Genomic DNA, 121896 nt, shown 5'->3' on the forward strand with positions numbered 1-121896 from the left:
AAGAGCGATTGTAAGATATTTATTTCATTTAACCATTAAATAAACCCAATAGGGCTGTTCTGCCCCCAATAAGGGGTAATTATATCTTAGTTGGGATCAAGTACAGGTACTGTTTTATTATTACAGAGAAAAGGGAATTATTTAACCATTAAATAAACCCAATAGGGCTGTTCTGCCCCAATAAGGGGTAATTATATCTTAGTTGGGATCAAGTACAGGTACTGTTTTATTATTACAGAGAAAAGGGAATCATTTACCCATTAAATAAACCCAATAGGGCTGTTCTGCCCCCAATAAGGGGTAATTATATCTTAGTTGGGATCAAGTACATGTACTGTTTTATTATTACAGAGAAAAGGGAATCATTTAACCATTAAATAAACCCAATAGGGCTGTTCTGCCCCCAATAAGGGGTAATTATATCTTAGTTGGGATCAAGTACATGTACTGTTTTATTATTACAGAGAAAAGGGAATCATTTAACCATTAAATAAACCCAATAGGGCTGTTCTGCCCCAATAAGGGGTAATTATATCTTAGTTGGGATCAAGTACAGGTACTGTTTTATTATTACAGAGAAAAGGGAATCATTTAACCATTAAATAAACCCAATAGGGCTGTTCTGCCCCCAATAAGGGGTAATTATATCTTAGTTGGGATCAAGTACAGGTACTGCTTTAATATTACATAGAAAAAGGAAATAATTTTTTTAAAAGTATGTGATTTAATTAAAATAAAATATATAATTTAATTATTATGGGAAATGGCTTTCCCGTAATTCAGACTTTCTGGATAATGGGATTCCAGATAAGAAGCCCCATACCCGCCCAAGTGTGCGTAGTTAAACTGCACTATTGAGCGCGCATCAGGTCACAGACTTACAGTGGGGGTTGGTGGCACACTTGTAATGAGGATTTTGCCTGTTCCCCATTGGTGGTACTTCTAAATTGTGGGTTTCAAAACTGCAGTGGGAGATATAGGCTCCCAAATTGTCTCTGTGGTCTTGCTTCATACCTGTATTATGTGCTACCATTGGACATCTTTTGCTGTTGCAAAGCAGCCCTTTTCACAATTAAATTAAAATCCATCCAACTAAGTTTCTCCTCAGCAACTGATTGGCTGCTGTTCCACCAGTTCTTCCATCTGCCTTTCCACTAAACTTATCTCAAACTCTTCTAGATGATCTGGGGGTGGGATCTACTCTAGTAAAACCATTTTACTTGCTTAATCCTTTTCCAAAAAATGTATTTTTGGGCCGACTCATTCCATGTGGTGTTAGCCCCCCATCTCCTGAAACCTGCTGCATATTTAGCCACTGTGCGCTGACCCTGTGGAAACTTAAGGCTAATTTAGCAGTGAAGCGCTTATTATCATCCTCAAATAAGGTAGTCAAGGCTGGTAAAAAACCATTCAAATCATCGAATAAAGGACTTTGTTGTTCAATTAAAGGGGTGGCCAGGCCAATGGCTTACCTTAAAGCAAACTTGAAATGAATCCCACTTTTATAGTATCATTTGGAAAACCACTAGGCTGTAAGTTAAAGAGTAATTTACACTGACTGGTGAATACATAAAAACTAGCTCTGCTCCCCCAAAATCTGTCTGGAAGGAGGGTTTTAGGACAAGTAGGGGGGCACCCTGAGCTCCCGGTTACCCCTGCAGATTTAGCATTACTTGAGCCATTGCCATGATCTTCTAAGCAGTGCAAAGGCCTGATCGTTCCCAGCCAGACCCAGCAGTTATGGCCTGAGCAAATTGGCAGGATATAAGGGTAAGGCATCCCAGTGGCTGGGAGGCCGGGAGGTTTAAGGCAGAGAACCTTTCCCAGAGTAACTGATAAGTTATTGCAGCAGCTAATTTAACTACAATGACTCCGGGGCACTCTATACTGGCCAGGTCGGGTTATACACAGAAGGGCTGGAGATGACCAAGGGAAATTACACGTAGAGTCAGACAGACCAAGAATCAAACACCAACTAGAACACCATGATCTCCCAACACAAAATTTCTGGAACATCCTAGCGCTAAAGCAGAACCCAGTTTGGTCAGGCAGTGAGCCGGTGGGGGGAAGGGAAAATAAAAAAGCCTCCTCTGGAAGCTGATTGGACTAGCCCCAGAACATCATTAACCCCTATCCTGGCTGGAACAAAATCCCTAAAGTCTACAGCTTAATGATTTCTTTTATAACTGGTGACTGGAATGACAAAAATGTTGCACGCAAGATTTTTCTGCTCCAACTTTGTGCGTCCGCTTCATGAAAAATCCGCCAATGGTGGAATGCCCACTGCGATGCACATAGGAGTGTACTTTCTGCTGGGTTAAGCTTTAACTGCCTATTGTAATTCCCTGGGCTAATTTTCCTAGAGGCATGTGGTAACCATGGCTAGAGCATATCTCTGTGTCTGGATGCTCACCCAGTTCTCCAGTCTGTAATATGGCCCTGAAGTATAGCAAACTCTTGTTCTTGCCCATTGTATTGTCAACCTCTTTGAAGGGGTTGCTCACCTTTGATTTAACTTTTAGGGGCTGATTTACTAAGACACGATTTCGAATCCGAATTGGAAAAATTCCGATTGGAAACGAACATTTTGCGACTTTTTCGGGTTTTTTTGCGATTTTTTCGGCGTCTTTACGATTTTTGCGTAAAAACGCAAGTTATTCGGCGTCTTTACAATTTTTGCGTAAAAACGCGAGTTTTTCGGCGTCTTTACGAAAGTTGTGCAAAGTCGCGCCTTTTTCGTAGCGTTAAAACTTAAAAGGCGCGACGTTTCGCGCAAGTTTTAACGCTACGAAAAAATCGCGACTTTGCGCAACTTTCGTAATGGCTACGAAAAACTCGCGTTTTTACGCAAAAATCGTAAAGACGCCGAAAAACTCGCGTTTTTACGCAAAAATCGGAAAGACGCCGAAAAAATCACAAAATTACCGATCATTACGAAAAAAACGCAATCGGACGCATTCGGCCCGTTCGTGGGTTAGTAAATGTGCCCCTTAGTATGATGCACAGAGTAATATCCTAAGACAATCTGCAATTGATTCTTATTTTTTATTATTTGTGTTTTTTTATTATTTCACTTTTTGTTTAGCAGCTCTCCGGTTTGGAATTTTAGCAACTTATCACTGGTTGCTAGGATGCAACTTACCTTAGCGACCAGACAGTGGTTTGAATAAGAGACGGGAATATGAATAGGAGAGGACCTGAATAAAAAATAAGTAATCAAAAGTAACAATTATAATGATATTGTTGCCTCACAGAGCATTTGGCTGCTGGGTTAAATGGCAAATAATTAAAAAAAATAAATAATGAAGACCAATTAAAAAGTTGCTTAGAAATTGCCAATTTATAACATACTTTACTTTATATTTTATAGTTTACTTCCTAACAGACCTGCACAGAGTCGGACTGGGGGGTGTAGGGCCCACCAGGCAAAACTAGAGGGAACATTGACCCACTCTAGCCTAAATGGCTCTTTAGGGGACGGCTTAGCCTTCTGGCTTCTCTCCCAATCTCATAGGCTCCTAGTCACTTGCTTCTTGCAGCAGCAAAAAAGAACCACCAGCCCCTCTGTTTAGAGTTTATTCCATAGGCATGTAGCCCTCCTGCTCTGCCCTCAGTGGAAAGTGATTGCCACTATGTGAGCAGGACCTGAGAGCAACAATGTAAACATCTGTTTTTTAGCCTGCTTCCCCTGCTCATAATGTAAATATACATCTGACTGACAAAAATAAAATAAAAGGGAATAATTCTCTGAATGAAAGAAAACTAATTTTTACTAATAACAAAGTTTGTATTCGACCATTATTTAAATCACCTTTTTTTACATGTGTGGTTTTGAGAATGCAAAGACATAGGCATCTCTTATTGAGGGCACTTTGGAAATATAAGTGACTGAATAGAATAGATTTTTCATCTTTACCCAGTTTTATAGACACATGGGCAGTGTTATAAAAGATGCTACGATTGCTACAAGTCTACTAACTCACAGCGACCAATCATTAGTCAATATCCATTGGTGAGATGCATAGAAGCAAACATCTAAGGGTTGCTAAGGGCTATTAGACTTGATCAAACATTACTCCATATATCACATTGCCCCATGTGTGTATTTATTTTTACTTTGTGCAGTTGTGTGCTAAAGCTTTAGGGTCGGACTGGGGGTTGCATGGCCCACCTGGGCTCCCACCCCAGGGGCCCTGCAGGTGCCCCTGCCAGCCGCATCCCTTAACCCCCCCTCCCCGCAGGGGCCCCCCTAACCTCCCTGCAGGGTCCCCCACCCGACGTCCTCCCCGAGTGCGCATAAATTTAACGCATCAGGGGAGGGACAGTCGGGCAGGGGGAGCGCTGGCAAGGGTCGGGTCTGGGCTGCCGGGGCCCACCGGGCCCAGTCCAACCCTGTAAAGCTTTCTTTTATTTTCTCATGTTCTGGAGGTGGCACTGTTCTTGGATGACAGCAGAATGGGCATCATAGAAGGCCAATGTTTGGCATGGCACTGCAGTATGCTTCAAAGAGTGCAGAACTTCAATTCCTGGTATGCAAGGCTACTATTAAAACAATGGAGACAACAGGCAGACACTTATCCGGACCAAAGCAAAGTAGTAGACTGAACAGTTATTTTTCAAAAGAACTTAAAGGAGAAAGAAAGTGATTTTAGCATTTTACTGCCAATAGATTTGCCACATTAGTGCCACCTAGAACACTATATTTATTCTGCAGAAACCATTACCATACCTGAGTAAACAGCTTTCTCCCTTTGCTTAAGATAGCAGCTGCCATTTTAAGTAGCTTCCTGCCTGCAGTCTAGCCGTTATAGCTCAGATCACACATTCCTAAGGGAGGGGGAGGGAGTTCTTAGCGTTCTGGTGGGAGGGGGAGCAGAAGAGGGGGAGAGGAGAGAGCTGCGCAGACTCTGGCCACGGGAATTAAGGATGTTTCTGAGAGAGGAAGTCAGACACTGGAACATCATGTTTACAAAAATGCTTGTTCCCAACCATTTTGGGATCCACATTCAGATCTAAAAAGAAGTGGGGAGCAATAAAAAATAGTATCTGAGGGGTGCCAAATAAGGGCTGTGATTGGCTATTTGGTCCCTATAGCCCCTATATAAACTGACAGCCTACAGGAGGTTCTGTTTGGCAGTACGCCGGGTTTTTATGCAACCAAAATGTCTCTCCAAGCCAGAAATACAAAAATAAGCACCTGCTTTGAGGCCACGGGGAGCAACATCCAAGTGAGCAACATGTTACTCTCGAGCCACTGACTGGGGATCACTGTGCTAGACTGTAGAGAAAATCAGCTGGGAACAGCCTTGGAACTCCCATATCCTCAGCATGAGTATTTTATTGGTTATTTATCTGGTGCCTATACCAAAAAAAACACCACTGTAAGATATATTGCATGTACAGTATATTATAATAAGAATGGAATTAGTGAAGGTGACATACAGGGATGAAACCACAGATTTTTGGAAACATATTTTTGCGTATGGATTTTACAATTTACACCATAATATCAAATGGTGCCCAGCAGAATCAACACATAAAATATCACACTAGTTAATATTAGCCACAGTGTATTTTATTGCTGAGAGAAATATATTTGTCTAATAACATGTACCCATCAGCAGTACGGAGAAGGCTGAATACAACCAGCAAGCTTTGGTCTTGAGTCCATTTTGTATTGACAAGTACAATAAAGCTGCAATACAGAAAAAAACAATAAAAACAAAGATTCCTATCAGTACTGAGCACAAACACTCAGAAAGTAATTGGATGAGGCTCTGAAGGCTGACGTCTGCTAAACCTACAAGGCATCACGTTTGTGTGTTTGGATCAAGGAAAAGTTAATTGTCTCCTAAATGTTCTTCTCAGTTCAAGGCTTTGTTTACTGAACTCAAAAATGAGCCTTCTCCGAGCAAGGCTGCCCCAGGCATGAAACTGGGGGGTTTTTGTCCTTTTTTTTTTTTTTCAAACTTAGAAGATTGAATTTCAGTTTGTAGGATTAGTAAGAAGACTTTTTTTTAGGGGGTTGCTCCTTGGAAAAAAGTAAAGGAAAAGCAGCTGGGAGGGATTAGTGGGAACTGGTGTCTGCACATGTCCAGCCATTCTGCCTGTATTGTATCTGGATAACATTCAAAGCAAATAACATTCAGTTGTCTATATTGGAAAGTTATCTCTTACAAATCTGATATTTGTATTTATATATACTGTATATATACATGCACACACGCATTCTTTGTATATTACCGTAGCTATTTCTAGGAATGTCGGTTAACCCCTCTTTTTTTGAGAAATCAGTTGTACATCACTTAAAGGTCTTGGAAATCTAGTTGTAGGTCATGCTATGAATAAACTTTATTAGCACAGATTGCTGCCATAATATATTATAGCACAAGTTGGCTGAACATCAGAGGTCATTGATCAGTTTAACAATTCTCTACTTGAATTTTTTGATTGCTACTCGAGTTCTTATGTGTGTGTGTATATATATATATATATATGTGTGTGTGTGTGTGTGTGCAGTACAAACTATATCTTTATACAACTACGTACTATGTTTTGTTTATGTCTCACACAAGGCCTGACTGTACCTGCAATGGCTCGTTGGGCCGGCCAAAGGCTACCTAGACAACACAAGCATTACATTTAGCCTCTCAGTGATTCAGGGAAAGTGTGCCTATGTTTAGACTTGTTAGCATGGCTTTGGGCACTCAACGGCTTGACTCAATTAGGTGAGATAATTTTAGAAAGGTGAATTTCGAAGTCAGTTTTTGTTAAGGGCACTTTATTTAATTGCACTTGGAAAAATACAGCCTTGCTCCAACATTTCAATTAAGGTTTCCTCAGCATTTTTGTTTAATCTGGGCTCCTTGCAGTAATACCGTTAATACTTGCTGCACCAAGACAGTTAATGCAACTCGAGTAGAGAAATAAATAAAATTGGTGAAATTGCATTACTCCAACTTTTTGACATTACAAAATCATTTTGGCACAATTAAATTAACTATTACTATAACATAGTCATTGATATTCTGAGACAATTTGCAATTGGTTTTCTTTTTTATTTTTTTGTGTTTTTTTTAGTTATTTACCTTTTTGTTCAGCAGCTCTCCAGTTTGGTATTTCAGCAGCAGCAGCTATTTCAGCATCTGGTTGCTAAGGTCTTGTTGACCTCAGTAACCAGGCAGTGGTTTGAATGAGGCACAGTAATATGTATAGAAGAGGAACTGAATATAAACATTAGGAATAAAAAGTAACAGTAACAATAAAATTGTTAGGTCACAAAGCAAAACTTTTCTGGCCGGTGGGGTCAGTGACCTCCATTAAAAAGCTGGAAAGATGTAGAAGTAAAAGGCAAATAGTTCAAAAATAAAAAAAATAAATATTGAAGACCAATTGAAAAGTTGCTAGAAATAGGACACCCCATAGCATGTTAACTTAAACCCCTTTAACACTAGATTGAGAATAAGTCTCTTACCCCAAAGTACAGTTTATTTTACTTTTGTATTATAGGAGTCTCAGTATGATCCTTTTCTAGTTGAATCCGTATATAGCACACATGCTGTCTGATAAATAGCTCATTGCTTAGTAGCCATACAACATGCCTATATAATGCTTTTCCACTTTGACCTTCAAGGATGAACCATCACATAAGCTGGCCATACACTGCCAGATTCGCTGAGCTCAATCTTAGGGCTCACACTCCATAGGGAGATCCAAGAGAAAGCTGGTGGCACATATTCTCACTTTTATACTAACTAAGGAAATGGTTTTCAGACTTTACTGGTCCAATTCCAATTCCCAAGTCATTTGGTTCTGCCCACTCCCTTTGCATCATAACAAGGATACACAAAAACAGCTTTCGTAGCCATTCAGCCATTTATCCTTGAATATCTAGGGCAGTAAACAGGAGTTTATGCCCAAAGGTTCATGATAATTGAGCCTCAGTCTGAGCTTTCAAGAATTACAAGCCGATTTGTTGTTTGTATTGACTTCCTTGCATCTAATGTATCTTCATATTTACCTATAAAGGAAAGTTAATACCAACAATTTGTTTTAACCCTAATGCCTAGTGTATCTTCTTGACCTGTCCATGGAGTGGGGTAATATTGTCTAAAGAACTCTCTCATTCCCATCATACTGGAGCTGCTGGACTTTGAACTCAGAGAAGAATCAGACAATAAACAAATCCCCAGTTAATGGTCAACCACCAAAATTAAGGGGTGAGTCTCACCTTTCAATAAAATAATTGCTATGTTGAATATTAAGTAATGTAAACAACTATGCAGTTAGTCTCTTTAAAGTTTACCTTAAATTAGTACCTTGTAGCTAGGGTCAGTGACCCCATCATACAGAAGGAAGATTATAAGGATATAATTTGTAATGCTTTTCTTTCTATTGACACACTCTCCAGTCACCCTTAATATACAAATACCTGGAGTTACATCTTTAAGTCTAGTAACTCTACAGCAATGTACATTTCAAACTAGACTGTTGTATACTGCTCTCCACCAACCTGTGAGATTTACCTACAATGGGCACAGTGCAAGGTCTATCTGTGCTCAGCCATGACAGAAATGGAAGGTTTGCCCTTCAGGAGTGAGGTGTAGAAAGGGCAACGTAGGATTTCCCTGGTACAGAGCCTATATGTGTGGGACATATGAACGAGGTTACCAAAGCAACCTGTGCTGTATACACTATACACTATGATGATCATAAACTATCTGTAGAGAAATCACTCTTAATGCTGAGGCCATAAAAAGTGACATTGAGCTTTGAGCAATTCCTCTGTCTCCTTGTGCCTAATGTTTCATTTACACTATGGGGAGCCCGGCCTGTGTGGTCAGGGGGAAAGAGGGCAGTCTGAGGAACAGCCAAGCTCACCTAGGCGACAGACAGGCATTTTATACGTCTAAATGAAGGAATGTATACAGAATAAATTCAGATCTCCTCAATTTGTCTAGGAAGCCCTTGAAAGGTCATTTTTGCGTTATGGAAAACTTGTATTTTCTTGTACTTTCTTTTCTATAATAAACATTTCACACTTAGGAACTGCTGATTCTTTTAATAAAATGAAAATGGCAGACAAATTGCTTTACAATTTGACCACATTGGAATGCATCAGAGCTTTGAAATAGAGTTTATGTGTTTCACAGCTGCTCTGAAATGATTTCCCAGTATAAGCGAGGCCCGGTGTGAAATGGACTGTGCAGTGCAGGAGAAAGAAATAGCAGCCAGTTACAGATATAGGCACCCCTCCCAACAGCCTATGACTTGATGTTTGTTTTTGTACATAACCCTGATGTAGGACACAGTAACCTGACAGAAACATTGGACTTTTTAATTCATATAAATTCAATAAATTCATGTGTTTAAAGAAATACCTGGTGATGAGTGCAATACGGTTTTAAGTAAGGTTCTATATTTTCTGGGCCTGTAGTCGCCCCTTTGCCCTCCAGTATTTACCATTTTTGCACCAGAGGGGGTCCAGGGGGCGGGGGGTATCACTAGCAGAACATAATTTCTGGTTTAAAAAAAAAGGCTTTTTGCCTCCCCTGGTAACTTTCGGGGGTGCTGCTACCTGACGTGAGGCACCCCTGTATATTGCTCACTGGCACCCAGGCATTTTTTGCACGTTGACAAAACCACCCTTTTTTACCTGTGAGACATTCAAATGTAGAAAGAGTTGGGGAGCAACACAAGCATGACAAAAAGTTCCTGGGGGTGTTAAATAAAGGCTTTCATTGGGTATTTGGTAGCTCCTATATGGACTACCAGCCATCAGAAAGCTCTGTTTGGCAGTACATCTGGTTTTATGCAACCAAAACTTGTCTCCAAGCCAGAAATGTAAAAATAAGCCCCTGCTTTGAGGCCACTGGGAGCAACATGTTGTTCCTGAGCCACTGGTTGGGATCACTGGTTTATGTAGTGTGCCCCTTTGGACCTGGTGATCAATGTTTGGTCCCAACATACAAGATGGTCCCAAAACCATTTATATTTTAACAATATGAAATAAAGTTCATTTTTTATTCCTATAAAAAACTTGGTCGCAGGAGTGCCATCTGTCAATTAAGCTGAGTTGCTTTCCCCATGCTACGGGTTTGGGGTGATGCAAATGGACCATTGGAGAAAGCCGGTGAGTGGTTCCTTTGCATGAGTTTCTGGTTTGAAGCATTAAATAACTTGGCAAAGCTTTACCTAAGGGGCAAACTCAGGGTGTACCCGAGCTTGATGTTTGATATGGTCAGCATTATTTACTTCTAAACATTTGGAGTTAATAGACTGAGCAGTAGTCTCTTTTGGTTTTCCCAACACAGACCTTTGATACCAAACCCACTTCATAGTAAATTGATGAAGATCAAAGTGGACAGGAAAAGAAGACTATACCATAAATTACAATCACACTTGCTCTAGAAATTACCAGATTTTATATTTTATATCTAATTCTGACACAGAAAACAATGCACTTAGGGACTCTGTCAAGAAATATTGATTGGCGGCCACCTAAAACTGCATCTTATGTAGTTCCTTATTGAGAGGAGATAACTTTGTATCCCCCCATTTGGGCAGGAAGATTGAAATCAATCACAGGCTGGTTTGTATTTATTTAATGTATGTAGGGAAAACTATCACATGTCTGTGGCTACTAAAAAGCCATTGGAGATAAAAAATAAAACAAGTACTGGGGAGGTCAAAAGGGTCCTTGGAAACAACTGGAAAATAGACACTGCTCAGTATGGACACCTGTTACCCACCCTTCACTACATGGAAATTAACCATACACAAACCAACGGAGACATAACATAACATAAACTATTATTACAAATGGGATGATGGTGAATCTATGATTCCCATTCTCATTGTTGTTTTTTAAAAATGTTCTTTCTTTTTGCATAGATGCATTCATGGCATTGCCATTGACATAGTAGAAGTGACCATGGGGAATGGTATGCTGTTTTGGAAAGTAAGTGCTGTCCTCTGCTTGAATTGTTGATCTATAACTCAGTATAGGTTGTGCATATGACTCAGTATAGGTTGTGCATATAACTCAGTATAGGTTGTGCATATAAGTCAGTATAGGTTGTGCATATAAGTCAGTATAGGTTGTGCATATAAGTCAGTATAGGTTGTGCATATAACTCAGTATAGGTTGTGCATAAAACTCAGTATATGTTGTGCATATAACTCAGTATAGGTTGTGCATATAACTCAGTATAGGTTGTGCATATAACTCAGTATAGGTTGTGCATTTAACTCAGTATAGGTTGTGCATATAACTCAGTATAGGTTGTATATATAACTCAGTATAGGTTGTGCATATAACTCAGTATAGGTTGTATATATAACTCAGTATAGGTTGTGCATATAAGTCAGTATAGGTTGTGCATATAAGTCAGTATAGGTTGTGCATATAACGCAGTATAGGTTGTGCATATAAGTCAGTATAGGTTGTGCATATAAGTCAGTATAGGTTGTGCACATAACTCAGTATAGGTTGTGCATATAACTCAGTATAGGTTGTGCAAATAACTCAGTATAGGTTGGGCATATAACTCAGTATAGGTTGTGCATATAACTCAGTATATGTTGTGCATATAACTCAGTATAGGTTGTACATATAACTCAGTATAGGTTGTGCATATAACTCAGTATATGTTGTGCATATAACTCAGTATAGGTTGTGCATATAACTCAGTATATGTTGTGCATATAACTCAGTATCGGTTGTGCATATAACTCAGTATAGGCTGTGCATATAACTCAGTATAGGCTGTGCATATAACTCAGTATAGGTTGTGCATATAACTCAGTATAGGTTGTGCATATAACTCAGTATAGGCTGTGCATATAACTCAGTATAGGTTGTGCATATAACTCAGTATATGTTGTGCATATAACTCAGTATAGGTTGTGCATATAACTCAGTATAGGCTGTGCATATAACTCAGTATAGGTTGTGCATATAACTCAGTATAGGTTGTGCATATAACTCAGTATAGGTTGTGCATATAACTCAGTATAGGTTGTGCATATAACTCAGTATAGGCTGTGCATATAACTCAGTATAGGTTGTGCATATAACTCAGTATAGGTTGTGCATATAACTCAGTATAGGTTGTGCATATAAAGGAGCACTCCCTACAAACAATTAACTGCCCCAGGTGCTGGCCAGAAATTAATGTAAATGAAGAACAGAGTGCCGCAGAAAGTGCCAAATTACAGAAATAATTAATTTTTTTTAAATGATTTCCTTTTTCTCTGTATCTTGGCTTGAACCCCTACTAAGATATAATGAATCCTTTTTGGTGGCAGAACACCAAATAATGTTTAAATGATTTTTTATTAGACTTAGGGTGAAGACTACTAAAGTAACCACAACTTTTACCCGCGCTGGTACCTTTGCACGCAGCGACTTGCATGTTTGAGAGGTACCGCCAAAGCGATTAGTTATCAAGACTGGGTATTTTTTTTTAAAAATCGCTGCAGTTAATCACCCCATCTGTCTTCGCCCTTAAGGTATGGAGATCCAAATTACAAAAAGACCCCTTATACATAAAACACCAGCTCCTGAGAATTCTGGATAACATCTGACTCCTAGCACAGAGCAGAAGCTGATTAACAGGCCCGGAGGAGAAATTACTTGCAATTACGTTCAAAACCAATGAAAATGTTTATTATATGGAATAATAAAAAATGGAAAGTTTCTGAAAATTGCATCTAATTATGCAAAAGCAGCTGCTGCTGAAGTAGTTGATGCAGTAATGGAAAGTTAGTAAACTGTTGCTTAAATTGATATTATTTCAATAACAATTCTATGACAATGGGTAGTAAAACATCAACGACTTCTCTCATTTTGCCCAAAAGAATTTCTTCCTTCTCCCCAGAAATAATAGTGGATTCTGCCAGCTCTGAGCTGGGGAACTTATTGAAAAGATATTTTGGTCAAATTCTAGCTAAACAGGACAAAGTGCTAAAAGTTTTATAAATCTGCAGACCGAGCGATTTTACAACATCAGCATTTTATAAATAAGGCCCAGGGTCGGCTGAAATACGGATGCTTGGGGAGTTGCCTTGCATGCTTGTGTTTTGGATGAAGGTTTAGGTGCAACTCTCCAGGCAACACTGATCTCCACTCGCTGCTGTGTAACAGAAAAGTTCATAGAGAATTCATCATGGCAGTCGTCCAAGCGTTTCCTACATCAAAATGTCTGTAAAATGGAAAAAAAAAAAGCACACAAGTGTTTTCAAATGAATTGCTTTATGAAAATAGTATTTAATGGTCATTCGTAGAAGTTCACTTAACCCCTTCCAGACAAATAATTATTACTGCTGTATTTTTCCATTGCGTTTTTGTTTTGTTTTTTTTTACCCTTCATTTTACGTAAGGAACATGAAAAGTGAAAATATTCTTTTCTTTTTTACATGAACATTTATATCTGTTCATCCAGCACCTACAAATAAACACGCGTTTTCTCTGTTAGTGGAAAAACACAGGTGCAGAAAACCCATTGCAGCCCATGCCTTTTTCCAATGAATTCAATGGTAACTATCACTTTATATTCCAATTCCTGGAATTTCCTGGAACCAGGAATGGGCAGTATCAGGCAGAACTGATGTGTTTTCATTGATGAAGAAAATAACAAATTGTGATATTGGTGTAAGACATACAAGCACTGTATTCTTCACAGCTTATCTCTTTTCAGTTATTCGCTTTCCGCACAAATCTCCCTGCAGTCTGTTGCCTGTAAAACCCTATTCATGAAAGGTACTTGCGCCTCCTTGCACATCCTTATAGTTGCGCTTCACCACTGCCTTGCTGTTCCGAATTGAGCTCTGATGCATCTATTGACGTAGATCAGTGATCCCCAACCAGTGGCTCAGGGACAACATGCTGCTCCCCAACCCCTTGGATGTTGCTCTCAGTGCCCCCAAAACAGATTCCTGACTTGGTGGCAAGTTTTGGTTGAATAAAAACAAGATTTCCTACCAAATAAAGCCCCCTGTAAGCTGATAGGGTGCATAGAGGCTGCCTAATAGCCAATCTTAGCCCTTATTTGGCTCCTCCATGAACGTTTATGGTGCTTGTGTTGCTCTCCAAGTCTTTTTTTTTTTTACATTTGACTGTGGCTCACTAGTAAGAAAGGTTGGGGACCCCTGACGTAGAGGAACCAATGAGTTACTGTCACCTTTAGACCAGGAATTAGCTCCAGTGTTCCCCTAGCGCCCTGCAGCAATAGGCACAGCCCACTTGCGTCTAAAGAACAGGATACATGTGTACGCTGAGCACCAGAAACAGTGCAAACTGGACTTTGAAAATAGTTACTGCATCCAATCTGGTACACAGTGCAAGAGCAATCACACTAACTTTAATGTACTGATGCTTCTTCAGCAGCAAAGCTGGAATCCTGGGATGGAAAACACTGTATTATGGGAGAAAAATATGGCAATTGAGCTTGAAATTGCACTTTGCTCACTGCACTTGTGGATGTAAATGAGTCCGATTCTTATACAGTATATACAGTATAACCCCCATTTTACCTTTTTCAGGGGACCAAGAAAAAATGGGGTAAAATCCGGGAAAAAGTCAAATCAAGGAACTGTGTTAAAGTAACTTATTCTTCAAGTACTCAAAGCATAGAAGCACAGGAATCAGTTTTACTTTGAAATTGTAACTGGTTTTTCTTTTCTATTTTTGTGGCTTTTCAGTTATTTAGCTTTTTGTTCATCAGCTCCCCAGGTTGGAATTTTAGCAGTCTTTTAGCAGTTTGTTTTAGGGTCTTGTTTGCCTTAACTGTGGTTTAAATGAGAGGCTGGAATATAAATAGAAAGATAAGTAATAAAAAATAACAATGCTGTCTTGTATAAAAAAGGGCATTGACTCAAGGGATGAGAACATAATTTTGCCTCTTTATAGGTCCCTGGTAAGGCCTCACCTTGAGTATGCAACCTCGACAGTCTAACCTCATAGCTTAACTCTCCCATCCCCTTTACCAGTTTAGTTGCAGTTTTGGGCTCCAGTCCTTAAGAAGGATATTAATGAGCTGGAGAGAGTGCAAAGACGTGCAACTAAACTGGTTAAGGGGATGGAAGAGTTAAACTATGAGGTTAGACTGTCGAGGTTGGGGTTGTTTTCTCTGGAAAAGAGGCGCTTGCGAGGGGACATGATTACTCTGTACAAGTACATTAGAGGGGATTATAGGCAGTTGGGGGATGTTCTTTTTTCCCATAAAAACAATCAGCGCACCAGAGGTCACCCCTATAGATTAGAGGAACGGAGCTTCCATTTGAAGCAGCGTAGGTGGTTTTTCACGGTGAGGGCAGTGAGGTTGGGGAATGCCCTTCCTAGTGATGTGGTAATGGCAGACTCTGTTAATGCCTATAAGAGGGGCCTGGATGAGTTCTTGATCAATCAGAATATCCAAGGCTATTGTGATACTAATATCTACAGTTAGTACTAGTGGTTGTATATATAGTGTATGTATGTGAGTGTATAGATTGGTAGGTGTGGGTTAGGTGTGCTGGGTTTACTTGGATGGGTTGAACTTGATGGACACTGGTCTTTTTTCAACCCTATGTAACTACTGTATGTAACTATGTAACTATGTAACATTGTAAAAGCGAATGCGTGTATTTCAGTTAGTGATTTGTTCATGGCTGTATAAGGGGAGATTCATTGTAATTCATTATCTACAGACAGAGCCATGGCAAAGTATCTTAAGCCTTTCCATTTCACTAATAATAACACAGAGGACAAACAGCCATTTTTTGGGACTACAAAAACAAATGTGTAAAATGCAGGAAAATGTAAAAAAAAAAAAAGGTTTCGCTCTTAGAAAGGTCGGTGTAAATACAGCCATAAACACTTACAGAACTGCTGCTCTTGAGTCCTCAGTAAAAAGAAACACCACTTATTCCCCTTCTATTCTTTACATATGATCAGAAAAATTCTTTAGGGCACTGCACAGGCATGCTCAGTCTGCTCCTCTCCCCCTTCCTTTCTCCTCCTCCCCCCTACCCTTTGTGCTGTAATCTGAGCCCAGAGCACAGAGCTGCAGCACAGAAGTGCCATCAGACCAAGCTAAAATGGCAGCTGCTATGGTTCTTTACTCAGGTATGGTAAAGCTTTCTGCAGAATAAATATAGCGTTCTAGGTGGCACCAATGTGGCAAATCTATTGGCAGTAAAATGCCTGTGAACCTTTCCTTCTATTTTAACCCTTACCAGTTCATTAAAGGACATGTCAACCCAAAAAATATTTTTTGCCTAATAAAAGTGAATATAATTCTAAGCAACTTTCCAGTATGAATTTATTAAAGTGCTTTAAAAGTTATTTGTAAATGTAATTGCTATTGAAAGCAGCATTTGCTTAACTGTTGGTTATGACTTTTTAAACAATGTTGCAACATTGTCAGAGCCACCACTCAGAGCCACCGGAGGGGAGACTAGAAAAAGACAGACCATTACAAATGTGTAATAAAACTATACTGCAAAGTTCCTTAGAATTGTTTTCTTTTATTAGGCAAAAACATTTTTGGGGGGTTTACAATTGTCCACAGTTATCACTTTAACGCAGGAACATGCAGCTTCAGAGAGCGATCACACCCACTCTCACAGGAACAGGAAACACTCTAAACAGGAAACTAAAGTTCAGGAAGTAACTCAGAACCAATAAACATATATCATATATATCACAAATTCTGGGTACTGCAGTATTCTATATATAACATAATTAACATATAATAGAAACCTGTAATTAAGATTCAACAACACAGAAGATGGAGTTGAAAAAAGGCACATCCATCAAGTTCAACCTTTACTCCTTCACGCCTATTAATAATACAGACAAAAATGTTCCCTGTAGAACTATTGGCAGTGTGTTACTAGGAATAGAAACCCTACTACCCTACTATAGAAACCCTACTAGAGAAACCCTACTACCCTACAATAGAAACCCTACTAGAGAAACCCTACTACCCTACTATAGAAACCCTACTACTCTACTATAGAAACCCTATTACCCTACAATAGAAACCCTACTACTCTACTATAGAAACCCTATTACCCTACAATAGAAACCCTACTACTCTACTATAGAAACCCTACTACCCTACTATAGAAACCCTACTACCCTACAATAGAAACCCTACTACCCTACAATAGAAACCCTACTACCCTACAATAGAAACCCTACTACCCTACAATAGAAACCCTACTATAGAAACCCTACTACCCTACAATAGAAACCCTACTACCCTACAATAGAAACCCTACTACCCTACAATAGAAACCCTACTACTCTACTATAGAAACCCTACTACCCTACAATAGAAACCCTTCTACTCTACTATAGAAACCCTACTACCCTACAATAGAAACCCTACTACTCTACTATAGAAACCCTACTACCCTACAATAGAAACCCTACTAGAGAAACCCTACTACCCTACTATAGAAACCCTACTACCCTACTATAGAAACCCTACTAGAGAAACCCTACTACCCTACTATAGAAACCCTACTACCCTACTATAGAAACCCTACAATAGAAACCCTACTACCCTACTATAGAAACCCTACTACTCTACTATAGAAACCCTACTACCCTACAATAGAAACCCTACTACCCTACAATAGAAACCCTACTACTCTACTATAGAAACCCTACTACCCTACAATAGAAACCCTACTAGAGAAACCCTACTACCCTACTATAGAAACCCTACTACCCTACTATAGAAACCCTACTAGAGAAACCCTACTACCCTACTATAGAAACCCTACTACCCTACAATAGAAACCCTACTACCCTACTATAGAAACCCTACTAGAGAAACCCTACTACCCTACTATAGAAACCCTACTACTCTACTATAGAAACCCTACTACCCTACAATAGAAACCCTACTACCCTACAATAGAAACCCTACTACCCTACTATAGAAACCCTACTACCCTACTATAGAAACCCTACTAGAGAAACCCTACTACCCTACTATAGAAACCCTACTACCCTACAATAGAAACCCTACTACCCTACTATAGAAACCCTACTAGAGAAACCCTACTACCCTACTATAGAAACCCTACTACTCTACTATAGAAACCCTACTACCCTACAATAGAAACCCTACTACTCTACTATAGAAACCCTACTACCCTACTATAGAAACCCTACTACTCTACTATAGAAACCCTACTACCCTACTATAGAAACCCTACTACTCTACTATAGAAACCCTACTACCCTACTATAGAAACCCTACTAGAGAAACCCTACTACCCTACTATAGAAACCCTACTACTCTACTATAGAAACCCTACTACCCTACAATAGAAACCCTACTACTCTACTATAGAAACCCTACTACCCTACTATAGAAACCCTACTAGAGAAACCCTACTACCCTACTATAGAAACCCTACTACCCTACTATAGAAACCCTACAATAGAAACCCTACTACCCTACTATAGAAACCCTACTACTCTACTATAGAAACCCTACTACCCTACAATAGAAACCCTACTACTCTACTATAGAAACCCTACTACCCTACAATAGAAACCCTACTACTCTACTATAGAAACCCTACTACCCTACAATAGAAACCCTACTACCCTACTATAGAAACCCTACTAGAGAAACCCTACTACCCTACTATAGAAACCCTACTACCCTACTATAGAAACCCTACTACTCTACTATAGAAACCCTACTACTCTACTATAGAAACCCTACTACCCTACAATAGAAACCCTACTATAAAAACCCTACTAGAGAAACTCTACTACCCTACTATCTTACTATAGAAACCTTACTACCCTACTATAGAAACCCTACTATCCTACTATAGAAACCGTACTACCCTACTAAAGAAACCCTACTACCCTACTATCTTACTATAGAAACCTTACTACCCTACTAAAGAAACCCTACTACCCTACTATCCTAATATAGAAACCGTACTACCCTACTATAGAAACCCTACTACCCTACTATAGAAACCCTACTACCCTACTAAAGAAACCCTACTACCCTACTATAGAAACCCTACTACCCTACTATAGAAACCCTACTAGAGAAACCCTACTATACTACTAAAGAAACCCTACTACCCTACTAAAAAAAAACCTACTACCCTACTATAGAAACCCTACTAGAGAAACCCTACTATCCTACTAAAGAAACCCTACCACCCTACTATAGAAACCCTACTACCCTACTATAGAAACCCTACTACCCTACTATAGAAACCCTACTACCCTACTAAAAAAAACCTACTACCCTACTATAGAAACCCTACTAGAGAAACCCTACTATCCTACTATAGAAACCCTACTAAAGAAACCCTACTACCCTACTATAGAAACCCTACTAGAGAAACCCTACTATCCTACTATAGAAACCCTACCACCCTACTAGAGAAACCCTACCACCCTACTATAGAAACCCTACTACCCTACTATAGAAACCCTACTACTCTACTATAGAAACCCTACTAGAGAAACCCTACTACCCTACTAAAGAAACCCTACCCCCCTACTATAGAAACCCTACTAGAGAAACCCGACTATCCTACTATAGAAACCGTACTACCCTACTAAAGAAACCCTACTATCCTACAATAGAAACCGTATTACCCTACTAAAGAAACCCTACTACCCTACTATAGAAACCCTACTACCCTACTAAAGAAACCCTACTACCCTACTATCCTACTATAGAAACCCTACTACCCTACTAAAGAAACCCTACTACCCTACTATAGAAACCGTACTACCCTACTATAGAAACCCTACTACCCTACTAAAGAAACCCTACTACCCTACTATCCTACTATAGAAACCGTACTACCCTACTAAAGAAACCCTACTACCCTACTATCCTACTATAGAAATCCTACTACCCTACTAAAGAAACCGTACTACCCTACTATCCTACTATAGAAACCCTACTACCCTACTGAAGAAACCCTACTACCCTACTATCCTACTATAGAAACCCTACTACCTTACTATCCTACTATAGAAACCGTACTACCCAACTATAGAAACCCTACTACCCTACTATAGAAACTGTATACCCTACTATAGAAACCCTACTACCCTACTATAGAAACCGTACTACCCTACTACTCTACTAGAGAAACCCTACTACCCTACTAGAGAAACCCTACTACCCTACTATAGAAACCCTACTACCCTACTAAAGAAACCCTACTATCCTACTATAGAAACCCTACTACCCTACTAGAGAAACCCTACTACCCTACTATAGAAACTGTACTACTCTACTATAGAAACCCTACTACCCTACTATAGAAACCCTACTACCCTACTATCCTACTATAGAAACCGTACTACCCTACTAGAGAAACCCTACTACTCTACTAGAGAAACCCTACTACCCTACTAGAGAAACCCTACTACCCTACTATAGAAACCCTACTACCCTACTAAAGAAACCCTACTATCCTACTATAGAAACCCTACTACCCTACTAGAGAAACCCTACTACCCTACTATCCTACTATAGAAACTGTACTACTCTACTATAGAAACCCTACTACCCTACTATAGAAACCCTACTACCCTACTATAGAAACCCTACTACCGCAAAGTACAAATAAATGTGTGTGAGAACACTAAGGGGCACATTAATAAAGCTGCGTAAAACATGTGCGGTTGGAATAGACCAATGACTGATGGGGGGGCTATGATGAGAGGGATGAGCCGTGATTATTACACAGATAAAGCATGTGAGCAGCAGCTGTGCTGGCAGGTAGGAGCCTAGGGAAGCAGCTGTTATTACTGTGCAGTGCTGGAGGCTCTTGGTTGCAGACCTTTGGCACATACAGACCAATACGTAGGATTTCAGCAATATAAATATCATGTTTATCCCGTTTCAGGCCTGCCAAGAATTAAGACAAAAGGGATATTTCAGCAAGTAGAAAGTTTTAGCATATCACAGCCTGGTTGCACAGGGCAATAAATGGGAAATGTCAGCCCAAATAGAAAGAAGCAATAGATTTAGGGAGAAAAGCTGATTTTCAGCTTGGCTAAGAGTAATTCCGCACACCTCCAAAGGTCTGGAGAATATAACAGGCAATACCATAGCATAGCTGCAATCATGCTCACTTCACAGAGCTGCTATAATTCACTATTTGCTCTGGCTCTGCTCATGTTCGGCTCCTTGTGCCAAAGTAGTGGCACTGGCTCCACTCTCGATTAGGATTTGCCACAAATAATAAGAACGTTATGGTAAAAAAAGCCCTTTTTGTAAAATATGTTAAAGTCTTGTGATGCATGCAGGTCACTACATAGTAAGGCATTCCAATGACTTTCTCCCAATCTCTCTGCCTTCAAGAAATCTCTAAAAACACATTTATTTAGAGAAGCTTACCCTCATTTAGTTTAACATTACCTCAGTGTGCTGCTAAAAGCAATACCCTGTGCCGCACCTCTCACAACTCTGGTCATGCCCATTCCCACACCTTGTGTCTCACCCCTTTCTCCTTGTAGATTGTAAGCTCTTTTGGGCAGGGCCCTCTTCACCTCTTGTATCGGTAACTGATTGCTTTATATGTTACTCTGTATGTCCAATGTATGTAACCCACTTATTGTACAGCGCTGCGGCATATGTTGGCGCTTTATAAATAAATGTTAATAATAATAGTCTCTAGACCTAATATAACCTAGATGTCGTTAAGGCCTTGTTTTTTATGTAGATTTTTAAGGGGGGAACTGGCAATCATATTAAGTAGCAGCTTAGTGTGTTCTACTACAGCAGTAATACTTTATGCCCTTTTCTCATACCAATACCTTGAGGAGACAACTTCACCCATTGAAAATAACACACACAAAACATTTCCTTAGAGTAGTGTTGTATCAGTTATAGTTTAGAGCAGGGATCCCCAACCAATGATTTATGAGCAACATGTTGCACCCCAACCCCTTGGATGTTGCTCCCAGTGGCCTGAAAGCAGGTGCTTATTTTTGAATTTCTAGAAGTTTTAGAGGCATGTACAGTTGTACTGCCAAACGGAGTCTCCTATAGGCTGCCAGTCCACATAGGGGTTACCAAAGAGCCTATCACAGGCCTTATTCCCCCCCCCCCCCCCCAGATTGTTTTGCTCCCCAGCTCTTTTTACATTTGAATGTGCCTCACAGGTATACAGTAAAGGTTGAGTTTAGAGGATATTTAGGACAACAAATAACTATTCAATCCAAATCCCACTCTACTGAAGTTGCAAGCTGCCGGATTTATTTATATCCCATATCTAAACTAACTACTACTCAGTGCTCTAGTGTGTGATTTTCATATAGGTCCAGTTTTAAAATTCAAAAATAAAAGTCAAGTAAACTTGACGTACACAAAGGTATTGTAAGACAATCTGAAATTGGCTAAAGGTAGAGGGGGGCAGGGACTCTAGGGGGGAGATTTATCAATCCACGAACGGTCCGAATGTGTTTTTTTCGTAATGGTATTTTTGCGACTTTTCCGTCACCTGCGCAACTTTTTCGTATTTTCTGCGACTTTTTCGGATACTTTTCGCAACTTTTTCGTTGCGTCGCAAAAAATCGTATTGTTGCGCCGAGTACGAAAGTCTCAGATTCATTCAAGCTTCAGTATCATGACTTTCCTTGGGCCGGGTTGGAGCTGCAGAGTGCCATTGAGCCCTATGGGAGACTTTCCTTGGGCCGGGTTGGAGCTGCAGAGTGCCATTGAGCCCTATGGGAGACTTTCCTTGGGCCGGGTTGGAGCTGCAGAGTGCCATTGAGCCCAATGGGAGACTTTCCTTGGGCCAGGTTGGAGCTGCAGAGTGCCATTGAGCCCTATGGGAGACTTTCCTTGGGCCGGGTTGGAGCTGCAGAGTGCCATTGAGCCCTATGGGTGACTTTCCTTGGGCCAGGTTGGAGCTGCAGAGTGCCATTGAGCCCTATGGGAGACTTTCCGTGGGCCGGGTTGGAGCTGCAGAGTGCCATTGAGCCCTATGGGAGACTTTCCTTGGGCCGGGTTGGAGCTGCAGAGTGCCATTGAGCCCTATGGGAGACTTTCCTTGGGCCGGGTTGGAGCTGCAGAGTGCCATTGAGCCCTATGGGAGACTTTCCTTGGGCCAGGTTGGAGCTGCAGAGTGCCATTTATTCCTCAGTGAGGCTTCCAAAAAAAAAAGGTTTTTCCGCCGTTTACGATTGTTCAATACGATAAAGTCGCGATGGGGACGAAATAGTCGCGCAAAATACGATAAAGTTGCAATGGCGAGGAAAAAGTCATGAAAAATACGAAAAAGTCGCGACAGCGACAAAAAAATAGCAACATTTTTGTTTCCAATCCAAATTTTTGCCATTCGGGATTCGAATTCGTGCTTTGGTAAATCTGCCCCTAGGAGTTGGGGGCTGATGGTATTGGATTAAAGTAATTGTTAGCTGCAGGTTTTAAAGGGTAAATAATTCAAGAGAATATTTGGTAATGGATTATTAATTCCTATCTCTTGCTTATTATATTATATATATTATATTATGGGCCGGTGTGTATTTTCATGCAATGATCCCCTATGTGGAACTCCCATTTACGGTATGTCAAATTGGAGCTAAAAGCAGCAGCCATTGAAATCTAATGTATGACAGCATCAAACTATAGGGCTAGCAGCTGAGATTTCATTTGACTCTTTGATCCACAGCGTGCATTTGCTTACGTGGCAATGAGCAGAATAGGTCAAAGAACTGATCATAGCACTGAAAGGGTTAAGGCCTCAATTATTATTAAAACACACACACATATAGAAATAAAATGTTATTGTGATATAATACCTGCCTCTTTCCTGCATTAAAATAAAAGCTTGCGTATCCTCCCCTATAAAAATATCCCTTTGAAAATGTGTGTGAATCTCCATGTATAAATATATATATATATGTTTGTGTTGCTGTATTGCTTTATAGTCAGGACATTCCATCTCATTCTCTTTGCTCCCCTCAACTAATATTATTTTTATAGCTTGGAAGTGATTGTAATAACATCCAATCATCTCTTTCTTGTTCTAGGAGATTACTGTTATTAAAAAAATGCAATGTTCTGCCATGGTATCTCCCAGCGCTGAGACAATGCAGTGTAATTTAGAGGCATACAGAGATCATTACATTTAGTAAGGCTAACAGTCTCCAGCATGTGTGCCGTCAGCCTACAACAGACAATACTGAATCCATTGCTATTATCCCAGTGTAACATAATCCTTTATTCTAAGGTGCCCTTTAGTTAGCATTGTACTTCTATATATGTTGCTGACGAATGGAATTGTTCTGGGTTAGTTAGATAGTCTTTGGGTGATTATAAAGTTTTCCTTAGATTATTCCTACAATAATTGCATTGTAAGGGGGGGAAAATATTTGTTGAAAAGGCTTTATTATTATTCTTTGTAATTATCTTATGCTGTAAAACCAAAAATAAGTTTCGGGTTTCTATTTTTGTGCCCAGATTCCAGATCCTCAATATTTACACCACACACAAGCAAACTCTGATGGGAGGAAAACACTGGATTGCTTATTGTTGTTTAAACATGGCTGCCACGGTTGCTGGCAGCAATACCACTGCTTGTGTTGGTTATTGGGCTATGCTGGCATTTACAGACCTGCGCTGACCTTTCCCTCTGTGCCTTCAGTTGACTCCAACTCAGCAGCAGGAAGGGCCAGCAGGATATTGACCTGTATTAAAAGGGGTATAGATTCACAGGAGGAGGGTCATACTTTCCCTTTACAAAACTGCTAGAATATGAATATGCAGTGCAGCTTTTGTCTCTGTATTGATCAATGAGGAAAATATTGAACTGTTGAGTAAAGGTGGCCATACATGTACCAATTATGATCCTGAAAGATCGTTCGTTCCCTCCAGTGACACTCAGGGCTGAATTGTCAGATATTGAGGGAGAAACAAAAGGGATTCTACCTCCACCTTACAAGTCAGCCCTAAAGGCAGATTTTGCTTAGGTGCCTTCAACAGCGCCCAATCAAAACCTTTAGTCCCACCCAATCAATGAGGCAACCAATATCCAAAGCTTTTGCAATATCAGTCGTCTTGTCGATCTGCCATACACACATGAAACCCCGGCCAGCTTAACACTGGTGTAACTAGAGGGGAAGCAAAATCTGCAGTTGTGTGGGGGCCCCAGGGTCCTATATTGTTTAGGCGGTATCATTTTCCTTTAATGTCAGTATCAGTATAATAGTATAATGCTTATTATATAGTACGCCTAATTCAATGAGAACATTTTGCAGTCTGGTAGCCATTTACTGCACATGACATCACTGTGACTAGGACTTTGCCTCATCTTTTCAGTTCCCGGGGCGAATATTTTCTTTGGTGAAGTGATAATTTAAAACATGAAGATAAGAACTGCATGAGCTCATAGGAGCTGCCTGACAGGATCAGTTACATGCAGTTGGATAACGTTTATTACAGGCTTATCAGGTGTTTGGGCTACTGGCCATGGAACTGACAGAGAGATTATACTGCTGAGCTCTCTATTATTGTGTTATTTTACTGAAACACTGCTGGCATTGCTATTAAAGGGGTAGTTTCAGGGTTGGACTGGGGTGTGTGAGGCCCCCGAGACTGCTACCCCAGAGGCCCCCTGTGACTGCCCACTCACCTGCTTGCCCCTTCTCCCCCCCCCCCCCCCACCAGTGCGTACCTAAAGCTGGCCAAACCTCGTTTCGTACGATATTCGGTGCGTGTATGGCAAGTCGGCGAGTTGACCAATATCGCAGGAGGCTGCTGATATCGATGTCGACTCGCCGATCGGCCAGGTTAAAAGATTTTGATCGGGCGCCATAGAAGGCGCCTGAGCAAAATTTGCCTTCAGGGCTGAATCGGCAGAAGGAGGTAGAAATCCTCTTGTTTCTACCTCCTTATGTGCCGTTTCAGCCCTAAACGGTTAGTGGCGGATTGAACGATCATTCGTGCGACCATCGGTTCCCAAATCGCCACATGTGTGGCCACCTTTATACTTCACCGCAATTGGGGGAGGGAGGGCAGCAGGGGAGCGACTGTTGGACCAGTCCAACCCTGGGTAGTTCACCTTCAAAAAATCTAGCATTTTCAAATAGTATTTGAAAGAAGTGCTCTTACACACAAGCATTAGGCAGCACTCGATTCAAGAGAGGCGGGTGGGGGAAGGCACACTTTCTCCTGCTCTATACCCGCCCCATACGGTGCATGTAGTTTAGAGAAGGCACAGCTGGAGTTGCCATGATCTGCCTAGATGGTAAATTGCCACCTAGGGCCAGTATTACAGGTATAGGATCTGTTATCCAGAATGCTCCGGACCTGAGGTTTTCCGGATAAAGGGTCTTTCCGTAATTTAGATAGCCACACCTTAAGTCTACTAAAAAGCATATAAATGTTAAATAAACCCAACAGGATTGTTTTGCCTCCAATAAGGAATAATTATATCTTAGTTGGGATCAAGTACAAGTTACTGTTTTATTATTATAGAGAAAAAGGACAATCATTTTTAAAAATTAGAATTATTTGCTTATAATGGAGTCTATGGGAGATGGCCTTTACGTACTTTCTGGATAATGGGTTTCCGGATAAGGGGTCCTCTACCTGTACAAATTTAACAGCAATGTACTTGCCAGTAAGTTTACATTACCCTATAAATCCCTCCCTTTCTTCACCTTCTTCACTGCCCCATTCCTTCCCAGGACACCCATTTCCCTGCCCCATGTCACCACAATCCGCCCGCTCAAGCACCCTCACTGCCGCCCCTGACCCCAAGGCCGGTATAATACTGGCCAGAAGGTGGCAGCCCTTGGTGCCCATACTGGGACCCTGTCCTTTTCTAATCATATGTTAAAAAAAATCTAATCAGATCTTTGCTTTAATTTAATAATTTGTAGCAAACCGATCAAAACTAATTGCTGATGAGCTGCTACTGGCAATTTAGCACCCATGTTAGCAAATCAGTCCCACAAGCTTTGTATGCAAACAAATCAAACAGTTTCATGGAACAAAAAGCCTGATATCCATCCCAGATTAGAGGCTAAGCAGTTTAACTTGTGGACAGCCAATAACCAGACTGAAGTATATGATTTACTTACACCAAGGACGATTTAATCAATATACTATATCCACAATACCTTATACTTCCCATGGGGGAGGTGTACAGATATATTTAAAACTGTAATTTAATCAACTCAGAAACCAATATCTCCCACATTAGAAGGATCTTTGAAAGCAGATGTAACTCCCCCCTTAAAACAGGTGGTTGCGTTTTACTCATATATCTACAATTAGCCCCCCCCCCACTAACCAGCAACTGGAATATTGTAAATCCTGGGAATTAGATCTCCAGACGTCCATCACCTAAGCAAAATGGATTAAAGTATAAAAATCAATAAAAAGTGTGTCCACCGATGCATGATAAACTGCCATTACTGTTATATTTATATGGTTCATAACACCGGCACACAAGCTTTCCTTCTCCTCTTTCTGTAGTTGTCAAACCCCCGACTCACACCGGACTCACACCTGGACATACGGCCCCCCATGGGCTACAGTCTTAAGAAACCAACTTGTTCCTTTCCACATGTAGCATATCAAATTTATACTTCATGGCTGCAATCTGTATTTAATCGCATAGATATGCTTCCTATAGGGCTTACCTTGTACACTTTCACAGGTACTGGCTTTATTATATGTAGCTAACTCTTAAGCTGTCTATATGCTATAATCTACTGTATGTCTAACAAGACTTTCCATGAGCGCCCTTTGAGCCGGGGGAAAAAATAAACCATTGCTTAATATGATGATATGCTATCTATCCATAAACAAAAAATGTTTTGTTCCTTCAGCTGAAAAAACCCTAAAAGCAAACTCTCACTTTACTTTAAAGGGGAACTCTAGGCTTCCGTATCAAAATGTGTTTAAGAGCCCAACAGAGAAACCCCTAATATCACTGTAATATGTTGCTTCAAAAAGTATGAATAAATACTGCATCATTTGAAATCCTGGCAGGGGAGGACTAACTAAAACATTAACATTACAAATTGTTACAACTTCTCCACATCTTACAGACAGCATGTAGGAACTATATAACCCACAATGCATTGCACTGTGAAGTTCCTTTCCTGACACCACATGTGCAGGGAATTGTGGGATACTGTTACATTTTATTTAAGTCTCAAAGTAGTCAGCCAGATCAGCAGGGGAACAGGGGGCCATATTATCACAAAGCTTAAGTTGTGTTTGGGTGGCGTTCCTCATTAAGTTGTTGCTGTGACTGTGTATTACTCAGTACTGCCCATATTGGGTATTGGTTGATTTAAAGCTGTTCATTGGTCTGCACATACAGAATAGAGCTATACATGACCAAAGCCAATGACAGATACCTACCATGGTAACAGTCCATCTAGTTGACATATATGGGTCTACACTGAAGTGCAACACCAGAAACACCCTGAGCCCACTCCTACAGCAATTAAATATAGACATTGTCAAAAGTTATAGGTTTTTATATAGGCTCATAATAGAAATAAAGCTTGGTATAGTCCTAGGCTGGTTTCCACTGGGGCCTGGGCCCACCTTGAGAGTCTCTTGTAGACCAGCTTTAACCTGCATGGATATATAATCTTCATTAATTCTGCAAAATAGCCTAGAAAAGCAATATTAAATTTGTGCAAAGAAAAATCAATTTGCACAAAGGTTTAACTTGAACTGTGCATTTAACTCTTTGGAAAAGAGTAGCAAAAACAATTTTATTTGATAATGTAGATTGCTTAAGTATACCCTTTATATCCATCACTACAAAGACTTCTGTATCCCAGGGGTGTGAGATGATATAGCATCAGTGATTTCTCATACAAGCGAGGAAGAACATATCTGAATCTGTTTGTTAATATTTACAGCGTAGATATTGTGTAAATGACTTTATATTTATAGTCCCCTGGATTGCCGAATTGCTATTAAAAAAGCATTTTAGGCATTCAGTACAGTTTTTGATTTTGATTTATTCAAATGTGTTTGGTAACTATCAGTACAGGGGGCCAATCGAAACATGAGAGCAACTTGCATCTTGTGCTGTTTGTCCAGACAAATCCATGTAACTCATACAAAACTAAAAGGCTTCAGAAGTATCTTCCCTTTACTAATCTTTCATGATGTGGCAGCTTTTTCAATAAACTGGGCGAGTTTAAGGTCTTTCTTGGTCAGTCTTCCGCAGTCATGTGTCGTCAGAGTTATCTGAACCTGCAAGGAAAATAATGTATTTACAAATGTTATAGAATAAACAGATTGCTAAGCAGTCTCTCAGCCCCCCTGCAGCATCACATATGGGATATCCGACTTTGTCATGTGGATTCTCTCAGTACATGCTTAATGGGAAGTCACTGGGCCCCGTGAGCTTAGAGAACATACCAGAGACTTGTGCTACTCAGTATAAGCCAGCGCTGTAGGAGGTCTTATGCAATGCTGGAGAAAACAATGAACTGAAATGCAAGTGGTTTCTCTCCAGCTTATATTGGTGCCCAGAGCTATGGCCATGTTAACAAAGAGGTACAGGTATCGGACCCCTTATCCGGAAACCCGTTATCCAGAAAGCTCCGAATTACGGAATGCCCGTCTCCCATAGACTCCATTTTAATCAAATAATTCACAATTTTAAAACTGATTTCCTTTTTCTATGTCGAAATAAAACAGAACCTTTTATTTGAATCCAACTAAGATATAATTAATCCTTAGTGGATGCAAAACAATCCTATTGGGTTTAATTAATGTTTTATTGATTTTTTAGTAGACTTAAGGTATTGAGATCCAAATTACGGAAAGACCCCTTATCCGGAATACCCTTGGTCCCGAGCATTCTGGATAATGGGTCCTATACCTGTATTTATGAAATAACAGAATTAGCATTGATCACAAGCAGACAAGGCTCCGATAGATAAAAGGGTTGTTCATCTCTGAATTAACTTGTAATGTGATGTAAAAAGCGATATTCTAAGGCAATCTGCAATGGGTCTTCATTTTTTATTGTTGGTGGTTTTTTAATTATTTAAAAAAAGCTACGGATTTCGGAAGGCCATCTACCATAGACTCTATTTTTATCAGTTAATTCAAACTTGATTTCCTTTTTCAAAAGTACTTTGTGCTTGATCCCAACTAAGATATAATTAATCCTTATTGGGGGCAGAACAGCCCTATTGGGTTTATTTAATGGTTAAATGATTCCCTTTTCTCTGTAATAATAAAACAGTACCTGTACTTGATCCCAACTAAGATATAATTACCCCTTATTGGGGGCAGAACAGCCCTATTGGGTTTATTTAATGGTTAAATGATTCCCTTTTCTCTGTAATAATAAAACAGTACCTGTACTTGATCCCAACTAAGATATAATTACCCCTTATTGGGGGCAGAACAGCCCTATTGGGTTTATTTAATGGTTAAATGATTCCCTTTTCTCTGTAATAATAAAACAGTACCTGTACTTGATCCCAACTAAGATATAATTACCCCTTATTGGGGGCAGAACAGTCCTATTGGGTTTATTTAATGGTTAAATGATTCCATTTTCTCTGTAATAATAAAACAGTACCTTGTACTTGATCCCAACTAAGATATAATTACCCCTTATTAGGGGCAGAACAGCCCTATTGGGTTTATTTAATGTTTAAATGATTCCCTTTTCTCTGTAATAATAAAACAGTACCTTGTACTTGATCCCAACTAAGATATAATTACCCCTTATTGGGGGCAGAACAGCCCTATTGGGTTTATTTAATGGTTAAATGATTCCCTTTTCTCTGTAATAATAAAACAGTACCTGTACTTGATCCCAACTAAGATATAATTACCCCTTATTGGGGCAGAACAGCCCTATTGGGTTTATTTAATGGTTAAATGATTCCCTTTTCTCTGTAATAATAAAACAGTACCTTGTACTTAATCCCAACTAAGATATAATTACCCCTTATTGGGGGCAGAACAGCCCTATTGGGTTTATTTAATGGTTAAATGATTCCCTTTTCTCTGTAATAATAAAACAGTACCTGTGCTTGATCCCAACTAAGATATAATTAATCCTTATTGGAGGCAAAACAATTCTATTGGGTTTATTAATAAAATGGTTTTTAGTAGACGTAGAGGGGACCTTCACCCAAACACAATTAAACAGTAAACATAATTTTAACCAACTTTGCAATATACATCCATACATGAAAAAATATGCAGCCTTTTCATGATGTTTAATGCAATAATGTGGTTTGGAACAGTTCCCTAAGCCCTGCCCCCTGTTCCCCTGCTGATCTGGCTGACTACTTTGAGACTCTCAAACAGTAGTCACCTGTCCTCAGCCTGCCTTCAGTCTGCATCCACCCAATCCCACAATTCCCTGCACATGTGATGTCAATAAGGAAAGGAAAATCACAGAGCAATGCATTGTGGGTTATGTAGTTCCTGCATGCTGTCTGTAAGCTGTGGAGAAGTTGTTACAATTTGTAACATCAATTGTTTAGTCCCTCCTCCCCTGCCAGGATTTCAAATGATGCAGAAAGAGAATAACTGTTTTGCAGCTGGATTTCAGCATTTAAAATGGTATTTATTCATACTTTTTGAAGGAACAGATTACAGTGATAGGTATATTAGGAATTTCTGTGTTGTGTGCGGCTTTTTAACAAATTTTGATTCAGAAGCCAGAGTTCCCCTTTAAGGTATGGTGATCCAAATTACGTGCTGCGTGTGCCCCTGTGCAATCAGTACAACCGTATCTTCTTTAAATTCTATTTTTTACTCTCTTTTACAACATTATACTCATTTACCTGATGGTATACAAGGTTAACAAGTGCAAATAAAACCTTTTTATGATATAGGTCCATAGAGTGCCATAAAAATAGAGTGTTTGAGTTTTCCAAACACAGAATAGGTGATCTTGCTCTGCAGTGTTTGGCTGATGAGCTGCTCTTGAAAGCTAAGTTCCAGAACATTATTACACAGCCATCGGCTCACAACAAGCCAGAAGGGAGCTCTGAGAAGATATCAGTGTATGTAACAAAATGTGAATGAATTAATAAATAATGTTTAGTATCAGTGTTTTCCATTGATTACTTAATAAAAATAAATATCACCAACCCTCTCTAGACCAGGGGTCCCCAATTTGTTTTACACATGAACCACACAAACATGGAAAAAGTTCTTTGGGAATGTCAAATAAGGGCTGTGATTGGCTATTTGGTAGCTCCATGTGGACTGCTGGGCTGCAGGAGGCTCTGCTTGGAGGAAAATGGTCTCTGTGTTTCCACAACTTGCCTCCAAGCCAGAAACATAAAAATGGCACCTACTTTGAGGCCACTGGGAGTAATATCAAAGGGGGGGTGAGCTCAGAAGCCACTGGTTGGGGGATCACTGCTCTAGACCTACTGGTTACTTTGCTTAAACTCCCTTCAAGTTAATATTTAAAAACCCAGTTTGATAGTTAATTTATCCCTCTTGTCCATTAGATTGACATATGAAGCCCCTGAACTTCTACTCAATAAATACTTTTTTAAAAAAAAACAATAGAGGTGAATTTTAAGTCAGTCATTCTGTTGGGACATTTACCCCTATATGTAATAAATGTCACTAGGTTTGCCCAGGATCAGTAACCCATAGAAACCAATCAGCAGGTAGAATTTGCTGCTCCTGGGCAAACCTAGTGCCTTTTATTTTAAACTTAGTGCCTTTTATTATAAACTTAGTGCCTTTTATTACATATCCCCCTTAGTTTGGTAACTGGCAGGCAACTTATAAACCTCCTAGACTTTAATAAATTCAAAAGGGGAGTAGGAGGACCCCCATATCATTCCATGGTTGTTGGGGTCCATTGATAAAAAGATTAGGAAAATAAATTTTAATTTTCCATTTAGTCAGGTTATGGCTTTTCTAGAAGATAGCACCAATATAAACCAATGTGTATGGAGCAGGGTTTGGGCAGTACTGCCACCTTGGATATTTGCCCTCATTCAGCCTGTGCCTAAAAGCAGCCCTGCCACTAAGAAGTAAAAAATGGTGCTTGGGTGCTAGATATATTATGTTATTCAATCTTTACAAGCCTTGCATTGTACACAGTTTATTAGCCATATTACTGTGACACCCATCCCCCTCCATTTAATAGCTGGAAAGTGTCAGAAGAGGAAGGCAAATTATTTAAACAGTTAAAAATGAAGACCAATTGAAAAGTTGAAATTGCTCAATTTTTAACATAGTAAAAGTTAACCTAAATGTGAACAAATACTCTTAAATGAGTTATCAACTGTTTTTAGTGAGATATTGTACCATTCAAGATGGAAAACTGTAATTCTTTGAGTGATACAGGCAGCTATTAACTCCATAGCAGTTATCAAAACTAATGTTTGGAACTGCTGACTGAGTGGGGGTTCACATTTAAAACAGTAAAACAGGTAAGTGGTCAGTTTTTCTTCAGTTACGTACTATAATATCGGCAGTAGTTACTATACATAAATTGACTGCACTAAAGCTTCTAGATTTTAAAAAATGATGTCATACGGTTTGACACCTGACAAAAACTTCTTCTGTTCTGGCCTATAAGAACGGCCCCCTGGGAATCTCAGGCCTCCACAGTGTAGGGCTTAGCAGGAAGCTCAATTCCCATGGGACTAATACAATCCTTGTAAGGTGATATTCTAAACAAAATCTACTGTGGTTGAAGCTCAGGTGATGGAATAGAAAAGTAATGAATTACCTTGTTGTACACATTAAACCATTCTGGGTGGTGATTCATTTTCTCTGCTTGCAGGGCCACACGCGTCATGAATCCGAATGCCTTAGGAAAAATCCAAAATATGCACGTTAGGCAAACAGGAACAAAATCTTATTATTCATTTGACTTTATATATGCGCTAATTCTATCTAGTGCTTTTCTTTTTTTTTGTGAAGTAGAAGTCATGATTGTTATTGCAATGTGTTTGTTACCATCTTCTCCTATTAGCAAAGCCCACAGAGGAAGCAAAATAGTCATTTTAAAAATCCAAGTATATCACCTTTGTGTACGGAGATGGGGGGGGGTGGATTTGCAGTGGATGTAGTGTGAGCCATGAAAATATGTAGGCTTTGTTTTAATTTTGGGGTGGCTACTTGCCATATAGTTTAGTAGTCCTATGCATATTGGGAAGCAAGCTGTTCACAAGACCCCTAGCATTCACTTTCATTGTTTTAACTTTGTACCTAAGGTTGCCACCTTTCTGCTTCTGGAACTTCAGGCAGGGGGCAGACAATGAATTCACAAGGTGGGACGATTCCATGCAAGGGTGGAGAGCTCAACCTGGACAATGGACCTTAGCAGGGGCTGGGTGCTAAAACAGGGTTGAAAAAGGGCCCGGTGTGGCCCAAAACTTTGTCTTCTGTGTCTATTGGAGCCAATAAAGCATTTTTAAACGCAACTAACTGAAGTCTGGTGTACTACAGTGAACATTGTTTCTAAAAGGTGGGACAGTGATGTCACGGAGCTGGAGAGGCAGGACTATGACACAGCAATTGGTAATTGGTCGATTGTTGTGTCAATCAAGGAGAGTCCTGTCTGTATTTCCTAATTTGGAAAACCAGAAAGGCAGTTCCAAAAACTGGGTTTTCTGGGTCAAACCCAAACAGGTGGCAAACCTTTTTGTACCTAAGCACACAAGATGCTGTTTGGTAGTTTGCAATAGAAAAACATATTGAGCCATTTTGAATTTGCTAGAAGGCATACTTTCCAGAAATGCATTGTTTTCCGAGGTACACTCACTTTAGGGCATTCTTGGCATTGCAATTTCTAGTGTGGTGTTTGAAAATTCAGTATTGCACACCTGTAGGGTTTTTATCTATACAAGCCAGAAGGACAGTATATATATTTGTATTATTGCACCCAGGATCATTTGTACAGGATCACTTGGATCATTCGATGATCCAGATGCATCTTGGCTCCACCCACCCAGCTCCTCCCCCATTCCACCCCACCCCCACCAATTGCGCTCCCTGATCCACTGTGTCTGAGGATTTCGAGTGATAATTCTATGCAGGGGGGATTCTATTTCAATGCAGGGGGTAGGTAAGGATTTGGGGGCAAATTACTGACAGTAGGTGACTGGTGAGGGGCAATGAATTCATGATCTCTCCCGAAAAATGAGGGTGAGTTGACGTGTCTATATCTGTTGCAATATATCTTGCTACAAAATTATAACTCAATAATAATTTGGGCTGATATAAAACAGTTTTCCAGGAAAATTAAATGTTACCCCAGGACAAAAAGCACAAAACAAACATGCAAATGCAAATAAAGTGTCACATTTGTCTTGCACTAAAAAGGCAGTGAGAATAAATTATATACAGTTTGAAATATATTTTCCATTTAGGTTCCCTTACACAGAAAATGTAAAGACGTCTCGTGGTGGGCAGAGAGATTGTTTTTAGCCTTTTCTTGCATTCATACATCTGAGAGACATCTGCAACATAGCTTGCTCTGACTGCACACCAATAAAGCAACTATATCATTCTGCTGAATTGCACTGCTCTACTGAAGCCTACCAAGGTAAGCTACATGGACTTGCACATTTACATAAATATATATATTATATATATATATATATATATATATATATATATAGACACACACACTATATACTACACTATATATACTATATTATATAGGTTAAGATGAAAAAAGAAGGTAAAAGTATGTAGAAAACATTTATCAAATCTCTGAAGAAAGCGGCTCGCAAAGCACCATGGTCAGCCAGAAAATGAATAAAACTCGAACTTTATTTACATTCGTAAAAATCCAGAACGCCTGACGCGCATAAAAAACGCGTCAGGCGTTCTGGGTTTTTAAGAATGTAAATAAAGTTCGAGTTTTATTCATTTTCTGGCTGACCATGGTGCTTTGCGAGCCGCTTTCTTCAGAGATTTGAGTTTGCTCCCTTGGTCTACAGGTTTGGGGCTCCAAATTTCGGCATCGGTGAGTGTGTGTATATTTATGTGATCTTCACTGCATGTGTACTAGCATTTGAAATATTTGGCGAGGGACCTGGGGTATATACACCCAGGTCAACACCTGTAGGTAAAGATTTTTGTCTTTAACTTTGATGTCTTTTATAAATTGTCTAATTAAACTGTGTTAGCACACTATATATATAAACTTTACTAAATTGGATGTATTCTTTGGGGATTTAGGAAAACATTTATCAGACTAGAATTTAATAACAGACCCTGTTGTCCTATACACACTCATTTCTTCTATTTATTATACTGCCTGGCTGCTAGGGAGAGTGGGAGACCAGCAGGCAAATAACTGCTTCAATCCCATGCTGGAGAGTTGCAGAAATGTTCCAAAAAAAAGCTGTCAATCAAAAACCCAGAAAGATATAAAAAAGACTAAATGCTAAGGATCCCACTAAATGCTTAGGATACCACAGTCTAAATCATACTCACAATTAATTTCAAGGTAAACTGCTTTAAGGCAATGCTAGGTTGCCCGCACAAAACAGAATGTGCATTTTACATTAAAATGCATTTATTTGGCATTATAACACACTGACCCAAGCCCCTTCTTAAATACTGGCAATCGCTGGCTATGAGTTTTGCAAACAAAAAAAACCCACACCTATTTTTCTTAGCCATAAAGAAAACAAGGTGAACAATTTTAGAAACCTGTTAATTAGGTAGATATTTAAAGTCTGTGTCCTGTCAGCTGTTTTCAAGGCCTGAACAGTTTGTCCATTTTTAGCACGTTGGGCCTTTTAAATAGTGAAGCACTGCTGAAGTATAACAATCAACCTACAAAAAGTTGTGCACTTATTCATACTACTGGTGTATTTATTTACATTTGTAGGATTGCTCCATAAAGCGGCATATATTTACTTGTTGGAAATTGCCCTTTTCCCAAAGTTCCCCCGTAAGCAAATGAGGAGTAATAGCCTATAATGGTTTCATGCCCCTGTGTGCACACTCCCAAACACACTGTGTACAAATGAATTGCTTATCAATTTGCCAGCGCAGAGAGAAGGGCTGCACAATTGATCCCAATGATGTTTGTCATTTGTGTCAGCAATTAAAATGTTTTCCTCTCTGAAATAAAACGGATCCACGGGCCAAGGTGAAACGACAGACTCTTCATTCAGCCAACTGACGTCTGTCACAGGAGAGCTGTACCGCTGCATCTGATTCTATATCATTTATCAGTTTTTCATTTTCATTTTCTCTTTTTGTTTAGTGATTTAGTAAAATACAGACAACAAAAAGGAGTAAAAACAATTGCAGATTTCAAGGAATGAATGGTTATATGTGTATATGTGTGTATACATGTCACCAAATAACCAAATACTGGCACTAATGTGGAGCAGAGTGGAGCAAAGCCTGAGGGCAGCCCAGCAGGACAGGGCTTATAAAAGCGGATCTTCTTTGCAATGTTGGATTTTTAAATTTTTTTTTTTTTTTAAATAGACATTTTTGGTATTCACAACAGCCACTGCCTCATTACTATTATACAATTATGTACTGATTCGTTCAAGCCTGGCAGATTACGTTTGTCCCTTTACTTAAAAAACAAGAAACTATCTTAGTTTTAGGGTTCAAACATTAAGCAATATATATCTGGAATTTTAAATGCCAATAACAGATTAAAGTAATTACTGGCATGGGATCCGTCATACAGAAATCTGTTGCACAGAAAGTTCTGAATTTTAGGGGACTCCATAAACTCTATTATATGTAAATAATTTTCATTTTTAAAAATAGAATTTCCTGTTTGTCTGTAATAATAAAACAGTACCTTGTATTTGATGGTAACTAAGATGCCTGGTGGCCATACAATCCTACTAGGTTTATTTCATGTTTAAATGATTTTTAGCAGACATAGGGGCTGATTTACTAAGACACGATTTCGAATCCGAATTGGAAAAATTCCGATTGGAAACGAACATTTTGCGACTTTTTCGTATTTTTGCGATTTTTTCGGCGTCTTTACGATTTTTGCGTAAAAACGCGAGTTTTTCGGCGTCTTTACGAAAGTTGCGCTTTTTTTCGTAGCGTTAACACTTGCGCGCAAAGTCGCGCCTTTTTCGTAGCGTTAAAACTTAAAAGGCGCAACGTTTCGCGCAAGTTTTAACGCTACGAAAAAATCGCGACTTTGCGCAACTTTCGTAATGACGCCGAAAAACTCGCGTTTTTACGCAAAAATCGTAAAGACGCCGAAAAACTCGCAAAATTACCGATCATTACGAAAAAAACGCAATCGGACGCATTCAGCCCGTTCGTGGGTTAGTAAATGTGCCCCTTAAGGTATGGAGAAAGACTCCTTATGCAGAAAACCCCAGGTCCCAAGCATTTAGTATAACAGGTCCCATACTTGTAGAAAACCCTACTGTAAAAGGATGCCATATACCAAGAGAACTTGTGAGGACGGCATAGCAGCAAGATATATTAGCATTCAGTCACCTTCCCTCACTGCAGTCCCAGCACCCCCCTTTTGATTTACTCTGTATCCGATACACATGGAAGGGAAGATAGGCCTAATCACAGAGTTGCAAGGGGCTTAATTCAGAGTGATTTAGGTACTGATCATTCTGCTACTTTTATTGTGATTAAAATGACCCCCCCCCCCCCCCCCCCCATGCTACATGAGAATGCAATGGCCCATTCACACTGTGCTCTCTAGTTCAGATCAGAGAAGCTACTATTTGGACAGCACACATCCTTTAAATAATCTATCCCATCAATTATAAGCATTTCAAATTTGAACCCAGTTTTTAACACTTTCCTGAGTGTTTATGTCGAGCAGCTGTGCCCCCCACTGATTTGGTGCATCCCAGAAAAACACAAGCACTGCATTCATTTTTAATAAAAATGCTCCACTTTGGGTACCAAAAGAATCACTACTAATAATTTTCCCTGGATTTTTTTTTTTTACACTGCCTGTTCCAACTGTAAATAAAAAAAAAAAAGATAGTAAATTTACCTCTAAATTTTATTCTGATTGAAATATGGGGGCTGCAACAGCGATTCCATTAGAGTGACCAGATCACTTAAAAGAAATTCAGGGACATGTCTAATAAATAAACTGCAATCAGTTCAGCCCTGCCAGCTGGATTTTTTAGAGGTGTCCCTGAATTTTCAAGTGATCTGGTCACCCTTGGTTACACAAATAAAAATCCTGATCTCTTTATATTTAACAAGCTCTACTGCACATTGTAATGATTTGGTTCAGGAAAAGCAAAAGCTTTTCCTATTAACTTGCTCTTTTGCATAAAAAGTCAGCAGGGTGTTAGAGATCAGCATTTATGCCAGGCTTTAACATCTCACAGAACAGAAAGTTATTCAACTGTACTTACCAGTCAACGATTGCCTGACCAACACATAGGTCTGCTTGGATGAATGTGTTATTTTTATGAAATGTGGTTCTGGCAGCAGGAAAGTGCAATAACTGTGATCAAATTCTAACATCTTGTTTATTTTTAAGATAAATAAGGCATTATGTAATAACAGGCACGAAGTTTGCCCAGGAGCAGTAAGTAACCTACAGCAACAATCAGCAGGTAGAATTTACAGGTCATCTGTTTAAAACCAGACATCTTATTAGTTGCTATGGGTTACTGCTCCTGGGCAAACTTAGTGACTTTTGTTGCATATGGGGGGGGGGGTAATGTTTCAAAATATTTTAAATATATAATAAATAATGTTTATATACGAAAAAAACCACTGACACTTGATTAATACATTTCAATATTAATTAACCCGTGCAGGCAATCCTAGAAGACATGGGAAAGTATAGGATGGTGTGCAGTAAACAAAATCCATTTTAACTTCCACTGAAAAGTCAAGAGGCAGGCCAGCTTTAGGGATAAAGGACAGCTGACCAAAGCTCACTATGCAAGCAGGCAAATGGGGGATTTCGGATTTTCATAGTTTTATTTATTGAAAAATCTAGATTGAAATGCACTAATAAAAAAAAGTTGCAGAAAAAAACGCAAAACCCGCAACTTTGTCATCACAGTTTGTTGCATGAAATCACAACTTTTTGTCGTACCAAAGCCGGTGTCAAAACTAAAACCAGGGAGATCTTCCAATTGTAAAGGGGCATCTGCCATTGACTTCTACATGATCTCATTTGTATTTGTTGTGGTTTTGTTGCATAATAAATTGCAGAAAAACATGCATTTTTTTCTACAACAAAATCAGGTTTTCGTCAAAAACCCTAAATGGAAAAAAAATCAAGCTATAGTAATTGTCCTCTATAGACAAAATAAAGCTTGTGGTGATAATATTTCCTATAGTAACATAGGATTTATTTAAGAATATTTGATAATAAAACCTAATAATCTCTATTTTTTAAATTTGTATTTCTATATTATACGCACCATTTTTTGCTGTTGTGTAATTTAACTAACCTCGGCATATCTTACTCCTAACAATGGTTTAAAATTTAGCAGTGATGCAAACAACATGGTTTTGGGAAAACTCTGGAACCAATGAGCAGTCTGTCAGGACTATTTTGACGGCCTTTACTGGAATGGGAAGCACTCCGGGCTTCCTGGCACCAGAGCTTAGAGCTTTAAAAAGTGTGATGGGGATTTCCAACAGGATCTGATACTGGAAATTTGGACTGAGAAACCTCAGCTGTGCAGCAGGGATGGGGTTACAAAATACTGGGGGGACAGATGAACTTTTCCAAAGAAAAACTTCCGTGCTGCTGGTACAGTAGCTACCACTATTATCGATCATCAAAAGTACAAGGACCCCAGAGCAAACAAACAAGTTGAAGACATTTCCCCTTCCCCTTTAATATACATAATACATCTACAAATCTCTGTTCTGTAGTCGTGGATCCTTTAATAAAATATAATTGTAAACAATGCTCTGATTTCATGTTTGTGTAGGGTGCCTCACCATTTATGGTTGCTATAGTAACGCCAGACTCTGGGCAACGGCCTATAAAAGAAAACACACACAGACAGACATGGGACACCGTTCCCAAAAATAAAGTCCCAGAGCTTGGAAGTAATTTCTCCAGCGCAATCTCCATTACACTTTTAAATGCTTCCCCCTTATTAAATAAATTTGGAATGATCTTTTGTAAACCAATTTATCTTTAGAATTCTATAACCTCTTTATTTTGTATGATACACAGGATGATAACAGGAAATGATATTTAGGTTACACTAGGTAATCTTGTTTTATTCCTCATCAGTCAGACTATTTATTCACGTCTTGAAACATGATCACTAATTTTGTCTAATTGGTTATCAAGGAAACTATCTTGCGGACAATTAGAGCAATTTAGGTTTCCGGCCGCACAACCAAAGTTGACGTTGGCAGACGTCTGTGCTTCTTCAATTTTAATTAGTAATAATGAAAATTATCAGATAGTTTTCTGAAGCAATATTATTGTCAAACACATTTATGTCACACAACATCAACTCAAGGTTTAGCCAGATTTCGTTTGTTTGTGGTATGATATCCTAGGAAATTCTAAGTATGCTTAAATGGCTAATAAGCTTCTTTGAAAGCACAGGGACTGTTCAATATATTTTCAGTCCTTTTCTGCACCAACTTGGCAGGATTGTAACTTACAGAACCCATACAAAATGAATTTTTACGCAGATTTATTCACACATATATTTCCAGGTTATAGGTATGGGAACGCTTATGCAGAATTATGGAGCTCCGAGGCCATCTCCCATAAAGTCCATATTAAGCAAATAATTCAAATTTTTTTCATTTTTCTCTATAATAATAATAAAAAAAAAACAGTACTTTGTACCGGTATCAAACCCATTATCCAGAAAGTTCCAAATTATGGAAAGGCCATCTCTCATAGACTCCATTTTAATCAAATAATTCACATTTTTAAAAATGATTCCCTTTTCTCTGTAATAATAATAAAACAGTACCTTGTACTTGATCCCAACTAATATATAATAACCCCTTATTGGGGGCAGAACAGCCCTATTGGGTTTATTTAATGGTTAAATGATTCCCTTTTCTCTGTAATAATAAAACAGTACCTGTACTTGATCCCAACTAAGATATAATTACCCCTTATTGGGGGCAGAACAGCCCTATTGGGTTTATTTAATGGTTAAATGATTCCCTTTTCTCTGTAATAATAAAACAGTACCTGTACTTGATCCCAACTAAGATATAATTACCCCTTATTGGGGGCAGAACAGCCCTATTGGGTTTATTTAATGGTTAAATGATTCCCTTTTCTCTGTAATAATAAAACAGTACCTGTACTTGATCCCAACTAAGATATAATTACCCCTTATTGGGGGCAGAACAGCCCTATTGGGTTTATTTAATGGTTAAATGATTCCCTTTTCTCTGTAATAATAAAACAGTACCTGTACTTGATCCCAACTAAGATATAATTACCCCTTATTGGGGGCAGAATAGCCCTATTGGGTTTATTTAATGGTTAAATGATTCCCTTTTCTCTGTAATAATAATAAAACAGTACCTTGTACTTGATCCCAACTAAGCTAAAATTAATTCTTATAGAAGGCAAAACAATCCTATTGGGTTTAATTACTGTTCAAATATTTTTTTTAGTAAACTTAAGGTAGACCCAAACTACGGAAAGATCCCTTATCTGGAAAACCCCAGGTCCCAAGCATTCTGGATAATGGGTCCCATACCTGTACTTGATTGTAACTAAGCTGCATGAATCCATATTGGTAGCACCACAATGCTATTTGGTTTATTTAAAGGTTAAATTGTTAAATAATGTCAAATATTTTTAGTACAGGTGTGGGACCCATTATCCAGAATGCTCGGGACCTGGGGTTTTCCAGATAAGGGATCTTTCCGTAATGTTCCGTACTGTTTTATTGTTAAAGGGAAAATAGAAATCATTTTTAAAAAATAGAATTATTTGCTTATAAAGGAGTAATTCGGAACTTTCTGGATAACCAGTTTTCGGATAACAGATCCCATACCTGTAGTATGGTGATCCAAATTACAGAAAAACTGGAAACCCACATGTCACAAGCATTCTGGATTATAGACCCCATACCTGTACAAAACCCTCTTGTAAAAGGATGCCATGTACCTAGAACATCTAAAACAACAGTCCTCACCCACCAACCCTGACTGGCACAGGTTGCCTTCCCCCAAAAAAGTAACTACACAACATCAAGTAGTGGCTAAATATCATAAAGATAACTCACTGCAAGAAACTGAAGTATTGCAAAATATTTACCAAAACACATCTGTAGCTTTAGGTCCTAAGACCCTTATAATCTTCCTTTACTTAGCAAATTAATCAGAACATCCGAATAGAACTACCAAAGACGACAAATGGCTAATTGAGTTCTTATGATTAGCCTCAGTTGGATTTCTCCCTAGATCAACAATCTCATATGGATAGCCTGCATTTCTAAAGTGGCGTCAAAGCACAACTTTCCCTGGCAAAGAATTCCATAATTATATTGCTTTGGCTGTGACCAACTCTTTCTCTTGGCTTAAATAGAAAATGTTTTTTAAGCAAGATTTATATTCCATTTATTTCTTCTTAAAACCAAAATATGTGGAAAAAAGGCTTTGCATACACACAGCACAAATCCCAGGGAGTTGGGAAAATGTATCGATTCCTAAAAACCACCTAAAAGGGATATCTGCTCCCTGCTTATTTAGGAAGCACAACAAGGGAACATGTCGCCCAAACTGTGGGGCAGATTTATCAACTCAGGTGACTAAACTCACGCAGAAATACAGAATAGTCATGGTTGTGTTTTGTCATGGACAAAAAAAAGTAACACAGAAATCTTTATAATTCATTCTAAAAATGTTATTTTAAAACCAATAAATGTATTTTTTTAGTTGTAATATCAATGTGCTGGCAGCCATCTTAGTGCATTGTGCCTGGTATTTTGCTTTCAGAAGGAGCCAACGCTACACAACTGCTTTCAGATAACTGGAGGAGTCATGAGCCATACTTGGATTTTTACTATTGAGTGCTATATTGATATCTACCACTAGGTGGGACATGGGAAAATTTTTAAAAATACAGGTGTCAGGGAGCTGCTATCTTTGCCTTTGATTTGTTGATCGGCTGCTGGGGGGGGAAAAGGAGGGGGTGAAATCACTCCAACTTGCAGCACAACAAGAGTGACTGAAGTTCAGACCACAAGTATCAGACCACGGGCACCTGGAAAATGTCTAGCCTCATGTCAAATTTCAAAATTAAATATAAAATCTGTTTGCTCTTTTGAAAAATGGATTTCAATGCAGGATTCTTCTGGAGGAGCACTATGAACAGATGCATGTAGATATCAGTCTATATATGGGGCAAATTGGGCACAGATCTGCTTGCTTGGCGATTTACTTATTGGAACTGTACCTTGTATTTATTGTTATACTTTGTATTTGTCGTCATTTTAACCCCCTCTTGTATGAAGCTATTCTACTGTACAGCGCTGCATACATAAGTAGCTCAGTCCACAACAGAGTGCAAGGATGAGGAAGGTAGAAAGAGAACCGTGGCAATAAATTTTTGACTTCCATGTTTATGTGACAAAAAGTCACATGATTTTCAGAATTCAAATTCAGTTCGGCCAAATCCAAATCCTGCTGAAAAAGGTTAAATCTTGGCCAAATTCTGAACCAAATCCTGGATTCGTTGCATCCCTAAAACAAACCTAGGGGCAAGATGCTATACCATATTAAAGTGTAATAGATAATGTAGCCCAAATGCAGGATCGGACTGCAAAGGTTATGCCAATTGTACAAGAACACTTACAGCAGGCCCACGAAGTTTAGGGCTGGATTTAAAATAGATCTGCCAAGATTAGTGTGATAAACTGCTTGGATAGCAATGGGTTAAATAATTCTGCTTTGTTGTTAAAGGTGAAACTGACAGACAAGTGCAGTAACTCCCAGTCCATTTATTTTAACTTGCCAGATAAGACTGGCCTGCTCCATCCTTGCTCTCGGCTATACAGGAAGTAGAGCAGCAGGAAGACTGGCCTGCTCCATCCTTGCTCTCAGCTATACAGGAAGTAGAGCAGCAGGAAGACTGGCCTGCTCTATCCTTGCTCTCGGCTATACAGGAAGTAGAGCAGCAGGAAGACTGACCCGCTCCATCCTTGCTCTCGGCTATACTGGAACTGGAGCAGCAGAAACAGGAAAATCATAACAAGACAAGCAGCAAGACAGAATTAATGTCTTTAACCACACTTTAAATACAAGCAGAGGTTAATACAGTTAGAAACTTTAAACCAAAAATTTGGATACTAGTTTTGGTTTAGTTAATGGAAAGTTAAGTCCACGGGTTGGAGAGGTAAATTAGAAAGTGAATCCCTATTCTTCATCCTTATCACCTACTCAGAAAATAAAATAACTGCTCTACAGCAATAGAGATGTATTTGTGTTATAAAACATGACATTGGTCCTCAGAGGGGAGTAAACCTTAAACCATAAGGGGAGCCAAAGGCCCAAAGTAAAAAAAGATGTTAAGTCTGGGATTTATCAAACAGTCCCATCGAAATTGTCCCAGTCCTATTGTGCCAAGACCTAAAACCAATAGAGTTTGCATTTCTGCAATAATTACTTGATCAGGGCCAAACGATCAAATTACCCTGGATTCTCCTGATACCACCCCGTAGGTGGGGATATCGGGAGAAGATCCGCTCACTTGGCGACATCACCAAGCGAGCGGATCTGCCAGTGTATGGGGACCTTAAGTCAAGTCTTTCTGAAGGATTTAATCAGAGACCAATTAATAGTGTCATCAGACTCCATTGTTGCTATCTAATGTATCTGCCAGTACAACCGCTTCACAGATGGAAATCCACAGCTTTGCAGCTCTAAAACTTATCTAAAGGGTTGCCCTCATGTTCTCTGGAAAGGATATTTGGTTTGTGTGCAGTGTGCCATAGGATCGGCATACAGTCAATACAATAAAAGTGTGAAAAATCCCAACCAGGAATTGAAAGATCAGTAAATTATATTACAAATACTTAATAAACATAAAAGCTGAATGTGATTTTAGCTTCTTAGACAAGAGAAGCAGTTGTGTGTATGAGGGACAGCTAAGAGATTAATATTAATGCTTTGCTAATAGTCTAGTTCCTTCTAGCAGACAATTAGGGCACAAGTAATTTAGTAATGTACAGTGGGTACAAAATGGTCCCTCAGAATATCAAGGCGTGAATCCTCAAGGAACATTCTAACAGACTCATTTCAAACCATGATTACCAGGTCTAGGCAAACACAGACTGAAGACTGGGAGGTGTTGGCATTCATATCTTCAATTTAAACATCCTGTGGTATCCCGCTGTTAGTTTGTCCGTTTAGGGCATTGTGGGCAAAGAAAGTTATTTTAATGCCACAAGTAATCAAGAGCAAACATACAAACAATATTCTTGCACTGTCGACCATGAAACATCTGTTAGTGGCATTCCGATTATTATAGCTGACTATCTGATAATAACAGTATGATGCTTTCTTGGCTTAACTACTGCACAATGCTCATACATTAAGCCAGATTGTTTCAACACTAGCAAAACATGTAGCAGTCTGCCTGATAAAATTAAATTCCTTGGCTCTGTTGGATTTAACGTCTACATCTTTTGTTTTAGCTGTTCACACATTATTCTCAAGCAGAATCAAATGCATGGATCTCAAGGGTGCTTCAAGCTATGGCCAAACCTATACCTAGCTCTTTTTTGGGAATTACTCATTTAAAGGGTCACAAAACCTGCAGAATTGCGTGTAATGCTGGGAAATTCTAATGGAGGCAATGACTCAGTATAGGAGGTGAGAAATGCTAGGGTAGGGTATTATGGAAAGTGCCATTTTCTGCCCAGCTGGCAATAGGTTATAGGGGAATAGCAGTACATTAGATGGGTAAGAACACTTGCGGCTAACTGCCTAATGGACCATGTCAAATTAGCCATAGCTAAATCTGCAGGCTTAGTCAATAACACCTTTATGGAAGCCAGAGAAAAAAACGTTAAATAAAAAATTCAAGGCTACTTTAATATTTCCAGGATAAAAGAAGGTACCGGTATTTTTAGGAGGGATCTTTAAACAGTTCTTTGTTTATGGCTAGTTAAAAATCACATTAGAAATATAACATAGTTCCCAATGAAACATTACTATGAAAGGCCTCAATGTAAAAGAGGGTATTATCTCACAGGAAGCATATGACCTCTATCACTACTTATAAGTAATTTACCTACTGTAGGTCACCATACATGTATCTTATGTAAGACATAGCAAAGAGCTTCCCCTAATCATTTATTCCCTGCAACCACTAAGCATTCAAATAGATGGATACATAAATACATTATAAATACATTAGTGCAGCAATAAGTTGTATACCAGAGCATCAGTTCCTAAAAATCTCCTTACATACACAATTTAATTTACATTCATGCTTTTGGCTATGCCAGTTAATCTAACAAGGATACCACATAGAGACTTACATATTATTTTCTTAGGAAGGCCTTTTAATTGGGAAAAGACATGCTAAACAGACTCTGGTATACCAGTGCCACAAAACCTATGATTCCATTCACATTTGAATACAGCTTTGCCATTCAGTGGCCTTTTATATGCTAACAGCGACATAAAGGAAAATCATTTTCTTTCAAATTTCTATTGCAAACCTGTTAAGCCGCCAGTCACATGATAAGGGCAGCGTCAATTTCCGGGGGCCCTCCCAGGCAACCCACCCCCTTATGCTTACCTCTTCTGCCCCCCCCGACAAAGAAAGCACACACACGCCACCTTCTTGGGTAGAAAAGGCCGCAGCCCATTTATTTACAACAATATCAAATTTGCCATTATTTCAAACAACCCCATTTTAACCATAACATATTAATGTAATTAAATACCATAACTTATTCTTTGAAAACCTAATAACAGTAAGCCGCTGAAGGTTGCTTTGTGGGAGCTGTAACTGCCCCCACCGCAAACAGTTCCCTGAGGTTAGAAACCCCCATTTACCACCGCCCTATGGCTGTAGTCCCTAGCCTCAGGCTTAACCTTCCGCCATAGTCCCCTTTTGCTAATTAATCCCCTGGCTGCGACTATGTTCCATTCATTCACCTTCTCTCTCTCCCCCCCCCCCCCCACTTTTCCAACTAAGGGAGGGTGGGTGGGAGCTGCTGAAAACAAGATGGCCCCTCTCCTCCGTGCTCCTCCCCTTTACTTCTGCTGCTTTTCCCTTGTGGCCAATCCCTTTCGGGACTACATTACCCATAATCCCTCACACCAGACACTTCCTTCCCGGGCCCCTCTTCCTTACCTTATCATGGCCCCGTGCCCTAAACTCCTCCCTCGCTCTGTTACGGGGCCCCTTTCCTGTTTTTAAACAGTTGTGCCTATGGTCAGTATAGTATAGAGAGCAATGCTAAGCTGTATATACAATGGCAGACAATTTCAAGCACTTTGCCTAGTCTGAATATATGTAGCCAACATCTACCCACGTGTTGGGTTTCAAATGACCAAATATTGGTAAATGCATTAAGCTGATAATTGCATAGCAATGACATCCATCCATAAGCCCAAAAGAAAAATAGTCTTAACCCCATGATCTCATTATTCATAATATTTCCAGCCAATCGCAACAGAGCCTGTATACAATCATTTTGTTATAATTAGTTTAAAGGTGGTACTTTAGTCCGAGTAGGCAGCGAATCAGCCCATGTATGGGGCCCTCCAATGGGCCTATGGGATAGAGGATATCTATCAGACAGAGGACTGCATTGGCTCGTTGAAGAGGGCCTCGCACCAACAGCTTGTATTCCAATCACTGTAAGATCGTCATCTTATAGTGTATGGCCAGCTTTAGACTGACCTAGGCACACAGGTTGGCCATACTGCATGACATACCCTATTCTATACATATATATATATATATATATATATATATATATATATATATATATATATATAAACTACTTCACCTATAGGGGTTTTCCGACCTGAATATTTTTTTTCCCTTTCTGCACTCTGAATATCTTTACAAAAAAAGGGTTCAGTAACTGTATAATCATGGACAATAACATAATTTTGGCCTCTGCTCTAAAGATTATTTGCCATTTCTGACTATGGATGCAGTGCTGCCTCTATGCCACAGAAAATAAGCCTTACCATCTTGACCAATGCAGCTTAATATACTGTACTTCTATGGCACTTCTGAATCATTAAGTTATAAAGCAAAGTAGCTCTTTTGCAGAAGGCTCATTTTGGCTTTCTGTGGCTGCTTATTCTTTTGATTATTACTCTGCAATGATTTGTATAGTCAACCCCGAGTTGCTTTAGAGCGAGGTCAGTCCCCAAAGTGCTTTTAAGGGCAGTAAGTGATGCAATTTAACGTAATTGTCCCACACATCTGTGTGATTGAAACCGACGCTAAAATTACACACTGCCGATGAAACAAATCTATGATTTCATTCGGATATTTTCCACCAGTTGCCACATGTAGTCTAATGAGCAATCCTGCTATAGATTGTAATTGGGGCGGAAGCCATGGAACAGTGTTAAACTATTTGAGTCACCTGTATTTTTGTAATAATGGCTCGGCCTTAATCCAGTCCATGTGTAGAACAACAGCAAGCGAGTGAGACAGACTTGTATGAACAAAATATTTTTCTGAAACGGATCTTCTATTCTGTTAACGGGTTTTCACAAAGTTGACTTACTTGTAAAACAAAGTGAGTACTGCTTCAAAACCGTGCTTGTCCTTCATATCATGTAACATACAAACACATTAGGCAACTTGTAAAGTCATCCTAACTAATCTCATATTGTCTATGGTCTGACACCTCCTTATCCATTCAGCCACAGAGCCATTTCATCCACTATGGAACACGTGTCCTGAACTCCGATCTTATTGGGAATCTATATCCAGCTACTTGACAATGGCAACGTCAATGTTATGCCCTCTCCAAACCATCCCCCACAGCTACCCCTTCAAATTACCAGTCCACACTTTAGTTGGTTGAAAAGGCCGCAGCCAGTTTATTCAACACCTATGATAACCATGACATCATTCATTAACATAATTTAACCATAACATGTTAACATCATTGGGTACGTCACAACTAACAACATTAAGCCACTGAAGGCTGCCATTTAGTGGGAGCTAATCCTGCCCCCCATCCCCCTTCAGGTCCCTGAGGTTCGCCATCCCCTTTAATCTGGCCACCGGCCAAAACTCCCTATCCTCAGGCCTAACCTTCTGCCTTTGTCCTAGCTGCGACTGTGTCCCCTCCCTTCCTTCATTACCTGTCCTTTTCCTCCTTAACTTAGGGCGGGAGGGTGGGAGCTGGTGAGTCAAAATGGTGCCCACTCTTTTAGCCCTTCCCCCACTAACAGCTAGCCCTCACTCCCCTCAGCCAATCCGGTTATCCTGCCTTCCCTGACTCCCCACCTACTCTTTCCCGGGCTTTTCCTGGCATTGTCATGGCCCCTCCCTTCGAGCGTTCCTTACTCAGTACTGGGCATCTTGACAATGGCAACGTCAATGTTATGCCCTCTCCAAACCATCCCCCACAGCTACCCCTTCAAATTACCAGTCCACACTTTAGTTGGTTGAAAAGGCCGCAGCCAGTTTATTCAACACCTATGATAACCATGACATCATTCATTAACATAATTTAACCATAACATGTTAACATCATTGGGTACGTCACAACTAACAACATTAAGCCACTGAAGGCTGCCATTTAGTGGGAGCTAATCCTGCCCCCCATCCCCCTTCAGGTCCCTGAGGTTCGCCATCCCCTTTAATCTGGCCACCGGCCAAAACTCCCTATCCTCAGGCCTAACCTTCTGCCACGGGCGTTCCGGCATACCACCTTATGCCGGACGCGCCCACCCACCCTGAAGCTGCAAGGCCTTTTCAATTCCTTCTGCCAGGTCAAGATTGAAGATGTCCAATCCCACTTCTGACAGGTGTATCCCATCCTTTCGGTAGTAACCTGGTAGCCTACCTTCCAGCTCCCTGTGTCTGGTCACTACTCCCCCAAAGTGCCTTACGTAGGCACCCATCAACTTGTTCACTTTCCTCTTGCTTCTCTCCATGGCTTCCGGGTTCCTTGCCCCTAGCCACCTTAGCCTGCTCACCATTTCTGACCACACTATCGTAACGCCCACAAACTGAGAACGCAAACTGTCAATGTCATTTTTCATCCTCCGCACTAGCTCCTTCTGTGCCATGGTTCCCATGTCGTTCCCTCCAGCATGGATCAGGAGTATATCCGGAGGAGGTTCAATAGCCGCTGTCTCTTTCAACTTGTTAACTAAAACTGGCCACCTTAAACCTCGAAAACCACACCATACAATTTTTACTTGACCCACTGGAAAACCCAGCTGCTCACCGGAACGCCTAGCTGCAGTTCTCTGACCGGCCCAGTGGATATAAGAATGTCCCACCAGCCAGGCTACCTTTCCATGACCTTCAAAGAAATTGAAAACTAGCACCTGTTCTTGAGTAGCAGTGTCTCCCCTTCCCTCTTTGGGTCCCCCTTCCCTATCTTGGTCTCACAATAGGGCTGGTCGGATGTAAGTCTGAAACCTTCTAGATTCCCATCGCCCAATCTTGCGTATGGTCCCCTCTGCTAAGCCCGCCCTGGCCGCCTCCGTCGCTGCCCCAATGCGGAACGAGTGCGTTCCGTATTGCCTTGGGTCTCTGCCCAACCTTTGTAAGCCCAATCTTAACACCGCGGTGAACTGGTACCGGGTGAGGGGACCCCCGTCCTCATGTACTAACAATGGGCCGTCCCCTCTTGGGCGGACCTGCAAGAACCTTTGTAAGCACCCCCATGGGCAAATCGCTCCCCCGTCCAATTTGCCTAGTTCAATACTCCTGCCCTTGCCCCTTACATCCGTTTTGGACCTTCTTAGCCATACCCATATGCCTGCTTCCTCTACTGCTACTTCACTTATGTGCAATCCCCCCGGCTTCCCCTTGCTGTGGCTTACCAGCTCTCCCACTCTAAATGCCCCAAAAAATGCCAAGGCAAATGCTCCTTGGAACAATGCCACCTCATAGCTCGTTTTGCACACGCTTGGCAAAATCCCCTGGAGGCCCTGCAATATTTCCACCGACACTGGTCTCCTGCAATCCCCTTTCTTCCTCCCTCTTTTAAGCCCAGCTATGGCCTGCCTGACTTCGAACCTCTTGGTGATGTCCTCCCAGCCTTTAAGCTTGAAGAGGAACGCCAAGGCTGCCATGCCCTTTTCGACTACCGCTGTCGACTTACCCTCCTCAGCCATCCAGTAAATCCACCATAACAGGGCCTCCCTCCTATCCTCTGGCGAGAAATTACCCCCTGACCATTCCATTAACTGTTCCCAGTCCTTCCAGACCTTACCGTAGGCCGCCCAGGTAGCGTCTGCCACGGATCCTTTCACCAGCCCTCCAAGTCTCTGATCCCGAGCTGCCACAGACCATCCATCATGGGGGCTCCGTGCAAATCCGCCTCTGGTGCCACCTGCCGAAAACGCTCCCATTGGGAGCGGGACAATGCGTCAGCCACCTCATTTGTTATGCCAGGGACATGCAGTCCTCTGAAACTTAAATTGATTCTCAAACACTGAAGCACCAGAACCCTCAATAATCGCACCACCTCCGGGGAGGTGGCCGACTGCTTGTTGAGAGCCTGAACCACACCCAGGTTGTCACACCTGAAAACCACTCTTTTGTTGGCGAGCTCCTTGCCCCATAAGAAAACCGCCACTACGATTGGAAAGAGTTCCAAAAAACACAGGTTCTTTTGTAAACCCCCCGTGGACCATTCCTCCGGCCAGCATGCTGCGCACCATCTCCCATTCAGGTAAGCGCCAAACCCCACACTGCCGGATGCGTCCGTGAACAGCTGAATCTCCTCATTCGACACCTCCTTACCCTGGAATATTATGCAACCATTAAAATCTCTTAAAAATTTATCCCAGATCCGTAGGTCTCCCTTGACTTCCCTTGATATCCTGACGTGGTGGTGCCCTTCCTTGCCCCCGGCCATTAGCCGCCCTAGACGCCGGCAGAAGACCCTTCCCATGGGGATCACCCGGCATGCAAAATTAAGCTTGCCATGCAAAGACTGTATCATTCTCACTGTCGCCTTCTGTCTGTCTCGCATCTCCTCTATTCCTTTGCACAGGTCGCCCAACTTATCTGCTGGTAGTCTGGTCTGACCTGCCCCAGTATCTATCTCGAGGCCTAAAAAACTCAGACATGTCGTCGGGCCCGTTGTTTTGTCCGGAGCCAGCGGCACTCCGAATTCCCTTGCCACCTCTTTCAACACCTCTAACAGAAAGGAACACCACTCGGTACCAGCCCGCCCAACACATAAGAAGTCATCGAGATAGTGCACTATATCCCTGGAGCCCGCTCGCTTTCTCACCACCCATTCCAAAAAACTGCTGAACTTCTCGAAATAGGCGCAAGAAATTGCGCAACCCATAGGCAGGCATAGGTCGACATATATTTTACCCTCCAGCCGGCAACCCAACAAGTGGTGACACTCAGGGTGTATGGGTAACAATCGAAATGCTGACTCTATGTCTGCCTTTGCCATCAAGGCCCGCCTTTTGCACTACTGACAGGGCCCGATCGAATGATGTATAGGAGACCGAGCAAAGTTCCGGGTCAATGTCATCATTTACTGATTCCCCTTTTGGGAATGACAAATGGTGAATTAGCCGGAATTTTCCCGGCTCTTTTTTGGGTACCACCCCCAGTGGGGAAATCCGCAGGTTAGTTAAAGGTGGTTCAGTGAATGGCCCTGCCATCCTTCCCAACTCCACCTCTTTCCCAATCTTAATTCTAGCTATGCCCGGGTTCCTGTCTACTGATTTTAAGTTCCCGTGTGTCTCCCCCCCTTCCCGTGCCCGGAAAGGGATCCTGAAACCCGATCTGAACCCCTCTGCCAGGAAGTCTGCATCTTCGCGCTTACCGTACTGATTTAACCATGGCCGCATCGCGCCTAACTTCACTGGGGTCCTCCCCTTTTGAAGCCTCTGTGCCTCTTGTATTCCCCTTGCCTTTTTTGAAGCACTTGCTGTATGGGTGGGCCCCGGCACATCCTGAGCACTCGTGCTTGTACTTGCACGCGGTGCCCCATTTGCAGTACCCTTCGTTGTATTGCCAGCAGCAACCAAATCTATGTCCCGCCGGTGCGGTCGTAGCTCCCCCACCGGCGGGTCTAGGAAAGGGCGAGGTTTTTTGCGCCATCATCAGTCTCATCCACAGGGTCATGTCGACCTGGTCCCATCTCATCCCTGGGTTAACAGAGAGGCGCTGCCGAAATTGCTCGTCATAGCGCCACCATGCTAACCCGCCATACACTCTGAATGCATCCCAGATCCCCTCTAGGTAACAGAAAAGCGCAGAGCATTTCTCTGGGTTCTTCTCCCCTATGACGCTGGCCAGGATGCAAAACGCCCTCAACCAGTTGCCAAAGGTCTTTGGAATCTTCCTATACCGCTTAGCCCTTTCCTCCTCCTCTTTCTTCCCGTCTTTCTTATCGTCCTCTTTGACCTCCACTACTTCCTCCAAGGGGAGCAGGGAAAACATTTCCACGAACTCCCCTTTTCCTATTTTTTCCCGTACCTCTTTTTTTAAGTGTGCCCCCAAGGGGCCTGCGAATGAGACATAGGAATTTAGCCTTGCCGCATCGGGTATCCCTCCTGTCAGCTCCTGCTTTTCCTTTTCCCTCTCTGCCCCTCCTGCGTCGCTGCCCCCTTGTCCTTTAGCCCCCGCCTCCCCTGTCTTGCTGCCTCCTGCTTCCCCAGCGGCCCCTGGGTTTTCCGCCCTTCCCCCCTGTGCCTGTGTTGCTGGTCCGGCCGCCCAAACTTTAGATATCCCCGCCGGCTCTCCCCTTTTTTCTCCCCACCTGGCTAGTAGCTCCCTTAGGCCCTCCACTATTCCCGATTCCTGCCCTTCCCCGCAAGGCTTACTGTTTCCTGGCCCACTGGCCGTGTTGGTCCCAAGGGCCGTCTGCCTCTGCTCCCGAGATGCTTCACCGTGTGGCCGGGCCTCCTTTTCCCAGCTTGTCCTTGCATCTGCTGGCCCTCCGCTCTCCTCTGCTGCGTCCTGCTGCCTCCTCTCCCTCCTTGGTGACCTGGGTGGGCAAGCACAAATGCAACATTCCCTAGGCGCGGAACCGTTGGAATCCCTGGTTCCGGGTCCTTGTCTCCTTCCACCTGCTCTGCATGCCGACCTGGACCTGGACCGGGTCCATCTGCTCCTTGATCTTCCCCACCTGACAGGGCTGCCCCCCCGGCTTTGGGGGCCTCCGTGTACCCCTTCCCTGGTCCTGCTCCTGGCTTGCCGGCTGGGTGCCCTTCTTTCTCTACAGGTCTCCCCGGTCTCCCGCTCTCTTGTCCCTTCCCTCCTTCTCTCTCTCTCTGTTGGCCCTAGCCTTGTTCTGGGCCTTGCTGGGGGGCCTGGTTCCTCATCCGCCTCCCCCCTCCCTACCCCTCTGCTCCTGGGCTCCTCAGTCCCTGCCCTCCGTCTGCTGGGCCTGGGGCTGCTGTCCCTGGTGCCTAGCCCCCTCCTCACCGTGCCGCTCTGCCCCTCCCCTTCTTGTGCGGGCACCCTCCGTGCTCCCTCCCTTACCTCCTGTCCTGCTTGCGCCGTCTGCGCAGTCCCCCCTGCCTGTGCCCCCCCCGGCACCTGGCCGCTTCCGCTCCCGGCTTCCTGGCTCCGCCCCCTGGGCGTCACTTCCGCCGTCGCGTCTTCCCTCGCGCCGCCCGGCGTCTCACTCTGCCCTGGGCCCCCACGCTGACTAGGCCTTCCGCCCGGGACCTGCCTGTGTCCCGCGCCCGGCCCCGATGCCTTGGCCGCCGGATCCTCTCTGCCTCTGCGCCGTCCTGCCGCTGTTCTCCCTGCCGGTGTCCCCTTCTGCGCCGGCGGCGATGGGCTCCTTCGCCTCCTGCTCCCTTGCGGTGAACCCGGGCTGAGTCGGTCCGGTGGCCTGGTCCGCCTTGTGGGTCTCCGGGGCTCCCTCTCCTGGCTGCCATCACTGGTTTGAGCCACGGTAACTGCTCCTTCCGTCTGGCCCCCCGTCAGCATGGTCATCAGCTCCCTCCGAAAACTTTCTCCATCCTGTCCCGCCATCATCACTTGGATCCCGGACAGCAGCTCCTTTGCATCCATCTTCTGCAGCTGGTGAGTCAAAATGGTGCCCACTCTTTTAGCCCTTCCCCCACTAACAGCTAGCCCTCACTCCCCTCAGCCAATCCGGTTATCCTGCCTTCCCTGACTCCCCACCTACTCTTTCCCGGGCTTTTCCTGGCATTGTCATGGCCCCTCCCTTCGAGCGTTCCTTACTCAGTACTGGGCATCTGTATGTAAGTAAAATTACACGGATAAAGACTGAGATTACTAACCCTACTTGGCAGCTCTTGCACTTTGATACAGCCACTAACACAGTTCTAAAAGATAAATGCTTTCTCCACCTAATTTAAGCTGCTAATGCATTATTCCACATAAATTGCCATCCTCCCCACCTCCTACAGTGCATGGATGAAATCTGTGGAAGAAATTTGGAAATTGGTAGTAATCTCTCATATACAAAGGAATGACAGTCACTAGTCAATTTAGTCACCATGGCTAAACTTTATTAAGTTCCACAAGTAAAGGTGGCCATACATGGGCTACCAATATCGGTCCCTCTTAGACCAATTTGCAACACCGACGGGCCTCCCTGACTGACATCTGGCCTGAAATTGGGCAGATCTCGATCGGGCAGGTTTGATTTTTCCATAGGTAAGCAGATCTTCTCGCTTGGCAACCTCGCCAAACGAGCGGATCTTACAGTGTATGGCCAACTTAAGATAACTATATCAGGTCAACCAACACCTACACAGAAGTCATTTACCTAGGCTTCCTAATATACCTGGTTTCACCACATTTTTTAAGCTTATTTTTTGACTTAAACCTAGGATTTAATTTCAGTTATTATGCTATCCTGTTAACTTGTTGTCAACCCATCACAACAGATTTGATAACTTGCTTCTATGTATATTTATACTTTTATCACCCCCCATCCCCTCCTTCTTTCTGTACCCCTATGCAAAATTATTAGAAATGTAAAGAATATACAACACTAACTACCAAGTAATGCACCCGACAGTAAGCCTCGATTCCCAACTGCTTGTTACCACATACCTTAGTATTAATAGGGCTAAGAACTTAATTGGGTGCTGAGAGACTAATTGTAACACTATGCAGAAAATTAGTGTAAAAGTCTTCCAAAAAGAAACATACAGGCTTTACATGATCTTTTAGTATGTTATACAATGTCCTATTCCGGGCAACTTTCAAACTGGTCTTCATTATTTATTTTTTATAGTTTTAAACTATGTGCCCTTCATTAAACCCACTGCCTGGTTGCTAAGGTAATCAAGACCCTAGCAACCAAGACCCTATCAACCAACTACTGAAATTCCAAACTGGAAAGCTGCTGAACAAAAAGTTAAATAACTGGAAAAACCACAAAAAAATAAAAACCAATTGCAAATTGCCTAAAAATATCAATGTCTAGATCATATTAAAAGTTAATTTTAAGGTGGACAACATCTTTAGGTTCTTTTTAGTTTCTCTTTTAAAGGATAACCAATACTCTGTCCAATTTTCAATTTGCAGGAGTGCACAACTGGGCTTAGAATTTGTGTTAAGCAGTTACGAAGAATTCAGAAACAAAGTAAGCCTAGGGCAGGGGTCCTCAAACTTTTTAAACAGGGGGCCAGTTTACAGTCCCTCAGAATGAGGGGCCAAACTATAGTCTTTAAACTATGCCCCCAGCCCCAGGGTCAGACTGGGGGGTGCAGGGCCCACCGGGGCTACCACCAAGGGGCCTTGCAGGTGTCCCCGCCGGCTGCATCTCCCGCACCGGGGCCCACCGGGTTTTTTCCTGGCCCAGTCTGACCCTGCCCAGCCCCTGCTGCGTCCTCACCACAAGCTACTAGGACCATGCTGAGGCAAGACAGGTAGTTGCCAGGAGTGAGGGTGCAGCTGGGGCTGGGGCCAGGTAAATGACCTTGGGGGGCCGTTTACGGCCTGCAGGCTGTAGTTTAAGGACCCCTGGCCTAGGGTATTGTAAAAGAACCCACACAGCAGTCCAGAACACATAGTATATGCCACTTGCTTTTCACAAATACTGTTAAAGGAGCCCGGATCTGCCAGTACAGGTAGAGGACCAGTTATCCAGAATGCTCGGGACCAAGGGTATTCCGGATAAGGGGTCTTTCCATAATTTGGATCTCCATACCTTAAGTCTGCTAAAAAATCAATTAAACATTATTTAAACCCAATAGGATTGTTTTGCCTCCAATGAGGATTATTTATATCTTAGTTGGGATCAATTACAAGGTACTGTTTTTATTATTACAGAGATAAAGGAAATCAGTTTTAAATTCTCAATTATTTGATTATAATGGAGTCTATGAGAGACGGGCATTCCGTAATTTGGAGCTTTCTGTATAACAGGTTTCCAGATAAGGGATCACATACCTGTACCTGTTTAACATACTGGGAGATTGGAGACTTTAAAGTTTAAAAGCATAACTGATGATAAGCAATGAAAACATAAGCAGTGCATACTGTCCCGGGCTTTGTACTGTGCAAGAAGCCAATATCTACCAGGAACCTGTTTTATGTTTCCAAAAAAGCTTGAGGTTGTGATGTTCAAACTCACTAGGGGAAACAAGTGCGCGCGTGCAAATGATTTAATATAATAGAAGTTACAGGACTAATAAATGTTTTTAGGGCAAAGTCCAGCCTTCCATTGGTACATGGATTGTGAATCTAGACACTTAACTTTGGATGCTGTAAAAGGTTCCCCCTGCTGCCAAGGACATGATTGCCAGTGCTGTCATTATACAAAGGGCAGCGTCTAAGGGACTGCAATTATATATTGACAGGTTTTATTAATTTAATTTGTAAACAACATTTTCTTATGATTGATCTTTTTCAATGAAAAAAAATCATGGCTGCTCTTTAAATTGCTGTCAGAGGTAACAGGCTGTAGCTTGCCAATTACTGGCTGAAAGGGGACATATTGTGTGAAAATCTATATTGTGCCAGTGAATTGTACTCATAAATATAGAAGGATTGTGCTTTAAAAAGTGTTTCGGGGTGATTTATTGAAAATTTCTCCAAAAACCCCACTAGTCCCACCCATCTGTGCCACTTCCTGCTGCCTACTTTTCCAGGATGTGCAGGGGTCCAGGGGCATTTAGCACACTGCACTGTAGGATAGGAACCAATCAGCAACTAGGCTGACCTGATAAGGCACTGAAGCCTGTCTTTGCTTGTGTGACTGCAGAGCTGTGATTGGCTATCCCCCTCCTACTGACAGGGACCATTAGGACACACCCACCCCTAATTTAAAAACACAGACAGGGACCTGATCTATAGGGAGGATCTATAGGGAGCTCCAATAAAGGGGCCATTTTTACAGACAGTATTAATTTTTAGAGCAAAGTGAAACCAGCACCGTATATTATTCATAACTGCCTACAATATGTCTCCTTTAATATTTTATTGGTTACAAAGCCACAGCCAAATCGTATCCTATTTTTATATCACTTAGACAGATCGGGGCTCATTTATAAACACTGGGCATATTTGCCCATGGGAAGTAACCCATAGCAACCAATCAGTGCTGCAGGTTAAACACTGAATGCAATCATTAGTTGTAATAAATTAATGCCCAGGTACAAATTTAACTAATGTTTATAAATGGCCTCTTATAAGAGATGTTTGCTTTCAATGTTCTAACTGCAAAAGAACAAAAAAAAAAACCTAACTGCTGATTGGTTGCTAGGGGGTTATTCTAATCTAGTACATTTGCAACATATGTTTGGCTTTTAAGAGTTATAGGATCAGGGAATATTTTTCCTATACTTTCACATAACCCACAGAGTCTTTATATAGTGCTGTCCGTAGGCACCATCTCAGCTTTGGAAAGCAGTAGAAAAGCTATCATTTATATGCGCGAATGCAAATAGGAGGCAAACAAGCGCACTAGGCGCATTACAAGCTATGTCTTCATACTTTACTATCTATTAAAATGTTACCGAACCCAGCTTTAAGCATAGCTATGCAGAGGAACCTATCACAGTGAACGTTAAAATCCCTTCCAAATGCTCTAACATGGATCCATTCTGTGATATTCTTATTCTTCAAACAAATGGACCTCCAGCCAAGTTTTCTTTTTTTCTTTTTTCGATTTTACAACTAGCTGTATGCAAATAATAGTCTGCGTATTAAAGAGCAACATATGAGCCGCGGCTCGTGTTAAATTAAATGCAGCACACAATGCTGCCAAAATGCTGTGATGTGCCCGTAAAAAAAAAGATTCCAATTTGTTGATCCTGCACTGCATGAAACATACTGTAGCAATCTTCATAATTTATGTCCTGTTGGGACACAATGATTTAAAGAAACATAATACAGAACAGCATCCCTGCTAATTTAAACCACCTGACATGATAAAAAATTGTTTCCTCTCCCTCTTTACAGACGCATTTCTGTTTATTGTCATATCATTTCTTAATTTGGAAGAATCTCGACAATGGCTGCTGTCAATCCCATCACCAAAAATCTCAGGGTCTCTCCTCGTCTTCGAGCTGAGCAGGACATGCATCTATGCAGCTACTAGCAATATAATCAAAGGTCCTCACAAATCTAGGCATCTCATATTTAAAGTCATTTGTGGTTGAGGGTAATTGTCAAATTCATACTTTGCAATTTATACCAGGTGCAGTGTCGTAAACCCCATACGTCTGCCTTCCCTATAGAAGCAAGGTTTTGAGAGGAAATTAAACTGACAAGCTTATAAATATTTATTGTATGTGGAATACAAAGGCTGGATGGGAAACAGAGATCTAAAAATCTGCTAAACGGGATTTCACTTGAGTGTATATCCCACGCTTGGTCAACTTATCCAGCGTCCTTCATCAAAATTAACAACAAAATGGTTTTTGACGGGTGCCTGTGGATGGAGCAATCATGTTAGAAGTGAACTAAGGAGTATTTTATATATACATGGATTAAGAAAACATCATGGGATTTGGATTGTGAGGTGGTGGGAACAGAGCAAGAAAACCACAGGGAAAGGTAGGTTTATTTTCCAAAAGGCAGGTTTGGGTGGGACACATTTTCCGTTACCCTTCTCTGTAGCACATTGCTGAACTGTTCCTACACCTAGCGGTGTTTTTATTAACATTGAAGACAAAAATCACCGGTTATGTTGCCCATAGCAACCAATCAGACCTTTGCTTTTGTTTCTAACTTGTAGGTGGCTGCTATCACCCCCCCTCCCCTCCTTCTTTCTGTACCCCTATGCTGATTAGTTGCTATATGCAACATTGCTGGTGATTTTTGTCTCCAATGTTAATAAATGCACCCCCTAGTCACTGCTGCTGTACCTGTTGTTTTTTTACTTGGGCTTTTAAGTGTGGTTTTAACCAAACTCATAAGAAACCACAAAAGAAGGTGCCACTAAACCCACAGTAAATAACTCACCAAGATAAATAGTAGTCCAGACCCTTCAGAGAGCAGACAAGCATCAGCAAAAAAAGGCCTTCATGCACAACAGGATTCCTAGTGTGCAAGTCCTTTTTTGCTGATGCTGATGGTTTTATCCAATGCCACCATTTTGAAGCATTCAGGGTATGAAATCAAAAGTCTATTTAGGTACTAGACTAAAACATTGTATATTACATGCCCTCACTTCACTTTCTCTCATTGGTTGTTCTTGGTTCTCATGTTGGTACATGGCACTGTGTAGTTGGAGGCCATGCTTATCTGTGAGGCCTTTGCGCACCATGCTGAACTGGTGCCTCCAGGACCCCTTGGATGTGGTAAGGTTTCTGAACACCTGTTTCTCTGTGAAGCTTTCAGAAATTATGAATGTTTCAGATATATGATTTGATGAAAGGATTAGAAAACCCTAAAGCATGCTTTCCAGTTAAAGAATAAATCTACTCTAGCCTAAAATACCATATTGTTTATATTAATTCTTTTCCCTTTCCGAGACACATGCTGTGTGATTTTGCTTGAACAATGCCATATATTTTCTAAAATGCTCTCATGCTAAAAAAAAAAAATGTAGGCCAGGAACCTTTTAACACCATGGGATTGGATGCTCTGGAATGGATTGGGAGAGCCATGAAGTTCACATGGTTACATAAGCGGGTAAGGTTACTAAAAACCAAAATCCACCGAATCATTGCTAGATTTCTAATAAGTTTATCCACAGGACAGAAATTAAAAACTGCTGTGAAGTGGCTGCCAATTCCTTTCCTCAACAAGAATAAAACATTTCTTTCCAACTTCAATTGGCAGTTGCATTACACTCTGCATAAATCGCTCAAATACTTAATATCATTAGTATAAGCCTGCATATTCCCTTTTGTTAAAAAGCTTCTACATTTTTCTTAAAGGTCTCTTGTCTATCTGCCATCACCATTATCCTTAGCAGTGATCTGGCTGCCCGCATAGAAAAGAAGCTTTTCATCTGCTTAACCTTCGCACAGAATTTGAGCATTAGAGATGGCCTACATTTACAGCATATGGCCAGACAGGGTGAATTTTCAATTGGAGATCCCTCAGCACATCTCAGAAAACACATGAAAATTGTAGTCAGATCTAACCTTGGATAAAAACGACATGAATCTAATTTGGAAAGCCATTATCAGAACCAACTGCACTTACATTCCTCAGCTATTCACAATGCCATCAAGCCAAATAATTCTACAGAAATAATGCCCACAATTCTTTTAAAGGGGACCTGTCACCCATACTAAAAAAGCTGCATAATCACATCCATGCCCATTATATAGGCATTTAAAAATCCCAGCTGTCAATCATATATGGCCTTCCCCACCTCTATGCCTTAAGTTGGCCACACACGTGGCAATTTTCGATCTTTCGTGCAACCATCGGTTCCAAACCTCCACTGACATTCAGGGCTGAATCGTCAGATATGAAGATAGAAACAATAGGATTTCAACCTCCTTCTGTCAATTCAGCCCTTAAGGCAGATTTTGCTCAGGTGCCTTCAATGGTGCCCAATCAAAATCTTTTAACCCGCCCGATCGGTGAGTCGACCAATATCAGCAGCCTTCTGCGATATCAGTCGCCTCACCGAGTTGGCACACACGCACCGAATACCGTACGAAACGAGGTTTCGTATGATATTATCTGTGCATGCATGGCCAGCTTTAGCCATAGAGGCAGGGCAGACGTTATTATCCCCCTCCCTCCTCACCATCTAATTGTGTAGCCATTGCATGGGCATCAAGTCCCCCATTCTGGCGTATAAACAAGATTTTGCCAAGATCTTGCCTTAATAGCAGTCCCCACAAAATGGTGCCTGCCTGCTGGCTGTGATTGTGTAATTCCAAGACTGATGGAAACAAGATTTATATTATTTATATAGTGTAAGTGAAGTTCATTCTGCTTGAGAAAGTCAATTGAAAAGAATTTGGAACTATTTCTTTTGATGACAGGTCCCTTTTAACAAATTTGTGGAGAATTTCTGTACCCCTCTGATAAAGTATTACCATGGAGCCTTAACAATGGAAGGCAAAATAGGTCAGAATCAGGTACATACACAGTGTAGAGAGGTGGGGCTCTTTGTGCTCCATTGTTGGTCCTACTCAGCAGTTCAGCAAGGAAGAATTGAAGTGAGTGTAGTAGTAATAGCAAAACTTCATTACAACTACACTTTGCATTCATTTATGGCTTCAGGTAGAAAGTAAACGTGGATGTTTTGTGATACCTCCAAAAGGAGTTATAAGAATAGCCACTAATTTTAGTAGATCAGTTAATAGCATGCTTCTATATTCTCTCTGTGCGCAGTATGTGTTTACGAACAAGGATATTTTATTTGCCCATTATCAAGACTTAAGCTACCAGTTATAAAAGGTTTTCTTTTTTTAAAATCCTATAATTATTATGAATTATGAATTTTAAGAAGAGTAATGCCAGCATTAAAGCATAGCTTTCCTGAATTGGCTTGCTATAATCCTACTACTGGGCAGCCATTGAAGGGCATATCATTTTTGACATCAGCAAATGCTCTGCTCTTTTTGTTTTATGTTCTATAATGTACACAAACATTCAAAATGATTCACTAAGTAAATAAAATAACAAATATTTACTACCAATTTATATGGTTTCATATTAAATAAGGTGGAAACGTGGCTTTGATCATAGTGGGATGTGTAAACTTTTATCAAGATAAAGTATGCTTAGATGATATATTCAAACGTATATTAGAACATATTTACTTTTAGTGTTCCTACAAAATGATATTAAATGAAAGAATGGATAGCGTATCTTAGCCAGGTTATTAAGGACTAAATGCATAAGCTGCGTGGCATTGGCAGAAACACAGAAATTGGCCATAAAATGCGTCTATGGAGTTGAAGAAAAAATGTTAAGAATATAACAATTCTCTTGCCGTGAACATTCTGCTTTTTATGCCTGCACTTTCATCTGCCTTTTGGGGAGCTCGTCAAAAAAAAAAAGGCTTTCATGCATGGCTGCAGAATGTTCTGCTTCTTGAGTTAAACTGTTCCGGCAAAGTTAATGGTCTTTTGTGTTTCTGTACAATTTTATTGGCGTCAACAACCTCATATTCATGCACCTTGGCCTCCAACAGAAAGTATGATCTAGATTAGATTCCCTTGTTCAAACAAATGGGATTACCAAATCCACAAGGCAACCTCAAATGACTAGAACTGACACTGGTACACAGTAAAGGGCATCTGTTTTATGGAGCAGTGCGTGTTGGAGCCAGTGGATATATCCTGATGAAATGTATTTAATATTTTTAGCTCTTGTTAACAATACTGCCTGTCATTAGAGGGATAACGTCTGGGTCTATCATGCTAATGACCTGCTTGGGGAATTTTAACATAAACAGTGGGTAAGGTTTTCAACCACCGGTTTGAGGCCTGTCACTACCAGGGATGCAAAAATATGGTACACTACAATTTAGAAACCAATTTGTCTGGAACATGGGCAGCCTTGTAAAATAAATTATGATTTAAACGCAGCTTCAAATGCCCAGCTAACAACATTCCTCTTTTTCATACAACATGGCAGGACACATTATCTAAAGGCTTACTTTATAAGAGTTTCCACATATATTGACATTATTTTTAATGAAAAGCTTTAAGTTTTAAATAGTATTTTCTAACCCAGATTTATATTGCCATTCCTACAAATAGTGCCATAAAATTTCATCAAGACTTAGCGAACATTATTTGCCTTTTTAACCTTTACTTTTTATAGGCACATTTAACTTGACAGCCCTTCATACCATAAATCATATACAGATATGTAAGGCCTGTACTTAAAGAGGCAAGCATGGGGGCTGAGGCTGTAAGTCTATGTTTCTATACAGGGCAGACTGCAGGACAGGTAAGGTTTCTTTTCTTGCCAGGTATCCTTTTCCTTAATCACAGCGAAACCGATTCATTAGAATAAACTGATTTTAGGTGAAAGTGGCAAATAGATCAAATAAAGATACTTTCTAACAATTTTTGCAATCATTTTCTTCCTCTGCTACACTTCTCTCTATAACCTGAAATACAAAACACAGTTATAGGATCCATTATCCGCAACCCAATTATCCAGAAAGCTCAGAATTACGGGAAGGCCATTTTCCATAGACACCATTTTAGAAAAATTAGCAGAAATTGTCTGTATTCTGCCCTCAAGACACATTGGCATTTTTTACATGGATGAGCATCAAGGTAAATTGGTGTGTTAACATAAGTGTAATACATGCATTGATCATTTAAATATCAACAAATGTTGTACAGGTATAGAATCACTTATCATTATCCAGAAACTTCCCAATTAGAGGAAGGCCAGCTTCCATAGACTCCATTATAAGCAAATAATTCAAATTTTTATAAATTATTTCCTTTTTCTCTGTAATAATAAAACAGTACCTGTACTTGATCCCAACTAAGATATAATTACCCCTTATTGGGGGCAGAACAGCCCTATTGGGTTTATTTAATGGTTAACTGATTCCCTTTTCTCTGTAATAATAAAACAGTAGCTGTACTTGATCCCAACTAAGATATAATTACCCCTTATTGGGGGCAGAACAGCCCTATTGGGTTTATTTAATGGTTAAATGATTCCCTTTTCTCTGTAATAATAAAACAGTACCTGTACTTGATCCCAACTAAGATATAATTACCCCTTATTGGGGGCAGAACAGCCCTATTGGGTTTATTTAATGATTAAATGATTCCCTTTTCTCTGTAATAATAAAACAGTACCTGTACTTGATCCCAACTAAGATATAATTACCCCTTATTGGGGGCAGAACAGCCCTATTGGGTTTATTTAATGGTTAAATGATTCCCTTTTCTCTGTAATAATAAAACAGTACCTGTACTTGATCCCAACTAAGATATAATTACCCCTTATTGGGGCAGAACAGCCCTATTGGGTTTATTTAATGGTTAAATGATTCCCTTTTCTCTGTAATAATAAAACAGTACCTGTACTTGATCCCAACTAAGATATAATTACCCCTTATTGGGGCAGAACAGCCCTATTGGGTTTATTTAATGGTTAAATGATTCCCTTTTCTCTGTAATAATAAAACAGAACCTGTACTTGATCCCAACTAAGATATAATTACCCCTTATTGGGGGCAGAACAGCCCTATTGGGTTTATTTAATGGTTAAATGATTCCCTTTTCTCTGTAATAATAAAACAGTACCTGTACTTGATCCCAACTAAGATATAATTACCCCTTATTGGGGGCAGAACAGCCCTATTGGGTTTATTTAATGGTTAAATGATTCCCTTTTCTCTGTAATAATAAAACAGTACCTGTACTTGATCCCAACTAAGATATAATTACCCCTTATTGGGGGCAGAACAGCCCTATTGGGTTTATTTAATGATTAAATGATTCCCTTTTCTCTGTAATAATAAAACAGTACCTGTACTTGATCCCAACTAAGATATAATTACCCCTTATTGGGGGCAGAACAGCCCTATTGGGTTTATTTAATGGTTAAATGATTCCCTTTTCTCTGTAATAATAAAACAGTACCTGTACTTGATCCCAACTAAGATATAATTACCCCTTATTGGGGGCAGAACAGCCCTATTGGGTTTATTTAATGGTTAAATGATTCCCTTTTCTCTGTAATAATAAAACAGTACCTGTACTTGATCCCAACTAAGATATAATTACCCCTTATTGGGGCAGAACAGCCCTATTGGGTTTATTTAATGGTTAAATGATTCCCTTTTCTCTGTAATAATAAAACAGAACCTGTACTTGATCCCAACTAAGATATAATTACCCCTTATTGGGGGCAGAACAGCCCTATTGGGTTTATTTAATGGTTAAATGATTCCCTTTTCTCTGTAATAATAAAACAGTACCTGTACTTGATCCCAACTAAGATATAATTACCCCTTATTGGAGACAAAACAATCCTATAGGGTTTATTTAATGTTTAAATGATTTTAGTAGATTCCAATTATATGGAAAGATCCCTTATACCTGTATACCTGTACTATACATTGGTAGGGTTGGCAGTCATTTAACAGAGGCTGGATTTTTATCCTTATCATTTCTAATTTCTTGTCTTTTTAGTTAGGATCTTTCGAATTGCATAAACATAGTTTATAGTTCAAACTGGATGGTTGCAAGGCAGCAATAATCCCTGTTTAAAATGAGGTTTTAAAATGCCCCCAATGGCCCCACACTAACAGCAATACAAATTTCATGAAAATTCCATAACTGGATCATGTAAGAAAAAAATAATGTTGACAATTTCTAACAAAAACTAGGGCAGCTTGGGGGCCATTTCAAGGTTTTTGAGTGAGAAAAAATGAATAACAATAGAGGAATTTGTATGCCTACAGGTTTTTTTGTTCTTTGGATAACGTATGCGAATGACTTTTTATACACTAAACTAAATGAAACAAATGATATTGTTTTCATAGCATTAACATTTTTACTACAGGACTGCTCATATTGGCACAACCATGCAATGCATTTTTTTTATATTCATAGAGGAGTATCCCCATACTATAGGCAGGATTGCATTGAACACACTGCATTAAAAGGTAGCTTGCTATCAACCAGTCAATCACAGCAACCCAACAAGGGGTTTTTATTCTGGAAAATTTCAGCCAGCTATAAACAGCATCTATCAGCCTCCCGTGACTCATTTCAAGTAAGGTATTGATGTGCTAAATGACTATCTGCAAATCAGTCATTTTGTCTTTAAGCATCTTTAAGAATCTAAAGTTTTATTGTGTTATTTCTGGTTACAAATCATTTTCATATACTTTTGTTACCAACTTGTGCCTCTATGGTTTGAGTTTGGAAACCAACATGAGTGTGGCTTATGTGACCTTGAATAAATGCCTATCCTAAATAGCTTCAGGCTGGGAATTACTGCCTACATCTAACCTGCATTATGTTATCTTGCTAGCTTTATAATAATGCAGGAGGCAGCCTTGGTATTTGATAAAGATAAGTCATTTCATACGGTTTGCTTGTTTTGCCTTTAAAAAGTAATTTGCTATTTTGGCTTCAGACCCTATTTGTAGTACAGGTATAGGACCTGTTATCCAGAATGCTTGGGACCTGGGGAACTTTTTGTAATTTGGATCTCCTTACCTTAAGCCTGCTAAAAAATTATTTGAACATTAAATAAACCCAATAGGATTGTTTTGCCACCAATAATGATTAATTATATCTTAGTTGGTACAAGTTTCTGTTTTATTATTACAGAGAAAAAGGAAATATTTTTTAAAAAACGTGAATTATTTACTTAAAATGGAGTCTATGGAAGATGTCCTTTCCATTTATATATTTATAATATGTATATGCCACAAACTATATATAGCCATTATTTCCACACACTAAGGGGCAGATTTAGAATTGCTTGAGTCTTTCAGCTCAGGAAATCATAAAAGGAACTCAGCGTGGGATAAGGAACCCGTGTGGGGTTTCAGACAAAAACACCTTGTTACTTGAGGTTTTTTACCCAAGCAGGCACCTAAATGCTGATGAACTTTTTTTCATTTACGAAAGCCCACTAAGGGCCACACTGGGAGCCAACGGGAGGTACAGAATTGAACTCAGGAGCTCTAGGAGCATTTACAATGTGCTTTATGTGCTAATAAATGGTGAAACCATGTTCACTAACCCTTTGCTCAGAAACTCTAGTGAGGCAAGCAAGGAAGCTTTTATGTCCCAGGTAAAATACACCTGTGTCAGAATCCTTTACCCATAGGCTAAAGTGCACTTTTAACATCTCCATTTTTATAAAATTTATTTAAGGCAATTAACTAATAAGATGGCAAAAAATTGTTAGTAAAATAAAAAAAAACAGACCAAGAACTCAGCCTAATGAAATTCACACTGTATAGAATGAGTTAAAAACAGAGACACTGAAGGAATGCTAATGATGGAAGGATAAGTCAATGAAGGGCTTTATTACCAAGTATTTTCAAATGCAAGAATAACAATAAATTATAAAATATAAATACTTTTGACTATGGAGTGGTTATAGCCAGCTTTAAAAGCCATTTACTGTAGTTACATTTTATCCTAAAAGATAGCAGCAGAGACTGGTAAACAGATACAGCAAAAGGATGAGCCATTTAGCAGCTGGGAGCCAATGGGAGGTACAGAAGCGAGTCAGATGATCTTGAGATTAGAAACAAAGTGATATTCCTTTTCAATTACTGTAAGTTTTACAGAACAGCCAAATGTTTCAGAGAAAGGTTGAATACATAGATACAGTGTTGATTTAGAAAGTAAAAAGCATTGCAAAAAATGTGTAAGAGACCAGGACCAAGATAATAAGAGGTAGGGAAATACAAATTGACTTCACTCACAAAGATAAGAGAGAAAAGAACAAACTAATATTGAGTAAGTATGGTAGGTAGTTTATTAAGATCCAATAGTGCATTTAGATCAATGGTACTGGGTCAATATTCCCAAGGAGGCCTACTTGATCTAAATGAATGATGACTATTGTGTTTTCTAATGTAGTGAGGAAGAATAGTGGGTAGAAAAGAACTGAAGCAAGAGAAAATGTGCAAAGTTTTGTTAAGGAAGTAGGAAAATAAAGTAGTAGAATAAATATGCATGGTTGCATTGAGACTACAGTTCTTAGATATTATATAATTACCTTCTCAACAATACCTGTGCAAAATCTTCTATTTGGGGATAAATCAAAAGAAAAAAAAGCGAAAAATAAAAAGAACTGATTTTAGTCTTATATGTGGATGCCAGTTGAGTCAAACAAGCTATATTTGGTTGGGGTGTCTATCAGGCAGGTTTGTAATCCTGAAAGGTCTGTTTAGGTCTTTAATGAGACCTGATAACAACCATATCAGTCAAATGGTTTGTAAAATTGTCAAAAAGCTGCTTATTTTGGCAAAACGCAGGTCAAAATCAGACAGGTGGCAACCGTAGAGCAAACTGTATTCAAGGGGTTAAAAAGTTTAAAGTTGTATATAGGCAAAAGGTCGGGGCAGACCAGCAAAGTACGCTGTGATGATGTTACGCATCTACATCGACGTACCATGGGCACCGCCATTTTGAACGCAGCTCTTTCTGTGTATAATTAGCTTTACAATAGGAAAGGAATATTCTCATAGTTACATAGCTAATTTGGGTTGAAAAATGAACCTTTCCAAATTAATACTATTATATTATATATATACACTCACGTATAAGTAGGTCCAAGGGAGCCTGGGTGCAGTCCCAAAATAATAGATGGACTCTCTCTACAGCTACTCTATATATATATATATATATATATATATATATATATATATATATATATATATATATATAGATATATATATATAGATATATATAGATATATAGATATAGATACACATACACACACAATAATACTTAAATTATATATATATATACATACACACACACACCTCTAAAGACCTATCTATAGTCTAAAATATGTAGAGAGAGAGGGTGGGGAGTGAGCTCTTAAACAGACCTTATTTTAACTATGTTTTCCATTTTACTAAAAAAAAAAATCAGAAAAGAAATCAGAGTGATTGCAGAATTCTCTGCATACAGGCAGGATAATTGAAGCACTGTAAGGCAGAATCATGTCACTAATTTTAGAAGCTCTTTGATCAGTAACAGCTAATATTCTGAGTATTTTTAAAAAAATGAAAACTCTAAAATAAATAAATAAAACAAAAACTCTACAAGTTGTTCATCTAAAATGTCTAAAACTATGCATGGCGCAGATAAATGTGCCAGACAGGGAAAAAAAAATCTATGAAATATATCCACGGTAATTACATTTTTATGAAAAACAAATGAAAAATTACATGTGCCTTGCGCTGATGAACTGTGGCTTAGCCAAGCTTTTTTTTTCTTCTTCTTTTTAAGGAGCAGATGTAACATTTTAACCAATGTGATTGTTTGTGGAAGAAATAATTCTGATCAAGAAGTAAATTGCAGCCAATGCAGGACCTGCACTTTATCACAGTAATCCATCCTGACAGGTTGCAGTAAGTGGAGATTCCTACTGTGAAAAGAGCAGATGTGAAGGGTCAGAATCGGACTCAAACTTCAAAACCGTTAACGTGTAAAACAGTGTGCATTAGGGCCTGAAATAGCCAGCCCACGGATTAACAGAAGTCCGCTGAGTGGGTTTGATGTGCTTTAGCAAACTAATGGTTAACATTTTGAATTGGTGCATTCCGCTTTCCTTACATTAATCTTCCACAGCGACCAGTTGTAATTGTGATTGCTGAACGTTAACCTCTTTTAGGATAACCCATGTGAAACAAATACAATTATAAACTGCCCTTTACGGCATTCAACAACTTAAAACAATACTTAAGGCATTTAGTAAAGAAAGACTTTGTAGACTAGAAAATCCAGCAAACTGGAACTGGTATAGTCTTCGTACATATTTAAAAAATATTTTCAAAATCAGCATGTTGAAAATATCTTCAAACCCTCAGAGATGTCATCGCTGATTAAGGAAACCTAACGCCCACCCCTAAAATGACTTAAAAGGAAAGAGAGTGTTTGTTAAAATGTCTCAAAATTGCTCCAAATCAATTTTCCTTTCTTCTTCTTCTTCTCTTTTTGGAAAACAGACTACAGATTACAGTTGTTTCTCCCAAAATACCAACACAGAGCAGTCAGGTTTCTTTAGCAAACAGAGCATTTGGTTTGTAGGTTTGATTATATACATACCAGAGAGGCCAAGCTATGTTCTAATTACATTACAAACATCAAACCAAATTCCATTTTTTTTTACCAAACAAAAAAAAAAAAATGAAGTCAAGTGAAAATGCATAATAAAAATTGGGCCTTGAAGTCAATTCTTTAACCCACTGGGTGTTTAGGATAAACACATGGGAGTGGCTTAGTTGACTATGACTAGCTCCTAAATAGGATACAACTTCCCTTTGATCTTCCAGTGACTTCCAGAACCAGATGAGATGTGGGCCCTTGGAACACTACTGCACATCAGCGGTAGCTCTGTTGCAAAAGCATTGTGTTTTTTGTTTAGAAAGGACTGAAATATGGCTGGTCTGTCTACTTGGATAATAGTTAGAAGAATTACTGGTAAATAATCTAAGCTTTGGAGATCACCAGCTTAATTTATGTGAAACGGCCATTTTTTTGTATGTCAATAATGATCACAAATCTTTACATATGAAAGCACTATTTTTTTTTTAATGCACATAAGTGCTGGAGACATATAGCCTGCTCTACCGTACCTTAATAAAGTACTACATATTTTTTTTTTTTATAATACACATAAACTGTAGTATATTTATCTTATAATAAACAATCTTATTATTGTGTTCAAAAAACAGGAACAAAAGAAGACTACTGTGTGCAGCCCCCTGCATAGAAGCACTTAAATACGGAGACTGGCATAAAGTATTATTCAGACAAAAAAAAAAAAAAAAAACCATTTAGGTGTCGTCAAAATAAAAAAAGGTAAGCTTCAAAATAAAATGAAAAAAATAATAATATTAATTAAAACTATTTTCAAAGAAGAAATAAAAATACCTAAATTGTCAATACCATATTTAAAAATGTATGATAATAATAATTTGTTATTAAATACTTACAGTGACGTATTACACCAGAAATACCTTTGAGTATTGATCTATGATTTTAAACCATTTTGCTAAAATGCTGAACTTCCAAGAAAATCCATAACAAAAAATGCTTCCACAAAATATAAAGCGGACATTAAGGGGGGTTATTTATCAACGTTCACAATTTTGAAAAATGGTTTTAAAATCACAGATTTTTTTAATACATAAGGTAATGTGCATTTTTGAAAATGTTAAGGTTATTCAGAGTAGAAAAAAAAAAATACAAAAATTACACAGATACGAATTTTGATGAATAGGCCTCTAAATGGACAAATGCTTTTTTTTTTATTTACCCACAAAATTGTACCAACAAGGTTTGGGGGTTGCCTAAAAATAGACATGAAAAAAAATTGGTGGTTGAATATCAACAACATGAGGAAGACTAGGCAGCTTAGTTGGGATCAAGTACAAGGTACTGTTTTATTACTACATAGAAAAAAGGAAAATATTTTTTAAATTAGAATTATTTGCTTATAATTGAGTCTATGGGAGATGGCCTTCCCGTAATTAAGAGCTTTCTGGATGATGGGCTTCCGGATAAGTGACTCCATCCCTGTTGCCGGTTACTATTGCTGTAATTCTACATTGAACACAACTATAAAGTCGCAGGGGATAGAGGATCCAGTAATGTAATAAATATACCAAGTACCTTTTGCTGCTCTCAGCCAGTTCTAATGAGTTACACCATATACAGCTAATATGTGATCAGAAACCAGTTATTCACCAATTATTGCAGCAGCTGCACACTATAAATCAAACATATAAATAATGGTGTATTGAAACTGTATATCAATCAAACAAAATAGAAAATACAAACATCTTAGTAGTGGCACCCCAGATAGCATACATTTTTATTTATTCTTACAAAAAGATTGTTTCAAGGCAGGCAAGCACAGGATACCTTGTCCATTGTAAAATTATATATATAATTATATATATAAGATAAAGCTGCTAAAACGGGATAAATAAATTGTACCATCCTTTTAAAATGTTTTTAAAATATTTGTAGTAGTAAGTGTATGGTGTTAGATTTCTATTTCCCTGATCCAGAAACCCATATCCAAAAAGCTCCAAATAACAGAAAAAACATCTCCCATAGAGTCCATTTTAAGCAAATAATTCTGATTGTTTTATATTGCTTTCCTTTTTCTCAGCAATAATAACAGCAATGGTAACTAAGCTGCATGAATCCATATTGGTGGCAAAACAATCCTACTGGGTTTATTTAATGCAGCGGTTCTCAATATGTGGGTTGAGACCCCTTTGGGGGTCGAACAACCCTTTCACAGGGGTCTCCTAAGACCATCGGAAAACACATTTTTCCAATGGTCTTAGGAATAATTTTATGGTTGGGGGTCACCACAACATGAGGAACTGTATTAAAGGGTCGCGGCATTAGGGAGGTTGAAAACCACTGATTTAATGTTTAAATCATTTTCTAGTAGACTTTAGGTATGGAGATACAAATTACAGGAAGATCCCGTATCTAAACCCCCCCAGGTCCCAAGCATACTGGATAAATAGTCCCATACCTGTATAGCAATTTTCTGTCTTCTAAAAACTTTTTTAAGACTTATGGAATAGATTTTGTACTGTAAAATAACATAACATTCTGAAAAAAATTATTTCCTTTTTCCTGTGATAATAAAACAGTACCTTGTACTCGACCATAATTAATATTTAATGAATCTTTACTGAAGGCAAAAAATCCTATCAGGTTTAATTGGGGTTCAATTAAATGTTTAAATTATTTTTTAGTAGATTTAATGTATGAAGATCAAAATAACATAAAGAGGACTTATCCAAAAAAAAAACCTACTCCCAAGCATTCTGGATAACAGGTCCCACACCCGTATTGTGTTACTGAGCAGAGTAGGATGTGAAGGTATAGGAAAGCTCTGGAGCTATAAATGCAGGGGCTGCATGACAAGGGATTTAAATGACCAGCAGCCAGATTACACTGGTTTATGTTTAGAGATTGGTAGAAACAGATACAGCTGTGATTGGATAAGAAGCAATGAGTCAAGGTGGGGAAAGCTGGCCTGGGGTGGAGAAAGATAGGGATGTGATGTCACGAGAGCAGCAGTTCACTTCCTATCTTCTGAGCAGGTAGAAACATCCCACCCACCCCCTCTCTCTTTTTTGCATATTTTGTGAAATGTCAGAAGTTTCTCCTATTATCTATTAATAACAGACTGTGGATGTTTTCCTGTATGCACTGTTATATTGTGGTTTTGGTAAAGTTATACGGTATGAATGTGAGAGTCTGCATGGTACCATTCATGTTAAATGAATGTCAAATCCTTGATCCAGGGAATGTTTCCGATTGCCATTGGGATCATGAAGGAATTTTTTCCCCTTCTGAAGCATAATTGGCTCTGGCTTCAGGCTGGGTTTTTTGCCTTCCTCTGGATCAAAACAGTAGATATATGATAATGAATTTTAAGTTTTATTTGTCACAGCAGCGGTAGGACCTTGCCAGAGTACTGCACAGGTAATTTGAGCAGAGGGAGAAAGGAGGTTCTCTCCTGTGACTGCACGGTGGGTTGATTGATACAGACGCTACTACTGCTTGTGCTAGGTGACAGCCTGCTTGGATTTCCTATCATCGAGACAATACAGATTCAGGACTGGCAGCAGGGCTGCTGAACTTCTCTCATGGTGGGAGATGCAGCTCCTGCTGGTAGCAGAGTTTGGGGCCATCCTCTCTGTAGGTAGAGGCAGCCTAATACTCAATGGTGGATATAATGACATAGTGCTGATCTCAAGTCTTTAGTAAGGAACGGCAGAGCATAGTAGCAATCTCTTATGGAATTCTGGCTTTAAGGCTTTAACTATTGCCTTGGGGTGAGGCTGGCAAGGTCCAATTTTTATTTGATAAAAAGGTAAATAAATGCTGTGGCCATTTTACCCATTTTTGGCTCCTGGTGTTTCATAAAGGTATGTAACAATGGGGTTTAAAGGGATGGTTGAAAGTGAAGGGTCAATTGAGGAGTCCCCTTGTCATGCTTACATATACATGTATACATTCATACAAGGAATCCAAAAACTATGCAATGTGACTGACAGAGGTACATAGCAGCACAGACAGTGTAGCACAGCTCATATAGTACCCACAGCATACCACTTACATCAGTAGGAAAAAGGCATGGCTGTGTATGGTACGTGCTCTACCCATGGCACTGCCATCTGTATATTCCTTTGAAACTGAGGAAGTCCCTCAAAAAACACATTTTTTGAATGGTAATGTATGTAATTCTCAAGCTTGAAATACCAAAATAACCAATCAAAGACACCATCAAAGCCAGCTGTACCGAGCCTGCAAATCAGTTCTGCATACCAGAACCTTAAACAGATAAAAATGTGGGACATATCCTAGAAGCCACAATCCAATGTAATTATGCGGCACTGAGCTGCTCAAGACTGGAACATTAGGGATGAAACATGGACATTTGGCTTAAATCAGTACTGACGCTTACGAACCCTTGGCTGGGCCAGCACAGTTGTGCGCATCTATACCTGCCAAAGTTTGAGGTATTTGTTATCTACTACTTCTCTGGTGAAAGCAGATTTTCTCTTTTCAATGCTTACACTTGTTCTGGGGCACCCAAAATGGCTGGTCCTACAGGAGCCCTCTCAGTTCTGGCAAACTCTCCTTTGTATGATAAATGCTATGCAATATCAGGCAATGCTGTGAAGAACGGTGAACTGGTGTTAGAACTGTGTTTATTAAGCAAAATCCAAGATCCAATACCAAGATTTCCACCATACTGTATTTTCAGTTCTAATCCACTAAACATTTCCTTCCATTAGTGTAATATTCAAAGTATCCACTGGTAGGACTGACACAACGGAACCTGAAACCTGGTCATCTATAATGGGTTTCTCTCCTATAAATGTTAAATAGTCCCTACCGCAATCTTTTTCCAATCCCTCATCCCACAATACATTTATTTACAGCCATCCAAGAAGTCCTAGACCTAGAAATGAGTGGGTCTCACGTGGTTGAAAATAAAGGTACAATAACTGGGGGGTGCCAAAACATTAGGTAACCCCCAGTGACTGTAATCGCTTACCTTTTATCCCAGAGCTGTGTCTTTTACTCCCACACTTCTTCCTGTTACAGTTCGAGCTGCATTATTTCCTGTCAGGTGATCTCTGAGGTAGCACAAAATGGTGGCTCAACGGAAAAGGTGTAAATGGGCATTATTTATGGCATTATTTATGGATGTGCTGTATACATTCCAGTTCGGTAAGGTTCTTTAATAGACCACTTAATATGATATAAACTGTTGGTTAAGTATTCTGGGGATATAGTTTTTCTTTAAATTTAGCCTTCTTATATCAATTCTTAGAGGCAGATTACATAGGAGTACCATAATGAATACATTGCTCTGCATTACAATTACTGACACATTGAGTGCTACATGGATCTGTCTTATGACCAGGTTATTTTGAGAACCAGCAAGTTTTCTCCCAAACCCCATACATAGTTTAAAGAAGCCTCTTATTAAAATTTTTTTAAGAAACAAAGCACATGAACTGGTTAATACATGTTGTAATGACCTCCCTGGCTAAGAGAACAGGCTTCAAGCATTAAGCTCACTCAGACGCTGCAAGAATTCTTAACTGGCACAATGATATTATTAGATTCCAAATAATTACAGTTACAATTTTTAAACGTAATGTAACTTTGCCAAGGGATATCATAGAGCATTAAAAAGTATAAATAATTTCTTTATGAACTGAAAGTAAAAAGATGCCTTGGAATGCAACCGGCTTGTTATTTTACTCCACTATACATGATTGAGGATATAAATTTAACAGCGATCTTACAGCAATGCATAATTCTAATTACTGGTCTGTTTGCCTGTACTGGATATGTAGCAGAAAAAAGGTAGCATGGACCACACAAAAGGGAAATGCTTAGGTAAGGCTGGATTTTATATTTCTAATTCAGTCCCAGGGAAGGTAATCATACCATTCTATGAGTCAAACAATATCAGGATACAAGGAAAACTAATTCAGCCACAGATTTAATATTGTGGCTATATGAGCCACATCATAGCAACTCTATGATGTCTTCTCAAATCCTTGCCTATGCGCCCTTCCCACTCCACAATTACTAATGCTAGAGGTGTATGCTTGAGTGCTCTTTTGGCATATGCACATGAACAGATGGCATCCTAACGGGGACCATAAGGGACAGACTGTGTCACAGGCCCCATGGAACAGTAGAGATAAAGGGGAAGCAGAATCTTTTAGGTCACTCCTTTGTCACATTTGGGTTCCCCCCTTCATTGTTAGAACCAATCATGTGAGTTCAAGCCAATATGCCCAGGTCTATGTTTCTAGCACCATGTCTGTCAGTGCCAGGCCTGCTAATAAGAGTCTGATTTACATGTATAGCCAAAATCTGCTGTTAGGCATAGCCCCTATTATCTAATTTGTAAAATTGCTAATGGCACTAAGGGAAGGGGGTTACTAAAACTCATTGTTTTTAGATTTATATTTGTTTGAAACAACAAAAAAACGAATATCCATGAATGCCAGTCATTTATCAAAAGATCTGAACTAAAAAAAAAGCACAAATGAAAAAAAGTTGCTGGAATGTCGTGAAATCCTGAACTGAACCAGCTGGGGTATTTTCAGATTTGGAATTGTTGCAGTTTTGTCACATAATAAATCTTCAAAAATCTGAGGGTTTTTTTCCCCCATGACTTTTTCGGATTTTGAGCAGCAAAAAGTCCAAACTGGAAAAAGTCACGGTTTACTAAATGCCCCCTTTAGATTTGCTTGAAGAGAATATGTGTGGCTCAGTGTTACCAAGGTTTGGCACAAGTGCCAAATTGGGTAACACCCATAGGGGCACATTTACAAAGGCACGAATGCTCGAGCGTTCATGCGAACGCTCCGAGCGTATTTTCGCCGTTTTTTTCGGGTGTCCGGATAACTTTCTCGTACGCCGCACGACTTTTTCGTACACCGCACGACTTTTTCGTACACCGCACGACTTTTTCGGACGTTTGCACGAAAAAATCGGAAAGATTTTACCACTGTTTACAATTGTTCGGTACAAAAATTTCGTGACTTTTGGATCGCCAATACGATATTTTTGTGACTAATATGATTTTTTCGTAAGCATTTTCGTGATATTTACGATCTTCAGAAATTTTCGTTTCCAATCCGATTTTTTCCCATTCGTGATTCGGATTCGTGGATTAGTAAATGTGCCCCATAGTGTAAGCAAGACACAAAGACCACCCCACGGAATATGGACTGTGTAAAAAATAAAACAGTGGGGAAAATAGGGATGCATCGAATCCAGGATTCGGTTTGGTATTCTGCCTTTTTCGGCAGGATTCGTATTCGGCGGTGCTGGCTGAACCAAATCCGAATCGTAAAGATCACATGACTTGTCACACATGTCTTGTTAACAGAGAAGTGGAAATTTTTTCACCACAGGCTTCGCACAGGGCGATATTTAACCCTTCCAAATTTGGTTCAGTATTCAGCTGAATCCCTTACAGTGCATTCGGGGGTTCGGCCGAACCCAAAAAACTGGATTCGGTGCATCCCTAGGGGAAAGAAAATATAAATACATGCAAGTGCCTAATGTGTAAAGAGTTTCAACTAACTGTCTCTGTCAAAGGTACATATTGGGGCACAGTCAGATTGCCCAGCAGTTCCTCTGCCCTAACATTAGATAGCTTTGTATACCCTCCCAAACTATTTATACTGTTTGCACTCATCTAACAAGGTAAAGACACATGGGGCACTTTGGAGCATCTTGTCTCCAACAGTTTGACTAAATCAATGGCCAGGACAGAAAAAGACAATTGAAGAAGTTCAGAAATATTTCACTTTCTTTTTAGCAAAAGTTTCTTAAAAATGCACCTCCACCCAAACAAATGTATTTGGCAAAATGAAACAATAATTCAAAAGCTTTAAAAGATACGTGTCATTAAAGAAACAGTAACACCAAAAAATGAAAGTGTTTGTAAAGTAATTAGAATATAATATACTGTTGCCCTGCACTGGTCACATACGTATCTGTTTGCTTCAGAAAGACTACTATAGTTTATATAAACAAACTGCTAGCACGGGTTAAATAGCAGATAACAGATAAGCTCTGCAGAACACCATTATAGTCTACTGAGCTTATCTGCTATTTAACCTAAGCCTTTTCTCATTGAATGGCTACCCCCACAGGTACACAGCAGCTTATTTATATAAACTATAGTAGCAATTCTGAAGCAAACACACCAGGTTCACCAGTACAGGGCAATAGTACATTATATTTGAATTACTTTAAAGCACTTTCATTTGTTGGTATTACTGTTCCTTTAATTTGTGGATCAATTTCTGTTTTCTGGTTCTGACTCTTTAGCAGAAGCCAGACGTCCTGTGAATCAGCTGCTTTCTGCTACATAAAATATGAACAGCCAGGAAGATACTGCTTTCAACAGCCATTACATTTACAAATAACATTAAAACCACTGACAGTTTTGAATTAATGCATATTGGCTTGTTGTTTAGAATGATGTTTTCTTTTACTATGCAAAAACAATTTTTGGTCTGAGAAGAATTATGGATAGTGGGTTGGGCGGGTAACGTCTGTCCATTGTCTTTCAATGTTTTAATTACTTAACATTTAATTATTTAACATTTAACAAAGTTCACATCATACAGTTTGTCATAATATAAACAAAGTACAAGTCTATATTCCTCCTCTAACCCCAAAAATAATTAGAAGTCTTAGAAGTCTGATCAGTGCGGGATCCTAGGCAAGTGGAGATTATACATTTTTTAAAATGTATAGCTACTCACACACCCACCCTGCCCCATCACCTGAAAAACCATGCCCGTAGGAAAGACTTGGGACCATATTTATTTTGTTCACAGGTGATGTTGCCCATAGCAACCAATCAGGTCTTTGCTTTTGTTTTCGAACTTGTAGATGACCGTTCAAATCTATATTCTAATTGGTTGCTATGGGCAACCTCACTGATGATGTTGGCTTACACACTTATAATCAATATTCCCCTTGGTTTTCATGGAAAAGAAGATTATCAGATAATTGATCTTCAACAATTCATTGATCATTTAGGATATGACAAGAACATTTTTTAGAAAACAAATAATATTAAAAGTTTAATGGGTACCATTCCCTGTCAGAACAATGTACTTTAAATAGTAGATAATTACACTTACAAACAGCATTTAGCCAGACAATAGGATAAAGCTCGAAGGATGTTCTCAATAAACGTGATAGGATATAGAATATAAAGAGACATTTTAATCTACTATTGGAGAGCAATTCAAAGTTAGCATTGGTTTACTCGAGGACAGCACAAGACATCTCATCAGCTGACGAGGTCAATGGAGGCCACATAGCAAAGTACACACCAGATATTGGCATCATCAGAAACCATGCTTTCGACATGCAATGTGATCTTAAAAAAAAGGAATTATTGTATCTGCATAGCATGAACACATTGGCTCAACGAGATCTTGTTTTTTATAGGACTTAGTTCTCCGGCATATATGTTATATGTTTACATACATGTTACAATATTTCTCACAACCTAACAACATCTGAGCCCTATTAATATAACCAGTTAATGTTGTTAAGCAGGGTTTCTTCAAGGGAAAGTATACCCCCTCTCTTTTTTTTTCTCATTCAGTTGAGCTTTTGTGAACTTCTAAACATTTAATCCACAGATTAAAAGGTTGCCTGTGCTCACTAGGACCAGTTCCAGTTAGGCTCACAGTGTGATGCAACCCCTCCCTCCATTGTTCCATTTTCCATTGCTTTTCAGGTATTTCAGCGGTTCTCAACCTGTGGGTCGGGACCCTTTTACAGGGGTCACCTAAGACCATCGGAAAACACATATTTCCAATAATTTTATGGTTGGGGGTCACCACAACAGGAGGAACTGTATTAGAGGGTCACGGCATTAGGGAGGTTAAGAACCACTGCACTATATAAATGATAGAATGGATTTAGAATCAGCTATATTTTCTATTTCAATTCCAACTGTATGTATGCAGAAAGTTACACTTGAAACCCCTTCCTAAACAGCATGCAAAACCTATCCCCTCACAGTGGAACAAGTAGCGGGAAGGGTTGCACTAAGATGTGAGCCCTGGGACAAATGGTGGGGACTTATTTCAATTTCCAGCTAGCACAAATTATGTTTTCTTGCAATTTGTGAAATCAGGTATATCTGGATAAAAATCATTATTATCTTTAGATAGTGTTTATGCACCTTATTTATATAACCCAGCTGAATTAGCTCATGTAAAAAAGAGGGGTATATTTTTCAAAATCAAGGGACAAACATAAAGCTTGCAAGTCAACTTTGCAATCTCAAAATTTGTTTTGAATCAACTATATTTCTTATTTTAATTACAATTGTACCATAAAGGTTCACATTAAGGGGGTCATGGAGACTCTCCCTAAACAGCATGTGGACCCAATTCTAAGCCTTACCCATAGGTTAAGAGTAACTGCTGTAAAGGCTACCTAGCAGGAAACCAGTGAACACACAGTTTAGGTCTATTGCTGTCATTGTGGACACACAGATTTGGTTACGTGAAGGAGGGAACCCTAAATAAAAATTTAAACTAGAAACCATGAGCCTTCCTTTAGTTGGGAACCAGTCAATATTGGTTTCTAATTTTGTTTAAAAGGGTAATACCTTTACCTCAGTGCAGTCTACCTGTAGATCTCTGTAGGTCCAATTGGGCTCTATGTTGTGTTTGCAGTATCTCACTTTACACTCATTCAAAGCTTTCTCTTATTCATTAACACAATTTCCAGTTGGATTTAGCAGTTCCACATGTCTTAATGTCTAACTCTGCAGTTAAGCCTAGTTGCACATGGGTACTGGAGCCAAATCTTTTATATATAAAATACATATAAAAGGAGCTAATCTAATGCCACAAAGCCTTTTCATCAAACACAGTTCATCCTGCTGGCCCATTTTCCAAATGACAGTCCCTATTATGTCCTGCTGGAGTGGGGCAGTTGGTCCTGTTCAGGAAGAGACAGGAGCAGCTCTAGGGCTGATGAGTTTAAGGGGCAGATTTACTGAAATGTAAGTTTAGAGTTTAATACATAAAAACCCACCCATGTTTTATTCATTCCTATGGGATTTTTAGAAGCAAATTTTTAAATGGTGAACTCTAATATTCACAAATATGCATCTACAAATCCCATAGCAATGAACACAATGTGTTCTTATTGGGGATGCACCGAACCCAGGATTCAGTTCGGTATTCGACCAGGATGCGCCCTTTATCAGGAGGGTTCAGATTCGGCTGAATCCACTTTCCTGACTGAACCGAATGCTAATTTGCATATGCTAATTAGGAAAGGGAACAGTTAAATGTTGCCGTGTAAACACGAAAACTTTTTGCCGCACACAACATTTAACCCTTCCGTATCCTAATTAGTATATGCTAATTAGGATTTGGTTCGGTATTAGGCCGAATCCCTTACGATAGATTCAGGGGGTTCGGTGCATCCCTAGCTTTTATTTATTAAAGAAGAATGTAAGTCAAAATGTAAAAAGCATACTGCCCAATAGTCCTCCTATTGTTTAGTAAAAACGCCACACTTTTGGCTCACCTAATCAAATATTTACTCAGTCACACTTACTCACATTTTCTAGAACAGGCAGCCATCTCTAAAAAGGTATTCTCCCTCCCTTTCCCTCCTTGCTTCATACTGCACATGTGTTTCATTCCCCCCCCTCCCCTCTGCCAGATCCGCTTCTGATTGGCTGGTGGGCATGTGTAGCTCAGAACAGGAGACAGGATCAAGTTACACACATGCTCAGAGAATAGGAAGGCTGCCACTGGCACCTACAGGAAGGGGAGAGAGATTTCAGTGATGTCACTGTAGGCTTCACACTGCTGTAGGCTGCCAGCACCATATCTCAGAGAAGCAAGCAGGGATCTGGGAATTTAGATATGCAGTAAGTACTTAAAAAGAATGCCTTTAGACTTACTTTTAAGTTATATTAACCTTTACTTGACCTTTAAGCTCTGAACTCACATTTTGATAAATCTGCCCCTAAATGTCAGGAGGATGGCATGCCTCAATTATTTGTGAATATATTGCAAGTCTCCACTTTGTTATTTTACTGTTCTAAACTGCTGTATTATTTGCTGGTACTATACAAATAAATGATGTTGAAAACATTTATAGAGCTGCAGGTATGTAGTAATGGTGGGGTAAACTTTGCTGCAGAGGGGGGCTGATAATGGGTGCCTTGGGGTTTTTGGAGTTAATACCCTGGCAAGAAGAAGAATAACAAGGACAGCTTTGGGATTTGGTTCTTGCAGCATTTTTGACACATTAAAATAGAAGCACTCTCACTATTGCCTTGAAAGGAAAACAATCCTATCAATTAAATATAGCCAACTGCCCTAAAGTCACAACAAGAATTGCTAAACTGCACCTAATCACATGGTTTCAAGAGAATTGTAGATTGTAAGCTCTTTTGGGCAGGTCTCGCTTCACCTCTTGTATCGGTTATTGATTGCTTTATATGTTATTCTGTATGTCCAATGTATGTAACCCACTTATTGCGGGATATGTTGGCGCTTTATAAATAAATGTTAATAATAATAATAATAAAGAGTCAGCAATATATCTTTGGTGCAAAGGCATGGTTAGAAGTGCCTATAACAAAGGAGAAAGACCTTTACGATATTATGGAATATAATGAGGATGGGTCAAGCTGAGAGAGCAAAGCCAAGACTACTTGGAGGTTTTCAGTGTGCCAACCAAGGGAAGGGCTTCTTTTTCTTTACTCCATGATTGAGAAAACATGAAACTTAAACTATAATTAAGCTAAAGAAAGTTTTTTTTATAAAAAAAAAATATATAATCTCATAGTTACATAGTTACATAGGGTTGAAAAAAGACCATTGTCCATCAAGTTCAACCCATCCGAGTAAACCCAGCACACAACCTATACTAACCAATCTATACACTCACATACATAAACTATATATACAACCACTAATACTAACTGTAGATATTAGTATCACAATAGCCTTGGATATTCTGCTTGTTCAAAAACTCATCCAGGCCCCTCTTATAGGCATTAACAGAGTCTGCCATTACCACATCACTAGGAAGGGCATTCCACAGCCTCACTGCCCTCACCGTGAAAAACCACCTACGCTGCTTCAAATGGAAGCTCTGTTCCTCTAATCTATAGGGGTGACCTCTGGTGCGCTGATTGTTTTTATGGGAAAAAAGAACATCCACCATCTGCCTATAATCCCCTCTAATGTACTTGTACAGAGTAATCATGTCCCCTCGCAAGCGCCTCTTTTCCAGAGAAAACAACCCCAACCTCGACAGTCTAACCTCACAGCTTAACTCTTCCATGCCCTTAACCAGTTTAGTTGCAGTCTCTGCACTCTCTCCAGCTCACTAATATCCTTCTTAAGGACTGGAGCCCAAAACTGCACTGCATACTCAAGGTGAGGCCTTACCAGGGACCTATAAAGGGGCAAAATTATGTTCTCATCCCTTGAGTCAATGCCCTTTTTTATACAAGACAGCACTTTATTTGCTGTAGTAGCCACAGAATGACACTGCCTGGAATTAGACAACTTGTGATCTACAAAAACCCCTAGATCCTTCTCCATTAAGGAAACCCTCAACACACTACCATTCAGTAGATATTTTGCGTTTATATTATTCCTACCAAAATGCATAACTTTGCACTTGTCAACATTGAACCTCATTTTCCAGTTTGCTGCCCAGTTTTCCAATTTTGTCAAATCGCTCTGCAAAGCGGCAGCATTCTGCATGGAACTTATAGTTTTGCACAATTTAGTGTCATCAGCAAAAATAGAAACAGTACTGTCTATGCCCACCTCCAGGTCATTAATAAACAAGTTAAAAAAGCAAAGGACCAAGGACTGACCCCTGCGGTACTCCACTAACCACACTGGCCCAATTAGAAAATGTTCCATTTACCACCACTCTTTGTACTCTATCCTTCAGCCAGTTCTCTATCCAATTACAAATATTATGTTCTAGGCCAGTGCTGTCCAACTTCTGTTGTACCGAGGGCCGGAATTTTTCCGATCTACGTGGTGGAGGGCCGATAATGGAAGCCAGTTTTGACCACTCCCCTTTTTGAAACTGCACCCACTTGAAACCACACCCATGTTATCACATGACCATACCCATATTAATGGTTGTAGTACAGCAAAAACCTGCCATACTCTGCCTGCCCTACCCTGCCTGTGTGCCATACTCTGCCTGCCCTACCCTGCCTGTGTGCCATACTCTGCCTGCCCTACCCTGCCTGTGTGTGCCATACTCTGCCTTCCCTACCCTGCCTGCATGTGCCATATTTTCACTGTGCCATTTCACAGCCATTCTTGGCTGGTTTGTGCCAAACTTGGCCTGTGTGTGCCCTACTCTGCTTGCCCTACTCTGCTTGTGTGTGCCATACTCTCCCTTCCCTACCCTGCCTGTGTGTGTCATACTCTGCTTGCCCTATGCTGCCTGTGTGTATGGCACACACAGGCAACCTACATTGACACAATGCTGGCACTGCTCCTACAGTCTGCACAATAACTATATATTAAAAAACTTTTTAATTGCAGTACCACCTCAGTATATGTTCTTTTTGTAGTATGCAGGGATTATTTGTGGGTTTCTACTGCTCCTGAGGTGTGAACAGGGGAACAATGGGGGTGATTACAGCCTGAGCCTGAGGTGTGAACACTGCAGGGGGTGAACAATGCAGAGATTAAAAGGTGTGAACAGTACAGGGGATTACATTTTTAAACAATACAGGGGGATTACAGCCTGAATCTGAGGTGAGAACCATGCAGGGGGGCAGTTAATCACAGTACTGATACCATTTAAAGCTTACACAAGAGTAAGCCATCAAAGCAGCCAGACAGGTGGGGGGCCACACAGAGGGGGGCCGCGGGCCACCAGTTGGACAGCACTGTTCTAGGCCAATATTCCTCAATTTGATCATTAACCTTCTGTGAGGTACTGTATCAAACGCTTTAGCAAAATCTAAGTAGATGACATCAACTGCCATTCCAGCATCAAGGTTCCTGCTCACCTCCTCATAAAAGGCGACTAAATTAGTCTGGCAAGATCTGTTACGCATAAAACCATGCTGGCACAAACTAATAGTATTGTGAACTGCAATGTATTCAACTATCCTATCCCTTATTACCCCTTCCAGAAGCTTTCCTACTACTGATGTCAGACTAACAGGCCTATAGTTTTCAGGCTGAGAACGAGATCCCTTTTTAAATAATGGCACCACATTAGCAATCCGCCAGTCTCTCGGCACCATGCCAAACCTCAACGAATCCTGAAAAATTATGTGAAGAGGCTTGGCAATCACAGCGCTCAGCTCATTTAATACCCTCTAATCTATAGGGGTGACCTCTGGTGCGCTGATTGTTTTTATGGGAAAAAAGAACATCCACCATCTGCCTATAATCCCCTCTAATGTACTTGTACAGAGTAATCATGTCCCCGAATCCCATCCGGTCCTGGACCTTTGTTTACCTCTCTTTTGAATTTCCTCCTGAGTGACCCACGTGTCAGTAGCTAAATTACTAGCACTGGGCATATTACAAGGGAAGCCTTCATTATCTGGCTCCTCAGATGTATAGACAGATGAAAAATAAGAGTTCAAAATTTCTGCTTTTTCCCCGTTCTCATCAACCAACTTACCCCCCCGTGATAATAAAGTTCCCACCCCTTCTTGCTTCATTTTTTTACTATTCACATAATTAAAAAATAATTTTGGATTCTTTTTACTCCTAGCAGCCATCTCTATTTTAGCTTGCCTGATAGCTTTTTTGCATGCTTTATTTGCTTCCTTGTACCTGATGAAAGTTTCCGCTGTCCCAGCTAACTTGAATGCTTTAAAAGCACGTTTTTTCTTACCAACCTCTACCCTAACTCTTTTATTCAGCCATAAAGGTTTTGCTTTGCGATGCCTCTCCTTGCTTACAAGGGGAATATACTGTTGTGTATACTTGCAAAGCAATGTTTTAAAACCCCATGAAAAGCCTTTCCCAGTTGACACATTGCAGAGATGCCCTTAAACTGGCAAAGTCTGCACGTCTAAAATTGAGCGTTTTAGTTACTCCCTTATAGAGCTGTCTCTGTAGCATTATCTCAAAGGAGACCATGTTGTGATCACTGTTCCCCAAATGCTCACCCACACAAATGTTAGAGATAAGTTCAGTATTATTAGATATTACCAGGTCCAAAATAGAATCATTCCGAGTAGGATCTCTGCTAATTGTAATATTTTTTTAAAAAGTTGCATAATGGAATTCTAAAAATACACACACATATTTATTTATTGAGTCAGGTGACACTATTCAGTGTATGAGCCGACAAAATCCCAAACTGCTCATAGGTTAACTTAGTATAAAAGCACTAAAATAATAAGCAATCTCTTTTAAATATTTAGACGTGAATGGGTTCCACTAGACCAGGTGAATGCTGGAGAAATGACAAATCGCAACATTTTACTATGACTTTCATGCTGCATATACATTTTTACAATTTGTACTTTATTATTCGGAGAGCCTCAAGCATGATTTTTCCAACCATAAACTGTGTTAATGGGACTAAGACTGAGTAGGCTGCTGTTACCGTTTTAAAGGAACCTGTAATGGAATGTTTCTTTTGTACCTCTAATGCTATAGTAAATATAGAGTTAGCGCTGTTAAGTGAAAATCATTGCAAATATTTTATTTAGAAAGAATATTTTTCCGGCACAGAATCCAGGAGGTGTTACTAGGAATTACTGGGCCTCATAGCTAAATAACTTTATAGGGGCCCCTGAAATTTCAGAGTTCTGCACACGTGTAGATGCTTGACCAGTTCTCATGTTTTACTTAATAAAAAATTCTACAGTGAATTTTATTTCTCTGTGATATTTTTTAAGCACTGTCATTAAAAAAAGAACATTTATTTTATGTTCAAATTTGCTGTTTGTATATGTTTGATCCGCACACTTTTATATACTATAGAGACTTTGCAGCAATTTTAGCTTTAAATATTTTGGGGTAAGTGCAGAGCAGCTTTGCACACTACGAAGGAGTGATTTTGGCCCATTTGTACACGTAGACTTGCTCCAGGTTGTTCAGGTTAGTTGTATCACAGAATTTTTAATTGAATTATTATTAGTTCTGTGACTGAGCCACTGTAGTAAATTCACCTTTCCGTACTTTGACCTAGGGGCTAGATTTATTAAAATGTGAGTTTAGTGCTTAATACATGTTCATTCCTATGGGATTTTTATTTATCAAAAGGTGACCTCTTTCACCTCTAAAGTCATATTTTGATAAATCTAGCCCCTAGGTCAAAGTACAGAAAGGTGAATTTACTACAGTGGCTCAGTCACAGGCCTATTATTAATTCCATTTATAAAGAATAAAATATTCTGTGACACTATTTGAAAACTGAGATGCACAGGCATCGGCTAACTACTAGATTTGATAAATCTACCCCCTAGTGTTTGGGAACATTCTCCTCCTAAAGATCACCTTTTGTCAAAGCTTCAATTTTTTTTTAATGTTAACAGGTTCTCTTGCATTATTTTTCTGTTTTCATAATCAGTTCCTAGTTCTATTGTAAAAAGATGCCGAGCCCCCACTGATGAGAAGCACCCCCATGGCATGATGCTACCATCACCTTGCGTCACTGTAGGCATCGGACAACCATTTCAGACCTGCATAACACTGGAAGCCATGTCAGGGGTGCTGGACATTTAGAATCAGAACACTGGATACTGAAGGGGTTATCTGTCTCTGAATCCACAAGTGCCGCATATAATATAATCTGATTTGGCACTTTGGTGCAAAGACCAAGCAAATTAATTTGTGAATTTTCATTTTTTTTTTTCTTTCAATTTAATTCAAATTCAAAACTCAAAACTTGACTAAACTCGAATGTTTGCTTATTTATTGAAAAACTCAGTTCAATGGATCTACAAACCAAGATCGACAGATCTACACACTCTCAAAGAAAATCGAGAAATTCTAAAACAAAAAAACTTTGCCTAGGACTACTTCCAATGATTACATGAACTCACAAGTTTTTAGATGCTAAAGTTTTACATTCAAGTTTTTTGAATATTTTGCGCTGCATAAATATTGAACATTCCAGTTTTGGAAACCAAAGTTCAAATTTGGGAGTTTTTGCACACAGGAAAAAAAATATCAAATCACAGAAAAAATGCAAATTCTAATTTGATAAATCACCCCCCCAAGGTATCTGCTGTTGTCCTTGAACACAGAGCTTTGAAGTGCCCCCACCCTACCTTCCTTCCTGGGTCTTCTGCCTGCCTACAACCAGGTAAACCTTGTACACAAACATGTCCCTTTTTATTTTACTATAGGAATTTGAGGACTAATCTCACTCAATTTATTTTCTATTGCTTTGATAATTTTATTTGGATTCTCAGTGATTTTATTGTATTCCATATTGTTTTCTATTAAATGTTTTTGTCTGTAAAAGTTTTGTATGCAGCATTTTTTTTACACATAAACTTCTGTGCGTTAATTATGCATCGGCCTTTCCAAATCAATTGTATTTTCAAATATACAGGTATAGGACCCATTATCCAGAATGCTTGGGACCTGGGGTTTTCCGGATAAGGGATCTTTCTGTAATTTGGATCTTCATAACTTGTCTACTGAAAAATCATTTCAATATTGAATGAACCCAATAGGCTTGTTTTGCCTCCAATAAGGGGTAATTATATCTTAGTTGGGATCAAGTACAGGTACTGTTTTATTATTACAGAGAAAAGGGAATCATCTAACCATTAAATAAACCCAATAGGGCTGTTCTGCCCCCAATAAGGATTAATTATATCTTAGTTGGGATCAAGTACAGGTACTGTTTTATTATTACAGAGAAAAAGGGAATCATTTAACCATTAAATAAACCCAATAGGGCTGTTCTGCCCCAATAAGGGGTAATTATATCTTAGTTGGGATCAAGTACAAGGTACTGTTTTATTATTACAGAGAAAAGGGAATCATTTAACCATTAAATAAACCCAATAGGGCTGTTCTGCCCCCAATAAGGGGTAATTATATCTTAGTTGGGATCAAGTACAGGTACTGTTTTATTATTACAGAGAAAAGGGAATCATTTAACCATTAAATAAACCCAATAGGGCTGTTCTGCCTCCAATAAGGATTAATTATATCTTAGTTGGGATCAAGTACAGGTTTTATTATTACAGAGAAAAAGGAAATCAATTTTAAAAATTAGAATTATTTGACTATAATGGAGTCTATGGGAGATGGCCTTTCCGTAATTCGGAACTTTCTGGATAACGGGTTTCCGGATAACGGATCCCATACCTGTATAATAAAACATGCTTTTCTATATTTCTCGATATGAAAAATGTTTTTTAGGCATTCTAAGTAATATGTCTTATTTCATAACTAGAACTGTACTAAAAATCCAGATTTCTCGTTTTCCTTGGTAAAGTAAAAGTACTCAGGAAATGCACCTAAACCCAAAGTGCACAAAATGTTAAAAAAACAACTTTTTTTAAAAACACGTTGATATAAGCTGCAGAGTATATTGGTATCTTAGAAACCATGAACCTTAAATCTAGTTTGATAATTAACCCCGCAGCATGTAGATTTATGTCACAATCTAGGTGTCAGGATTTTACAAGATTTAGGGGCACATTTACTAAAATTAGTTTTTTTCTGGCCTTGAAACTCGACATGGTATAATTCTGAAGTAACCACGATAATTTCTGTAGTTCTAAAATTTCTCGGCAATTCTTTTATTGTTCATAAGAAAATACTGCAATTGTGTTCCAAAAGTCACTACATTTTCGAGCTTTAATGCCTTCCATGTGTGGTTTTGCAAAGCAATGGCACTCGACAGATCAAACCTGGTGAAAAGATTGTCCCGATGAAAGTGTAACCAAAGCGTTAACAAATTCCGAAATGTTTGTATTCTTTGTGAAAAATACTATTTTTTTTAGTTGGAAATTTACCAAAAACCATGAAAAACTCGTGAAGTTTGAACAAACTTTTCGCATACATAACGAAAAGTTCTATAATCAAGAAAAAATACAATTTATCTCAAAATTGTTTAGTAAATGGGCCCCTTAAAATCTGGTCTGTAAGGTAATCAGCACCAATGCACTTCCTTGTTCTGCCACTAGATGCTTTTGGATAAAAAAAAAATACTACCTCCTCTGTTTCCACCTTCAATCTTGCCAAGTCCAGGTGCCAGCAATCTTGCTATCAAGGGCTAACTAGCTATCCCCCTCTTGCTCATTTATGGAATCGCTGAGCCAATTCCCCATGGTCTTGCTTCCAGTTTTCCCGAGCCACATAGCAGCTTAACTAGACACATTCTAAAGACATACAGTAGCTTATATTGCTCAGTCTTGGATTCTCTGTGGCCCTAATATGTAATAGGTCAAGGCCCTTCAAAAAGATACCCCAAAAAACTGCACCTGACCCTTGGTAGAGATGCTATGGCACGATTATGCTGTGTTCACTATGACAGCATGATATACCCAAGTGCTAGTGAAGGAAACATAATAAGTGCCTACTGATTGTCCGGCTTACGCTCTCCTGAACCAACATAATTATGTTTTCAAAAAACATTAACTTTACAAAGTTTATTTAAAAGATGTAACCAAAAAAAATCCCTATTGTGCGTGCCATCTTGGAATCCTCCCTGTGCATGCCCGATTTCACTTCTTCAGCAGCCACATCAGGTCAGTGATATCACTCAATCCAAAAAAAAAACCTATACAGGTATAGGACCCATTATCCAGAATGCTCGGGACCAAGGGTATTCCGGATAAGGGATCTTTCTGTAATTTGGATCTCAATACCTTAAGTCTACTAAAAAATCAATAAAACATTAATTAAACCCAATAGGATTGTTTTGCATCCAATAAGGATTAATTATATCTTAGTTGGGATCAATTACAAGGTTCTGTTTTATTTCTACATAGAAAAAGGAAATCAGTTTTAAAATTCTGAATTATTTGATTAAAATGGAGTCTATGGGAGATGGGCATTCCGTAATTCGGAGCTTTCTGGATAATGGGTTTCCGGATAAGGGGTCCGATACCTGTATACAGTACAGTGCATGCAAAATGTAAGTAGTATGTGCCATTGGGTAACCCTAAATAGAAAATTGGCAATTTAAGTAACAAGGGCTGTTATAAAGATTTCCTTGTGCTTCCTACAGCAACTTCTCTCCACAAAAAATGAGCTCCCCTTAAGCCAAATTCTATATTACAAAATAGCTTATATGGAATTCTTATTTTAGCTTAACCCTCTTAGCCCCTGAGCCCATACCTATCCATATAGTTACATATTTATCCTTAGAGCACAGCAATTTTTTTTAAAATTATCATAATTCTATATTTTGTTTTCAATATAATTTTGGAAATAGCGAACAGTTTAAACGCCACTCCATTAAAATAATTTCCTCAGATCCCATTTTTTTTTGTCAAAGAAAAGATCCTTGCTGAGCTACTTTCTATCAGCTTATGTGTTGAAAATATGGGTGTAAAGGCAATTTGCTTATAATATTTTTTATGGCTCAAGAAAAGCTGTGTCTTTTTCTACGATGCCATTGAGAGCTTTATGGCCATTCAGAGTATCATAAAATACTACGGCAGTTTCATTTTTTATTTATTTTTTTTTTTCAACTTTCAACTTTATACCTCCAAAGGAAAACACTGGATGACTCGAGCAAAATGGGAAATCAAATTAAACTGAGTTTTTTTTGGTTTTTTTTTTTTTTGAACACTCATGACAACTGTAATCCGTCTTACCATGTAAATTTATGGTAAACGGCTGCAATATCAGCCACAGGTGTTATGTTTAATATATTAGCCACAGCTGGCTGGGAATATCGGCTCTCCCTGGGCTGAGGAATGACCTCACTATCAGACATTAAAGATAGGGGGAAATGTGCATTATTTGGGAAGAACCGGTGCAACAGAAATACTAGATATTAAAAGTCATTTTCTCACAGACTTAGACAATATATAGGTTATGACCATTGGCAGAGGATTCTGGGAGTTGCAGTTCAGAAACAATTGGGTGAAACGTAGACTCCTTCACTGGCATTGTATGCATGCGACATTTTATAGTGAGCAAACACTGCACCAATAATTATATACAGGGCTAAACACAGATGCTTTCAAAGTGCATTAACTACTGTAATACACAATTAAACAGGTGCTGTGTATGGGGGTAGTGGACATGTACGACTAATAAAACTTTTTGGACTGTAGACAGCATTTGACTAGATATTATTATTATTCTAGTGTAAGTTGAGCCATGCAACTACAGGGGTACTTGTTTATTCCTGGATAAAAATATCACTCTCCCTGAACTCTAATATTTAGTATTAAACTTTAAATGAAACACACACATGTGCATACACCTCTGTTTAAATTACTAAATGAAATCCGCACTTTTAGTATGTAGCTCTAATCAAGCAACCCTACAGAATTACTTTTAACAGAGACGTTTATGTATTTAGTCACAAAGACTAACCCCCATACAGTATGTAATAAAAGGTGCTAAGTTTGCCCAGGAGCAGTAACCCATAGCAACCAATAAGATGTTTGCTTTTGAACAGGTGACCAGTAAATGCTACCTGCTGATTGGTCGCTATGGGTTGCTGCTCCTGGGCAAACTTACTGCCTTTTTTTTGCATAACCCAAAATGTTTTGCATTTTAATACTGCAGTGATGGGGACCTTTGCTTTCAGTGCACATATCTATACCTTGGGGTGGCTACAGGGTTGGACTGGGCCACCAGGAAAAAACCCGGTGGGTCCCAGCCGGCAAGACCCTATCCCTGTCGCCACGTCCCCAGCCGCCGGTGTCCCTCCACCGACATTTTGAAAGTTTCACACTAAGGGAAAAATTTGGGCAGGTGGCAGGGGCCCCTGCGGGGGGGTAGGGTGGCATGGCGGGGGCACCTTGGGGGGTGCGTGGCCTCTGGGGCGGTAACCCCGGTGGGCCCTGCACCCCCCAGCCTGACCCTAGGTGGCTAAACAACAACTCAGTAAGAGAATAACCCAACATAGAAGGGCTAACTCCTCAGGACAAGCAGTCTATTTACAGCTAAAGGAAAATAATCCACTCCTCAGAGGAGACCAATGTTCATATTGATCCCAACTAAGATATAATTAATCCTTTTTGGAGGCAAAACAATTCTATTGGGTTTATTTTATTTTAGCAGACTTAAGGTATGAAGATCAAAATTACATCAAGATCCCTTATTTGGAAAACCCCAAGTCCCGACCATTCTGGATAACAGGTTGCATACTTTATTGAAATAATTCAATATTATCCTAGAAAAGCTTAGAACTGGAATATGGAACTCAAGCTGTTAGTAAGGCACAGATCACAGCCACCCTATAGCCAATGCTTCTCAGAGAATTATGGGAGCTGTAGTTTGGTAAAAGCTGGAGAGCAAAAGGCTGCCAATAGCTGCCATGGGAGATGTATTATCTTTTTTTTTTTTTTTTACTGAACATTGGTTTTTAGTCAAGAATTTTGATCAACTTGTAAAAAACAAATGTGGTTTCATGGCCGAGTGCCTTACATTTCTTGTAGCTTCAATAAAGAACAAACTGGCTCAGCTTCTGTCACATGCCCTAAAGCAGTATGTATTTTAAAGTGGCTGAACAGGTGGCTTAATTGCTTAATTAATTCAAACATTAAATATGAAAAAAAAACACATAAAAACGTAACGCACGGTGATCCCAGTTCAAACAGTTTGAATGCAGATTTTTTCTTTTATAAAACCCCTTCTTAGTTTAAGTGTAAAACAGCTTTGTGTGAATATAATGAGCTAAAGCAAGATTTTAATTGTAAAAAAAGAAAAGCAATGATTCAGAATACATTTCTTTTTTTTGGCAAGTAAACTAGTGGCTGGTTCATTTTATAGACTTACCACTGCTTCAGAAAGAGTCAAGGCAAACATACTTGAGCACTAGGCATATAATAATATTCCAAAGGTCTACTATGGGAGCGCAGTGATTTGGTGGAATAAATAACGTTTTTCATTTCGCTTTAGGTAAGCTGCTTCATGGGCCCTAACTTCGCCATTACAGCCAACATAGCTAACAACAAGGAAGCACTACTCAAATGATGTAAGGTAGCTACACCCCAGGGAAGATGGTGCTGGATGAAAAAATAATAAATTACATCATTATAAAACAGGTTATGTAAGATACTGCCATTCAAATCCCCCTAGAGCAAAGAGACCCGGCACCTGAAGTCAAATATTGGGTCAAGCTGGAAAAAAAGGACGGACTGTTCCTATATATTGTGGCAAAGTAAAATAAAAATACCTATATCTGTTATATTTAGGGTAAGGAAAGATCCGTCCTGGTTACAAATACAATGGCTGTTTAGTAGTAGCATCAGTTTTCCTAGTTCCAGTAAGCCATTCCAACCACGACAGTGACCAATAAGGGCTGTGATTAGTTATTAGGTAGCCCAATGTAGATTAGCAGACTATGGGAGGCTCTGTTTGCCAATACATGTGGTTTTTATACAACCAAAACTTGCCTCTAAGCCAGAAATTCAAAAATAACTCCCTGGTTTGGGGGCACTGAGAGCAACATCCAAAGGGTTGGGGAGCAACAGGTCGCTCCTGAGCCACTGGTTGGGGATCACTTGATCCTTCTAGACTGGACCACTAAAAGCTAAACAATGGCTTTGTCAATATTGCAATATCCTTTTAATTTACAATCACTTTACGATCAAGAGTCCTGCCTTAGATGTATCTAGAAAAAAGCTTTCTTTTAGTTCAAACACTTTTAGTCCTGTTAGTATGGCTGTAACTCCATTTCAAGGAAGTGCAAGTGGGTTCCCTTTGGGGGTCTTAGTCATTTCCTGTGTAACTTGATATAGGGCCTTTGTATGAAAGTGCTCCTAATAGACGTCCCAAATGGTACCTATTTCCTACTACGTGGGCTCTACTGGCAGCCTTTTCCCCTCCAGGCTCTTCCAGGCTGCTCTGCAACTTTCTGCAGACTGGGGATTAAAGTGCAGCCAGTTAATAAGCAAAAGTCAAAAGCAAACATGCTAAACAAGTGTACCTTTAAGAGCATTAAAGAAGAGTCATACTAGGAAGCCAGACAGGAGACTTGCTATGGTTGCAGCCCCGCGGGTGTCACCTGAAACACTTGCTATGGAATGCACTTCATTGTTGCAGAGACTAATTTCCAATGCTGGATATAGGTCAGTAGTGGGGATTAGACGTTAGGAATGACATCTCTGTGTTAGCTGGGAGCTAAAAAAAAAAAAAAAAAGCCATACATAACCAAGACATAGCAGGCAACTTATATATGGGCTTGAGCCATATGGATTTTTGTGGAATACAGTACAAATATGGGACGAGTTATCCAGAATGCTCGGGTCCTGGGGTTTTCCAGGTACGGATCTCCATACCTTGAAAAATTAAATAAACCCAATAGGATTGTTTTGCCTCCAATAAGGACTAATTATATCTTAGTTGGGATCAAGTACACACTACTGTTTTATTATTACAGAGAAATAGGAAATGTGTTTTAAAATTTTGAATTATTTGTTTACAATGGAGTCTATGGGAGATGGCCTTGCCATAATTCAAAACTTTTTGGATAAAAGATCCCATAACTGTAATATATTTTCAATTTTAACAAGAAAAAAATACAACAAAAGAGAATTGAAAGAGAAGAGTAGAAAAAAAAATGTAGAATAGAAAAGATCAGTGAGCCAGGCAATTCATGGGGTTTGTGCAGAGAATCAGGAGGCCCAGCTGGCCTTCAGTGTGACTGGGGGATCTCTAGCTCTGTAAACCAGTTTTTGTTTAGGGAGCACATTATTAACTAGTTTCCGCCAATAACTGAGAGATAGCGCAGATGCAGCTTTTCACTGTAACAGAATAGCCCATAGAACAGTTAATGTAAGTAACAATTTGATGAGAGACCAAGGTCACCTGCTTCACCTACGGCATAGTCTGGGTTACCTAATGTTGGAAAACAATAGCACTTCATTATTCAATATTCATGCCAGGACAGCATCCTAAAACCACTGAATTATAGGGCATTGCCCAAAAACATATCTTTTATTTATATGTTTTTTATATAAATATTTTATTAGGGTTTATTTTACCCTAACAAAGGTCTAGGTTTCTGTATGTAACTTGTGGCAAAGTAAAGACTTTTGGTCACATTTAAAGAACAATATCAAAGTGCTAACACTTTCTTGCTAGATGGATTCTGATAGAATTTCTATTGGAGCTTTATTTCTCAGATCCGTAGCCGAGGCTGTAACAAGCACATAGCAGGGCTCTGCTGGTAAGACTTAGGAATCCTGAGAGATTATCTCGTGTTTAACTAGGATTGAGAAAATCAGGTTCACTCTTTAAGAGGAAAAGCAGGTTTGGCTAGGGCTGCATTTCCAGTTTATCACAGAACTATTATTAGTTATCTGTAAAATAAACATGTAAGGGATAATTTTTATGAATTCAGGCACAAGTGCAAATGGATGCAAATTCAGTTCAGGATTCGGCCAAGATTTGGCCTTTTTCAGCAGAATTTGGGTTTGGCCGAATCAAATCCAAATCCTCAAAACCATGTGACTTGTTACACGTTGAACAAATTGAACATGCTGAACATTTTTCTCTTTAATTCTTCCATAGGCTTATTTGAATTAGGGATGCAACAAATTCAGGATTCAGTTCGGTATTCGGCCAGGATTCGGCCTTTTTCAGCAGAATTTGGGTTTGGCCGAATCAAATCCAAATCCTTAAAACCATGTGACTTGTTACATGTTGAACAAATTGAACATGCTGAATATTTTTCTCTTTAATTCCTCCATAGGCTTATTTGAATTAGGGATGCAACGAATCCAGGATTCGGCTTTTTTCAGCAGAATTTGGGTTTGGCCGAATCAAATCCAAATCCTTAAAACCATGTGACTTGTTACATGTTGAACAAATTGAACATGCTGAATATTTTTCTCTTTAATTCCTCCATAGGCTTATTTGAATTAGGGATGCAACGAATCCAGGATTCGGCTTTTTTCAGCAGAATTTGGGTTTGGCCGAATAAAATCCAAATCCTTAAAACCATGTGACTTGTTACACGTTGAACAAATTGAACATGCTGAACATTTTTCTTTTTAATTCCTCCATAGGCTTATTTGAATTAGGGATTCAACGAATCCAGGATTCGGCCTTTTTCAGCAGAATTTGGGTTTGGCCGAATCAAATCCAAATCCTTAAAACCATGTGACTTGTTACACGTTGAACAAATTGAACATGCTGAACATTTTTCTCTTTAATTCCTCCATAGGCTTATTTGAATTAGGGATGTAACGAATCTACGGTCCTGGCCAAACCGAATCCTAAGTAGCATGTGCTAATTAGGATTTGGAAGGGTTAAATGTCACCAAGTAAACACATGCTGAGTGCACGGCCGAATCCCTTACAATGGATTCGGGGGTTCCACCAAACCCAAAAAACTGGGTTTGGTGCATCCCTAATTTGAATATACTAATTAGCATTTGGATTCAGTTCGGTATTTGGCCAAATCTTTTGCAAAGGATTGTGGGTTCAGCTTAATCCCAAAATAGTGGATTTGTTGCATCCCTAATGCAGCAGTTGAGTGGTGTACTTGCATCACAAACACATTGCTTGTACTCCCATGTAGCTGCGCTAAGATTATTGCCTGGGCTGCCTAGTCTGTGCCATACACACAATGTACAAAACTAATGTTAGAATAAAAAACAAAGAAAGTGCTTCAGTTTCACAAATACATTAGGCACAACCCACAAAATACACCATGAAAATCACACATCATCAGGCAGAACCAAGTGTTTCTCCCTCTTTTCGGCTACCAGGCCTTAAAACACTTGCAGGGCCCTTCTGGATAATAATGTGTTATTTTTACAGGCTGGAAGGCAGAGTTGATCTGTCTTATCAATCATGTCTTTCTTGGGGGACTGGAGTTCATTCAAACACTACTGTTGACACAGTACAGTTTTGCATCTAAATCCCAATCTGGCTGCCAGTCACTGGGGCTGCTACTAAAATAGCTGGATACATTTCCCCAGTGAAGTTACCCATAGAAATCGCTTAGATCTGCTTAATTATTGCTAGCAGTAACTGCACCAATGAAATCTGGCCCCGTTGTTTTAGAAACAAGGTCAAGCTTTGCCAGATAAATATCAGAAAACCAAAACTGGAAGACAAATTACGAAAAATAATATTAGAGACTCATTAGAGAGTCCACTGGTTACTATAGGGCGGTTCATTAATCCTAACTTTAAAATATTTCAAAGCCTGTAAAAAGCCAAAATACCAAAGCCAAAAATAATAAATCATGTTTTAATGTTTTGGTTTATAAGATACTAAAAATGTTTCCAGAGGAACTTTTAATATGGCACTAAACTGAAAAACAACAAATGCTCTACAACAGTGTTTCCCAAACTGTGGAGCTGCCCCTCTAGGGGGGTTCTAAGCCCTGGCTGGGGGGGGGGGGCAGCCTAAATGCCATTTATGGTAGAATACCGGTTTGCTCTCCAACATACTCCTGAAGCCCATCTTGAAGGTTAATAACAGATTTAATATGGATTTATATTCAGAGTTGCAGATACTCTTGGAATTACTGAGCTGAATAAGTCTAAAGGCCCAGCTCTGCAGATTACACACTATTTGAAGAAGTGCTTTGCCGTTGTGGAGTAGAAACTATTGGCATAATCTTAAACGATATCTAACAGTATTATTTCATGGCCAGGGGAATTTCCATCCCCAAGGTAGTGGATGATTCCATACTGATGCTCAGAAGAGCTAGAAAGAGGTATTAATTCAAATGTTATCAGGTTAAGCATAAGCTTAAAGTGGTTGTTCACCGAGTTGACTTTTATTATGATGTAGAGAGTTTATATTCTGAGACAATTTGCAGTTGGTCTTCATTTTTTATTACTTAGTAATAAAAAACAATAGTTTTTTTGGCTGTGTCTTTAAATCTGCTGACAAGCACTGCCGGACCCAATAGATAAAAGGCATTCAGCTTTCTTCCTCCACCCAGGAGAGGAGAGTCAAGGAGTAGTCTACTACAGGCTTACTTGCTTAGGGACACAGAAGTGCCAGGGACTAGGTCAGTCTTTACCCTGTCCATACTTTACAAGAGAGGCATAAACCGATAGACTTACCTCCTGTCACTCTGTTGGTTGTCTTTACCCTGCCTAAACTCTATATGAGAGGGATAAACCAGTGAACACCATACTTCAACTGTTTAATCTGCTTTATCAACCAATCCTGTCATAGCTCCTCAAGAGTGAGTATTGATTTGCTCTGTATTACCATCATTTGTCTTGGACAAATAAACAGTTATCTTTGTTTGCAAGAGCTCCTGGCATCCATAAAGTTTATGCGGAAAGTGCAATAAGTAGATTGTAAGCTCTACGGGGCAGGGACCCCCTTCCTACTATGTCTCATACCACATAGCACTTATAATAAATAAATACAATAAATATATTTATATCACTTGTCCTCCCTGTGTGTAATTTTGAATTCTGTAAGATTGTACAGCGCTGCGTACCCTTGTGGCTTTATAACTAAAGTTATCCATACATACATAAGTAAATATACTTATTGCTTATTGTTTCAAGGAAACTAGATTATAAGCTCCACTGGGGTCGGTAGGGACGAATGTGATGATAGTGGACATTTTTTGTATAGTTCTGCATAAATGTGTTGGCATTAAATGAAAGAAAGATAAAAATTAATACTGAACACTGACCCCCATTTCTGCTAGGATTTCCTTTTATATGAAGGGGCACAGAACTCCAAGAAATACATGTATTAATCCAGGCATAAGACCTCTGTTAAAGGAATAGTCTAGGGTGCTGAGCCAGAAATACAATTGATAACAGACTTAATGTTCCCTGAGCTTTTGCTTCCCTATTAAAATAAATGGTTTAGACCACTAAAAGCTACAGGTCCTCTTAGAGTTTGCAATTGGGTCTTCCCTGATCCAAAGGTTTTCCGGACACGTTCGTATTTCAACCTTTATTGCATAGGGTTTCCAGTTCCAACATCTGCGGATACAATGTGCGTCCGACAGGCTGGCAGAGATTTGCAAAATGCCACAATTTTCCATGGCTGTTACCAGCAGGAAGCCCGGAATGAATGGTTAATAGCATTAATCAAATCATCATCATCTGTAAAAATAAATGTGGAACACCTTCCATATTCCGCAATGTTATTTATTTTACAAATCGCACCTAATATTGCTTCAAAACACAGATGTGCTATATGACTTGCTTTAAATCTCATTCGCCAATCGTCTACTTGGATGGGAGAATAAAGATTGGTTACGTGAAGTATTGTCCAAGGTTTGTTTTAATAGTGTAGACATGTAATAGCTATGGTAAAACCTCAAATAGGTTATGGAATTTTTGAGAAATTCCACACCATTAATATAAGGACCAATTACCAATTATAATGCATGCCAGAGAGGGCCCACTGCTGTGTGCTGCTGCAGAACACGCTGCTGTGCCGCTTACCCTATTCAGAATACATTTATTGAATAAAAGGTGGTTTGTTCTCTGCTGTAAAACACCGTCGCTTTTTGGCTCCCCCCCGCCCCGTTTACTCTTGCTAACGGAGCTGGAAAGCTGGAGATCAAGATCCCCCATTAAGCTACACAAACTAAGGTCTAGAGCCCTGTCAAGCAGTACAAAAAGAAACCAAGGATTAGTTAAAGTAACTACAGAGCAAGCTTTTTCATGCAATATAACTAAGCAATTACCTGTGTTCTTAAAATGCACCCTAAAACCCCAGAAAAAAAAAATTGGACACTTGAAGCCAACAATTATAGTACAAGTATGGGACCTGTTATCTAGAATGTTTGGACCTGGTGATTTCCAGATAAGGGATCTTTCTGTAATTTGGATCTTCATACCTTAAATCTACTTTAAAATAATTTATTTTGCTATATAAACTAAACCCTAAAAATGAATACGGCTAGAAATGCCATATTTTATATAATAAACTTTCTGTACTGGTATAAAGTTTTAGCATCTGTATAGTAGTAATGATATAGGTCTTTATGCTTGTCACAGGAGCTCTCCATCTTGGATTCTGTTAGAGGTGTCAGTGACACTGCACATGCTCAGTGTGCTCTGGGCAGCTGATGCTACAGAGCTTATTATTCAATCCTGATACAATTGCCCTGGTTTCAAGATCTGTCATGTAATGTTAATCTGAATGAATTACTAATCAGCTTTATACTGTGACATTTATATTCTATATATACAGTATATTGTGAGCGGGTCCCTAAGCTCAGGTAAGCGACAGCAGCACAGAGCAAGGGCAGTGAATTGGCAGCAAATGAAATGGGGGGCTACTGGGGCACAGATCTTCCCTGCTAAAGGGGTTGCCTGGGGCTGGTACAGAAGCCCCAAAACATAATGTACAACATTTCTGCCCTATTCATTAGTTAGCCTTTAGTTCTCCTATAAGTGTCTATGTAAATAAGTGCAACCACCTTGGACATAAGTTCAATTTTTTTTATTTCTGTCGAGCACTCCTTGTACATCAGGGTACTGGGCAGGTACCAGAGCCCAGGCCCAGACTGGCAATGTGTGGATTCTGGTGAAGATGCCATATACAGTCACTCACTATGTATAGCTATAAAAGACTCGATGAAAATCATTTGAAATGGTAGCGTAACGCAGTCCCCAGATCCCTGCAGCTGTCTGCTGCTTCAGCTCCGCGGGAACTTTTTATATATTAACCCGAGTAATTGTGCCGACAGGAAAAGTATTGTCATGACTCCCTTTTATTGTTATTTTGCAAGATTCCGAATATGATGGAAAGCAAACAAGGCGCACTCCAAGTGTCTCTCATCGCACTGCGCTCACACAAGCCTGGGAGGAATTACATTTTTCCTTGCCCTGACATTTTTTTTTTTTTTTTTTACAAAGGCTGGAAAATATTAATCCTAAAGTTAATTCCTTCCATTCCACTGAGACTGCTGGCAACAACATTTAACTTTTACAGGAAAATATATTTGTAATGTTGAGAAAAATCTCACAGAACAATAGTAACGTTGGCTTCTGGCTTCATGGCTCGCACACAATAACCATGAGACCACCTTTATATATGGAGTAGAATACGGGTAAAGTCAGCTCAGCTTGGATGCTATTGTGTATACAGCTGGCCTCTGCAACAAACTAGTACAAGTAGTTAGGCATGATCAGATTTCCAAGAGTCTCACAAGTAAATAAGCCTGGAATAACGCTTTGAGAAACCCTGGTGTAGTCTATGGACGTGCCCTATTTTATCCGATGAGACAAATGCTTCCCAAAGTTTTTTGCATCCCAAATTTCAGATGGACACCATTTTCAGGTATTAGAAAGAGAAAGAATTCCGAGATCTAAAAGTATAATTATTAAAGGGGGACATAAAACATAAACCCCTAATATATCACTGTAATGTATGTATGTATAACTTTATTTATAAAGCGCCACAAGGGTACACAGCGCTGTACAGTCTTACAGAATACAAAATTACACACAGGGAGGACAAGTGATATAATAAATAAATACAATAAATACATATATGTATATATATATATATATAAGTGCCATGTGGTATGAGACACAGTAGGAAGGAGGTCCCTGCCCCGTAGAGCTTACAATCTAAGTGGTTGGGTAACATACAGGCACAAACTGGAAGGTAAGAGTGCATCAGGTATGGGCATTTGCCCTTAAGCGCAGGACTGGGCAAAATAATGTTTTATCCTTCAATAAGTATGAATAAATACCATTTTTATTTGCTGAAATCCAGTTGCAAAACAGTTCTCTTTCTGCATCACTTGAAATCCTGGCAAGGGAGAAGGGACTGAAACACTGATGTTACGAATTGTAACAACTTCTCCAGAACTTACAGGCATCATGCAGGAACTACATAACCCACAATGCATTGCACTGTGATGTTCCTTTCCTTATTGACTTCATGTGTGCAGGGAATTGTGGGATTGGGAGGTTGCAGGCTGAAGGCAGGCTGAGGACAGGTGACTACTGTTACATTTATTTGAGTCTCAAAGTAGTCAGGCAGATCAGCAGGGGAACAGGGGGTGGGGCTTAGGGAACTGTTCCAAACAATACTACTCCATTAAAAATCATGAAAAGGTTGCATATTTTTTTAACTGTTGTGTATTGCAAAGTTGCTTGAAATTATGTTTACGTTTCAAAAAGCTTAAGTTGTGTTTGGGTGGAGTAACGTTCTCCTTTAAAAATTCAGTACACCATAAGGAAGAATGCAGGAAGATATCTGTTACAGTTAAATTGAATAAAAATGTTGGGATTCCCTTGCAGTCAGTTACAAGAATATTCACAAGGTTGGGAACTGATATTGGGCAATCACGTTTGGCTCACATGAAATCATCCGACTTTTGCTTACTTGGATTATGGGGAGGGCTCAGCAAACAAATTATTTAAGAACCTTGCTTTGTAAATATTAGGTTAGCTGACCCAGACCAGTGGAATCTGGCTATCCCTGAGTATTTAGCCATCGTGTATTCCTAATCCCAACATGTGTGTGTAACATAGTAGATAAGAATGAAAAATAGACATGTGCCCATCAAGTTCAACCTTTTCGTCTGTGAGTGAACCCTGCCGAACTGCTAGTTGATTTGAAAAATAGTGAAGTGAAAAATAATTCATTCCTGACTCCTAGATGGCAATCGGACCAGTCCCTGGATCAGCTTGTACTGAGAGCTATTTCCCCTACCCCTGTATTCCCTCACTTGTACTGAGAGCTATCCCCCGTACCCCTGTATTCCCTCACTTGTACTGAGAGCTATCTCCCCTACCCCTGTATTCCCTCACTTGTACTGAGAGCTATCTCCCCTACCCCTGTATTCCCTCACTTGTACTGAGAGCTATCTCCCCTACCCCTGTATTCCCTCACTTGTACTGAGAGCTATCTCCCCTACCCCTGTATTCCCTCACTTGTACTGAGAGCTATCTCCCATAACCCTGTATTCCCTCACTTGTACTGAGAGCTATCTCCCATAACCCTGTATTCCCTCACTTGTACTGAGAGCTATCCCCCTACCCCTGTATTCCCTCACTTGTACTGAGAGCTATCCCCCCTACCCCTGTATTCCCTCACTTGTACTGAGAGCTATCTCCCATAACCCTGTATTCCCTCACTTGTACTGAGAGCTATCTCCCCTACCCCTGTATTCCCTCACTTGTACTGAGAGCTATCCCCCCTACCCCTGTATTCCCTCACTTGTACTGAGAGCTATCCCCCCTACCCCTGTATTCCCTCACTTGTACTGAGAGCTATCTCCCATACCCCTGTATTCCCTCACTTGTACTGAGAGCTATCTCCCATAACCCTGTATTCCCTCACTTGTATTGAGAGTTATCTCCCATAACCCTGTTTTCCCTCACTTGTACTGAGATGCTCTTTCTGCAGCCGGCTGAAAAAAGCCAATCCCTGATTGGTTGCTATATGTGACTCTAGCAGCTCATATCAAAGCAAAAAGAGCAAAATCAGAAGAAAAATAGTGTCTAAGCACTGATAATTCTCATAAGATTATTTTTCTGCATTAATTAAATTAATACCAGTCCTGTTCCTGCTTCAACACACAGAAAATGTTGGTCTCTTGAGATTTCACTACAGATATATATGCAGCACCATTATGTCCAATCAGCAGCAATGAAGCATGTGACTACAAATGGGCTATGGAATGGAGTAATTTATATAGTGTACAGTAGTCTGAAAATTCACCTGGTTAAAGGTTTTGAATTTGTATTCTTTGTAGATGGCATTTTTCTCACTGACTTCAGTCCATCCCAATGCCTGGAGCTCTTGGAGACCATGTGCTTTTTCTTCTGGTGTCAGGAAGTAGGCCTCAGATGTCTGCAGAATCATCAGAAAGGGGAGTTAGTAACCAGTGACATATTGGTGGGGTAAGAAATGTCCAACCCACACAATAAGGAGAAGCCTTGCCCTCCAGGTGGTATCCACTTTATTATTTCAATAAACCCGTCCAGTATGGAGGAACCTTGCTTTCCAGATCTATCTAGTTCGGCGCTTCCCAAACTGTGAGGTTGCCCACTGGGACCCAGCCCTAAGGGCAACTAGGGTGAGATTTAGGCTTAAATGCTTCCTCTTCTTCATCTTTCCAGTTTTCAAATGGGGATCAATGACCCCGGCAGCCAAATAAATATTACTCTGTGAGCAATACTTTATTTCTTATCTTTCTATTCAGTTCCTCCCCCATATTCCAGTTTCACATTCTAACCACTGCCTGGTTGCCAAGGTAAACAAGGTCTTAGCAACCAGATAGTTGCTGAAATTCCAAACTGTAAAGCTTTTGAACAATAAGATAAATAACTGAAGAAAATAAAGCAACCACATACAAAATGAATACAGGTATGGGATGTATTGCAAAGAATATTTGGATTTGGATCTCCATACCTTAAGTCTGCTTAAAAAAATAATCTATATAAATAAACTCAATAGGGCTGTTTTGCCACCAATAAGAATTAATTATATCTTAGTTGGGATCAAGTACAGGTACTGTTTTATTATTACAGAGAAAAGGGAATCATTTAACCATGAAATAAACCCAATAGGGCTGTTCTGCCCCCAATAAGGGGTAATTATATCTTAGTTGGGATTAAGTACAGGTACTGTTTTATTATTACAGAGAAAAGGGAATCATGTAACCATTAAATAAACCCAATAGGGCTGTTCTGCCCCCAATAAGGGGTAATTATATCTTAGTTGGGATTAAGTACAGGAACTGTTTTATTATTACAGAGAAAAGGGAATCATTTAACCATGAAATAAACCCAATAGGGCTGTTCTGCCCCCAATAAGGGGTAATTATATCTTAGTTGGGATCAAGTACAGGTACTGTTTTATTATTACAGAGAAAAGGGAATCATTTAACCATTAAATAAACCCAATTGGGCTGTTCTGCCCCAATAAGGGGTAATTATATCTTAGTTGGGATCAAGTACAGGTACTGTTTTATTATTACAGAGAAAAAGCAAATAGTTTTTTAAAATGTGAATTAGTAAATTATAATGGGGACTATTCTGTATAACGGGATTTCAATTAAAAGATCCCATACCTGTAAATACATTTTCAAACCATCATTTCAGTCAGGGAAGCAGTACCTATGGCCAACGGCCAATACAAATGCAGAACAGAATAAAACAGTTTGCGTGCAGGTGCTGGATAAACAATAAAAATATAAATATTTTTAATTTTAGATGTAACTGGTTTTACTTGTGGCATGCTAATGAGTGCTGAGTGCTTAAAGGGTAAGTTCATCCTTACAAAACTTTGTATTTGCATTTTCCATAAGTACAACAGAAACAATTTTGTTTTTATTGTTTAAATGAAGGAATTTGGATTTCCGCTTCTCATGTTTCCCTGTAGCAGCTCACTAAGCCAGGTCAGTTCCATGTCAACTGTTGTAATTTGTTACATTAATTGCAGCAGCAACTTCAGTCGCTACCGAGCACAGAGCAACTTTTCTCAGTACATTTAAAAACAGTTTAGACACCATGCCTTTCAGTCCTCAAGTTAATGGAAGGAATACAAAAGAAATGAGTTAATAAATCTAAATTTTAAAAAATATCAGTCATAAAAAAATGTCATTATTTGTGGCACGCAAGGGTACATTTTGGGATACATTTGCGAGTATAGCTCCCCTGTTTTCCCAAATGTAAATGCCCACGTCTCTGGGCTGATTTTGCCTTTTTCCTTCATAGAGCACAACTACTTTGTATTCCCCACTGCAACTTTAGGTATAAACACATGGGGCTCATTTATAAACACTGGGCAAATTGGCACCTGGGCATTAACCTATAGCAAGCAACCAGTGTTTAGCTATTTTTTAGCCAGCTGCAAGTAAAATAATGAAGTACAGATCTGATTGGTTGCTATGGGTTACTGCCCTGATACAAATCTGCCCAGTGTTTATAAATAACCCGAATAGTAGGTCTTGTATGATAAAAGTGTAACATTTTCTACCAATAAGCAAGTAGCATTTACCAGTCATTTGTTTAAAAGCAAAAATATTATTGATTGCTATAGGTTACTGAACCAGGACAAAATAAATGTCATTTTTAAAGTTCCCCATGTTGCTTTTAATTTGTCGGTGCTTTGCAATGGATAAATGACTAGACATCCATTATCAAAATCAACCCTGGTTCTTTAAAATCCTGCTTGTCCCTGTAATTACTTTTGACCACTAGATGGCGCCATGACCTTAGAAATAATCATATCCTTAACATAAAATGGGTAAGTTTAGTGAATGCAATACTCCAAAAAAAATCCTTAACAATGTACTTTTTGTAACAAAGTATTATATGTTAAATTTGCAGTGCTAATCAACTTCTAGAATTGCTTTATTTAAAATGTATAGCTCAGTGAAGTCAAGTAAGCTTTAAAGAGCGTGTTCACCTTCAAATTACCTTTTAGTAAATTGTAGATAGAGCTATTCTGAGACAATTTGCATTTCGTCTTTGTCTTTTATTATTTGAGGTTTTTGAATTGTTTAGCTTTTTGTTCAGAAGCTTTCCAGTTTGGAATTTCTGGTTGCTTGGGAGCAATATAACTTAGCAACCAGGCTTAGCCCACATAGTGCAACCTATACAGGCACATTACATGTTATTTTGTAAGGAAATTGGAGCCCTTTTCTGTGAAGTCACTCTCCATTTATAAACCAGTATGAAAAAATGGCAAATAATACACAAACTATCATTATTGAGTCCGTTTCCAAGGAAAAGTGGAGGGTTTGGCGTCTTCTGGACTGAAACAGTTAAAACTCAGAGCAAGCAGAGGCAACATTTGCTTTACAGTAATCTTAACAACCAATCAGAAGGCAGCATGCACCGCTTTATGCTTTAGAGCTAAACCTACGATTGGTTGTTACGGGTTACAGGCTATGTGAGGGAAAAGCGGCATAAACCATTTCGCTAAAAAAAATGGGGGAGTTGTAAGTAGACGGGATGGGAAAGCAGAGGCAACGTAAATGATAATCCAGGTCCCACCATATCCTAAGTGTATAGACCAAGGCAAACATTTGTTCTGATAACTCACCATCTTAGAAAGCGCTCTGCTGCAGGTAGCTGCGACTAATGCGCGACTGCCTCCCAACCTCGATATAAACAGGAAGCTGCCCATGCCTTTTATACCTCCCCGCAATATGACTGACAGCAGTGCCGCTCTGAGCAGCCTAAGCAACTATACCGCAATCACTGAGCTGTCATACAGAAACATGTGGGCCCTGCTATGAGCCTCCCCACGGCATAAACTTACACTTCTTCCTGCTTCCTGCTGGGGAGGAGCTCCAGGCTGTACCATAGCTCTCTTACAGCTCCTTACCTGAGTTCTATGGTATACCCATAAGTAGTTATAATACCCATTGATTAACAGTGGGGGGAAGCTGTAGCCACGCAGTCGTGTCATTGTGGTTTGAAAAATAGATCAGAGCTGGGGAGGCATTGTCACAATTGTGCTGCTGAGTAGTTCTCCAGTGCTATGGAATGGCCAGTATGGGTAGGCAGGGTGTGCAAAGTGATGTCCAGGATGACAATTAGATTTTAAGGCAAATGGGACTTACAACTGGATGACATATGTTTTCTCTTTTGTAACAGTGTGCTGCTGAGTACTTCTCCAATGATTACTGTACAAAATGCCAATCTCCAGAACATAATCTTGTATGTGATCCCTTAACAAGCATTCAAATAACTTGCCCCCCACAGATGTCAGACTTACTGGCCTATGGTAGCCAGGCTGAGATCGTAATCACTTTTTAAATATTGAAGTAACATCAGCTTTCCTCCAATTACAGTTATTTTGCCAAAAATGTTTCTTTTATTTTTTAGTGTCTTTCACTTCTTTTTATCACTCAAATCTGATTATATAGAGTAAGCAATGCCCAGACATCTAATCACTGCAGTGTATTATGGGACCTTTTGTGTTTGACATCATTTTGTATTTGCTATTATGAACAACATTTGTATAGGGAAGAAGCATACCAGTATATATCAGAAATTGCCTTTAAATCATTGGTTGCAGCAGAAATGTAGTTCCAGACCTTTGCTTGCTAGATTCCTTTGGATATCCTGTATGTAGGCTGTACCTACAATAATCCATTAGCTGGAGCTCAATTTGTTTCCTAAGAATTCTTTATAAACTTAATTTTTATGCATTTAGCTCCATGCCAACAATGACACATCATAAGGAAAACCTGAGTTAACTACAAACACGAGGTTGTAATGAGAAGCTCCGGCATGTAGGTAAATAGGATATGGTACTGTAATCCTCTGGCGTGCCTCCCTCTCACAGACACCTTCAGTGTATCGACTGATGGTTTCATGCAAGTTAATTGTCGGGCCCACAGAAAATGACCTTATGTACCCTGGTAATAAAAGTATTAATAGATACATTTTTAGAAGTGACAAGGACATGGGGTATTAGCAATATGTTTATAGTAAGGCAAGTAAAGGGTTGGTTTACCTTTAGGTTAACTTTTAGTATATTATAGAATGGCCCAGTCTTAGCAACTTTGCAATTGGTCTTCATTTTTTATTTTTCATAGTTTTTTAATTTGCCTTCCTATTTAGATTTTTTCCAGTTTTTTAAAGCAGCCAAAAAACAATTTCTTCGTGAATCTACAATTTTATTATTACTTTGTATTACTTATCTTTCTATTTAGGCCTGCTTCTATTTAAACCACTGCTTGGTTGCTATGTTAAGTTGGACCCTAGCAACCAGATAGCTGTCAATATTCCAAACTGGGGAGCTGCTGAACAAAAAGCTAAGAAATTCAAAAACTGCAAATAATAAATGATGAAGACCATTTAGAATCTGTCTCAGAACAGCACTCACAATATCACAGTAACGCAATTAAAATCTGGCACCCAAAGGCCATCACACTTATATTAGGGGTGGGCAAACTACAGCCAGCGGGCCATATCCGGGCCCGGCCGGGGTCAGAAGCAGCCGGAGGATTGAGGGAGCCGCAGGATGCTGCTGGGGGGGAGCCGAAGGATGCTGGGGGTGAGCTGAGGATGTTGGGGTGGGGAGCTGCAGGATGCTGGGGGGAGCTGAGAGGCCCCGTGATTTCTGATGGCAGCCCTTGGCGTAATGCTGGCCCGGCCCGTCTGTAAGTCAGTGTGACCCCTGAGCCAAAATGTTTGCCCACCCCTGGTCAATAAAAAAAAAAAAAAAACTCCAATTAGTTATAAATTTATTTATTTACAAATAAATAATTTACAGACAAGATAAGGTGTCAGACCAAATAGGCAGGAATAAAATAAAAGTTACATTTAAAACTCCAGCGACTGAGATGAGATCCAGACAATGTGCTAAAAACTGCACAGTTTTCAGTCTAGAAGTATAGGGGCATTTTTCTTTATTGTATTTAGCAACTGAAGGGTCCCAGGCATTCTCTAAATTAGAGAATAATGTACATTCATGGTATTAACAAGAATATTTTAAGTAGTACACGGGCAAAAAAGGATTAGAATTCAAGGGCAAATAACACCATAAGTAAATACTTTCTTTCATGTATATTATTTCTGTTTGTCCAGCTGGTGCAAACAGAATATTTCTTGGCAGTAACTGTAACATTTTATGAGAAATGTTAACATCTATAGAAGAGTAGAAAGCAATGAACAGCAACGGTCATTGTATGTGAAGCTATAATGTAAAGACAGTATTTCTAAGTAGTAACTGATTCTGACGCTAACCCTATGCCAAGCAACAACTCAGATGTCACTTTATCGCTGCTAAGACATAGATGGCAAGCTAACAGATGACAACAGGTTTAAGACTGCAAATCCTTTTGCATTATTGATCAGCTCTATATTGTACTTATTTTATGTCTACCTTTCCTGTAAAGCTTATTGCAAAATAAACACCCAGTTCATAAGGCTAATAACATTACCAACATTTTTGGCCCAAAAATGCTCAGACTTTTTTATAGAAAAAGATTCCAGAAAGACATTTTCTGAACTGTTCATATGCCTACATTATGCTTTCAGATGTATTAAACTATTGGTGGACTTGGAGAAACCCCAGAGATCCCTGAATATTCTATGGCGGAGCCACAGGACTTGTCTCCAATCTTGCAACAGATCAGAGTTCCATATCTCCAGTATAAGGGATTTCTAACTTGGAGCCCAACACTAATATGTGCTTGTATCAGCCGTAAGGGGAGCAATTCCTCTCCTGTTTATTTTAGCCAAGAATGTTTATTAAAAACATATATTTTATATAGCAAAATGTTTATTTAAATGATAGATGCATCAATATGCTTTGTTGCCACTGCTGAACTTTAGAAAATAATTTGCACACAGTGGAAAAACTATTTGCTGCATTAACTGAAATAAGGAACACTGAACCTGTCAAACAATTATGCCGTGCATGGCTACCATGCATCATCAGGAAGATACTCTTTTTCTTAAAGCCCCTCATTCCACTTTAACAACCTCCCTTTATGGAAAATCAACCATCTCACAAGTTATGTGAATATTTATCACTTCCCTCCATGGCTTATACCAGATGTAAACTGATTATATTTATCCACGTGCTTATAGCCATTTTCAGCAACGTCTGTATGAATTTGTGAAATTATAAAAAACAGAAGGAAAGTCATGTTTTTAATTTGTTGGGAGTGAGCAGATATAATTTCTGATAACCTCAGAAACCATAACTCGAATCACATGCCTTTTGGGTCAGATCACCATAAAAACCTGGTCTGTGCAGCAAAGTTGGGTTCTCAGACCTCATGCATCCTGTTTCTTTGTATGGCAATGGTCTGGGAGCATTTCATTCTTGATGCTCGTGCTCTTGCCCAGGAATAAGCCAACGAATACTTTCCGTCTGCATAGTGGCATATACAATAAAAATGGTGACATAGATCACAGAGAATACAAGAAGCCAATCAATTCCTACAGTTGGAGCACAGGGTAATGGACTCTCACAGTCATCTTCAGTGACTACCACCCCAGGCACTGCTTCAATACCTATAAGAAAGAAAGCAAATGGGAGAGGTCATTGATGGATTCACATAAGTGCAATGAGAAAAACCAAAACAACATTTTACATGACTATTTGCTAGCTCAGAAACTTTTCACTTAAAAACAGATAAAAAATGCCAAAACAAAAAGTAGGTAGAGTTAGTTTTCTGACCCCACAAAATGGCAGAACAGTGTACTGCACTTGGAAGCAAACTTCCCCAGCCTACAATATTAACCATTACGACCTTCGCCGTACTTCTCTTATTTTGAAATGATAATGCTACATGGCAACAATCAGCATGCCAGCATCCTCTGACAAAGGCTTGGTAAACACAGGTTATGATTTAAAGGAATACGGTCATGGAAAAACATGTTTTCTTCACAAGGCATGTTAATAGAGTTTCTCCAGTAGAATCCTGCATTGAATCTGAAGCGCAGCAGATTTTTTTTTATATTAAATTTTGAAATTTCAGGTTAGACATATTCTTTATTTCCCAGGGTGCCCCAGCCATGTGACTGGTGCTCTAATAAACTTTACTGCTGTGCTGCAAGTTAGACCAATATCAACCCCCTCCCTCCCTTCCGCCCCCCCCAGCAGCTGATCAGCAGAACAATGGGAAGGGAGCAAGATAGCAGCTCCCAGTAAGTATAAGGATAGCACTCAATAGTAAGAAATCCAAATCCAGCTTGGGACTCCAGTTACATGGGAGTAGGAGAAACAATAGGTTAGCTCAGTGCTGTCCAACTGGTGGCCCGCGACCCCCCCTCTGTGTGGCCCGCGACCTCCCCTCTGTGTGGCCCCCCACCTATCTGGCTGCTTTGATGACTTACCTTTGTGTAAGATTTAAATGGTATCAGTACTGAGATTAACTGGCCCCCTGCATTGCTCACACCTCAGACTCAGGCTGTAATCCTGTATTGTTTAATCATGTTCACACCTTTTAATGCCTTCATTGTTTTCCCCCTGCATTGTTCACACCTCAGGCTCAGGCTGTAATCACCCACATTGTTCACCTGTTCACACCTCAGAGTGTGGCACGCATAGGCAGGGGAGGGCAGGCGTAGTATGACACACATAGGTAGGGGAGGGCAAGCATAGTATGGCACACACAGGCAGGGGAGGGCAAGCAGTACTCTATGGTCTCACTGCTCTATGCCTCCCCTATGCTGCCCGTGTGTGCCATACTCTGCCTTTTCCTATGCTGTCCGTGTGTGCCATACTCTGCCTGCCCTATGCTGCCTGTGTGTGCCATACTCTGCCTTTTCTTATGTTGCCTGTGTGTGCCTTACTCTTCCTGCCCTATGCTGCCTGTGGGAGGTGAACCTGGCAGGGGATTGTTAGCATTTGGAAATAGTCATTATATGGTCCCTAAGGTGTGTAATTATGTGCTGGGGGTTGCTGTGCTATACACAGGGGAGGAGGCATATGGTATATGTCGTAAAGGAAAAGTAACGTTAAAAATTTTTAACTAAAAAATCTATTCTACTCTCCCCCAATAATTGCCCTATCCTGAAAACTATTTGTTATTTATAATGCTTTAGAAGAAAATACCTGTAAAAAAACTTGGCTTCCGGTCATTTCAATAAAGGCGATATGGCGACGCAGGGAAAGTTTCAGGGGAAGCGTCCACTATGCAGCGATCGACTGATCGAGTCTAGCCTTCCTTCTGTATAGGAAGGAGTCAGGCTAGACTCGATCAATCGATCACCACATAGTTAAACTTCCCCCGATACTTTCTTCTGCATGGCCATATCGGCTTTGTTGAAATGACCGGAAGCCAAGTTTAACAGGTATTTTCTTCTAAAGCATTATAAATAACAAATAGTTTTCAGGATAGGGCAATTATTGGGGGATTTTTTAGTTAAAATTTTTTAGCGTTACTTTTCCTTTAATATGACATAATATAATTCTTTCACATATGAATGAAGGGTGATATCCCTTCAGTGAGCACCAACCACTGGGTTTTTGCTGTGTTGCCACCATTAATGTGGGGATGGTCTTAAAAGCTCTTGTGATAACATGGGTGTGGTTTGAAGTGGGTGCAGTTTAAAAAAGGGTAGTGGTCAAAACTGGCTTCCATTACCAGCCCTCCATCATGTAGGCCAGAAAAATTCCAGCCCTCGGCACCACAGAAGTTGGACAGCACTGGGTTAGCTAAAAGCAGTTCTAATGTGTAGCGCTGGCTCCCTGACTCAGGCACAATGCACTGAGATGGCGCCTACACACCAATATTACAGCTTAAGAATATATATATTTGTTGTTTCAAGAACACAATTTAAAAAAGAGTGAATTATTTTCTATGTAAAGAGTGTAATTTAGAAATAAAAAGTGCAGCAAAAAATCACAAAATAATCCTTTTAAACAATTTTAGGTTTTGTCTTTATACCTGACTGGTTAAATATAAAAGACTTGAGAGCTTCCAGCTTCCGATCGGTGTGATTAAATCTTGCCATAGGTTTGGCACCTTGAAATAGCAGGATATTAGGAACTGCTACTGTGCCGAATCGAGTTGAAAGGCTATAATAAAGCAACAAAGAAATAAAGTTAATATGAACCTGGTTAAAATTTTATGTAAACAGAAGAAATGGATGAAAAAAAGGCATTTGCAGAAACTGCATGCATTACATGGAAATGTTCAGCAGTAACTGACTAAGTCTTTCCAATGATAACAGTCAACTCTAGACTGCCTGCTAGGCTGTCCCCTGGCTGCTCTGTACAAAACCATAATGAATCAGGAAAAAGAAATTGTGAGTTATTGCATTTTATTGAGCAAAGTTTGCTAAAATCTAGTAGTGACATATATACGTGCTAATTCCGCACATGACATGTCTGTAAAGGAGCACAGCATGCTGCAGTTTCGCCTACCATCAGAATGAAAATACAAATTTAAATACAGTGAACCTATGCCTTTGTTTAGGTTTAGGAGATCTGTCAGAATGGTCTGCTAGGGAAAATGTTGTATGTAATAATATTATGAAATAAACATGATAAGCAAGAATGGGTGTGTTATCTGTATCATAATATCTCTATCAGGCTCAAATTATATATTTAAATAAAGTTTTTGATTTTAGGGCATAACACCCAAAATTCTTTCATTTTTGTATTATTATGACGTGTAGAATTTTCCCTCATATAACATTGTGTAGGCTGCCACACCATAAATGTCACCACTGTATCCTTGCTCTTATCAAACATGTAACACCTTTTTGGCACAAATAGTTATAGGTAAATGCTTTGTTTGTGCTTTATGCAGATCACACAGTGTGAGGTGTCTAATTGCTTTGGTCACACAAGGAAGATAAATAAGCAACACATAACATCATTCTGGCTTGTGTACAACATACCTACTGTGTTGAGAAGCATCTAATGCCAAAAAATGTAAAGTAGGAAATGCCCTTGGCAGAGTATTGAAATGAGGGGCCAGGCCTGCAGAAAAGCGACACCAAGGGGTGTAGAACAAAACCAATGTACATTCACTGCTATTAGGATTAAGGAATTCCATTAGATCCTGCAAAATACAAGCAAAGATAGGATGATCAGCTTCTCAAAACACTGTAAAACTGTACATGATTCTACACTGTAATTACAATACACACAAAACAGGAGTTAATGAAAAGCAATCATGAAAACCAAAAGGAGGATCTTTTATGTAAGGACCTCAGACATGACGGAAATGGTAACAGAGAAAAAGCATGTGGGATAATGGTCATTTCACATTTATGTGGATGCCAGGCCATACTTCTGTAAGCAAAAAATAATTCAGACCTGCAAATTATGGAAATACACTGCTAATATATAACTGTATAATTAGCTCCTTCCATAAATATTTATCAAAGACCTAATGCAAGCCTATCAATGCAAGAAAGCAATTAGTCTGAGGAAATCTGAAGCTAAAGGAAAGTGGTTTCTATATAGGGCAGTAGCTTCTGCTATTCCAAAATATATTCCAGGATGGATTCCGTTATTAAGACTTTTAGAAGCTCACAAGAGCTGTAAACAACACACAACAGTATTTATATATTGCTACCTGTATACACAGTGCTGTACATTAACAGAACTGACATAGGAGAATACAATGATAAAATATAAGTAATCCTGAATGTAATTTAATAATAAAGAGACAAGAGGGAGGAGGTCCCTGCTCTGTATAAATTCAACACCAGACCAACATTTAATAAAAATATGCTCTTCCTCTTCTTACTAAATGACTGGTCTTGTTTTCCATTCTCGCAAAATGAAAGGCAATTAATTAGTTCCAAGGATGGATAATTGTTGTGTATAATGAGCTCCTCATTCCTTACCCATCCTGCCCACTCCCAAAAATAATAAAGGGTTGATAGAAAGAAGATTTACTGAAGTATAAACTCTAGTAAGATAAATCATTTTCATTTTTTTTGCACTGGCCAAATATGCTTCGAGTATGCTACTTATCATACAGTAAATACAAACCACAAGTGGAAGTCATTTTCAACCAATCACACATTTAGTGGACATATTTTGAAGGTAGCTGCCTATTTCTGTTTGTCAATGAATGAATATCTATAAATGACTGATACATATTATATATAGGGTCAGCTTGCCATAACTCATGGAGTTCCAGGACGAGACACATATATATTTCAACCATACATCCAACTTGTAGCAGCCTTAAAGTTGACCTGTCACCCAGACATGAAAATCTGTATAATAAAAGTCCTGTTCAAATTAAACATGAAACCCAAATTAATTTTTTTATTAACACATCCAAACCCATTATAAAGGCATTTAAAAATCACAGCTGTCAATCATATATTGCTTGCCCCACCTCTATGCCTTAGGCATAGAGGCGGGGCAGACAATAACTTTAGCTTTCCATTCAGCACTTCCTAGATATCACTGCACATCTAACGTTTCCCCTCCCTCCTCCTCATCCGATTGTGTAGCCAGTGCATGGGCATGGGTATCAGGTCCCCCATTCTGGCACAGAAACAAGATTTTGGCATGATACAAAGCTTGCCTTCATAACAGTGTCCACAAAATGGTGCCTTCCTGCTTGCTTTGATTGAGCAATTCCAAGACGGAAGGAAACAAGATTTATATTATTTATATAGAGTAAGTAAAGTTTATTTTGCTCAACTAACAATATAGAAAATAATTTGGACTTATTTCTTAGTGTGACAGGTCCGCTTTAAGTACATTTGCATATCAGACCTGTGTAATGTTGAGAATTTTCACAGTAAAATTTGATATTCCCGTAATGTTACGCTCTTCACAGTTGACTTTTAGAGCTTTGCTGCTGTCTGTGCTGTTGGCTTCCGCAGTCTTTGCCTGCTCTGTACCCTGCTCATTAGTTTCACTCTTTGCTTTATCTTGTGCATCTGTAGGTTCATTCACAAATGCCAAATGTTTATAATAACTGCATGCGGCTTTGTCTTTAATGCTGTCGCAAACTTCTGTTACTTTGAAGTCCATCACCTCTCTAGGAACCATAGAAAGCAGCACTGCAGGGTTGGTTGGAATGTCTGTTGCCTGCATTGCGTCAGCAATCTCCGCAGTCTTGTACTGAACAGGCTCCGAGGCTGCTGCATTTTCAGATGAAGGCGCCGGCTCTAAACGAACAGTGTCCTCCTTTTTATTGTCCCCTTCTACAACAGAATTCTCATTTTGTTGGTTCCCTGTAAATGAAAACATTGCATAAGCTATTTTATAATAATTTATCCTTCTAGCAGGCCCAGACTGGCAATCTGTGGATTCTGGCAAATCCCAGAGGGGCTGCTGTAAGATGCCAGACAGTTGCTATTTATGGGGCTGGTTTGGGATTCCAGCAAAATTCTGCGTTTTTCAGCAGGATTCAGATTCAGCCGAATCCATGTACAGGTATGGGACACATTATTCAGAAAGAAGATTATTGAAAGATTAAATAAACCCAATAGGAGTGTTTTGCTTCCAATAAGGATTAATTGTATATTAGTTGGGATCAAGTACAAGGCACTGTTTTATTATTACAGAGAAAAGGGAATCATTTAACCATTAAATAAACCCCATAGGGCTGTTCTGCCCCCAATAAGGGGTAATTATATCTTAGTTGGGATCAAGTACAGGTACTGTTTTATTATTACAGAGAAAAGGGAATCATTTAACCATTAAATAAACCCAATAGGGCTGTTCTGCCCCCAATAAGGGGTAATTATATCTTAGTTGGGATCAAGTACAAGGCACTGTTTTATTATTACAGAGAAAAGGAAATCATTTAACCATTAAATAAACCCAATAGGGCTGTTCTGCCCCCAATAAGGGGTAATTATATCTTAGTTGGGATCAAGTACAGGTACTGTTTTATTATTACAGAGAAAAGGGAATCATTTAACCATTAAATAAACCCAATAGGGCTGTTCTGCCCCAATAAGGGGTAATTATATCTTAGTTGGGATCAAGTACAGGTACTGTTTTATTATTACAGAGAAAAAGGAAGTAATTTTTAAAAATTAAAATTATTTGCTAATAAGTCTATGGGAGATAACCTTCCCATAATTCAGAACTTTCTGGATAGAGGGTTTCCGGATAACGGATCCCATACCTGTATCTGGCCAAACCAAATCCTTAAAATCATGTGACTTTTCATCACATAAACACAGAAGTAAGAAATGTTTAACCCCGTAAGAGCTACTTTCAATAACCCTGTATTATCTCACTATGCACTTTTTGCAAAGTAAGAAGCTCTTAGTAAAAAGTTAATCAAGGGAAGGAATTTGTTTAGTTAGTTTTTTTAAGTTAGAGAGGTTTTTTCACCTTCATCTGAATCAACTAGCAGGTTACATTAAAGCTGGCCATACACCTGGGCTGGACTAGGATTCAAAACAGACTCTGGCATTTAAAGTACATGGAGGCCCAAACAGGCTGCAAGAAGCCCACTAAACAGTGAGTGTCTATGGCTCCGGCATTTGCCTTCCACAGACTGCCAGTCTGGCCCGGTCAGATAATAAAGAGGCATTTCAGTCCCAACTCTTACCAATCTGCAGACTCCTGCATCGCAATGCCCCAAGCAAGGCTGCAGCACACTGATACAGACTAACGTTTATTAGCAATATCCAGTCATCATTGCTTTATTCATCTTTCTTAAGATAATGTTCTATCCCATAGTAACCTCACAAGTCACCAAGCAGACCTTTAAAGAGTACCGTAACAACCCTGATAGCTCCCCAATGGACAGTTATGGATAAAGCACTTGCGATATCACTAACCTCGGGCCCACGACATAAAGAGCAAGAAGTACAACAGCCACAGCTGCACATTCACCCGCATTCTGTCTGTGCCACTTTAAAAATGGTTGCGGCTAGTTCCGAATGGCGTCTGGTGACGTCACACGCACGTAACGCACGGCGGCGGCTTCCTCACGTAGTATGTATTGAACGTAATGCGTTCTTTGCGTACGGGAACTGTTACATTGCGTTCTGGGTGTAAAGTGGGCTTTAAAGGTTGTCGTGGTGGCGTAATGTTATGCTTTCTTACTTTCTCTGGAGAATAATTTATTTGGCAGATGCAAGGGGGTTTATCTTTCATATGCAATGTGAATTAAGAGCATAGCTATCAGTACCCACAATATGCCCCTGCGCCCTCCCTACTCATTTCTA

The 121896-nt window shown here is 39.6% G+C and overlaps 2 protein-coding genes and 1 long non-coding RNA gene across 4 annotated transcripts in view; all 3 read right to left on the minus strand.

Annotated features, from left to right (window-relative positions):
* The window catches only part of LOC105946791, a 4178-nt gene extending 2142 nt beyond the window's left edge, over positions 1–2036 (minus strand). The window contains exon 1 of the long non-coding RNA XR_001170254.3: positions 1473–2036. This is a non-coding gene — a long non-coding RNA (uncharacterized LOC105946791). The remainder of the gene's footprint in view (positions 1–1472) is intronic.
* Positions 2037–28753: 26717 nt separating this feature from the next.
* On the minus strand, positions 28754–110725 carry pcbd2 (pterin-4 alpha-carbinolamine dehydratase/dimerization cofactor of hepatocyte nuclear factor 1 alpha (TCF1) 2). 2 transcript variants are annotated; one of them, NM_001251823.1, is made up of 4 exons: positions 110642–110725; positions 107024–107155; positions 33724–33804; positions 28754–29237 (listed from the first exon to the last, which is right to left on the minus strand). In NM_001251823.1, the coding sequence occupies exons 1-4, from the start codon at positions 110723–110725 to the stop codon at positions 29145–29147; spliced, it is 390 nt and encodes a 129-aa protein (NP_001238752.1). In that variant the 3' UTR covers positions 28754–29144. The 2 variants fall into 2 exon arrangements, with proteins under 2 accessions (NP_001238752.1, XP_012814187.1); XM_012958733.3 differs by lacking the exon at positions 110642–110725 and adding an exon at positions 110357–110586 and having other exon boundaries at positions 28980–29237.
* A 1774-nt stretch (positions 110726–112499) lies between these two features.
* txndc15 (thioredoxin domain containing 15) lies at positions 112500–121688 on the minus strand. Its single transcript, XM_002935897.4, has 5 exons — positions 121507–121688; positions 119477–119940; positions 117631–117794; positions 116673–116803; positions 112500–114291 (listed from the first exon to the last, which is right to left on the minus strand). The coding sequence occupies exons 1-5, from the start codon at positions 121565–121567 to the stop codon at positions 114095–114097; spliced, it is 1017 nt and encodes a 338-aa protein (XP_002935943.1). The 5' UTR covers positions 121568–121688; the 3' UTR covers positions 112500–114094.
* Positions 121689–121896: the final 208 nt, after the last annotated feature.

This window comes from Xenopus tropicalis, chromosome 3 (genome assembly GCF_000004195.4).
Source record: "Xenopus tropicalis strain Nigerian chromosome 3, UCB_Xtro_10.0, whole genome shotgun sequence".
Lineage (NCBI taxonomy): Eukaryota > Metazoa > Chordata > Amphibia > Anura > Pipidae > Xenopus > Xenopus tropicalis.

What these genes read in the sequence shown, in the direction of transcription:
- txndc15 (XM_002935897.4), bottom strand. Translation starts at nt 121,567, where the DNA reads ATGCGGGTGAATGTGCAGCTGTGGCTGTTGTACTTCTTGCTCTTTATG. An exon ending in CTTTATGTCGTGGGCCCGAG is followed by an intron (nt 119,941 to 121,506) that starts GTTAGTGATATC and finishes TTTCATTTACAG; the next exon opens with GGAACCAACAAAATGAGAAT. An exon ending in AAATTCTCAACATTACACAG is followed by an intron (nt 117,795 to 119,476) that starts GTCTGATATGCA and finishes TGTATTTTGCAG; the next exon opens with GATCTAATGGAATTCCTTAA.
- pcbd2 (NM_001251823.1), bottom strand. Translation starts at nt 110,725, where the DNA reads ATGACACGACTGCGTGGCTACAGCTTCCCCCCACTGTTAATCAATGGG. An exon ending in GGGTATACCATAGAACTCAG is followed by an intron (nt 107,156 to 110,641) that starts GTAAGGAGCTGT and finishes ATGATTCTGCAG; the next exon opens with ACATCTGAGGCCTACTTCCT. An exon ending in AATTCAAAACCTTTAACCAG is followed by an intron (nt 33,805 to 107,023) that starts GTGAATTTTCAG and finishes ATTTTTCCTAAG; the next exon opens with GCATTCGGATTCATGACGCG.